This window comes from Ovis canadensis, chromosome 5, assembly GCF_042477335.2.
Source record: "Ovis canadensis isolate MfBH-ARS-UI-01 breed Bighorn chromosome 5, ARS-UI_OviCan_v2, whole genome shotgun sequence".
NCBI lineage: Eukaryota > Metazoa > Chordata > Mammalia > Artiodactyla > Bovidae > Ovis > Ovis canadensis.
The window spans coordinates 65,770,774-65,914,952 of NC_091249.1; the positions used below are offsets into that span (position 1 = coordinate 65,770,774).

General features: G+C 42.4%; 1 protein-coding gene across 1 annotated transcript; it reads left to right on the plus strand.

The window, feature by feature from the left end:
* Positions 1–42,919: 42,919 nt before the first annotated feature.
* On the plus strand, positions 42,920–94,707 carry NDFIP1 (Nedd4 family interacting protein 1). The gene is made up of 8 exons (XM_069592289.1): positions 42,920–43,626; positions 71,470–71,557; positions 77,114–77,244; positions 81,027–81,114; positions 82,068–82,192; positions 84,422–84,488; positions 87,620–87,725; positions 93,661–94,707. The coding sequence occupies exons 1-7, from the start codon at positions 43,564–43,566 to the stop codon at positions 87,721–87,723; spliced, it is 666 nt and encodes a 221-aa protein (XP_069448390.1). The 5' UTR covers positions 42,920–43,563; the 3' UTR covers positions 87,724–87,725; positions 93,661–94,707.
* The last annotated feature ends 49,472 nt before the right edge of the window (positions 94,708–144,179 follow it).

Genomic DNA, 144,179 nt, shown 5'->3' on the forward strand with positions numbered 1-144,179 from the left:
TCATGGCAAATAGATGGGGAAACAGTGGCTGACTTTATTTTGGGGGGCTCCAAAATCACTGCAGATGGTGATTACAGCCATGAAATTAAAAGACGCTTACTCCTTGGAAGGAAAGTTATGACCATCCTAAACAGCATATTAAAAAGCAGAGACATTACTTTGCCAACAAAGGTCTGTCTAGTCAAGGCTATGGTTTTTCCAGTGGTCATGTATGGATGTGAGAGTTGGACTATGAAGAAAGCTGAGCGCTGAATAATTGATGTTTTTGAACTGTGGTGTTGGAGAAGACTCTTGAGAGTCCCTTGGACTGCAAGGAGATCCATCCAGTCCATTCTGAAGGAGATCAGTCCTGGGTGTTCACTGGAAGGACTGATATTGAAACTCCAATACTTTGGCCACCTGACGCGAAGAACTGACTCACTGGAAAAGATTCTGATGCTGGGAAAGATTGAGGGCAGGAGGAGAAGGGGATGACAGATGATGAGATGGTTGGATGGCATCACCAACTCAATGGACATGGGTTTGGGTGGACTCCGAGAGTTGATGATGGACAGGGAGGCCTGGCATGCTGTGGTTCATGGGGTCGCAAAGAGTTGGACATGATTCAAGAGTGACTGAACTGAACTGAACTGAACACAGTCAAAGGCTTTGGCGTAGTCGATAAAGCAGAAGTAGATTTTTTTCTGGAACTCTCTTGCTTTTTCTATGATCCAGTGGATGTTGGTAGTTTGATCTCTGGTTCCTCAGAGGAGCCTGGTAGGCTACAGTCCATGGGGTCACAAAGAGTTGGACACGACTGAGCGACTTCATTCAGGTCTGGCTCCTCTGCCTTTTCTAAATCCAGCTTGAACATCTGGAAGTTCATGGTTCAAGTACTGTTGTAGCCTGGCTTGGAGAATTTTGAGCATTACTTTGCTAGTGTGTGAGATGAATGCAATTGTGCGGTAGTTTGGACATTCAGGAAACACTGCCCTGGAGCTGAGAAGAACTCTTGGCCTCCAGTGATGGTTTACAGAGAGATAATGCTTCTCCAAGGGCTTCAGGGGTCAGAGTCTTGAATAAGTGGGACTGAAAACCTAAATTCTTTTGTTGCTTTGGCTCTGTCTCTTTAACCATGGAGTTGCTTGTTAAAAGACTGATATGCATGGTTTAAAGGCTGTCGGATTGTCACCCTAAGCAGCTCCCTCTCCACCCTTGACAACAAAAACCTGCTATCAGTGAAGGCCAGTTTGAAGGTTAGAGGAAAGAGAATCCTCTCTACAACTTACTCCTTCCTAGTGCAGAAGGCGCTGCTTCCCTAAGAATGCTGGATCATCTATAATGCAAAAGCACAGCCAGGTCACGCTCCTTTAGGGACAAGGGAGAGCTGTTGGGTTCCCAAAGACTCTTGGGATACTTAGATACTCCAAGGATACTTGGAACAAGGACAGGAAAGCTCTGTGAGAAGACAAATGCTAACTCAAAGAGTCAGAGAGACCAGAGGGCTCTCAGGTTAGATTAGGAATGGGGCTGGCAGAGCACTGTGCTTAGCTGCTCTTCATGCTGATAATCCACACCCCCAGTAGTCCCTATAGGTCTCCATCCATTTATGTGGGACATTTGCTCTGTGAAGGAAGAATAAGTGTCTATAAGTAAATAGATGGGCTTGTGCCTCCTGTCCACTCCTTTGGCCTGGACCTGAGCACCCTAAGAGAGGGGGCTTATAGCAAGACACCGATGAAACAATTCAAGAGGCACTTTGCAAGATTCAGGGAAGAGCAGATCTATATGAAGGTCCAGTAGTAGTCAGGGGCAGCCAATTCTACCCCCAAACCCCGGGAAGCACTCTACTCTGGGGCTGAGAAGAACTCTTGGCCTCCTGTGATGGTTTGCATGGAGACAATGCTTCTCCAAGGGCTTCAGGGGCAGAGTCCTAAATAAGTGGGACTGAAAATTTAAAAAACAATTTATTCAATTAAAAGTTACAAATGCAGTTGACACTCAAGAGGAGGGGAATTAAATTCCATCTTTTGAAGGGACAGGGTCATAAATTTGCACATATATTTTTCAATAGCAACAGCAAGGAAGTATATATCCTCCCAGCCTGTAACTCTGTAAAACATTACTGGGTGTGAAGGAAATTAGTCAACAAGTGTTATTGTGATAACTGATTAATTATTTTGAGGGGGAAAAAAACCCAGTAAAAGCTTAGATCCCTACCTCACATTTTATACCCAAAGAAATTCCACATAGTTTAAATATTTAAGTGTACAAAAGTATTAGGAAAAAAATTCTGATGAAAACTGAAGTAGAGAAGGATATTGAGTCATCACACAAAAACTTAGACCACACAAAAGAAATGATTGATGGATATGATCACATATGAAAATGAAATACTTCAGAAGAGAAAAACAAATTAAAAGACAAATGAAAGCAGGAGAGAAATATTTGCAACTTATGAGATAGACAGGAACAAAGAGCTCTTAGCATAAAGGGCTCTTACAAATTCACATGTGTGCCCACGTGTACACACACACCCCCACACTCACAGACTGCAAAACGTGTCCCAGAAGCATGTCTCCTCTCCTGGGGGACTGGATTCTAAGTGTGCAAGGAGAGAATTGTGTCTGAAATGTCTCTGTTCTGCCCATAGGATATTACATGTGGTTAGTACTCAAGCGGATTCTGTTCATTTCAGCTGTTTATTGCAGTTTCAAAAATGCACCTCTTTCCTCTCCTCGCCCTTAAGAACTCTCTTCTCACTCAGAAAAACCTCATTAAGATGCTTCCTGTGCTGTTTGTGACTCACAGCTGGAATATGGCACCCGCAGTGCTTATTTCAGCAAGAAGCCTCCTCTAGGCATAGGCTGGATTCCTGCAATGTCCAAAGAAAGAATTAAAACTGGAAATTCTTTGCAACCATTCAGCACCTCCTTCTTATGCCCTTACTATGTGTCTGGAGCCATTTTTTTTTTGGTGGTTGTGCTGGGTCTTTCATTGCAACGAGGGCTTTCCTTAGATGTGGGGCATGGGCTTCTCCTTGCAGTGGCTTCTCTTGTTCGGGGCACAGGCCCTAGTGTGCAGGGGCTCAGTAGTTACGGCAGGGGCTTAGTTGCTCCAAGGCATGCTGAATCTTCCTGGACCAGCGATCAGACCCTTGTCCCCTGCACTGGCAGGCAGATTCTTATTCACAATACCACCGGGGAAATGCTAATTTTTTTTTTTTTTTTTTTAAGTTTGTGCTCCTAAGGGAGAGTTGCAGACAAGAGGAGGCCCGGTCAAGAAGGGGCATAGGCGGGGAGAGCTGGTTTTAGTAGCTCTGCTGCTTCTTATCTGTATGACCAGACAGGCCTCATACCAGCTCTGGGCCTCAGTTGCTCCCTGAGTAAAATGAGTAGGGGAACTAGGTGGTCCCCACAGGGTCTTCCAATTTTCACATCTAAGGATTCAGCTCATTTTCTCTTTTGAACGTGTAGGCCCTGGTAGCCATTTAACTTTATTTGAGAGGTTTTGGAAGTCCCTTGAGAGTTTTTTTTCAGATTTTGGAACCCACCGAGGGTAAAATAGAAAATGTTTTCAATTACTGAAGTTGTCCTTCCATTTTCTAAAAAAGATTCCATTCCACTCATTTGGAAAAAGTAAAATTGCAACAGAATGAAGTAACCAAGGAGGCAGTAATCAGGTTAAGTGGTAGGTCTGCCCCAGTCTCCACGTGGGCTGCAGTGATATGTATTGCCCTGTAATTTGAAAAGTGCCTGTTGGCTTTCCAGGGATGCAGTGTCTTCTGTTAACCCAGGAGACTGTCCAGACCAGGGCTGGCTCTTGACACAGAATAAGCTTTGGGGTTATTGTCGGGTCCTTCCTCCCCCACAATGACCCATTTGCCTATGATCTTGGAATTTCCATGATGCCAGAAATGTCTAACACTAGCACCTCCCCTTTGAATGAAGGTCTTTGGCAGTGATTGTTTTTGGTTGCCCAGCATGTCCCTCCCACCTCCTACCCTATTCATCTATTTCCCTATTCCCCTTCTGAACTGGCCACAGATGTAGGTGTGAAGCCAGAGTAGGCCAAACATTAGATTTCATTTTCCTGGACACATGATTGATCTAGATGGAAATAATACACGTGATGCTAGGAGAGAGTCCCTGTCCCTTGATCTAAACTGTCCCTGGGCCTGCTAAGCTAGGAGGACGGAAGTCTGAGTTGCTGGCAGCCATCATTCTTGCACACAGAAAGAACCTGGTGTGGAGTGAGACCAGGCTGAGGCTACAGAGTTGAGATATGGAGAGAGAATCATGGACGGAGGGAACCAAAGAAGTAAGAAGGAGACTTAGAAAGGTGGGGGTGGGAATAACCTTCCTGTTAGGTTATTAGAGAGAGAGAGAGAGATTGACTGATTCACCTTGAAGCTGAAGATTTGGTTCCTGTAACTCTTCCTTAGAGTCTGTAAGCTGCCTCTCTATCTTCCCAGCTATACAAGTAAATAAATCATCTTTCTGCTTCAGATGTTTTGAATTTGGATGTGTCCTGAATAATGTATTACTGTATCTCTGGGAAACTTTTCTTAAATTGTGAATATGTTATCCAGAGAGATGACACATTAAACCAGTATTGTAGGTTAGGTTTTTAGATGAGCTGTGACTAGTACTTGGAACAGATAACTTTTGACCAGGAAGATAAAGTAAGGGTATTGCTAGAGAAAGAAAGGTAGTGCTAGAAAAGGGCAGAACCCTTGTACACTGCTGGGGCGGGGGGAGGAGGGGGCTGATAATGTAAAATGGTGCAGCCGCAGTGGAAACATTTGATACTTCCTCAAAAAATTGAACATATGTTACCTTATGAACCAGCAGTTCTACTCCTATATATCTACTGAAGAGAACTGAAAACATAAGTCTTGCACAAAAACGCATACATGATTGTTCATAGTAGCATTATTCATAATAGCCAAAAAGGAGAAACAAACCAATTTCTATTAAGTGATGAATGGATGAAAAATATGTAGTATATCCATACGATGAAATACTATTCAGCAATAAAAAGGAATGAAGTACTGATACATGCTACAACATGGATGAACTTTGAAAATATTATGCTAAGTTAAAGGAGCTTGTCACTAAAGGCCACATGTTACGTGATTCCATGTATATGAAATGTCTGAAACGGGCAGATCTATAGAGACAGAAAGTGGATTAATGGTTGCCAGAGGCCAGAGTACAATGTCTTGTATACTCTAAAAGGATGAGTTACATCAGTTTTTTAAAAAAGATTATTACCGCAGTTATTCTCATCCTTGAATCATACTATCCAGAGTTCATTTTGTGGTTTAGCTCTGATTCTCCCCAGACATCCCTCCTCCAGCTCCCCATACCACCCTGAATCCTCTGCAATATTTAGAACCCTTGGGACACTGCCTGATGTGAACAGGAGCTGGAGCTGACTCTCCTTTCAGGGAAGCTGGACTCTTTTCTCCTTGCTCAGTTATTTTGCAGGGGTACAAGACCAGTCTTATCAACTCAGAGGAGGTAGGCAGCAGTGGACTGAAACTAATTCACGATTTTGCTTAAATTTACTTGTCAAAGGAAGAAATATTCAATTTCATGCATACTCCCAGTTCCCTTCACTGGGAGCATATTTCCAGAAGGCAATTATGTAGAACAAAATGTAATGGGTAACAGGGGGTGCCTTGTGAATTATTCATAATCCGATAATGATTTTAACCCATTTTTAACGTGACTGGCGATTGGTGTTAGCTTCTGGAAAGTTCCCAAAGTAAGCAACAGAGGCTTCCTTTAGCTCCGCTTATATAGCCATAAACCTCCTACCTTTCCCCAAACCACCTAAATAATTAAAATCAAAAGAGGCCTAGGATCGCTTTTCCTCCCTAAGTCTTCAGAGCAAAGGGAAATGCTGCCTTACAGACTTGTCTCACTCACTCATCACTCCTTCTTAGAGACTTCTCAAGGAGGTTGGGTACCACATCATGCCAAGCAGATGGGCTAGCTCTGGGAAGGCACGCCATACCAGTTCGTTTTTGATTGTTTGAATGAATGAATGAATGGTGGAAAGAATGAGGTATTTGTAGTAAAGAAGACTTGGGCTAAATGGTTTTACTACTTATCAGCTGTATGATTTGAACAAGTTTCTTGCTCTCAGTTTTTTTTTTTAATCTGTAAAATGATGCCTGCTTTACTAGATTGTTGGAAGAATTTAAGAGCATAATATGTGCTAAATAAGCAATAACTGTTACTGTAGCTATTCTTTATAGTAGCAGCAGTAGAACTTCCTTAAATCTGGTAAACAACGAGAGAGTCAACCAAAGCTTTTGGAGCCAAAGATTCCCAAGTCTGGCTGTGTAGCAGAATCACCTAGGGATGTTTTTAAAAATATAAATTTCCAAATTCTACCTCTGGAGATTCTGATTCAGTGATAATGGATGGGGTCAGAGGATATATTTTTTAGTTTTGTTTTGAAATTAAGCTAAAATTTATCTACAGTGAAATACACAGATCTTCAGAGTATAACTGGATGGGTTTTGGCAAATGTGTAGATACAGAACATTTCCATGGTCCGGTGTGTGTGTTAGTCACTCAGTCGTGTCCGACTCTTTGAGACCCCACGAACTGTAGCCCACCAGGCTTCTCTGTCCATGGAATTCTCCAGGCAAGAATACTGGAGTGGACTGTCATTCCCTTCCCCAGAGGATCTTCCCAACCCAGGGACTGAACCCTGGTCTTCTGCATCGCAGGCAGATTCTTTTATCACTTGAGCTACAGGGAAGTCCTTCCATGGTCCTAGAAAGTTAAGTCAATCCCCACCCTGCAGAGATACCGGTGTTCTGATTTCTGTCACCAGAGGTGAGTTTTGCCTGTTCTTGAATATCAACAGAATCATACAGTATTCACTTTTTTGTATCCAGTTTCTTTTACTTCTCAGTGTTTTCCAGATCCATTCATGCTGTTGCGTGGATCACATCAACAGTTCATTACTTTTTGTTGCTGAGTAGTATCTACCATGGGGCTTCCCCAATGCTTTAGCAGTACAGAATCCACCTCAATGCAGGAGACACAGGAGATGTGGGTTCGATCTCTAGGTCAGGAAGATCCCCTGGAGGAGGAAATGGCAACCCACTCCAGTATTCTTGCCTGGGAAAACCCATGGACAGGGGAGCCTGGCGGGCTACAGTCCACAGGGTAGCAAAGAGTTGGATATGACTGAGCAGGCGTGCGTGCATGAGTATCCACCATATGGCAGTGCCTTGATTTGTTTCTCTCTTCACCTACTGAGGCAACTTTTAGGGTTGTTTTTGTCTATTATGTATAAAGCTGCTATAAATATGTTTTTGTCATGAGTAAACACCTAGGAGGAGAATTGTTATGTAACAGCATTGAACTTCATTTTTACTTTATTTTTAAAAAATCCTTCAAGTGATTCTGATGATCAGCCACATTTGAGAACCCCTAAGGTGGCAAAAGATCAACCTGGGTGATTTGGCTGATGACCTGCTCAGCTTTTGTTTCTCTGTGCAGGTGTCAGAGACGACTTCTCTCACCAGGGAAGCATCTTGTATTCCCCATCTTGGCTGCCTAGTTCTTCTCTCCCGCACTTGCCAATTTCTTACCAGAGAAGAGAGTTCCCAGCCAAGGATCCCTTTGACTATGTCATCCAGCGTTCCAGGAAGCACTGAGGGTGTGAAGGAAGTCAGATGAGGCTGCCAACCTACCAAAGACTTGCTCTAACCTTGGGATCACTTGATCAGGATGAAAGGCCAACCCTTAAGCCCCCTGGGAGTGGGAGAGTTAGCCCCTTCCCTTTGGGCCACAGCAATCCCACCGCCTGACACAGGGACCATTTGGCACTGAGGCCTTTAGTAAACCACGCGAAACTCGAAGAGAAGTGCAGTGGCCGGGGCCCAGAATACTCTTCAGACTCAGAAGTTAGAGTTAAGAGTTGGGTGCTGTAAACCATGATAGGAGAAGAGAAGCTGTCAAAACAACAGCAAGTTTGTTTCAAGGATCATGCTGACTGTTGGCTCAGGAATAATATATTTTCCCTTTCTGAAATTGCTTTTCCTTTGTGGGATTATTAGAATTTCACGATAGGGGCAAAGATATCAGGAATCAAAGTGACGCTCTAATCCAGTGTTCCTGAAGGGTGTTCCATGTGTTGGGTACTCAGGATGGTTTCAGGGATTTTACAGGTGAGTGTGATTAAAAATAAATATTTGTTTTAGCACATAGTCAAGAAAATAAAACTGGCACCATAAATATATGGTTTCATGGATGTATTACTTAGCGTGGAGCCAAGTTATTATTCAGAAAAAAAGATGAAGTATATAATAGGACAGGAGATACACAGGTGTGACAAAAAGTATGAAGGTGGAGATGAGTGGCTACGATTTAGAAAACTATCAATCCATGCATATGACAGATGAACAAAGCAAGGTCCTGGGATGCCAGTGACCTGCTCCCTGTCAGACTTCCTCAGAGCTAGGCCAGATCACCCAAGTTGCCTGCTTTCTGCCCATTCCACTGACCTGCTCTTCCCTCTGGTAAGGCGGGAAAGTGATCTCAAGGCCATGTCTCTGGCCCCTGGATTCAAAGTCAGATGCATTTCCAGAAACCTTCTTCAGTCTGCTCAGGCCACAAAGTCTGGAGGGGTCCATAATAAAACTAGGCTCTAGGAAACTGAGCTGATGAGAAGGAACCAGCCTTCTATAGAATTAGCACCAGGATCTTGGTAACTCCTCATATGAACTCTCCGGGGGGGGGAGTACAGGAGGAAAGTGGCACAGGCAGCTGGTTTCCCATCTCTGCCCCTCATCCTTCCAGAAGATTAAAAATAGCCTCTAAGTCAAGGCACTTGAGCACGAGGGCCCTTTGTGGGCAGTCTACCTCTGCACAGATGTTTGAGGTCACAGGGAAGGCTCTGATTATTCACAGAAACAGCTTCAGGCAGCTGGAAACATGTAAGGCACATCTTCCCAGATGACTGTCATCTTTGAATCTTCACAAATCCAAAAGAGAGCTGTAGAGGAGGCAAGTCGGTCAGCATTTACTGAGCCCCATGGCACTGAGGGTGAAGAGTGCAGGCACTGGAAACGCAGGCACAGATTTGAACTTTTTCAGCTGGCAGTCTTACTGGCAGGTCAACTGGACTCGTGCTGGGGTCCTAGCCCAGACCAAGACCCAGCCAGGAAGTTCTTTTTCTGATCTGATACATGTAGCTGATAATGAAATTGATGCTGAGACTGGAACAGCTCTAGCTTTACTCAGCAGCCAAAGAATGGAAAAGCAGGAACGTAGCTCACAAATCAAATTCTCACCCCATTTTCAGAGGAGACACCAAATATGGGAGGGTCGAGGTAAAAGGGAGGGAATTGAAAAGAGTGGGGAATATTCATGAGTTATCTGAGAACAGGAGTGTGGTTTGGATCCAGAAGGCAGCTCTTCAGCCCTTGTTGTTGTCATGGCAATTGTCGACTGTTGTGGCACTGACAGATATGTCATTTAGCATGCTAATGTATTAAAATGAGAATATAGAGGCTCAAGGTCTACTGAAAGTCAAGTCTTCTGCCATCTTGGGCTTAGTTGGTTCTAACTAGTTGTTTTTTTCCTCTTTGTAGCTTCCTCCTGACCTTAGATAAGAGTAACTGGCTTCTATTTGAGGAAGGGAGGGTATGATTCTGGGGCAATAACCCTGGTAACAGAACCATGTTACTGCTTCTCTTCCCTGAATGTGATCTTATGTCCCTTGCTAAGGCAACCCCAACTTCTGCAGTCTGGAAGCCACTGGTCCTTCCTCTGTGTCCCCCTCTGGGTGTTGAGTAGTGTGTGACCTGCTAGCCCATCCCCGGAGGAAGTCTCAGGCATCCAAGCACATGACCCCATCTAACCTCTGTCACCTTAAACAGCTGCACAACACGAGAGTTGTGAGTTAAGTTTTATTTGGGACGAAATGAGGACTGCAGCCTGGGAGGTGGCACCTCAGATGGCTCTGAGAGACTGCTCCACAGCTACAGTCCTCATTTTGCCCCCAAATAAAACTTAACCTACGTCTCTCAGGTTGTGCATCTTTTTTAAGATGTCACCTCAAGGAAGGCCTAGTGGAATATACCATATGTAAATTTTCCCAGTCAGCCTTACAAGAGCTCAGCGCTGAGGAGGACAGGCCTTATCCTGGGGTCAAATCGGAGTCGGCAGGTGAACTCCTCTGCCCCCACCTCTTGTCCTTGCTCTGGTCCTTGGGGATGGGAGCTCTAAGCATTTGAGAGTGGATAAGTTAAACCAGTAACTGCAATTCCAAAGCTTCTCCTGTCCTATGTAGGCTCAGCATGGAGATTTTTTAGTTGAACAAATGACCTTAGTGTGCTCTTAGGATATCCAGGGTTGGCTTGGGAACCTGGTTTGAGTGGAAGCAGATAGCTGAACACCTCTGCAGTAGAAAGTAATACGGAAATTGCAGGTGCCTGCTGTGAGCTCAGTGTGCGATGTGAGGTCAAGAGGGAGGGGAGACAGATAAGACCCTCAGACTGAGCTCTAAGGGTAGAAGACGATGAGAATCGGACCACAGACTGCTCTTATTCCGAGCAATGGGCTGTTTGGTCTCTGTCACCCGCAGACCTGGAGTAAAACTTGCTGTCCCTGCCAGTGCTGATGGTGACTTACTCTCACGCATGAAGAGTGTGGGACTCCACATGAGGGCGATACAGGTGAGGCGGGCAGAGAAGCCCCCAGATCAGAGAGTGACCTTAAGAGCTGGGACTGAGCTGGGGCACAGCCCACAAAGCTCCCTCTCTGAAACAGAACTGAGGCCATTAATATATGGAATGGGGTGGGGTGAGGTGAGGGTGAGAGAGTGGAGGGGCACACACTGTGGTGGGTCTCACTTTGAAGAGTGGTTTAGAAGACCCTGGGATGGTCTGCCTTCCCCCAACCACAGAGCACTAACCAGGAACTTAGGAGTCCCCTTGTCGTACCCTGATCCCATCCTTGGCTTTCACTGGTTAGACCAAGCCTGGGAACCTCTCACCTGGGGCAATGAGTCTCTGCTCTTGGTGTTTTGTCTTGAAATGGAAGAGTGCTTGAGGTCAGGCTGTCTTCCATGACTGAGGCTGTGAAAAGTAAAACTCATAGGTTATGTCAGCAGCCACACTTCCTGTCTTGTGGGAAAAGCCACTGCAATGAGGAGGAAAAATGCTGATGTCCTGAGAGGACACGAAGTGAGGATGGAGTCCTGGTAACTGTCAGGCCTCAGATCCGTAGCTGTGTCACTGCCTAAAGAACCCCTCTCCCTGAGGTTGGTCTTTGCCACTTCCATCCAGAAGTGCCCACTGGACACCAAATACCATCTGCCCACCCCCTCCTTTGGAGGGCCTCTCCCTCCACAAGTTGGGAGCTTAGATGAGGACAAAGGGAAACGTCCAGCCTAGGATTGGAGCCCCTCAGCTCCTGCATCACGGCTCCTGGTTCCACAAATTTCATTTATTTGTTTACCTGTGTGCTTTATCATCCCTCTCCCCTGGGAAAAATGTAAAGTTCCATTCTGTCTTGTTTAACATGATAACCCTATTGCTTAGGACATAGTAGGTGCTCATGGCTCATTGAATGAATGAATGAAGAAATTGGACTTGAAATCAAGCCACTGTAAACCTATACAAGATCACAATTGCAGCAGAAAGATCTTGGTGCCAGACAGTTCAGTTAAAATTTGTGTCCAAGCTCTCTGAGCATCGACTGAGTGCATATGCTGGGGGCCTGGCTGGGTAATACAATCAGTGCTTCATAGACCACAGATAAAGAGCCAGAGGCCAAGTATGAAAAATGGGCTCTTGGGAGGAAGAGTCCTTTAATGAAGATTACAAAGGTTTCCAACAGGACTAGGGAACTGAAAGACAGCTGTAATTAGAAAGCGCAGGCATTCAAAGCTGCCTGGAGGTCAGAGGGGCTGGGCTAGCAGGCTGGGGAGCTGGATAGGAAATGGACACGGAGGCACTGCAGTTCTGGGCTGACATAATTGGACAGAGATCAGCAGCCTGTTGCTATGGTAGCAGCCAATCTGAGGGGCTGCTTCTGTGGCGTGGAGTCAAGGTTTCTAAAGAAGGGGCTAAAAAAGCTGCCTTTGTTCCCACTCTGAGCGAGTTGCCATCAAGATCTCTGTGGGGGTGATGCGACTTGGGGCCTGAGCCAAGAAGTGCTGACCGCTGGGGCCAGGACGGGGCCACGTGAGGACCCAAGCGTGTTGGCTGGGGCCGGTGGAACTCACTGTGGTCATTTCCTGGAGCTGCTGGTACCTCCCAGTATAGAGCAGTGGCCACGACTTGGGTTTCAGCATCCGAGAGGGCAGTGGTCAGATGGCAATTTGGCCTGTTAGCAGCAGTGTGACTCCAGGAACAAGGGAGCCTCAGTTTCCTTACATGTAAAGAGAGACTATAGCACCTTTTCTCCAGGGCAGTTGTGAGGATTGAGAGAAGAGATCTACTCACACATTCAACGCGTGGTAGATACTGTTGTCATCCTTTTGACACGTGACACAAACTGCTTCTCAGCAGCTTCTCCAAAGGCCATTTAGCTTCTACGGAGTAAAAGCGAGGTTTTTCCTTCTTTAGGGATACCAAAAAGGCAGCCAACAAAGCCTCAAAAACTCCAGGAGGTGACCGGTTAGACCAACAAAGTGGTGTTTAAAAAGAAAACATTTTTAAAGCAGTCTTGAGAGCCGTGAGCCCTCAGAGAGCCCTTGTCCTTTGTTCTGCTGGCCAATTTGTGGGCCTGGATGGGATACAAAGATGAGGCCATCCCTCTCTTCTCCTTCCCCCACAGAAGAAAGAACACAGAGGAGGAGGCTCTGAAGGGGGGTGGGGGTAAGGGGCAGAGGAGGTGATTTGCTTAGAGACCAGGACAGACCAGAGGCAGACAGACCAGGGCACGACTGTGGTCCAACCCCTCCCCACCCCCTGCCCCGCCTTCTCGCCCTCCCCAGAAGACATGCTGGGAGATGCAGACATCCCTGTTTGTACTCTGGCACAGTCCTCTGTTGCTATGGCAACTCAGGGGGCTCTCTGGTGGGTGGAGGAAGGCAGCGGCTGTGTGGTAATCAGCATTGGAGACAGCAGCTCTGCCCTTTCCCTGAGGCAGTATAGGCGTTTCTGAGTGATGGGGAGCTGTTCCCTCTGCCCTCTCCAGAAGCCGCCAGAGGCCCCCGAGACTTCAGGGCTATCACTCCTGGCTCCCATCTACACCTGTCTCACAGGGAGGAGCCAGGCTCCGGTGTGGAGAGAGAGCTCCCTGGGGACCCTACCCTTGGAGTGTCTCCATAGACCATACATTCTCCTGGAAATTTCCTCCTCATTTTCCTGGTTGATCTGTCCATCCATGTTTGTTCATTCATTCAATAAGTATATATTTTGTGCCTACTGTGCCAGGGGAAGGGGGCAAAACAGTGAACAAGACAAAGCACCTACCCTCAGGGAGCTCACAGTTTTCTGGGGGGGGAAGACAGTAACAAATGAATACAGAGAGACTTGGAAGGTGGTAAACAGGGCAAGATGATACAGAGCTATTGGAGGGGGTCGGCTGAGCTCGAGCGGGTGGTTAGGGAAGGTCTTTCTAAGCAGAAATTGTCAAGCTGAGAAGGAGCCATGGAGTTGTCACAGGAGATGAGGAATGTTCCAGTGTTTTAGAGGAGGAGAAAGGAAGCGAGTTGTGAGGGCAGCAGGGGATGGAGCTTGAGAGGCAGCTGCGGGATCACAGCCTCTCCCCAGAGCCTGGATTGTACTCTGAAGGCAACAGGAAGCTCTGATGGATTTTAAGTAAGAGAGGGAAGTGATCTGACTTAGATTTTCAAATGGGTTTGCCAGCCTGCTAGACGACGGAATGCAGGAAGGCAAGAGCAGAAGCCAGGGGTCCAGCAAGGACTGGCTGCAGTGGCCTCGGTGCATGGGGCTGGCCTAGGGGAGGAGTATGTATAGAGAAGCCCCAACAGGGCTTGCTGGGGGTCCGATGGGGGTGGGGATAGGAGATAAGGGAAAGGTGAACCCACGGATGGACTCCCAGGTATCTGCCTTGAACTCCTGGCTGTGTGCAGGTGCCATCTGTGAAAGGATGGGTAGCAGAGGGCAAAGAGGGGAAAGGTTGTACTGAATCTCTGCCTTGTGGCCTGGAGGAAGAGCATTTAAGTTGCCCAAGTACCTCTTTTACCATTCTTCATGAAACCCCTGAGAACTAGTGCATTTCGCAAGTAAGATCTCTAAGAAGTTAAACTGAAGGAAGCTTTTCTACAACTAATAGGAAAGAAAGTAATATTTAAAAAGCCAGCTGCTGGTTGATCCCTGGGTTGGGAAGTTCCCCTAGAGGAGGGCATGGCAACCCATCCAGTATTCTTGTCTGGAGAATCCCCATGGACAGAGGAGCCCGGCAGGCTATACAGTCCATGGGGTCGCAGAGGGTCAGACACAACTGAGTGACTAAGCACAGCACAGCACATGTCCCAGGGTGCTGGCAGATTTCAGGGCAGTAACAGCTCTTCTGAGTGGTAAAGGCCTCAATGCATCATTTCCCAGCATGAGAGATGGTGTCGTGATCCAGGGACTGTGCTAAGCACTTCAAATACATTTTGGTGCAATCCCTGTCACATACTAAGAAACTGGAGCTGAGAGAGGCTGAGTACCATGCCCAAGGTCACATAGGCAGTGGTAGCAGAGCCTGGATGTGTACAGATAGGGCCTGTCAGCCACTCCACAAGACCAGGAGAGGTCAACTACGGGGCTGAGTAAGAAAGCAGTAGGAGCTGAGAAGCTGTTCTCAACAGCTGGATGGTGAAATTGAAAGAAATCTGGGGAGATGGCAGAGGGCCTTCAGAGAGAGGAGGTGACCTGGCAAGTTGCCATGAGGCAAGGGCCTGAGAAGTTCAGTCAGCAGCTCCCCCAGGGAGCAGTGGTCAAGGAGTTGTTCAGGAGAGTGGTGCCTGGTATTTGTTGTACTGTTTTCTGTTTGACATTGTGTGGTGACCCTTCTCCTTTACCCACAAACTGCAGAAGCACTTCGGTATTTGGGAAAACTAAAGAAGGAATAGCAGCAATGATGAGCATGGACAGAGGTATGAGAGCCGAGAGGCCAGGAGCAGATTCAGGAGCAGGGCAGGGACAGGAAGTAACCAGGGACACATAAGCAACCCCAGAACCCATAGAGATCCTGAGAAGGGAGGTGTCTTTGCCACAGGATGTGAAATGGGGAAAGCAGCCATTTTCATTGGTTACTGAAGGAAAAGGTAATGTCTGAAGGCTAGAAGACTTGGCGAGATCAGGATGCTCATGATTCTATTATATCACAAGCAGAGGAGGAGGAGCAGAGCATCTCCAGAGAGAAGCCCATGGCATGCAAACTTCCACCTGGGTCAGTACAATCAGCCACTAGCCGTTTGCTCACAGAGTCTGGGGATGGCAGCGTCCTGAAATCAGAGTTAGTTGTTTAGTTGTTCAGTCATGTCCAACTCTTTGTGACCCTATGGACTGCAACATGCCGGGCTCCTCTGTCCGTGGAACTCTCCAAGCAAGAATACAGGAGTAGATTGTCATTTCCTTTTCCAGGAAATCTTCCTGACCCAGGGGTCAGACCTGCTTCTCCTGCATTGGCAAGCAGAGTCTTTACCACTGAGCCACCAGGGAAGCCCCAAAGTCAGTGTTACAGCACCTACCAATGTTTGCTCTCAATTGCCCTGTCTGAAGCCCCCCACCCCCTTCATATTGCTTTATTCAACCAGGTAATGGGAAGGACTCATGAGAAGAGTTGACTCATTGGAAAAGACTCTGTTGCTGGGAGGGATTGGGAGCAGGAGGAAAAGGGGATGGCAGAGGATGAGATGGCTGGATGGCATCACCGACTCGATGGATGTGAGTTTCAGGGAACTCCGGGAGTTGGTGATGGACAGGGAGGCCTGGCGTGCTGCGATTCATGGGGTCGCAAAGAGTCAGACACGTCTGAGTGACTGAACTGAACTAAACTGAACTGAATGGGAAGGAAGAGGAGCAGAGCCTGGTGGAGGAAAAGGTGAGGAAGGGGTTGCTCTTCTGACAAATCCTTTATGCTCCCCATTCTCTGCCCCCAATCCCTGATGACAGTGAAAATGGTGCTTTATTTTTTAGAGTTTGTATTCGTCTATGAATTTGCTTGCCTCTTTTTGCTTGTGAACATTTTATCAGTTTTAGGCCACACAATCTCCAGGAGTATGAACACAGCAGTCCTGTATAACCACGTTACTGCCTAGTCGAGATCCCTGAGCTTTCTTTTTGGAGGGTAACTTGGGAGTATCTCTTAAAATTTTAAGTGTGTATATATATATGCTTTACCTCAAAAATTCCTCTTGTCTGATTTATAGAATTTGTCTTCACCTGTGCACAGTTTTCACATACAGCATTGGGTGTAATTACAAAAAATCAGAAACAGCCTAAATGTTCATTCAGAGGAAAGTCCATCCATAAAGTATGGTACACCCATCCAGTGGAATCAGAAGGTGGTGATTACAGAGAACGATGTAGACCTGCACACCCGGAAAGGGAAATAGGCCAAGACAAAACTGTCAAATGAGAAAAGCAGGTTGTAGAGAATACATCCCCTGTAGGAAAACAGCAAAAACAACTTCCCCATAAAACAGGCACAAAATACCAAATTGGCTATAGTGGGTACTTCTGAGTAGAGAGTGGATATTGTTTAACATTTTTTTTTCTAGCAAAAAATATATTCATGTTGTTGCGATCCAGAGACGGCCACCCCCAAATGTGCCTCTATGGCATATTGATTCTTTTGAATTGAAATTACTTTAGAAACAGTCAGTGCAAGAGGGGCTTCCATGATAGCTTAGTTGGTAAAGAATCCACCTGCAATGCAGGAGACCCTGGTTCAATTCCTGGGTCAGGAAGATCCGCTAGAGAACAGATAAGCTACCCACTCTAGTATTCTTGGGCTTCTCTTGTGGCTCAGCTGGTAAAGAAGTTGCCTGCAATGCAGGAGACCTGGGTTTGATCCCTGGGTTGGGAAGATCCCCTGGAGAAGGAAAAGGCTACCCACTCCAGTATTCTGGCCTGGAGAATTCCATGGACTACACAGTCCATGGGGTCATCAAGAGTCAGACACAACTGAGCGACTTTCACTTTCAATGCAAGAGGGACACTCTAACTTTCCTGTTTTGTCTCCCTGGAAGCAGGAAATCCATCTCACGTGAAAGGTGCCCTCCCTGCATCTGGAGGTAGAAGGACGCCCTTATCACCAAGGACAGAAGGTCAGGCTAAGAAGCCTGTATACACAAACCGTGTTGCTCCTTTACTGCCCCAAGTCCAAACTGGCTCTTTAGATTCTTCACTAACTGATCACCCCAAACCTACTTTCTTTGTCCTGTCAGTTCCTTGCACATTATTGTTTGTCTAAAACCTATGAAAGCTGCCTGCTTTGGCCACTTCTCAGGTCCCATTTCTATGGGACCTCCATGTGCGTGAGTTGAAATGTGTTTCTTCTTCTCCCATAATCTCTCTTGTGAATTTTATTTTTAGTCCAGCCACAAGAACTCAAGAGGGGTAGAAGGAGAAATTTCCCGCTCCCCAGTGGTATAGTTCCTGTGTAATTGAAAATGATGAAGATCTCTAAAAATAAACAAGTGTCCCTGAACAACATGAAGAGGAAGGCTGGAGCAGTAATGTGACTGCTTTAGGTAATGACTCAATTTCTCCCAGTGCTCCTCAGAATACTCTTTCATTGATCCAGGAATCTTCTGGAGGTTGTGATAGAGCACCTCTTCAGGCAGGTCATTAGTTTACTGTCCAAGTTTTTGGGATAATAAAATACTCATTTATTATTATTTTGCATTGTAGTTGGTTTATATAACAGGGTTGAAGTTTTCAAAGCATAGCTGAGAATGCTTCCCATTGTTGCCTGCCCAGGAAGCACACTGAATACTCAGCCACTCCAGTCCCTTGGTGGAGTGAGTCAGGACCTACATTAACATACATGAACAAGACGTATACCCTGCTGTGTATCAAATGGAGTCTATACTACTGTAATGTCCCAGTTTAAGTATCATAAGCCATCCTCCCTTGCAGGAGTGTGTGTGTATACACGTACACACACACTTTCACACACTCTCACAAGTAAGTACTCTTTCCATCAGGTACCAAGGACAACAGGAAGCTGTTAAAGGGTTTTGAGCAAAGGAGTGACCCAGTCAGATGTATGTTATTAAAAGATCTCAGCTTGCAGCGCAGAAAATGGAAGGGGTTACAGAGAGGCCAGCGTGGGTGAGGGGAGAAAAGGTAGGAGGGGAGAAGAGGTGGGAGGGGAGGTCCCGCTGCGGCCCAGGCTGTAAGTGTTGTGGGGATGATGAGTGAGCATGGTGAGATAACAAACGAGCTGTCATTTGTATACGCCTTACGTGGGGACTCACCTTGACCACTGTGTCAGCCCTTTGCAGCTCCACCCCACACTCTCCTCCGGGTAGAGATGACAGGTTCTCTTGAACAGCCAAGGAGTGGGGAGGAAGGGTGTGCTCCCGTTGCCTCAGCTCCTGCAGCGAGGAGGAAATGTGAGTCATGCTAGAGCCCGAGCGGCTCCCGGTCGCAGACCTCTAATGTGGCACTGGTGAAGGGGCTTGTGGAATTGATACACAGGTGAAGGCGGAGTGAGACAGAATTTGACACAGAGGGGCAGGATCATCCCCCCTTTTCCTTGCATTTGTTTCAGTTCAACTCAGCTCTCTTCTTCAGAAGACAAGCTCTAATGGAGCCGCAGAGCGAGAGACATTTGAGACCCCAGCCTAAATAAGAGGGAGGATCCCGGGGCTTAGCACTTCACCTCTTTGAATCTCAGCGTCTATAAAATGGTGATGATCATCCCTCTTGTGGAATTTAATATGAACAAATTGCTAAATGCTCTCTGGTAACATAGAAAGCCACAGTCTCATAAAATGGTGATGGTTCAGGCTGTGCTCCTAGTACCTCTCTGATGAGTGATGAGGAGGGCGAGTGGGCTCTAGACTACTCCCTTCCCTGTTTCAGGGAGGGCAGCCCAACTCCAAAATATTGGAATGTTGAGACTTCCCTGGCTGGTGGTAGTTAAGGCTGGTTAAGTGGTTAAGACTTCTTGTTTTCAGGGGGCACAGGTTTGACCCCTGGCTGGGGAACTAAGATCCCACATGCTGTGAGGTGCAGTCAAAAAAAAAAAAGATTAAAAAAAATTGGACCATTGAGTAAGATTTCATCTTCACAAAGAGTTCTGCTGCTAAAACAGCTTCAAAACCTCTATTACAGAGCTTTCCTCACTGGGTAATTCAGGTGTGTGACCTGAACCCAGGGATGGCAAGCAAGTCAACAACCATGTCTGAATCCTGTGCCTGAGGCAGACATCACTAATCAATCACAGGCCCTTTCCTGCTGAACCTTAATAAAGCCTCAGGATTATTTATAACATAACACTTCTAGCAGCCAGTTTCACAGTGGGCATATGAGATGAAATCAATTTTCTACTCTTTGACTTCATTGTAGGTAGACCTTGAGTGTTCAGTTGAATTGAAGGTACCAGATGCTCTAAAACTTCATTTGGATAAAGAAGTTTAAAACTTCTTTGAAATCTTTGGTTTTGTCTTAGTCAGTTTAGACTGCTATATAGCTGCTTAGTCAAACTGGACAAGAGGCCATAGGCTGGGTGGCTTAAACAACAAAGATTTCTCAGTTCTGGAGGCTGTAAGTCTGAGACCAGGGTTCCAGCATGATTTGGTTCTGGTGAGGGCTCTTGTCTTGGCTTACAGATGGTGCCTTCTTGCTGTTTTCTCATACGGCAGAGAATAATACCTCTCAGGATTCTTCCTATAAGGGTACTGATCCCATCATGAGGGCTCCACCCATGGGACCTCATTACTTCCCAAAGCCCCGGTCTCATTGAGAATTAGAGCTTAACATATGAATTTGGGGGGGGGGACAGAAACATTCAGTCTGTAGCAGCTTTTGGACTTTGTTTTACCACAATGTATATTAGAAAATAAGGTCAGTTACTTTTGGTCAGTTACAGACTGCCCTTCATCCTAATATGCTGAACTCTCCTCTCATTTTACATGTGCAAATCATACTCATCCTTTAAATCCTAATTAAAATTCCACCTAGTTACCTCCTCCATGAAGCTGAATATTCTTCTCTGATTTTACCACAGCATTCTTTCTGCTTTGTTCATGGTGTTTCATTCCTTTTTTTTTCTATAAATGCTGTACTTTCCCATCTAGACAGAGAGTGCTACCTTCATTCACATTTGTATTGCTCCAGAGTAGCCCAGTAACCTATTAAATATTTGCTGAAAGAACATATCACTGTAAACAAATCTGAATACTACCTAAAGGGCTATTTCATTTTGTTAAACTACAAAGTGAAGTGTCCTTGGGTTCTGTTGGTGAATTGAAAGAAGTTGCTAAAATGTAAATTCCAGGAAGACAAGTGATTTTTGTTTTGTTCATTCTTCATTGATGTCTAGAACAGTGCTGGCATACAGTAGACCCTCAATATATTTTAGTTAAATGAATAAAATAATAAATGAATGAAACATGGTGTGAGACAGTCCTGTAGCCTGACAATGACTTCTCCTGTGTTTATCGCACATGAGGTAAGGTGTTAGATGATTGACAAGGTCTAGCCGCTTTTGAGACCAGCTGGACAATTGCCTGGTTATTTGTACAGAAACTTGCACATTTCACATTTTTGCAGTTAAGAGTTGGAAGGCAACTCCTGTCTTCTGAGATGGATCACATTCTGCCTATGAAATGTTTCTGTTTCTAGATAAACTTGCCTTCACTTTAAAAAAAAAGACTTGTGGGAGGGAGAGGTTATTGACATGTGACTTCTATCTCTAACTGGAAGTTATTATTCTTGCCTTGTGGAAATCTGAGTAGATGTGGTCCTTTTAAAGGATGAAAATATTCTGTATTTTTTCAATTTATATTTGTTATCAAAATAGCTCTTAAAAATTCTGTTACTTACTCTATGTTTGGCAAATGAAGATTTCCATCTTCCAGGGTCATCCTTTCAGGAGAACAATTGTTGGATTTTCAGTTTCTCTTTTGCTCTATGAAATTGATAGTTTGCTATCAAGCAAGATTGATAGTTTGCTGGTTTGCTTTACTGCTCGTTTTGCATTTACTGTTGGAGAAATCCACGTTCAGACTGATGTGGCAGCATTCCCAATGTCCAGGCGAAATATGGATCAGAGAGATGTAATCCATTATCTGGCACATTGTAGGTGTTTGAATAAACATCAAATCTTTGTATTTAGTCATTCGATAGGTATTGATCTGCTGCCTGCCCTCCACTGAAAATTGCCAACATTAAATTCAGGATCTGGGCTTCCCTGGTGGCTCAGTGGTGAAGAATATGCCTGCCAATGCAGGAGATCCCTGAACCTGGAAGATTCCACATGCCAAAGAGCAACTAAGCCCACTCACCACAATTACTGAGCCTGTGCTCTAGAGCCTGGGAACTGCAACTACTGAAGCCCACACACCTTAAAGCCCATGATCTGCAACAAGAGAAACCAACAGAGAAGCCTGCGTACCACAACAAAGAGTAGCCCCCAACTTACTGCAACTAGAGAAAGTCTGAGCAGCAACATGACCCAGCACAGCCATAAATAAATAAATTTTAAAAAATTCAAGATCTGAGAACATTACTGGTGCTGTCTCTCAGAGTTGAGTTGGCTGTTTAATGAGGGCATTAAACAACCAACTGTTTTTTGCTTGTCTGGCCTAGTACTGCCAAATGGTTCAATTTAAGCCATAAAACTAAAAAGAGCTTAATCTGACTTTAATATTTGTCATCAACAGGGGCTCAGTACTGTGCTAAAAAGGCCTGAGTAGAGATTTTACTGGGCCCTTTGCCTATTCAAACTAGTGTATAACCATTAACTAGTTAATCCAAATTGGTCTTCTGGGAGGCCTGGCAGAGCCATTATCTTTACATCTCTGGGAGCCACGTGGCTTTGCTTGAGGCTGTAGGGAGTAAGGTCAGAGCTGGTTTACCATGGAGAAGGCTTGGAGTTCAGTTCTTCTTTGCCAGAATTGGTCAACTGCACTCTTCCAATGCACTCAAAGGCATTGGCACATCTGTCTTTATTTTTCCCACAGAAAAGGAGTTTCCTTTTGCTACCTTCAAGCCCTGTCCACTGGTGACCTCATTCCAGTTGTCCTCTCTTCTTGAATACCCTGCCTCAAAGACGCCTTTTGGTAAAAAGTGCTTGCCATTGAAAGCAAGACTTGATGGCCTTCTATCTCAAAACCCATGCCAAATTTATGCACAGACATCAACAGCTACAGCCTCGGAGTCAGGTAACTAGGGTTCAAACCTTGGCTGTGTTACTTTGTAGCCATATCACTTCAAATAACATGCTTAACCTTTCACAAACCTCACTTTCCTTTGCTAGAAAGTGGGGGTGTGTTAATAATATTACATAGGTATGGTGACATTGCAAAAATTAAATGACGTTGTGTGTGTAAGGATTTCGCACTTTGCTTGGTGTATGATAAGTGCTCGATGTGTTGTTGTTGTTTCTCAGTTGCTCAGTCATGTCCAACTCTGCAACACCATGGACTGCACCATACCAGGCCTTCCTGTCCCTCACCATCTCCCGAAGTTTGCCCAAGTTCATGTCAGCTTGATGTGTAGTAGCTACCAAATTATACCAAAGCCACCATTACAAATTGCCTCCGGACAGAGAAATAAAAGACTTCTAAATCAGTCACATCTGGTCTTTTCAACAAAATGCACCTGAAAAATCTACAGATAGAAGAGAAACCAACCTATCAAAGTGACATGGAGCAGATCTGAACTATTTACATATGTGTTGCCTAACACTTGGGGGAGACATGTATGTGATGAAGGAGGGGTATTATAGTACCTAAATATAGCAAAGTGAAGAGAAAGCAGACCCCCTTTGGAGAGATGCATTTATTGCCTTTGGGTAGGCTGAGCTGAAGTATAGCTGAGCAACCAGTATTTTGACATTTATCTGTTTTCCTGATGCTTTATGGGTTCTATCTAAAACCAGTCTAATGACCTTCCTACCAAGGCTGAACAATTTGCTGATGGAGCTGCAGGTTGCTGTGGGCCTTTTGTGTGTGTGTGTTTGAGTGGCTTTAATTTCATTTCTGGAATAAAGGAAGTGCAAAGACATTAACTCTGAATCCATCAGAGAAAGAACTCTGTAATTGCAACTTGGCAGCAAAATGTGCTTGCGCTGTGTGTGCTCTAAAAGCCAGTGATGATTAATCCTGCACATTTATCTGAGCCCAAGAGCAGACACGCAATCATGACAACCGCAGAAGGCAAGAGAAGGTTGTGCTTGATCATTACGGCCTTGGGTCTGCTAGATGGACATGGGTAGCAGCATCCACCAGATCTCAGCCAAGAAATCTGGACCCGCATGTCCACTGTGCTAGCCACCAGTCAGGTGTGGCTGTTTAGCCCTTGAATTGTAGCTGATGTGAATTGAGATGTGCCTCAATTGTAAAACAGGCCCTGGCTTCAAAGACTTAGAATGTTAAAAAGAATGTAAATATCTTTATATTATGTATATTAAAGTAATCATATTTGGGGTGTGTTGGATTAAGTCATTATATTATTGAAATTAATCTCATCCGCTTCTTTGTACTTCTTTAATGTGTCTGCTAGAAAATTTTACATAGCGTGTGTGGTTTACCTTTGTGTCTGATATTGTATTTGTCTTGGGCACTGCTGCTCTACAAGTTAAGCAGATGCCTCTCGGTTTTGTCCCTGGCTCACAGTGATTCCCCTTTTCCAAGACTACCTTTGTCTTGACCTCAGGGTTCAGTGGCCTCCTAGAAGCGCTGGTGCTGTTTTAGACCTGACTCAAGTCTGTCAATCAGAGAGCTTCCCTGGGAAGCTGGACTAGGAGCTCATGATTGGAGCTATACCATGTAACATGAGTGGTCATGGTTTTCTGCCCTATGGTTCAGAAGAGCAGATGGAGCTGATCTTCTAGGAGGAAGATAAGAATGAAACACATGTCCATGTTAGAGAGGTAGATGAAACGTGAGGAGTCCTACTGGTGTTTAAGTCTCTGGATGCAGTACAGATTTGGTCCAGCTGGATGTTCATCCTTGGGTCCTTTCATCCTGGATTCTTAGCATAAATGTCAGCTTTTTTCACTCCTTCTAACTCAGTAGGCTTCTGACTACCAAAAGAGTCTGAATAAGTTATACTTCAATCTACTTTTTCTTAAAATTTAATTTTCTTGCTTTTTATTGCAATGAGTTGATTTACACTGTTAATTACTGCTCTACAGCAGAGTGGTTCAGTTATACATATGTACATTTTTTTCTTAATGTTATTTTTCTGTTATGGTTTATCCCAGGATATTGAATATAATTCCCTGTACCATACAGTAAGATCTTGTTGTCTACTCATTCTATATATAATAGTTTGTATCTGCTAATCACCAGTCTTCAACTCCATCCCTCCCTCTCTCCTTCACAACCACTTGTCTGTTCTCTGTGTGAGCCTGAATGTGTTTCATAGATAAGTTCGTTTGACTTTTTCTCCATAATGCCAGACCCATAACTAACTACCTTAGAGCTTTCTTTTGATAAACCTCCCTCTGTCAGCAGTTTTTCCCACCCCGCCCCCTGCTCCCGGATCTCTACAGAGTTGGCTCCTTACAGATCAGATTTTACTTTCAAGGTCACCACCTGCAAGAGGCCTTCCCTGTATACCCCACCTGAGGAGATCTTGTAACTCTATCACATCATTCTCTTTATTTTCATGACCATTTCTTCTATATTGTTCTTCTCCAGCTGTTCCTTCTAAAATGAGCATACCTTAAAAGCAGGAACGTTGTCTTCATGTCTGTATTTCCAAGTGTCTAGAACAGTGCCTGGTACATTGTAGGCATTCAGTAATCATTTTTTAGGATTGTATTTTTTGATCAAATATTTATAAAGTGCTTCTTATGTGCCAGGCATTATTCTAAGAGCTTTGTTGTTGTTGTTTTAGTTGCTAATGTGTCCGTCTCTTTTGCGACTCCATGGACTGTAGCCTGACAGGCTCCTCTCTCCATGGGATTTCTCAGACAAGAAGATAGGAGTCGATTGCCATTTCTTTCTCCAGGGGATATTCCCAACCCAGAGACTGAACTTTCATCTCCTGCTTGGCAGGTGGATTCTTTACCCCTGAGCCACCAGGGAAGCCCACTAAGAACTATACAAATGAACAAATAAAGTTCTTAGTTCTCTGTTATGAATTCACGCTTTCTGAAAGATTTCCAGTTCCCTCTTACTAGGAAGAAGATTGGAACTCGTCAAATATTAAGTTATGCCCATGTTTCAGGCACTGGGCTGAGTACTTGGCAAACAGTATCTTGTTTGACTTCTCATAGTAACCCTATAAGATAGTATATTTGCTTGAGACTACATTTGGTTCAGTTCAGTTCAGTTCAGTTCAGTCGCTCAGTCGTGTCCGACTCTTTGCGACCCCTAAATCCCGACAATGGTGGGTTAACCCACTAAAGATTTGTTTTTCTAATGCAACATGAAATTTAGAGTATGAGGTCCAGGATTAGGACAGCATCTCTATGAAGTCATCAAGGATCTGGTTTTTTCTGCTTTCTGGCTGTATCATTCTTAATGTGTGGCTCTTGTAGCTGGAAAGATGGCTACTGCTCCTCTAAATGTCATTTCCATGCTTTAGGTGGGAACAGAGGGAATATTTAAGGGCAGAGAATATATATCAGATGAGTATCTCCCTTTTGATCAGGTATACACCAATTTTCTTAGAAGTTCCTTGTAATATATAAGAAACATATGAGTACTGCTTATATCTCTTTGGTCAAACTGGGTCACATGGCTACCCCTACCTGCAAGGAAATCTGAGAAGTGAGTGTTTTTGACTGTGCTGGGTCTTCATTGCTGTGCACAGGCTTTCTCTAGTTTCAGTGAGTGGGGGCTACTCTCTAGTTGCCGTGCATGGGCTTCTCATTGAGGTCGCTTCTCTTGTTGCAGAGCACGGGCTCTAGGGCACATGGGCTTCAGTAGTAGTGGTGTTTTGCCTTAGTTGCCCCACAGCATGTGGAATATTCCTGGACCAGGGATTGAACCCATGTCCCTTGCATTGGCAGATGGAATCTCAACCACTAGACCAGTGAAGTCCAAGGTGAGCATTTTTAATTGGGCGCATTGTTGCCCTGGATAAAATCCAGGTTCTGTTGGTAAACAGAAAGGGAAGTAGATATTATGTAGTGAATTAGTTGTGTTGGCATGGGAAGGTTCTATTATTATATGCTCTGAAGAGTGACAGTCACATGTACTCTAGGTATTCTGTGTGTTCAAGGCAAATGGAAACACAAAATGTTCTGAAGTTTGTGTAGAATTTTGGGTGATTGGATTAGGGGAAAACATTCTATTTTACAGATGGAGAAACTAAGGTTATAAGTGGCAAAGTGTTTTGCTTAAGATATATCATCTAAACAGATTGAAAGGAGAAAAAAGAGACATAGAACTAAGATTTAAACTCAGCACTGACTAATTCCTAATTTCTTAAAAATTAGGCTTTCTGAGATTTAGATATAGTTAAATTGTGATTTTTCTGGAATTGAAAAAGCTATCTTTTCAAGATAGATTTTCACAGTAAAACATTTATCATTGATTAAGCACTTACTGTCGGAGAAGGTGATGGCACCCCACTCCAGTACTCTTGCCTGGAAAATCCCATGGACAGAGGAGCCTGGTAGGCTGCAGTCCATGGGGTTGCTAAGTGTCGGACATGACTGACCGACTTCACTTTCACTTTTCACTTTCACGCATTGGAGAAGGAAACGGCAACCCACTCCAGTGTTCTTGTCTGGAGAATCCCAGGGAAGGGGGAGCCTGGTGGGCTGCCGTCTGTGGGGTCACACAGAGTCGGACATGACTGAAGTGACTTAGCTGCAGCAGAAGCACTTACTGTATGTGATTTTTAAATGCATTATCTCATTTTATGAGATATGTTTTTTATAAATATTCTTAATCATTGTAAAAAGCAAAGTAACACACACCAAAAAAGCCCCTTAAATCCCCAAAACAAAGCAACCCAAGCAGTATGGAGAAAAATAAGGGGAAAAAAAATCTTAAGAAATCCTATCCCAGGACTTCTCTGTTGATCAAGTGGCTAAGACTCCACACTCCCAATGTAAGGTGCTGGGGTTTGATCCCTGGTCAGGGAACTAGATCCCACATGCTGCTACTAAAGATCCCACATGCCACAGCTAAAATCTGGTGCAACCAAGTAAATAAATGTTAAGAAAGAAAAAGAAATCTCAACCCCAGAAGAAACCAAGATTAGCATTTTGGTAAACATCTTCCCAGACATCCCTCTTCGCAGATTCACATATTAGATGCGTGTTTAAATACATGTATGGGAACAGACCATGTTTTCCTATAGACATAAATTGTCCCAGTTGATCATTCCAACAACATCTAGTCAAAGCTATGGTTTTTCCAGTAGTCATGTGTGGAAGTGAGAGTTGGACCATAAAGAAAGGTGAGCGCTGAAAAATCGATGCTTTTGAACTGTGGTGTTGGAGAAGACTCTTGAGAGACCCTTGGACTGCAAGGAGATCCAACCAGTCCATCCTAAAGGAAATCAGTCCTGAATATTCATTGAAAGGACTAGAGCTGAAGCTCCAATACTTTGGCCACCTGATGTGAAGAACTAACTCATTGGAAAAGACCCTGATGCTGGGAAAGCCTGAAGGCGGGAGGAGAAGGGGACGACAGGGGATGGGATGGTTGGATGGCATCACTGACTCAATGGATATAACAACTCCTTGAGCAAGCTCCAGGAGTTGGTGATGGACAGGGAAGTCTGGTGTGCTGCAGTCCACGGGGTTGCAAAGAGTCAGACACGACTGAGCAACTGAAATGAACTGAACTGAACTGATAGGTTGGGTATTATTATCTCCATTTCATAGGTTTAGGATATTTAGGTGACATGCCCCAGGACACACAGTTAGCAAGTGGTAAAATAAGGTTAGTTTCAGTTTTACCTGAACCAACCACCCCAAAACCCTGGCAGATTTAGAACTGGACAAAGCAAAAGTCTCTTTGCCTGAAGAATTTTTAAAATATAAATAGATAGATAATAGATAGATTGCCAAACTATCAAGGCACCTTGGTGATAGGAAAGCACAGCTGGCTCTGTAGACTCAGCTCTTGTCATGAATAACTCATTATGAATAAAGTAAAGCAATTTCAGTGCCAGAGACTTCTGAGACATGATAATCAGAAGTCTGTGTGAAACAGTGCTGCATTGATGTCACCCAGAGTGACCCCACCTGGCCCCATCAGGTGACTGAGTCTTCTAGGATTGTCACCATTTCCTGCTTATGATTTTTGCTAGTCATCTTCACTCTGGTGCATTACAGATGGCTTTTTTCATAGCATTCCCCCACCCCCAGTTCTGCTGATGCTTTGCTTTGTAGTTGTATCTGCCAGATGTTTTGGACCAGGCTGAAATAATCTTTGAATCTATAGTTTGAGTGAATGAATGAAATAAGGGTCCCTCCTCTCTTTTCGCTGAATAGCTTTATCAACTTCCAAGAGGCCCACTGAAGTCATTAAAAGATGGTTTGCCATTAATAGGGTACTGATTAAATTATGACATGTCCATATGTTGGAAAACCATATGCAAAACGAATGAGGTGAATCAGGAAAGAATGCCAAGATGTATTATTTAGTAAGAAGAAGAAAAAAAAAACAAGGTGCAGAACATAAGATAGAGCATTATTTCTCTCCCTTTTTTTGGTAAATTTTTAAAAATGTGTGTATACATACAGATACTTTTTCTGAAAGGACTCATAAAAATTATAAATAGCTAATAATTGTTACCATTAGAAAAGCTGAACAGAAGTTATCACTTGTTATTCTATACTTTATTTTATATTTTCATACTTTTATATTATTTTATACTTTAATATTTATAATCTTGAACCTTATACATGTATTACTAGTCTAATATTATAATAATCTAATATCAACAGGAGTGATCTAGACAGTGAGAATAGGGGTCATTAAATGTTTTCTTCTCTGCACTTCTCCATGCTTAAAAAATATTCAAACTTATTTTTAAAAGATCTCTTCAGACAGATTTCCTTCCTCCTTCCCTGGTTGCTCAGACGGTAAAGAATCTGTCTGCAATTTGGGAGACTTGGGTTTGATCCCTGGGTTGGAAAAATCCCCTGGAGGAGGGCATGGCAACCCACTCCAGTATTCTTGCCTGGAGAATCCCATGGACAGAGGAGCCTGATGGGCTACAGTCCATGGGGTCACAAAGAGTCGGACATGACTGAGGGACCAACACTTTCATTAAAAGAATGGGAAAATTGATAAAACAATCCAAACGAACACAGTCTGAGAAGCAGTGTAACTGAATGGAATTTGGGGAACAGATTCATTTATTTCTTTTCCAGTTATTGTAATAAATCAATTAGGACAGCCAAACAGTGCCAGCTAAGTGCAGTGGTAGTGGCGTCCCTAACCTTACGGGGGGAACTTAGAGGCTGTGTCCGGGCTTGGCTGTGATTGGTGAGCCATGGCTGCCCTGGGGGTGAGGGTGGGAGTCAGGAGGGCAGAGTTCCCATGGGTGGCTGTCGCTGTGGGTGGCTGTCGCTGAGGGACAAGTTCTCCTGAAGTTAGTTCTAGCCTCTTCCCAACACCCAGCATGCCAGCCCATCACAATGTGCTCACCACAATGTGCCAACATCCCAGGGGGAGAATCTAGGTTTAATGGAAACATGAGAGAACACGAAACCTGATGGTGCATGAAATTAGTAGTGAACACTGGGAAACGTAAGTCACAGCTCTGTTTGTTTTAGGATAGGGTGAAAATCACCATTGTTTCATGCCAATAGGAGCTAAAGCCAGAGAAAATCTGAGTACCAACTAATCAAGAGGGCCAACACCCCCCTTTCAGATAGTGGCCCTGTCACATCCCTCATCCTTAGTGAGCTTCTTTGATGAAGAAGGAGACAGAACTAGGGTGCTGTGTGGGCTGAGCCAGCGATTTCATCTCTAGGGTCTCCAGGTATGTGTGAGGCACCAGAGTAGCCCCTCTGAAGAGGTGACATCTGAACTGCAGCCAGCCACGAGGCAGCGCGACTGCTGCTTCAACTTGAGGTGCTGTGGGATTTCTCAGGCACTTCCAGATCAGCATGTCACCTCCGGCCTGGCAAGACTGCCAAGCTTTCACTAAGGGCAAAGAGGCATTTCCTGAAAGGGACTTTTTGGACTTTGGTGCAGCTTTTCTTCAGTGTGTCTGGTGGAGTACACGGCTGTCTGGACCATGAAGGTGCTTCTTGCGCTGCCTGCTGCCAGCACTGACTAACTGGACTTAGTGCTGCTTAATATAGCAGCACTGAGTGGTCTGTGTATCCTGTTTCTCCCAGAGCTACAATTAGCTGGCACTGAGGGGTCAGGCAGCCCTGGGAGGAGGTTTGGGAGCTTACAAGGCTAGGTCTGTTCACCTCCAGAGGCACCTTTGGGATTTCGTCAAGTTGATTTGATTTAGTATTTAAACTCTTTTGTTTGCTTTTATTTTTGTTTCTCAGTACAAACAGCAAAGGATAACAACAACAGCAAAATCCCTCTCCTTTCAAAATTGGTAGGTGAAAGATATGAGTCAGCAGGGTTGCTTGATTTTCTACTATGGGTGTCCCATCCCTTCCTGAAAATGCCAGAGATAATCCTGCATCTCCCCTGCTTCAGAGAGACCATGATTTGTCCCTTAGAGTTGGGTGAAGCCAGGGTCTCCAGGGGAGCATAATGAATGAATTGAGCATTGAATGTTTAAGCTAGTTTAAAATTTGAACCTCTAGTACATAAATAAGTGAATGAAGGTACTTGGGTCCTGTTCCTGCAAAGAAAAGAACTTAAGAGCGGTAGTGTTAATAAGTCTGTACACTGTACTTCAGCATCATCCCCATCTTTATCACCATATCCTTTTGAATCCACCTAGCCATGTCCTTCACCAGACTGCAATTTTCTTAATTAATTTCTTAAATCTCTTTTGCTTAGTGGTGGTTCAGATGAGCATAGACTGACAAGATCAAGGCCTCTGCTAATGAAATTATATTTGGCTTTAAAGAAATGAGGCTAGGGAATTCCCTGGTGGTTTAGTGGTTAGGCCTCTGCACCTCTATGCAGGGTGCCTGGGTTTGATCTTTGGTCAGGGAACCTGAAAGCCAAAGGAAAGAAACAAGGCTCAGAGGAAATAAACTTTTTGATATCTTGAAAAGATGGCACATGGGATTAGTATGAGAAGAAAGTATAGGGCTTTGTATGGCTTCCCTGATAGCTCAGTTGGTAAAGAATCTGCCTGTAATGCAGGAGACCCCAGTTTGATTCCTGGGTGGGGAAGATCTGCTGGAGAAGGGATAGGGTCCCCACTCCAGTATTCTTGGGCTTCCCTGGTGGCTCAGCTGGTAAAGAATTTGCCTGCAATGCAGGAGACCTGGGTTCGATCCCTGGGTTGGGAAGATCTCCTTGAGAAGGGAAAGGTTACCCACTCCAGTATTCTGGCCTGGAGAATTCCATGGATTGTATAGTCCACGGGGTCACAAAGAGTCAAACATGACTGAGTCACTTTCACTTTCACTTTAATAGGACTTTATACAGAAGATAATGCCCCTTTTAAAAGAAGTGCAGAGTTCACACAAAAAAAGTGAAAGTGAAGTCACTTAGTCGTGTCCGACTCTTTGTGACCCCATGGACTGTATGTAACCTGCCAGGTTCCTCCATCCATGGGATTTTCCAGACAAGAATACTGGAGTGGGTTGCCATTTCCTTCTCCAGGGGATCTTCCTACCCCAGGGATGGGACCTGGGTCTTCCGCATTGCAGGCAGACTCTTTACCTTTTGAGCTACCAAGGAATCCCTTAGCAACATTATTCCTAATAGCCAGAAAGTGAAGATGATCAAAATGTCTATCAACTGATGAATGGATAAGCCAACTGTGTTATGTCCATGCCATGGAATATTCACTAACAGTAAGAGATGAAGTAAGGATACACATGCTATAATATGAATGCACTTTGAAAACGTTATGCTAAGTGAAAGAACCCAGTCACAAAAGGTCACATTTATGATCTAGTTATATGAAATGTCCAGACTAGGCAGATCCATAGAGATGGAAACTTGATCAGTGTTTGCTGGAGGCTGCGAGGGGTGGGGGAGAAGTGAGGAGTGATTGCTTACTAAGTGCAGGGTTTCCTTTTGGGGTGGTAAAAATGTTTTGAAACTAGATAGATGTGATGGTTACAGAACATAGTGAGGGTACTAAATGTACATTTTAAAAAGAGTTAATTTCATGTTATATATCAATTTAGAAAACCTAAGTAGAAATATATGCTAAAATATGGATAAACTTTGAAAACATGCTAAGTGAAAGATGCCAGACATAAAGAGCCATATACTGTATGATTCCATTTGTATGGTTACATTTGTAATGAAATATCCAGAATAGGCAAATCCATAGAGACGGAAAATAGATAATGGTTGCATAGGACTAGAGATCTGAGAATGTTGTAAAATTGTTCCATGCTGCAAATATCCTTAGAACCATTGAATTGTATGTGCTAAATGGATGAAGTGTATGGTATGTGTGTTGGATGTCAATAAAGCAGTTACATTAAAAAGGGATGTATACATTTAAGCTTTTGAAAAATTGAATCATTTCAGGGATAATTAGGGTAGCTTGCTATCTATAGCTTGAAGAATCCTGTCTCCTTAGTTTATCTAATTTGTGTGCTGAGTTTGTGAACTGAGTTTTCTAAAATGCAGGACTAACAATAAGCCTTTGAACAGATGACTGAAAAAAGAATCAGGGGTTCGGAAATAAACATATGTATATAAGGGGATTTTGTATATGATAAAGGAGATGTTTAAAAAAATCTTTTCCCAAATTTTATTTATTTATTTATTTTGGCCACACCATAGAACACATGGGCTTCCCTGGTGGCTCAGAGGTTAAAGCGTCTGCGTTTGCCCACAATGCGGGAGAGCTGGGTCAGATCCCTGGGTCGGGAACATCCCTTGGAGAAGGAAATGGCAACCCACTCCAGTATTCTTGCCTGGAGAATCCCATGGACAGAGGAGTCTGGTGGGCTACAGTCCACGGGGTTGCAGAGTCGGACACGACTGAGCGACTGCACTTCACTAGAACACATGGGATCTAGTTCCCTGATCAGGGGTGGTACCTGTGCCCCCTGAGTTGGAAGACTTAACCATTGAACTGCCAGGGAAGTCCCAAGAAGAATTTTTAAATGATTATTCAAAAAAAATGGTATGAGATCTAGCTTGCCATTTAAAAACCACCACCACCAACAACTGAATTTCTACCGTATTCCTTGTTCCCAAGTAAATTAAATTAGATCAAATAGGTCTATGTTAAAAAGAAAACCATGAAGGTACTGGAAGAAAATATAGGTGAATGTATTCATGATCTTGGGGGTGAGAAAGATCTTCCCTAATTAAAGCAAGAAGTTGTTGCTTTCTTTTTTTTAAGGAGACGTAGATTTGACTACATTTTTAAAAAATGTAAAGAACTTCAATACAGCAAATAGCCTTCCTCTCTCTTTTCTTTTACTCAGTCTGTTCAAATTGGATCAGTCCTTCAGGGTAGAGCTAAAACTTCCCTCCCCTGTGGTATCTTTCCCAACCATTCTAGCACATACCATCATTTCTGCCTCTCCTGAACTCTTGTTGAACTTGATCAGAAATACAGGGGTGGAAAAAAGAGGTGGATGGGTTGTATTTTCAGAGCACTGTGTTGAGGATTCTGAGTTGTGTTGACCTTGGCGGGAATGATGGAATTGATTGTCACTGTCTGGGCCTGGGGTAGGTGGCATGAGTCACTGCATTTTGAGTATCCCATTCTAAGTTCCTAAAGCTCAGGGAGCCATATCTTAGACTTCTTGTTTGCTTGTTTTTTAAGTCTTGAATTTTGCTACTTCTGTTTTATGTTTCAGTTTTTGGTCGCAAGGCATGTGGGATCTTGGCTCCCTGACCAGGGATCAAACCCATGCCCCTTGCATTGGAAGGCGAAGTCTTAACCATTAGACTGCCAGGGAAATCCCACACTTCTTGTTCTTGGTGATATATCTTTGTGTTGCTGCTGTTGTTATTGCTTTTATATTCCTGCAGAATCTCTCATGGAGCTACGTATAAGAGTGCCCAACAAATACTGTAATGATGCTGTAAAAAAAAAAAAACAAACTATAAATAGAGTATGATGGCATTCTGAAACCTGTGCTTTCCAGGAGCTGAGTGGTTCCCAAACACAGAAAATACTCGCAAGTGACCTCTAGTGTATGGTGTGGGGGCCAGGAGGGTGGCATGGACTGGGTGTGCTGGTCAGGGCACATCTTTACTTTTTTATTTAAACAAAACCTGCTTACCTTCTACTATACCCACTGCATGCAGGCTCTGTATGTGGGCAGGAAATGAAAGGGTTTGCTGAAACAGAGAAAGCTGCCCATGAAGTAAGAATTAACAACCTATTTACTGAATGAATGAATATGTGAATAAAATAAAAGAACCAAAAACAGCTCTAACATGACAAGGTGTTCCATGGAGCTCAAGCATCACATGCTTCTGGCAAGAAGCTAGCAAACAGGTCTTTGTATTAAGACCAATTCCAGGTTAACACAGCGGCAGACTCAGTGGGGAGGTCTGCCCACAGCTGAGCAAGGCTCTCTCCCTGTCTCCTCAGTTCTGCTGGTTGGTTGAAATTCATTCCTACTCCTTCCGGCACCCTGCACCTTGTTTTAGCTGGCATCAGCCCAGCCTCAGGACTGCTTTTTTGCAATGATTGGTCTTAATCTCATCTCAGCACACAAAGAGTTAGCCAGAGAAAGCACAGGCCAGGAAAACTCCCTGGGTCTCTGTGGCCGGAAAATCTGTCTCACCAGAGGTATCGCTAGAGAAGTCATTTCTTCCACTCACTGCAGTTATGAAAATGCGGGGAACACAGGCAGAGGCCCGTGATAGTCCCTGGTATTTGCAGGTTACAAAGTACTTTTACGTACATTGTCCCTCTTAGTTGATCTTCAGGAGGTAAAAGACTAAGCCAGAGACCCACACCTTTTTCCTTGAAATCTGTCTGTTTTAGAAGAGCAGTTTTTGCCAAAATTCATGTGAAAGGTTGTTTCCTCCTGCTTTCAAGACATTTTTGTCCTTTCCCCAATAAGGGAAATCTAGACTTCAGGTGGGAGGCAGGCTTCTGTTTAGGCAGCTGCTGGGTTAGTAAGGAAGGGCTATACCTGGGGTAGTGATGTCTGTGTTTGGAAGGGAAAAGGGAGTGACATTTTTAGGCTGCAAGCCTCTTCTGGGAGAGTTGAGGACAGATCTATTTTTAGAGGCGTTCTCTGCCACCCACAAAGAACTCAAAAGGTAACCAAGCACCTGGCAGGTTTCCTGTAGGGAAAGTTGTTAAGGGCTGGAGAGCTTCTGCGTATTCTGAGTCATGAAGTTTGACTTCATCATCAATCTGATGCACAGAGAGCACAAAACGCCCCCCACCCCCACCCGCCCCCAGCCTTGTTTTGAATCATATTTGGTTGCATGATGACAGCACACTTGGAGATGGCACACATTCTCAAATCACAAAAGACTGGGCCTCAGACTCACAGAGAGGCCAAGGTGATGTGTGTTAACCCCTAATGGTAGATGGTATAGTTACAACATGGAAGGAATCTTGTATCGGGTATCAGCTCTGCCACTTCAGGCTATGTGATTATGGGCATGTGACTTAACCTCTCTGAACTCACTTTCCTCCTCTTTAAAGTGAAGCATCAAGTCAAATGATTTCTAAAATCCTTTTAGCCCCAGTCTTCTATGACACACACACAGGCAAGATAATTTTCAGGCAACTTGTTCCCTCATCCACAGAAAAGAGGGATATAGACTCTACCTCATGTATTTATTGTAAATGGAAAAAAAAGATAATAAATGTAAGCTGCTTGACACACTCCCTAGCATAAAGTCAGTGCTCAGTAAATGTTATTAAAGCAATGTTCATGTGAACAGTGACATCACAGGGAGTTTTGTTAGCCCAGTAGACAATAAAAAGTGAGCCTGAAGACTGTTTATGGTGACAAACAGCAGTGGGAATTTAAGCTGGTATTCTGGATGGCCTACAGATGAGTATACTGACCATATTTGCCAGTGGAAGGACACTGGCTTAACAGGTAAAAGAAAGACTAGGTAACAGAATGGTGTTTCAAGAGTCAACGGCACAGCTTCCATTCCACTACCCCTAGACAGCCAGTTAGACCATTTAAAATCAAACTCTGAGGTTTTGTGACCTGTTTTGTCATCATCAGTTCTGGAGAGGCTGTATTCCTCGGGTACCATCCCGCCTAGTACCACCATCCTATTGGAGCACTGCTGACACAAGGCAAGGAATTTGGCATACAAGGTGGCTTGTCTTTGTTCTATCTACAAGCTTTTGTTACTGAAGATGTGGTGGTGTGGGCGAGACCCACACAGGAATAATGTTAAAGAGGAGTTCCTGAATAATTTGGCCAGGATGTCAACACTGCTTAAAAACCAAGGTATTATTCCCAGGTCTGTATGCAATCTAATTTAGAACTAGAGATTCTCTCTTGTACTTTGCCTGAGGCCTGCTCTAAGTCACCTGGGAAGTTTCCTCAAGACCTATAGGAACCAGCATGCAGGCCTACAAGCTGCTGCTGAGTTTAAACCAACATCAGTGTCTTCCAGAGGGCCCCCCCCCCCCGCAGGTCGCTTCTCTTTTTTTTCATAATTAGCACACACTGTTTCTCCCCTGACACACCACAGGCATAAATATGAGCTTTAGTATTTCCCTTGTGTAATGGTGTTTCTTATGATACTCCCTAAACACAGTAAGGAAACTACCAGCCTGGGAAATGTGAGAAGCCCTTCTCTTACCCTTCCAATCACCCTGAGGGTTAGAGATTTAAGCATTTCCCTAATCACCTTGTTCTTTTTTTCAAGGAACTAGTTCATGCAATTGGTTGGTACATTGTGTCCAAAGATGAAGATCAGTCACTTGATTTCCTTGTGGACGCTTTGCTGTTCCTCATTCCTTTGCCACCCTCAATGCCCCTAAATAAATTGTGAGCCACTTGTCAGGGGACGGATCACTCAAAGATTTTGTGGGGTCACCTCCTATGGTTGCACAGATTGTATATTGCCCAAATGAAGGCTGGGGGTGTCAATTGCATAGAATACAATGGGATAGCCATTCCTGAAGTAGGGCAGTGCCCAATTTGCACAGTCAGGTATGACAGTAAATATATGGACCAGCTGTAGCATCATTCATAGCAGGGAGGATTCCCAAAACTTAAAGCATATATTCTGTTCAGGACAGAGGGGTAGATCAGTTTAGCACCTTTGTAATTAAATAATAGTGAAGGCTCTTGGGAGAATTTTTCCATTGGTTTCAGTATCTTTCTTTTGTTTTGTTTAGCTCAAGTTTACTATCAATTGTATAACCAATGAAATCTTCACTATAATTGGATGCCAAATTAATGGTTCACCTGTAAAATGTGTATTACTTCATTTTGGGGTCATCCTCATTCTTGATGTTATTTCAATCCTACAAGGGCCTACTATGCATCAGGCTCTGTTCACACAGAGACAACAGTGAACAAGAAGGCAAACTCTATTTCATGTTGCTACTCTTGTCTTGCTTTTTCTTTCTCATCTACTCTAATCTATGATTTCTTGCTGTACCATAACCACTTAAATCCTTTTTAGATCAAGACAGTGTAAAAAATAAGTGAATACTGTAAATATTTCTGTACCTAACAATAAGGCACTAAAACACATGAAGCAAAACTGACACAACTGAAAAGAGAGCTAGACAATTCAGCAATAATATTTGAAAACTTCAGTAATCCACTTCTAATAATAGCTAGAACAACTAGGCAGAAGATTAACATGAAAATAGAGGGTCTGAATTAACTGTAAGCCAACTAGACCTAATAGACATCGGTAGAACACTCCACCCACCACCAGCAGAATACACATTCAAATAAACATGGAACATTCTCCAGGATAGACCATATGCTACTGCTACTGCTGCTGCTAAGTCGCTTCAGTCATGTCCGACTCTGCAACCCCATAGATGGCAGCCCACTAGGCTCTTCTCTCCCTGGGATTCTCCAGGCAAGAATACTGGAGTGGGTTGCCATTTCCTTCTCCAATGCATGAAAGTGAAAAGTGAAAGTGAAGTCAGTCATGCCTGACTCTTAGCGACCCCAGGGACTGCATCCTACCAGGCTCCTCCATCCATGGGATTTTCCAAGCAAGAGTACTGGAGTGGGTTCAGCATTAAGCAAATCTCAATACATTTAAAAGGACTGAAATAAGGCAAAGTATGTTCTTCAACTACAGTGGAGTGAAATTAGCAATCAGTAACAGAAAGAAACTTGGGAAATGCACAATTATAAGGAATTAAACCACACATTTCTAAGTAACCAATGAGTCCAAGAAATCACAAGAGAAATTAGAAAATCCTTAGAGGTGAATGAAAATAAAGCCATAACATACCAAAACTTATTAGCTGTTAACTAAAATAAGTAAATAACCACTCTTAGCATTTCTTATGGAAAAGGAAATGGCAACCCATGCCAGTATTCTTGCCTGGAGAATCCCATGGATGGAGGAGCCTGGTAGGCTACGGTCCATGGGGTCGCTAAGAGTCGGACACGACTGAGCAACTTCACTTTCACTTTTCACTTTCCACTTTCCACTTTCCTGTACTGGAGAAGGAAATGGCAACCCACTTAGGTATTCTTGTCTGAAGAATCCCAGGGACAGAGGAGTCTAGTGGGCTGCTATCTATGGGGTTGCGCAGAGTCGGACACGGCTGAAGTAACTTAGCAGCAGCAGCAGCAGCAGCATTTCTTAATATCACTTTAGAGAATAAATGAAAAACTATTCTTTTATAGTTTCAAGTTCTAGGCAGAAAGCCTCAGTACTTGCCCATATTAGTGCTAAGTTAATATTTGTTGAATGAATCAATCAGTTGCATTGCAGTGACCAGAAGGTAAACTAAGGAATCGGGAGTATATCTCATGTTAGATTCCTACTTGACTAACCCTTTTCCTCTGACTTACTTTTTTTCATATGCCATTTACTTTTTAAAAGCTTTTATGAATTCCCATCCTCTTCACTCTTTCCCTTTCTTCCCCATTGGGTCTTCTGCGTTACTCTGCGATTTAAACTTCCTACTCAAGTTCTTAGCACAGAAACTTTTTTGTGTTCTACTGTGAAGCTAGGGATCGGACCACTGCCTGATTGTTAAATCCAGTCCACTACTTGCTTCTGTATGACCTGCATTAAGAATAGGTTTTACATTTTTAAATTGTTGAAAAAAATCAAAAGAAGAATATCTTGTATTTCACATGAAAATAATAAATTCAAATTTCAATGTCCATCAACAAAGCTTTATTGGAACACAGCCACACCAATTTGTCCGGTATTGTCTATGACTGTGTTCATGATACAATGGCAAAGTGGAGTAGCTGTGACTGAAAGCTTGTCACAAAGCCCCAAATATTTATTAGCCCATATTACTATTATTTTGTGTCCTCCTGTTCCTAAGCTTTTGTATTTAGCATATTCATGACTTGCTATGCCTTTCCCTCTTTCCATCATGACTAATCCTTATTCTTATTCAAAACCTTTTCTCCTCAATCCTTACCTTATTATCACACCTGATTACACACTTCTCTTCCTCAACTCTTGGCATTGTTTAATATAGGCCAACACAACTATAATTAACTTGAGATTTTTATATTTAAAACTATGTCTTGAATATGTGTTTCCTATCTTCTCTATCTCATTGTGAAGACTCCAAGGTTCTTCTATGTCCTGTATTTCCCTCCACACACAGAGCAGTGCTCAAGTTTAGTTGTCAGACAGATCTGAATTTGCAATTTGTTTCCACAACACCTTAGCTGAGCAAGTGAGGTACATTTCTTGAATCTCTTCATCTGCTGAGGGTTTAGCTATGAAGGTTACAGAGATGATGTATGAAAAGGTCCAAGACCCAGGAGGTGCTCCACAAGCAGTAGTAATTATCCGTGGATAATTTATTTATTTGCAATAGCAAGACAATACCTTTGCCCTTAAGGAAACTCATTGTGATGTAGTGAGAATTAAAAGAAATAGTAAGTCAGTAGAAATGGCAATACATTGTTCAGCTGGAGCCCTGAAAAGATTAACTGGAGATATTCAAGGCCTGAAATGAGATATTAGACCAGTGAGAGTTTGTTTAAAATTTAACAAACCCTTCTTGGTTACTCATTGAGCTCAGTACTGCCTTGGACAGGCCTCAGGTGAAAGACAGAAGACTATATCGTGGAGATTTTTGTTCAAATTGGGGTTCAGTTCAGTTGCTCAGTCGTATCCGACTGTGTGACCCCATGAACCCCAGCACGCCAGGCCTCCCTGTCCAACTGGGGTAGGGGTGGGGAAACAGACATGAGCTGTGTTCTTACTTGTCCATAATCTTTCTCTTCTCTCTCAGGATGGATGATTCAGAACCAGCAGTTCACATAAAAAGTATTGCACATGGAAAGTATTACTGCTGTTCTGTGGGGAAATAAGCTTCTAACTGCAGCAATATGAAATTAATAACTTTCTGTGTGGAAACTCTCTTGACAACACCTCGAGATAAAGCCAAAGACTGCAATTTTTACAGCCTTGGATTATCTTTTCTGTCTGCTTGGCTGGCAGCAGGCATGGATCGGTGAGTCAGAAATTCAGAGTTTTCCCCTTCACTGTACAGTTTGCTTGCCAACTGCAGACCTTATACAGCGGTGACTCAATTCCTCAGTTCCCCAGCTAACCCCGCCATTGAATCAACACACATCACCTCAGTTTACTTACAAAAGTCTTCTCTTTTTTTTGGCCACACCGTGCTCCTTTTATGGGAGTTTAGTTCTAAAGATCAAACCTGGGTCCTCGGCAGTGAGAGCATGCAGTCCTAACCCCTGGATCTCCAGGGAGCTCCCAGTTTACTTACAAAGGGCTTTGGGGGAACTCAGAGGAAAAAAAAAACATCTTAATGGTTAACACAAAACATCTTAGTTCAGGACATCAGAAAAAGAGTAGGAAAGGGAGATTGGAAGCTGAATATCAACTTTTTTTTTCTTTTGAGAGAAAATATTCCTGTGAGAAAACCCAGTATTTATCTTATGATAAATATGTATGTCCACATGCAGGGAGTATATATTAATAGCTGTTGAAGATGGGAAGGACAGCAACTTCTTTTCCACAAAAGCCACAAAAGTGCTGCAGACACGCATGAAGATGGCAGCTGTTGCTCCAATAGCCATATGTTTCAGCACAGACATCTTCTTTTTTTAATTCCTTCTCACATGTAAATTTAGAAAATCTGGGCAAAGAAGTCTGGATTTCTACTTTCCATTGATGAGTTTTTTTTTTTTTAATTTCAAATTAGACTCTTTTTTTCCCCTTATATAAGACCACAAGGTAGGATTATGTTTGGATTGATTCACTGTACATCATTACATTTGAAAGTTGTTTTTCCAGATAAAAAATAACATTTGTGGGACAGACTAAGGAGCAGACCACTTGGAAACACTCAGATTGGCATTTTGCTGGATCTGTTCACTCTCCCACAGTGAAAATTTGTGAGACCAGTGCTTGGAAACAGGGACTGACTTCTTGGAGCTTGGATACTGGCAAGAGGCACAAGAGATGCAGGTTCAATCCCTGGGTTGGGAAGATACCCTGGAGAAGGGAATGGCAACCCACTCCAGTATTGTTGGCCTGGGAAATCCCATAGACAGAGGAGCCTGGTGGGCTACAATCCATGGGAGTAGCAAGAGTCAGACACGACTGAGCACACAAACAACACACGCGTGCACACACACACACACAAACACAGAATTGGAAGTGAGGAAGAGAAATTACAGAATTTTTGTTGATTATGACTGGCTCCTACATACAGAGACCTCAGGGTAGGCTCAAAACACACAGTTGTGGTTTAGAACATGTAGTTACCTAAATTTGAATATTAGAAGATAAAACAATAGTGATAGTAGTGCCAACTCTAGACTGCCAACTTGGAAAGGCAATCGAGAAGAAATAGGAATAACAACAAGCTTCAGAGATCAAGTATTTTTCTGTGTTGGCCATGTGGGTAGAAGCAATTCCAGATGGCTGGGTATGATAGAAACAGCAGACCTCAAATGCCTGTTCCAGGATCAATAACTATACTGCGCTAGATGCTATGGGAGACACCAAAATATTTCAAAGATAAATAGTGTCATCTTTACAAAGTTTATAATTTGATTGTATGATAATGGTTAAGAAAGCTAGCTTGATGAGTTTATAACCCGACTTTACCCCTTACCAGCTCTGTGTTCTTGAATAAAATATCTAATGTCTTCAAGCATAACTCCCCCCATCTGTGAAACATCAATTATTGTATCTCCTATATGGCCTTTCCACGCCTCCTTTCCATTCTTCCACAAGGCAACCTCTCACTTTCCTCACCATCTTTGCATATATGTTCCTCTCCCCTGGAAAGCTCTTCACAAGTCTACATCTTTGAAGTTTTGCCTTTCACGACACCTCCTCAGAGAGCTTTGGTTCAGAAAACACCGTGTCTATATCCACGGAGGCTGTTAAAACACAAAAGGACTACATAAAAATAGTGGATGCTATTATGATCACCCAGGGGTCAAGAAGTTTTCCAGGATTTAGGATCAGCAAACTTATCAGATAGTAAGTAATTTAGGATTTGCAGGCCATAGTAAACAAACGGGAGCGGCTGTGTTCCAAATAATTTATGGACACAGAAAGGTAATTTCACATGCTTTCCACAGTCATTGAACCGGATTTATTTAGCCTCTGCCCTGTAGTGAACTGACCCCTAGTCTACGGAGGATGGCAGACAAGAAGGAAATGGATAAGAACTGAGATGCTGCACCCAGATAGATACTAGGGGTCAGATGGCTGCTGTGGGAGACTGTCAATCTCCCTGGACACCAACGACCTCTAAAATGAGGCTGTGGCGTCTGTCTGGGGTGTGTGAGGAGGGTTCAAAGTAGCACGCAGAGAAAGCTTGGTGCTTAGAACCAGGCACCCATCACCAGCGTCGCCCTCTCTGCGGTGACCTGCAACCTGTTTTGGAAGGAACCGATTCCGACGCCTCAGCCTCAGGGAGCGGAACGACAGGCGGAGCCCACGGCGGGCAGCAGCACCGCCGGCGAGGCCGGGCCTGACGGGCCGGGCTCCGCTGCGCGAGTCGGGGGCGGGGCGGCGGCGCAGCGTCGTCGTCGTTGTCCCCGCCTCCTCCCCAGGGACCGCGTCTGAGCCTCGGCGGCGGCGGCGGCGGCGGCGGCGCTCACTACCCGAGGAGAGCGGTTGGCCTGGTAGCGGCGGCGGCCACCGAGACCCACCCGAGGCGCGTCCCAGTCGGCCTCTCGACGCCCCCAGGCCGCAGCGCCCGCGCCCCTTCAGCTCGCTCGCTCGCCCTCCTTCCCTGCAGCCGGCTGCGCCATGGCGTTGGCGTTGGCGGCTCTGGCGGCGGTGGAGCCAGCCTGCGGCAACCGGTACCAGCAGGTGAGCAGCGCCCAAATGCCCCCCCTCACCCCGACCCCGGTCCGGCCCTGCCCTCTGGCCGCTTCAGGCCTGCTCTCCGGCCCCGCCTGTAGCCAACTCGACGCCGCGGCTTGCCAGGCCGCGCTGGGCCTGGGCCGTCCGGGCGGGCCCCGGGCTCGGATTCGAGGCTGCCGCGGGCCGGGACCGTCCCTCCGCGACGCGGGGCGGGAGTCGGACGGTGGAAAAACCTCCGCCCTGCAGTGTTTGCCGCATTTCCCACGGCGGGCGGGTCGCCGGCTCAGAAGCCGAGACTCTCCGGAGGCTTTGACCTGAGGGCATTCAGTTTGCCTTTTTCCACCTTGAATTTGATGTCACTGGAAAAGGGGGTGGGGGGACCAAAACCAAACCAAGAACGTGAAATGTAAAGGAAATTAGGTGGAGAGAAGATTAAAGTCGCTGCTGCTGCTGCTGCCGACAGCTCTCCGCAGTGAGATGCGATTATTCAGGGTTTCAGAGCCTAGTCTGCTCGTCAAAACCCATTCCCCTCGCCTGTGTTTAAAAACAGAAGTCAAAATGATACGAGGGACAAGTCCCAGTTCGCAGATTTGGAAAACGCAATGTTTAACTAGTGATGCCCCTAAAATGTCGAACTACGTAACGTTGCAGGCTGCAGGGCGTGTGCCCGCTGTGTGTTTTCCAAGCTTGGAAATGACGTTTAAAGAAATTGAATAGCATAGCTGGGGAGAAAATGTATAGGAGATGGGTGGATTATTATCTCGGGTATAATTTCTTAATTGAAGCCCTAGGGGAAAAAGCTGCTTGTTTTACTCGCCTGTCTGTAGCCTGATTTCCCTCGGAAATTCGAGGGAGACATTTTGCAGGGTTTTTAGAGGTATTTAACACATCGTAATTGTGGGAACTGATCCAGGTGGCTAACTGATGTTGACTGGAACCGCAGGTATCTGCGTGCATTTTTTTCAGATGCTTTCAGTTTAATTTGCATATAAATAGAATTGTGCTTTTGTGAAATTAAATGTCCTATCATAGATGATCTACAGTTTTATGTTTTATAAGTGAGGAAAACCAATATGATTAAAACATGTAGATTAATCCTGGTGGGGCCAGTTGCTGGGTTTTTTTTGCTGTCATCAGCTCTGTGTTGTAATTTCCTCCCTCCTACAGCCTGACTCCTCATATGACTAATTTTAAGAATTTAGCTTTTTGGTTTCATAAGCATGCTCAAATTGTGGCAGTGCAGTCTAGTCCTTAGTTCTCTCACAGCCTGGGCTACGTGCTTTTTTGTATGACCTTGGGCAAGGGTCTGGGTTCCTCTTTGCTTTAGTAAAATACGAATGACAGGTATCACTTAACTGTCACCAAGGTGTTCACAGATCACATGTATCCCATATTGTGATCTAGTTCATTCTTTCATCCTGCCTAGGATAAAGCAAACAAGCAAAAAGCTGAGGCTTTCCTTTGTACTGCCATCTTCTTGAGCTATTAGGTAATGTTGACATACTGCTAGAAACAAAAAAAAAAATGGTGAAGTATTAAAATTACGTATTTCTTGGTGTAGTGGTTAATAGCTTTAAATATGCAAAATTGAGGTATCTTAAGGACAGGCCATCTTTTTTACTTTAAAAAAAAATCATTGTTTTGAAGAAATCTTCAAAAAAAGAATGAAAAAAAGAACTGACATTCCTAGAAAATTTGCAAAATACGAAAGCCAAAAAAACCCCAAAACAAAACCAAAACCCCACGCCAAAAACCTATCACCTATAGATAACCAAAGTTAATATTTTGTGTGTATCTTTGTGTACTTACAGCTGTGTAAATATACACAAGGGTAGATCAGTGTATGTGTCCAGATAAGGAAAGTTAATATTGATTGAGCATTTACTCTGTGCCAGTCATGGTACTAAGTACCTTTACATCCATTATTTCACTTAATCCTCACAGAACCCCTTTGAGACAGTGTTTGATGTTGTATAGATGACGTTAAATGACGAAGTCAAGACTCTCTAGAGGCTCGGTAACTTGCTCAAGGTCACCGCTTCTAAGTAGTGATTACAAGGGTAAATATACACTCAACTACTTAAACACAGGCTTATGGCCCAAATATAAGCATGTACATTAGCAGATATATACATATACATTTGTATTGTCTTATGCACCCATACATACGTACACAGGCATATCTTTGTACATACATGCAGTTTTATGGGCCCCTGATGATACTTTCACACACTTTGTGCATATGTGTACATGTATGTTTATATACCCACATGTTCTGAAACACATTTGCCATCTCAAGTTTGCATGTGTGTGTATTGAGCACATATATGTAGAAAGGCAGACACTGTAGCTGTATAATGAGATGGGTTCATCTTTTAACATCTGCATAGCATGCAATTACGGCTAGACCGTAATTTAATCAGTTGCCTATTGTTGGTCTCTAAGGGTGTTTATAATTTTTTTTCAGTCACATACATCTTCAACTATTTCCTTAGTATAAATTTCTAGTGGGTGGAAATGCTTGGCCAGAGAATATACATATTTAAAAGGCTTTCGGATTATGGAATGTTGTTGAATTGTCTAGGCAGCCTGATAGCATGGTACTTTTTGGTTGTCACAAAGGGACCTCTGACTTCTATTTGATATGGTTAGTCAAATTGAGCTGGTCTTCTAATGAAGTAAATGTAGGAGAAAACTATGATTCATTTATAACTGCAAACAATGGTTTTGCCTTTATGGTCTTTTGATTGGAAGAGCAGTATGTCCCTAATTGGAATTTAGCATCACCCCAAACTACACAGATAGTTTGGGCTCATAAATTTCCTGTGGCTTTATTTTTTTCTCTTTTTGCGATTTGAAACATGAGCTTGTGTGTCCATACATTCTGAAGCGCTGTTTCAGAAAGCTCTAGGGAGGCCTAGTGTTGAAAACCTTGTTGTGTGCTGCCCTCCCTCTCCGAGGCCATTTACCCTGTTCATCCATTCCAAGCTACCTTTGCCTCACTGTAGTAGATCATGGGCTATATCATGCATTTTCCCAAATACTTACTTCCTGAAATGTTTTGAGATATTTGGATTTAAAACCAGTGAAAGTAGGCAATGATGACACTGCTGTATCTGCTTAAAAACAGGCTGCAGAATGTTTGTTTTAGATGACTCCCTGTCTGCTAAATAAGTGAGTTGCTTGTGGCATCACTAATAAGTTTGTATTGTAGTCTGCTGGTGTTGTAGATCAGCTTTGGGTAAGTTCTTTCAGGATTGTGAAGGAAGGTTTTGAGAAATGAGGGAAAGAATTTCATCTTGGGCAGGCCAAACATTTTGCATGTTCAAGTGTTAGATGACGTCAGGATTCTAGAGGAAGGAGTGAGAATGGTGCCCCTGTGGCTCTTTTTTTAATTTTTATTTTGTTTAGTATATTCACGTTGTTGTGCAGCCTTCATTTCACCACCATCCATTTCCAGAAAATCCTTACCCCTTAAACAGTAACTGTCTTATTTCCCCCTCCCCAAGCCCCTGACAGCCACCATTCTGCTTTCCATCAGTGAATTTGATTACTCTGAAGTACCTCATATGGGTGGAGTAACACAGTATTTATCCTTTTGTGACTGGCTTATTTCACTTAGCATAATGTCCTCAAGGTCCATCCACATTGTGTCATGTGTCGGAATTTCGTTCCATTTTAAAGCTAAATAATATCTATTGTATGTGTATACTATGTTTTATTTCATCTGTCAATACATTTTAGCCATTGTGAATAATGCTGCTGTGAATAATGGGTTAATAAGTTTCAAAAGAGTCCAAGCTTTGAATTCTTTTAGATATATACGCAGAAGTGGGATTGTTGGTTTATGTGGTATTGCTTCCCTGGTAGCTCAGCTGGTAAAGAATCCACCTGCAGTGCAGGAGACCCCAGTTTGTTCCCTGGTTCAGGAAGATCCCCTGGAGAAGGGATAGGCTACCCACTCCACTTTACTTGGACTTCCTTGGTGGCTCAGATGGTAAAGAATCCGCCTGCAATACGGGAGACCTGGGTTCGATCCCTGGGTTGGGAAGATCCATTGGAGAAGGGAAAGGCTACCCTCTCCAGTCCATGGGATCACAAAGAGCTGGACTTGACTGAGTGACTTTCACTTTCACTATGGTATTGCTATTTTTAGTTATTTGAGAAACCGCCATGCTGTTTTCCATAGCAGTGCATGGTTTTATATTCCCACCGGGAAAGCGTAAGAATCGCGGTTTTGTCACTTCCTCATCAACATGTACGCCTTCTGTTTGTGTTTTGCTTTTGATAAAGCCTGGGTGTGAAGTGGCGTCTCGTAATGATTCTGGTTTGCATTTCCCTAATGATTAGTGAAACTGAACATCTTTTATGTGCATGTTGGCCATTTGTACATATTGGAGAGATGTGTACTCAGATCATTTGCCAATTTTTGAATTGGGCAAATTCAAATATTCACATTTTTTAATTGTTTGCTTTTTGTTACTGAGTTGTAGGTGTAATTTCTTTCTTTATTAAAATTGTAATTGCTTTACAATACTGTGTTAGTTTAAGGTGTATAGCATAGTGGTTTGGTATTTTCTTAGATTATAGTCCATTATAAGTTATTACAAGATAATGAGTATAATTCCCTGTATATGTGTATTCTTGTTGCTTATTTATTTTACATATAGTAGTTTGTATCTATTAATCTAACACCCCTAGTTGGTGCTTCCTTCCCTTTCCCCTTTGGTAACTACAAGTTTGTTTTCTAAATCTGTGAGTCTGTTCGTTTTGCATATACATTCATTTGTATTATTTTTCAGATTCCACATGTAAGTGATATACAGTATTTGTCTTTATCTGACTTACTTCATTAAGCATATTATTCTCTAGGTTCACCTACTTGGTGCAGATGGCAGTATTTCATTCTTTTTTGTGGTGGAATAATATTCCATTGTGTGTATATATTAAGAAGGTGTGGGGTGTGTGTGTTTGTATCTCACATCTTCTTAATCCAATTGTTGATGAGCACTTGGGTTGCTTCTAGGAGTAATTTGTTAGTATTTATTTATATTTTCAACTTTTTACTTTGAAAAATTTCAAGCATTTACAAAAATTTAGTGTAACTTATGCACCCATCACTCAGCTTCAACAATCAACAAATAGTTAACTTTTTCATTTATACTATTATTTTGTAGTAAATTCTAGAAATCACGTCATTTGATCCATAAATATTTCTGTGCATAACTCTAAAAGGCAATGGTATGATACTTTGAGCAGATATTATCACATCAGGAAATACGTCATGAAAGCACTTTTGTATAATTTGTCATGAATGCAGAACCAGGATTTGTGAGTGACAGGAGCTACAGATCTTCAACTATCTGTTGTGTCTGACTCTCAGTGAAGTGCTCTAGGAAAATCGAGCATTGTCTAAACTGATGCCACCCATTGGTTTCCCTTCATATAACTTCAAATTACTTTATCCAGAATACCACCAATATTACATTACTCTACATTAAATTAGATTATTAAATAACCCTACCATGAGAGTAATATTGTATTTTGCTAACTAGAAGAAGAAAGACTTGGAGAAATTCAAGTGACACTCTCTGATTTACTTGTTCTTAGGGCTTTAAAATGATTATTTTGATTTCTTAATAATTTATTTTTTTTTCTTAATAATTTATTCTTATATTTGAACAGTATAACTGTTTAGTGGAACCATATTCTTGTAGTAATGGATAATGCTCATTTAGATAAAACAACTTTTAACACTTTAATTAGAGATTAATGGAAAGAATCAACTTGGTGATCTCATCCTTATTTTCAAGTTACTTTTGCCAATATACCAGGCAGTTGGTGAATATCATGTATTGAATCTGTTGAATTTTACACAGTCCAGTTGTAATTAATTGCTTCTCATGGCTGTGTAGATAGATGTGTAGTGTATGTTGCCTTCACCAGCTGAGTATTAACAGACTTCACTTTGCATGTCCTGCTGTTACAATTAGACGGACTTTTTTTTCTGAATACCACAATTTAAAGTTTTAGATACTAGCTCTCAGTATTGATCAAATTTAAGAACATTTCTAGTGAAATATTTTCTTACTGTATTATATATTTCTCCCCTAGCAGTTTAGTAAAATCTTTGACAGTTTTTCTTTTAAATTTGTGTATTGCAGTATTATCAGTTGGTAGTTAATCAGTGGCTTGAATGTGATTTGGAGGTCTTTCTGGAGATTGGATAGTTTATGAATAGAAACATAAAGGTTGATGGGACTTCCCTGGTGGTCCAGTGGAAACAGCAGTTTATCTCTGTGCCTTTCAGTGCAGGGGACGTGGGTTGGATCCCTGGTTGGGGAACTAAGATCCTACATGCCGTAGAGTAACTTAGCCTGCGCACTGAAACTACTGAGCCTGCAGGCTACAACTAGAGCCCTTAGGCTACAATGAAAGATCTCCCGAGATGCAGCAAGGATACCTCTTCCCACGACTAAGACATGATGCAGCCAAATAAAGAAAGTACAAAGGTTTAAGGAGTGGTTTCTGTTTAATAACAATTTCACTTTATTTGTTATTCAGTACTTAAATGTGGCAATAACGTTGAACATTTCTTGTTACAGAATAGCACACAGATACCGTCTTCATATTCTAGAGTCAAATAGTAACTTGTAAAGGAAAGCTTGACTTCCCTCCCATTCTTTTCCCCAGAGGTGTGGCTGCTTTGCAAGTTTGGTGTGTGTTCTTTAGGATTTTTTCCTTTCCTTAAAAAAAAAAAAGTTAAAAATATTTTTAAAAAGTAAACTTTACTTTTTGTAACATTTTTAGATTTTCAGAAACATTGAAGGTAGTATAGTTTCTGTATACACCAGACCCAGTTTTCCCACTAACATATTAGTAGTGTGCATTTGTTGACAATTAATGAACCAATATTGCTATGTTATTATTAACTAAAGTCCATACTTTATTAAGATTTTCAGTTTTTATCTGTGTCTTCTGTTTCAGGAGTCTATACAGATTCCACATCACATTAGGTCATCATATCTCCGTAGACTTCTCTTGGCTGTGACAGTTTCTCAAGTTTTCCTTGTTTTTGATGACCTTGACATTTTTAAGGAGTATTAGTTATTTGTAGGATGTCCTTTCTTTGGGATTTGTTAGATGCTTTTCTCATAATTAGATTTGGGGAAGAAGCCACACAAAGATAAACTGCTGTTTTCATCACATCATATCAAGAATGCATACTGTCAATAGCATGTCAGCATACTATCAACAACTTATCGAGGTTGATGTCGACTTTGATCACCTAGCTAAAGTGAAGTGAAGTGAAGTCACTCAGTCGGGTCTGACTCTTTGTGACCCTGTGGACTGTAGCCCACCAGGCTCCTCCGTCCATGGGATTCTCCAGGCAAGAATACTGGAGTGGGTTTGCCATTTCACCTGGCTAAAGTAGTGTTTGTCAAATCTCTATATAAAATGACTCCACCTTCCCCCTCCCCTTTTGTACTGTGCTTTTTGGAAGGAAGTCACTGTGTTCACTATGTACAGCTTATACTTAAGGATTGGCGAGTTAAGTTCCACCACCTCATTGAGGGTAATGTGTCTGCTGCTAAGTTGCTTCAGTTGTGTCTGACTCTGTGCGACCCCATAGACGGCAACCCACCAGGCTCCCCCGTCCCTGGGATTCTCCAGGCAAGAACACTGGAGTGGGTTGCCATTTCCTTCTCCAGTGCATGAAAGTGAAAAGTGAAAGTGAAGTCACTCAGTCGTGTCTGACTCTTAGCGACCTCATGGACTGCAGCCTACCAGGCTCCTCCGCCCATGGGATTTTCGAGGCAAGAGGACTGGAGTGGGTTGCCATTGCCTTCTCTACATTAAGTTATTTGGAATTTTTCTGCGTGGGACATTTGTCTCATTTTCATTACTTTATTTATTCGTTGATACTGGTATGGGCTCATTAATGTTATTATTTGAGTTATAAGCTAGCACTGTTTTGTTAGGTTGTTCTAGCTTTTGCCATTGGGATCTCCTTCAGTTGGTACTTGTATTCCTTTGAGAGAGCTCCATCTTTGTGGTTTTTAAAGCACTTCTTAACTTTTTGGCACCAGACTTACCATGTATAGTTCCTGAGCCATACTGCAATCAGCTGTTTCTCCAAAGAACCCTGGTTCCTTTTATTGGAGAATGATGTTAGAAACCACGGTCTGTGTTCATTGCACCTGGAGACTGCTGCTTTTTTTGTCCTTTTTCCTTCCTTTTCATGCTTCCCTTACTCTTAGTAACCAGCACAGTTTTTTTGCATATAGTAAGTCCCTGAGAATGTATTATGGTATGTAATATTAATTACATTAATTAAGAGAATAAGATGGTGGATAAATGGCATCATTTTGAGATGGAAAAGATCATCTCTTCCGGAGACTTGCAGGAAGCTTCTGAGAAGATGGAGCTTGAGCTTGGCCTTGAAGGACGGGTAAGAGGTAGGTGGGGAGACCAGGACGTGGGAGAAGAGGGTAGAGGTGGACTCTCATGATTTGTTGTTTCCCTGGGGAACTTGTTTCACTTGTTAGGAAAATCACCTCTCACCTTTTCTGGCCAGGAATCCTCCTCTTCCTCTGCCTGGAATGCTGCCTTCTTCCCAGTGACCCTCTCAGTTTAGGTAGTCTGTCCTAAGGGGAGTTTGAGTTCCTCCCCTCTCCCTCAGTTTGGTTAGTTTCCCGTGAATACTAGATTCCCTTTTCATGACACATTTTATAACCACATTTTAAACCTTTTTTCTGTTTATTAGGTTGATACAAAAGTAATTGTAATTTTGCATTGTTGGACTTTGCTGTTTGATATTGGAATACATTCTTAAATATGATTGTTATAAATCATTTTAATGTACATTTTGCACTTTATTTTTTTGCTAATGATATTACTTGCTGTTTATTTTGTATTTATTTTAGACTAGGAAAATGATGTTATATAAAATGCAAATTCGAGCTATTTTCTTATATGAGTTCAAAATGAGTCATAAAGTATTGGAAACAACTTGCAACATCAGCAGCATATTTGACCCACAAACTGATAATGAATGTGCAGTGCAGTGGTGGTTCAAGAAGTTTTGCAAAGGAGATGAACGCCTTGAAGATGAGGAGCATAGTTTCCAGCCATTGGAAGTTGACAACGACCAACTGAGAGCAAACATTGAAGCTGGTCCTCTTTCAACTACATGAGAAGTTGCTGAACTCAGTGTTGACCATTCTATGGTTGTTCAACGTTTGAAGCCAATTGGGAAGGTGAGAAAGCTTGAAAAGTGGGTGCCTCATGAGCTGATTGAAAATAAAAAAATCATCCTTTTGAAGTATTGTCTTCTCTTATTGTACACAACAATAGCAAACCATTTCTCTATCAGATTGTGACTTGTGACAGAAAGGGATTTTATGCAACCAATGGTAAGCAGCTCAGTGGTTGGACCTCGAAGAAGCTTCAAAGCAATTCCCAAAGCCAAACTTGCACCACAAGAAGGTCATGGTCACTGTTTCATGGTCTGCTGCCGGTGGGATCCACTACAGCTTTCTGAATCCCAGCAAAACCATTACATCTGAGAAGTATGCTTAGCAAATCGGTGAAATGCACCAAAAAGTACAGTGCCTGCAACCAGCATTGGTCAGCAGATGCTGGGCCCAGCAAGGGCCCAGTTTTATTGCATGACAACACCTGACTGCATGTTGCACAGCCAATGCTCCAAAAGTTGGATGAATTGGGCTATGAAATTTCGCTTCATCTGCCATATTCACCTGACCTCTTGTCAGCTGACTACCACTTCTTCAAGCATCTTGACAATTTTTTTGCAGAAAAGATGCTTCCACAAACAGCAGGAGGTAGAACATGCTTTCTGAGAGTTTGTCAAATCCCAAAGCACAGATTTTTATGCTACATGAATAAATAAACTTATTTCTTATTGACAAAAATGTGCTGATTATAATGGTTCCTATTTTGATTAATAAAGATGTGTTTGAACTTAGTTATCAGTTCAGTTCAGTCACTCAGTCATGTCTAACTCTCTATGACCCCATGGATTGTAGCATGCCAGGCTTCCCTGTCCATCACCAACTCCCGGAGCTTGCTCAAACTCATGTCCATTGAGTTGGTGATGCCATCCAACCTTCTAATCCTCTGTCGTCCCCTTATTTTCCTGCCTTCAATCTTTCCCAGCATCAGGGTCTTTTCCAGTGAGTCAGTTCTTCACATCAGGTGGCCAAAGTATTGGAGTTTTGGCTTCAGCATTAGTCCTTCCAATGAATATTCAGGACTGATTTCCTTTAGGATTGACTGGTTTGATCTCTTTGCAGTCCAAGGGACTCTCTAGAGTCTTCTCCATCACCACAGTTCAAAAGCATCAATTGTTCAGCACTCAGCTTCCTTTATAGTCCAACTCTCACATCCATATATGACTACTGGATAAACCATAGCTTTGACTAGATGGATCTTTGTTGGCAAAGTAATGTCTCTGGTGTTTAATATGCTGTCTAGGTTTGTCATAGTTATAATGACATATAACTATATAGAACTTAGTTATAATAATTTAAAATTCACAGTCCCAAGCTGCAGTTACATTTGTGTGTGTGCCCAGCTGTGTCTGATTCTTTGTGACCCCATGGATTGTAGCACAATAGGCTCCCTTGTCCATATGTTTTTCCAGGCAAGAATATAGCCCTGCAGTTACATTTGCACCAACCTAAATATTTTGTTTTCGTATCTTACATACAGTTATTCTTACAGATATTACAGGCTTGTTACCAAAAATAGCAGTCTCCTGCTTACTTTTGCCTGTTTCTTAGCTCTTTCTTTTGCTGTTTTGTTACTATTTGTGAAGGTAAAAAACATAAGATATTACTTCTTGATTTCAGTTTTCAGCATTTTAAAAATTGATCACTAGATTTAAGGGTTTACCTCTCGTTTACCACAACTGCATATGCTCCCATTTCCTGTCTCTATATCTTTCTAGTATGCTAAATCGCTTCAGTCGTGTCCGACTCTGTGCGACCCCATAGACGGCAGCCCACCAGGCTCCCCCGTCCCTGGGATTCTCCAGGCAAGAACACTGGAGTGGGTTGCCATTTCCTTCTCCAGTGCATGAAAGTGAAAAGTGAAAGTGACGTCGCTCAGCTGTGTCTGACTCTTTGCGACCTCATGGACTACAGCCCACCAGTCTCCTCCATCCATGGGATTTTCCAGGCAAGAGTGCTGGAGTGGGGTGTCATTGCCTTCTCCACTTTCTAGTATATCCATATTATAGTTAGATCAATATTAAATATTTACAGTAATTTAATAAATAATGTTCACAGCTGAGATACATTGTATGTTGTGATTAGTTTTACTTGCTTGAGAGTACCTTATTTTCCCTAAAGTTAACCACAATTTTTTTTGTCTGCCTAATTTTCTGGGTATATACCATAAGTTCTTATCGCATGAATCGTCCTCAGACTCTCACTCAATCTCAATTTTTGATGTGTTCAAACACGGCAGGTATCTTGTTGATTGCATTGCTGGGTGGGGGGGGGTGCGGCTCTTTTTGGGGTGTTTCCGGCTGCATGCAGATGTCAGCTCCCCAACTCGGGATCAGGTCCAGGCCTGTGCGGTGGGAGCATGGAGTCTTGACTACTGGGTTACAAGGGGAGTCCCCCTTTCCTGTTTTTTTGGCTTGTACTATAAGACTGCTTTCAGGGTCTGCTGTTCAGTTGTCATCCTAAGGTTTCCTTTTCCAGTTTTTAAAATTGAAGCCCCTTGCCTTGATTCACACTTTTTTCCCCTTGATTTATTGTCTCATTTCTATAGAACACGCCTTCTAGTACTTTTCTGAGAAAGAATGCATGAGGTAAACTTTGTTGTTGTTGTTGTTGTTGTTGAGACTTTGAACATCTAAGAATTTTTTTGTTTTCAGTCTGTACCCTAACCTTGATTTCTAGGCTTTTGGGTTAAAAACAGTTTCCTTTAGAATTTTGAAGCTATTTGTTCCATTGCCTTCTGGGTTCCACTATTAGGAAGACTGAAGCCAGTTGTGACATCTGGTCCTTTAAATGTGGCCTACTTCCTGTTTTTCTGGAAGCCTTTAGGAACTTCTTTTGTTCCCAGTGTCGTTAAATTTCACTGAGTTGTACCTTGGGATAGATCTGTGTATGTCCATCGTGCCAGGCACTCAGTGAGCCCTTTTGGTCTAAAAGCTGATGTCCTTCAGTTCTGGGAAATTTTAAAAAGTACTTGGTTGACTTTTTTTTCTCTGCCTTTTTTTCCCCCTTTTCTCTCTTTGAATCTTGACTCTTTTATACTGATTGTTGAAATTTTTTAAATCTCATATTTTTCACCTTTTTCTCAGCTTTCTATGAGATAGTCTCAATTTTCTAACTCTTTGATAAAATTTTAATATTTTAAAAAAATTTTCAAAACTCTTTAATTGCCCCCCTCCCCCTTTTTTTTAGTAGCAGGAAATGGCAGCTCACTCCAGTATTCTTAACTGGAGAATCCCATGGACAGAGAAGCCTGCCAGGCCACAGCCCATGGAATCACAGAGTCGGGCACAGCAGTGTCTGAGGACAGAGAATGGAGTTCAGCATATAGTAGATGCTCAGTAAATGTTAGAATCTTTCCTTTAGTAGCACACTGTCCATGTTTTATGGTTTTAATTTTTTTCTCTTGTTTCTCTGAAATTATTGAAATTTGTTTCTTTTTAAAGTTTATGCTTTCCTACATAGTTCTTTCCTCTGTGTTGCATTTATTCTCCTTGCTTTGGTCTTTTATGATCTTTGAGTTAGAAGTAGGTGATCTTTGCCTGCTTGGTTAAAAGTACACAGTTGGTAGAGCAATTTGGAAGCTCACTATGGTTGACGGAGCTTCTTGACAGGCCTTATTGCCTTTTAATCTAACTAGATTCTTTCTTTGACTGGCAGTGTTTTTCTGTCTCTCTTGGGCTGGTCAGTTTCCCCAGAGCTTAGGCCTGGCTGCTCCTACTCTAAGAGCTGATTGGCAGAGGTAGCCTAGGAGATCTCAAGGTTTAGTACCTAAGTCCCTCACTTAATCACTCCTTTCCAACAATCCATTCTTTCTCCAAATCTCTGGTGTCTCCAGTTCAGACTTCCACTGCCTCACACTCTCCAGAGAGTAAACCTCCAGTCTCTTAATGGGGATTCTGGGGGCTGTGTGTGTTTAACTGGGTCCAACTTCTCTTCCTGCTTTTAAATCTCATTTTTACTTTTACTTTCTCTGGTACCTGCTACCACCAGTTCTTAAGCCTTGAGAGGGTACAGTGCAAGAGAGGTTGCTTTCCTGCTTTCTGGTTTAGGATTCAGGTTTCTTGGGTCTGCTGTGTAAGTTGTCACCTATCCTGCTTCTAACTTGCAGGATTTTATTGCTGCTTCCTCTCCTGTTAGTAAAGTTTTGTTAAATTTGAGGCAAAAAAAAATTAAAAATGACTATCATTTACATTTGAGAGGGTTTTGGAAGGGATAAAGGGGCTGCTTTGGTGGCTCAGATGGTAAAGAACCTGCCTGCAGTGCAGGAGATGCAGGTTTGATCCCTGGGTCGGGAAGATCGCCTGGCGGAGGAAATGGCAACCCACTTCGGTATTCTTGCCTGGAGAATCCAGTGGACAGAAGAGCCTGGTGAGCTACAGTCCATGGGGTCGCAGAGTTGGACATGACTGAGCGACTAACACTTGCACTTTTTTTGAAGGGATAAGAGGCAGATCTGTGTGTTCAGTTTTTAACTGGAACCTTATGATTGTAATTACTTCTTTTGATATCTTCGGTAAGTTTTTAATTTAATCAGGTCAAAAGCATCACTCATGGCCTGATAAAGTCTTTGAGTGATGTTGATTATAAAATGCAAGCAGTTACACACTTGCATAGTAGAACATTCTGTAATGAGGTAAAAGGAAAGATACGAGATGCTTAATGCATTTCCCTGTTGGTTCTCATTGTTCTTCCAAGAGAAGGGAAACTGCAGATAAGGCCTAAATTACAGCAAACTCATTTCCCCTCCATAATTTCTGCCCCATTGTGCTCTACTCTAAGCATCATCATCTGATAATAAGCAAGCATAACTGAGAGAACTCTGGTAGCTCATGGGGCCAGCAGAGCCAGGAAGGCTGCAGTTAGCACGAGTGTCTGGATTCTGGACATGTCTGTCACTTTCAGGGTTTGTATATTTGACTATATTCTTTCATTTAGACTCCATTTTAATTTAATTCCATTTTTTTATATACCAGTTGGTTGTTTTTAGAATGGAAGACTTTCTAGGAATTACAGTGTGATCAATTAAAATACCAATTTTCCTTCATATGTACCATAAACATTTATTGAATACCTAGTTGTACCCAGTACACTATGCCAAATATTTTATTTCCAAAGATTGGAGAGGTTATTTCTCCTTTGTTTCTTATTTTTGTTGCATGCATGCTAAGTCGCTTCAGTCATGTATGACTCTGCGACCCTGTGGACCATAACCTGCCAGGCTCCTCTGTCCATGGGATTCTCCAGGCAAGAACACTGGAATGGGTTGCCATGCCCTCCTCCAGGGGATCTTCCCCACCCAGGGATCAAACCTGTGTCTCCTGCATTGCAGGTGGATTTTTACTGCTGAGCCACCTGGGAAGCCCCATATGGCTTAATACCTAGCTTTGTATTTATTTGGTGATTTATAAAGTAATATGAATACTTTTAAATAAATGCAAACTAGTAAGATAAGATGGCATTAAGATTAGCTGCCATTTCTGTAGGTAGGTTTCTGTTAAAGCTACACCTCCATGCCTGATTTAGTCAGCATGTGCTAATAAAGTATCCACGCTATGCCACTCCCTGTTCAGTGCTGGGGTGAATACAGTAGTGAACCATGCAAAGGTCCCAGTCTGCAGAGGGCTCACAGTCTACTCTATTAACTGTTAATCAAGCAAGGGTGCATGTTCCTGTGGTGCAAAAAGTGAGACTTTGACAGCTGGTGTTTACAGAAAAATAAAGATTTATTTGCAGGTTTCAAGCAAGAAGCACTGGGCAGCTCATGCTCAAAAGATCCAAACTCCCTGATGGCTTTCAGGAATGGCTTTTTAAGGATAGGTGTTAGGTAGAAGGGTGGTAGGATATGTATGTGATTAGATCCTGGACCTCCTTCTGATCGGTTGGTGGTGAGGTAACAGTGATATTTTGGGAATTTCAACCTTCTTGTTCCAACTGGTTTGGGGTCTACTATCACAAACTCTAATGTCATAGTCACTAAACTCTACTAGTTTCTGCAGAACAGCTCAAAGGTATGCATCAGATTGTTATCTATATTCCTTCAGGAGGAACTAGGAGTCCTGTGACTATTCTAATCATTAAATGCTTGAGTCTAGGCTTTGGAACTTTGGGAAGATCTGGGAGACTAAAACCTTTCTACAAACAAGAAACAGGACACAGAGAGGGGCTTTTGTATCTAGAAAGGCCCCACAGGGTCCTGCTTTGTTCCATTCCCCCCCCTTTTTTTGATAGCCCTCAATTCTGAGAGGAATAGGGGCAGGACAACAAATGAAATAAAGTTTAGGAGAGAGATTAATCATAAACTGAGCAGAGGCACTCAGTTTTAGGGGGACTCAGTTTCATAAAGCCTCTGCTAGCCTCCTTTTCTCAACCTTTCTGGAATTGTTAGTGTGATTTATCTGAAGAAACATGCACAAATCATAAGTGTGCGTTGTAGCTCAGTGAATTTGCACAAGCTAGATGTGCACATTAGCTAGTACCCAGCTCAAGCAGGAGCATTACCAGCACTTCAAAAGCTCATTTCAGGTGCCCTTCCAGTTGTGCCCCTACCCAGGGTAATGACTCAACTGGCAGCTTAGATTTGCCTGGTTTTGATCTGTATTATATTAAGTGTAGTCATACAATAAAAGCTCTTGTGTCTGGTTTCTCTTGCTCAACATAATTATGTTTATGAGATTCATTTGTGATATTATATGTTGTTATAGTTTGTTCATTCATGTGACTGTGTGATATTCCATGGTGTGAAGTTAACATGATTTAGTAACCCATTCTGATGTTAATGGACATTTGAGTAGTCTCCAGTATTATGAATATTGTTTCTTTGAATACCCTGATACATCTTTTGGTGAATGTATGTGTTTCTGTTGGGATATATAACTAGAGTAGAATTGCTAGGCCATAGAGTATATATGAATTCATCTTTAGTAGATATTGCTAAACAGTTTTCTAAAGTGGTTCTACAAATTTACATGCCAAGTTTGAGAGTTCTGGTTATATATGTGTGTGTATAAAATCTTAATGGAGAACAGAAATGTTCTGTATGCCAAGTCCAGAATCCTTTCAGTTCTGTTGTGAGTTTATGAATAGGAACAAATAATTTTTAAAAATTGTTCTTGAAATCTAAATAGATGCCAGTTATAATCCATATTCTGTTGGGACAAAGTTGTTTTCATAAAGCATTGCTTAATATATTAAATGATGAATGATTAAGAGTTCATTTTTTATTTCATGATTGTATTTTAGAGCTTTAATATATCTTAGAAGACAACATGAGGATTTTAAAAACACAAAAGAATGTTTACCATTCACAGACTAGATTTTATATAAATTATTTAAAAATGTGTGCTTAGTTGCTCAGTCGTCTCCTACTGTTTGCGATCCCATGGGCTGTAGCCCTCCAGGCTCCTCTGTCCATGGGGATTCTCCAGGCAGGAATACTGGAGTGGGTTGCCATGCCCTCCTCCAGGGGATCTTCCCAATCCGGGGATCCAACTCAGCTCTCCCACATTGCAGGTGTATTCTTTACTGTCTGAGCCACCAGGAAAGCCCATCTTAAAATGACTGTTGTCTAATTCTTATTTTTGTATTGTTTATTCTGTAAGCAAAAGATGAACTGTCCTGTCAAAGGCAAGGAGAACAGGCAGGAGCTTAGTCTCCAATTCAACTTATCTTTGCTGGGGCTTTTAATTCCTTCTCCAAATAGGTTCTGGAGCTCTGAACTAAGAACCGAGTTTTCATATGGAACTAAAAAGTGGAGAAGAGGTAAGACTCAAGACATAGATTGGATGCCACTTCTTAAAGGATATTATGTTCAGAGGTAGAGGGGCTTACCTAATTGAAAGCTGTGTGATTGTTCCTTATTTCCCCAATCTTTATGAAATCATGAAGAGTGATAAGGAGTGGGGGCACTTATCACTAACCTGGAAGGCTCTTAGCTGTAGACTTTGCCTAAGCTAGGTGACCGAAAACATTGGGCACCATTTACTTGACAGGGTCTTGATGAAGCCATCAGTGGTGAAAATATTTCAGTTGGATGTAAGATGTGGATCCCAGGGGTTGGCAGGTTGATGGCAGTTTTCTGGTGCTACCCAAAAATCTCACAGTGTACTTCCCAGGTGGTGCTGGTGGTAAAGAACCTGCCTGCCAGTGTAGGACACATAAGATGTGAGTTTCATCCCTGGGTGAGTAAGATCCCCTGGAGTAGGAAATGGCAACCCATACTAGTATATTTGCTTGGAGAGCCCCACGGACAGAGGAGGCTTGGTGGGCTACAGTCCATAGGGTTGCAAAGAGTTGGAACATGACAGTGCACAGAGAAGATATGGATCCCAGAGGTGGACAGGTTGATGGCAGTTTTCTGGTGCCTCCCAGAAATATCACAGTGCCAGTATCCTAGCCATAGTTGGCTAGTTTAGTGCCTTAATGAATGAGTTATTTCTCCCAGTGCCTTGGCTTCTTAAGAAAGTTGAAGGGACTTCCGGGTGGCCCTGTGTTTGGGAATCTATCTTGTAATGCAGGGGACTTGGTTCGATCCCTGGTCAGTGAACTAAGATCCCACATTATGCAGAGCAACTAGACCCGTGCCCCACAACCGCTGAGCAGGCACACTCTGAAACCTATGCGCCACAACTGGAGAGAGTCTGTGCACTGCAGCGAAGATCCTGTGTGCTGCAGCTAAATTAATTAATTTAAGAAAAGAATTGTTAAAAAAAAAAAAGCTGAAGTTGGAGATGAGTGGCTACCATCTTGCCTTCCTCTTTCCTCTCTCCATGGTATACCTTCACGTATTACTTGGACCTCAGGTGAAAAAGAAGAAAAGCCATCGAATTAATGATCATTGTTTGTAGCATTTGCTCTCATTTCTAAGGACTAACATAAATATTGACTTGGAATATTTTCTCTGCTTCCAAACCGAATTGTATTCATCAGTTGTATTTATACATGTTTAATGGTGATAACCACAAAAATCTTTAAATAGAAAGGTTAACAAACTAGTGGCCATTCTAAGGAAATTTACTGTGGTATTCTTTTCATGTTATTGCCATTGTCTTATTTAAAGCATTATCCTAATTAATTTGCTTTTCCTTTGCTTTGGTGAATTTTGATTTTTTAATTGTGTTTTTATTTTCCTAGTAAGAGGATTTGCATTTTGTCTTTTCCCTCTGCCATTAAATATGTTACAGATAGTCTAGATCTGGTGGTGGTTTGTTTTTTAAATTATCTTTAGGTATACAACAGAAAAAAATAATGATGTTTATTCTTCGCTCTTAAAAGAGATTGTTAATCAAACTCTTTTAATTTCTTGATCCTAATATTTTTCTTTTCAGGGAAGGAAAATATTAAGGGATTTTTTAAAAGCGTGATTAGTTTGCAACTCAATGTGTTATTTTCTTTTATTATTTTTATCCATTCACTTACCGGTATACTGTGTTAAACTCTGAAGATACTGATGGGATCAGGACCCAGCCCCTCCCATTAAGGGACATAGACATTGATTTAGCAAGGAAGTACTCGTTCGGAACAGTTGATTTTCAGAGTCCTTTTAAATAAATTATACATTATATAGGTTTGCAGTTTTAATATTAGAAAATACTCTTCCTTTTTTTGAGTTGTAATCCACGTGCTATATAGTTCATCTTTATGGGAGAAGGAAATGGCAACCCACTCCTGTATTCTTGCCTGGAGAATCCTGTGGACAGGGGAGCCTGGTGGGCTGCTGTCCATAGGGTCACACAGAGTCAGACACGACTGAAGCGACTTAGCATGTATGCATGCATTGGAGAAGGAGATGGCAACCCACTCCAGTATTCTTGCCTGGAGAATCCCAGGGACAGGGGAGCCTGGTGGGCTGCCCGTCTATGGGGTCGCACAGTCGGCCACGACTGAAGTGACTTAGCAGCAGGTCAATGATTTTTACCACATTCACAGGTTTTATCATTGTTGCTGCTGTCTAATTCCAGAACATTTGAACAACCCCCAAAAGAAACAGAGTACTAGCAGTCAGCAACTCCACACTTTTCCATTCCCTAGCACTTGGCATCTGCCAACCTTTCTGTCTTTATTATATTTGCCTTTTCTGGAGAAATTATATAAATGGAGTCATACACTATGTGGTGTTTTGTGATTGGCTCCTTTTTCTTCAGATTTTAGAATGTATCAGTGCTTCATCGTTTTTGTTTCTTGGTGTTCTGTTTTTTTTTTTTTTTTTTTGGTTAGGATTATTTATTTCTGTCCATCCTTTTGAAAGTGTGTGTGTTAGCCTCTCAGTCGTGTGTTGCAACCCCATAGTCTGTAGCCCCGCCCCCCACCCTGCACCCCGCAATCTACTCTGTCCATGGAATTTTCCAGGCAAGAATTTTGGAATGGGTTGCCATTTCCTTCTACAAGGATCTTCCCAACCCAGGGATTGAACCTGGGTGTCTTGCATTGGCAGGCAGATTCTTTACCATCTGAGCTACCAGGTAAGCCCTTCATTTTGAATGGATAAACCAGATTTTATTTATCCATTCATCATTTGATGAATAATTTGACTATTATAAATAATGCTGCTATGAACATTTATATACAAGTTTTCCTGTGAAGATATATTTTCAGTTCTCTTGAATATATGTCTTGGAGTGGAATTTGCTGGATCCTTTTTTAATTCTGTGTTTAACTTTATTTTGAGAAACAACCAAACTATTTTCCATCTTGTGTATGAGTGTTCTAATTTCTCTGCATATTCAGCACCACTTGATTTTGATTTTTTTTCCTTTTGTTTATGGCCATATGCTTGGGTGCAATGTGGTATCTTGTGGCTTTGATTTGCATTTCTTGATGACTAATAATGTTGAACATCTCATGTATACTGGCTATATATCTTTGAAGAAATGTCTATTAAAATTAGATGGTCTTTTAATTATTGAATTTTGTTGTCAAAATTACCTTATATAAATATCATCCCTTAGTTAATAGTAAGTTAGTAGAAAACTATTCTTGAATGTATAGAATTTGGTGGTGGTGGAATAATTTATAGTCAGTATATTGTATACGGATATACGATCTGCAAACTGGTGGTTGCCAGAGGGGAGGTGGATTGCGGGGCAGGTGGATTGGAAATAGATGAAGGTGATTAAGGGGTACAGAGTTCAAGTCATGGGGATGTAATGATATATGGCATAGGGAATACAGTCAGTAGTATTATAACAACTTTGAATGGTGACAGATGGTAGCTAGATATCAGTGATCGTTTTGAAATGTATATGAATACTGAATTACTATAAAGTGTACCTGAAACTAATATATGATGTTGAATGTCAATTATACTTCAATTTTAAAAAAAGAACTATAGTCTGTATACAATAGAAAATTTTTAGTTCTCATAAACTGGCTGTTTCTGAACAACAGAGTAAAATAGCACCCCCAGTGGTTTACCTAGAGAAATGTATTTTTACTTTTTGGTAATTATACTGTCTCATTTGTTGGGATTTAAAGAGTATGCAAAAATAGTGGGTTGATCATTAGAGGTTTAAAATATTGCATTTTGAGGTAAATGTTTTCAAAACGCTAAAATTAGAAGTGTAAATAGCATTTAAAGCTAAAGTTTAGGATTTTCTGAGACTGTTACTACTTACAGAAGGTATCTAAACTTACCAGAATTTTCTTGCTGTTTAAATAGGATTCACCCAAGAAAAAAATGAGTCATGAAAATACTGTAACTTTATGAGTTTATTGGATAAGCTCAGTATTATTTTCCACATACTTGTTGTGTTTGTGTGAATTATGAGGTGTACTTTGATAGCTCTTCTCATGGATTTATGAGTTTTGGGGTTGATGCTCTCTTTGATGTTTAGTAGAATTTTTTTTAAATTGTTCTTCCATTCTTAGTAGAGAGAATCCAAGAATGACTTTAGTGTGTCCTTAGGTACTGCCATCCTGTACAGTTGTAAATATTGACCTTAGTTTGGCCTAATCTAAGTCCTTGCTCTTCTGTTGCTTAAAAACAGCTCATTTCTAAATTGAAGCTCATCTTTAAAACTGCTGGGATTTCCCTGATGGCTCAGATGATAAAGAATCTGCCTATAATGCAAGAGACCTGGGTTTCATCCCTGGGTTGAGAAGGTCCCCTAGAGAAGGAAATGGCAACTAACTCCAGTATTCTTGTCTGGAGAATTCCATGGACAGACCATGGGGTCGTAAAGAGGTGGACATGAGTGAGCTACCAACACTTGCTTCAGAACTGCTTTTGGGAGGGTAGCGAGAAGCCTTTTTACTCTGGCGGGAGCTCAAATAATTTAAACTTGTAAGGTTTGTGTCTTTAAACTTGTTAATTGAAGTTTGCTTCTGTTAGAACTTGAGTTACGTATGATTTCTTTATGGGAGATTCTGTTCTTTAACTAAAACACTGTGTATTTATTTCTAATAGGAACAGTGTAGATAGGATACAGAGGAAGGTAGTAACAAGGAAAAACATCCTTTATTTTAGTTGTGCTGTATTTCACAGGCTTAATATACAGGACAAAACATTTCACCTCCTGTTGGTAGGTGTTTTGTTTTGTTTTTTAACTGAGGGATTGAAGGTAAAAGGAGAAGGGGGTTGCAGAGGATGGTTAGATAGAATCAACTCTGAAAGATAGTGGAGAACAGAGGAGCCTGGCATGCTACAGCCCACGGGGTCTTGAAGAGTTGGACACGACTTAACGAGTGAACAACAATCAAGGCTAAGAAGTACCTAGAAGATTGTGCCATGTATATAAACTGGGGACGTGGAAGAGTTTTAAGGATCTTCTGGGGAGCCATAACAAAATCTGCTCATGGTATAAGGAGGAATGCAAGTAATCAGGAAATAGGAGTGAGGGCACTGTCAGGAGTGTGGTGAAGAGAAGGACCATCTGAAATTTCACATGATTCAATTATTCCTTGATCAGCAGTGAAGACGCAGTTTTGTACTCAGTACTTTATATGGCATGTATAGGTAATTATATAACCAAGGGAAAACCACAGTTTGAATCTTACTTGGAGATAAGTAAAATTGATGAGAATTGTTTAAAAAAAATTATGTGACAGAAAAGAATCCAGAGCCCAAAAGGTATTTATAACTGTCACATTTATACAGTTAACCACCCTCCCCTGCAAGAGCATAGTGCAGGGAGAGGGCAGAAGTCCCACCACTTTTCAAACTTGTCTCTCCATAACCCCTACAAAGGAACCTGTAACAGGTAGGTTGTAATCAGGCTTCCACTGACCCAGTTGCTAGAAGGGATTGGGCATCTTTCCAGTGGCAGCCTCAAATTGACAATGACACTTATTCTCTTAGAGAGCCCTGGGAGAGCCTGAGAATCCCCGAGCCCCAGGGATATGTTAGGACTGCATAGGAAAGGTTTCCAAGGACAGAAAAGGAGAACCTTAAGAACACATTATGGAACCATGGAACCAGTCTCACAGCCTCATAGATAAGGCCCGCTTGAGTTCTAGTGCAGTATTTCCCAGTCCCCCCATAATCCCTGTGAGTGAGTGTGTGGCTTGTTTGGCTGGCAGAACCGAATTAATGGCAGGAGATGCCCCCAAAGTGTAAAAAGATGTACACCTAGGGATTCTGTTGTATAGCATGTTATTATTCACATTCTGGTGGTCACTGAATACTTCTTGAAGGTGATTGCCTCTTTCCCTCCAACACTGTAGTGTTTTATTTTAAACACCTTTCTTGATGGAGCCTAAATTTATCACCAGCATTATAGAAAAGAAGTCAGAGTTGCAAACTCTGTACAGTGAGGGCTTGAGATCTTCCTAATACGTCAAGCCTCCTTAATCATAGTAGGCGTCTTTTTGTTGGTTGTTTTTTCAGCTAGAAATAATATTAGTATGATTGATTACTAATAATTACTTACTATTTATTAATTAATGATTCAAAAGTGTTGAATTTTAATGGAATAAAAAATTTTACCTGGAAATGTTTCTTTTTTCCTCATTAAAGAGAAAATGGGGGTTTCTGACTCAATTGGAATTTCTTTGCTCTGTTATCTGTTACCCTGGTGAGGGATGATCAGATTTCACATTTCCAGGTTGCTAGGAGACAAGCAACCTATCTTGCAGATACAGGTGTTAAAACTCCTTTATGCTTTATTTCTTAGAATTCTGTATTTAGAATTGTCATGCTTTCTTTCTAAAATCTTAGTTATGCAGAGGTAACAGGATTATTTGACCAACCTCAAGAAATAGAAAAAAAATCAAATCAAAAATGAGAAACTGGGTTTAAATAAAGAACATGACTGGCTATAGTAAATGAAGGCAACATACATAAAACTCTTATTTGCCTTTGCTTTTGCTGCTGACTTTTGCTGCTTTTTGCAGCTTTGTTTTCACTGGGTTTTTTTGCACTTTCTGCAGTGCACAAGAGTAGTAAGTTGGGAGTAAACTGAGAATGCTTCGTCCGGAGGTATGCAGGTGTTAAAACTGTTCCAAGTGAACCTGGCCCCAGCAACTCTATTTGAATAATTTACTGATTTGGTCTCCCAGAAACATTCGGATTTACTGTAGCTATTTTGCCCGGAAGCTCCCAGGTGGCTCAGTGTTAAAGAATCTCCCTGTTAATGTAGGAGATGCGGGTTTGATCCCTGGGTTGGGAAGACCCCCTGGAGAAGGAAATGGCAACACACTCCAGTATTCTTGCCTGTAGAATCCCATGGACAGAGAAGCCTGGCAGTCTCCAGTCCATGGGGTCACAGAAAGTCAGGTGCGATTGAGCATACATGCATACACCACTTCTGAAAAGGAAATTCATCTTTCGTTAACAATACAGTTATTTTGGGAATGCCTTAAGTTTAATGTTAGATAACTAGCGTTCAAAAAAATGTGCCCAGATGGCAGATGTTGTTGAAAATTTGGCAGAATTCACTTGAAATTGAATGCTTTGCAATATTACCCTCCCAGGTAACGCTAGTGGTAAAGAACCTGCCTGCCAATGGAAGAGACTCGGGTTTGATCCCTGAGTCAGGAAAATCCCCTGGAGGAGAAAATGACAATCCACTCCAGTATTCTTGCTTGAGAAATCATGTGGACAGAGGAGCGTGGTGGGCTACAGTCTGTGGGGTCGCAAAGAGTCAGACATGACTGAAGCAACTTAAAATGCACACATGCTTTGCAGTGTGCTTTGCATCAGAAAGGTTTTGTTTGCTTCTAATTTTGAATAGCGTGGGAATTGGAGATTGAGATCTTTCAGATTTAATATCTGCTTCATGTGAGGACAGGTCAGCCTTTCTCTTCTTAGGTTTTAATTCAAGATAGAGTTCTTTGCAGCAGTTGGTTTAGAAGGATTTGTATTTTACCATTGGCTCAGTTGGCTCTATATGTCTTAAAAAAAATTTTTTTTTGAAGATGCGGGCCGTTTTAAAATAATTTTCTTTATTATTTTATTTTTGGCTGCACTTTGTCTTCGTTGCTGCATGCTGGCTTTATTTGCAGCTTGTGGGGCTGCTTCTTGTGGTGGTTTTTCCTGCTGCAGACCATGGGCTCTAGGAGTGCAGGCTTCAGCAGTTGTGGCACACGGCCTCAGTTGTCTGCTGCATGTGGAGTCTTCCCAGTCTAGGGATTGAACTCGTGTTCCCTGAATTGGCAGGCAGATTCCTAGCCATTGTACCACCAGGGAAGTCCAGCTCTATATAGCTTGATGGTATACATCTGGTACCCAGACCCCCAAGTCAGTTACACTGATAAATACTATGTTAGTACTTTACAGATTGACTCCCATTCTCAACCAGTTAATCTTTTATTTTTATGTTTTTAATTAAAAAAAATTCTTTTATAAAATACAGACACAGAAAACTGAATAAATCACATGTATTTATGTAGCATTTACTAAATGTGTTTATGTAGCATTTACTAAACATGAATGGAGTTGACATCCACAAAACCAACACCCAGATCAGGAAACAGTACTTCCATCACCTCTGAAGCATATTCTCATCTGCTCACCAGTAGTAGACTGACTCTCAGCCAGTTCATCTTTTAAATGAGCTGTATTCTGTTGTCACAGTGGAAAATTAAATCACTTGTCTTTGTTTATGAAGATGAGTTGGGTAGACTGTCTAGATTGGTAGTGGCAGAAAGACACTTTGAGCGTGAGTTATGTAAAGTAACTGGAGCTATAGATTTGACCAGTGAGAAAGTTACTGATACAGAAGAGGAAGATGTATTGTAGAATTTTATGTTTTTGTAAATATCTCAATTATTTAAGATACTATCTTTGTGCAAACTGAGTAAACCTTGGTTATACTGTGATTTGTCTTTGTCTTAACAGATTTTTATTATTCTAACTGGAAAAATTACACAAGTAATAGATGTTCATTACAAAACATTAGAACATATGTATACACAAGGAAAAAAATCTCTTCTGTTGCATCTCCTGAGATAAACAGTGTAAACTGTAGATGTCTATCATACACCAGCTTTCCATCACATAACTGTCTTTCAAAACCAACTTATGTGATTCATATGGTTTGATAGGAGAAAGCAATGGCAACCCACTCCAGCACTCTTGCCTGGAGAACCCCAGGGACAGAGGAGCCTGGTGGGCTGCCGTCTATGGGGTCACACAGAGTCGGATACCACTGAAGTGCCATAGCAGCAGCAGCAGCATGATTTTATAACTTTAGCTTTTTTTTATGTAACAGTACAACACAAATTTTTCTGTTCAAGTCATTGAATTTTCTTCATTTTCATTTTTGTGGTTACTTAGTAATCCTTTGTGAGGCAAACTGTAATTTTATTTAATAAGTCCCCCATGATAAAGGACAGAAATGGTATGGACCTTAACAGAAGCAGAAGATATTAAGAAGAGGTGGCAAGAATACACAGAAGAACTATACAAAAAAGATCTTCATGACCTGGATAATCACGATGGTGTGATCACTCATCTAGAGTCAGACATCCTGGAATGTGAAGTCAAGTGGGCCTTAGAAAGCATCACTACGAACAAAGCTAGTGGAGGTGATGGAATTCCAGTTGAGCTGTTTCAAATCCTGAAAGATGATGCTGTGAGCGTGCTGCACTCAATATGCCAGCAAATTTGGAAAACTCAGCAGTGGCCACAGGACTGGAAAAGGTCAGTTTTCATTGCAATCCCAAAGAAAGGCAATGCCAAAGAATGCTCAAACTACCGCACAATTGCACTCATCTCACATGCTAGTAAAGTAATGCTCAAAATTCTCCAAGCCAGGCTTCAGCAATACATGAACCGTGAACTCCCTGATGTCCAAGGTGGTTTTAGAAAAGGCAGAGGAACCAGAGATCAAATTGCCAACATCCTCTGGATCATGGAAAAAGCAAGAGAGTTCCAGAAAAACATCTATTTCTGCTTTATTGACTATGCCAAAGCCTTTGACTGTGTGGATCACAAGAAACTGTGTTCTGAGAGAGATGGGAATACCAGACCACCTGACCTGCCTCTTGAGAAATCTGTATGCAGGTCAGGAAGCAACAGTTAGAACTGGACATGGAACAACAGACTGGTTTCAAATAGGAAAAGGAGTACATCAAGGCTGTATATTGTCACCCTGCTTGTTTAACTTGTATGCAGAGTACATCATGAGAAACCCTGGACTGGAAGAAACACAAGCTGGAATCAAGATTACTGCGAGAAATATCAATAACTTCAGATACGCAGATGACAGCACCCTAATGGCAGAAAGTGAAGAGGAACTAAAAAGCCTCTTGATGAAAGTGAAAGAGGAGAGTGAAAAAGTTGGCTTAAAGCTCAACACTCAGAAAATGAAGATCATGGCATCTGGTCCCATCACTTCATGGGAAATAGATGGGGAAGCAGTGGAAACAGTGTCAGGCTTTATTTTTGGGGGCTCCAAAATCACTTCAGATGGTGATTGCAGCCATGAAATTAAAAGACGCTTCCTCCTTGGAAGAAAAGTTATGACCAACCTACATAGCATATTCAAAAGCAGAGACATTACTTTGCCTGCTAAGGTCCATCTAGTCAAGGCTATGGTTTTTCCAATAGTCATGTATGGATTTGAGAGTTGGACTGTGAAGAAAGCTGAGCACTGAAGAATTGATGCTTTTGAACTGTGGTGTTGGAGAAGACTCTTGAGAGTCCCTTGGAGTGCAAGGAGATCCAACCAGTCCATTCTGAAGGAAATCAGCCCTGGGATTTCTTTGGAAGGAATGATGCTAAAGCTGAAACTCCAGTACTTTGGCCACCTCATGCAAAGAGTTGACTCATTGGAAAAGACTCTGATGCTGGGAGGGATTGGGGGCAGGAGGAGAAGGGGAAGACAGAGGATGAGATGGTTGGATGGCATCACTGACTCGATGGACGCGAGTCTGAGTGAACTCCGGGAGTTGGGGATGGACAGGGAGGCCTGGCGTGCTGCGATTGATGGGGTCGCAAAGAGTTGGACACGACTGAGCGACTGAACTGAACTACCTTATTTGCCTCTTTCTGATTATTTCCTTAGGATAAATCCTGGGAGTAGACTACTTCGTAAAGGATCTGCCCACTTAAACACTTTTGAAACCCACTGCCAAATAGCTTTCCAGAAAAGCTATCCAGTTTTCAGGTTTTCCTCTAATTGCCTTTATGCTTGCATTAAAATGTGAAATTTTTATTTAGTTGCAGAATGAAGAAGAGCCTGGAGAACCTGAACAAGCTGCTGGGGATGCTCCTCCACCTTACAGCAGCATCTCTGCGGAGAGTGCAGGTAGGTAACAGGGTGAGATGACTGCTGAGCTCTTGAAATGCATTAGCCAGAGACTTTTGGCTACTAAGCATTTGTTGGTGTTTGTATTTGCTTCAGCTTTCTGTAAGAAGTCTAACATTATTTTTAGTTTGTAGCCTGAGGTGAAAAAAACTCATGTTACTGTTCTGAAAAACAGATAAAAGCCCCATTCCAATGTGGCTTTTTTACGGAACTTAATTTCATTCCAACAGACTCTTAATATAAGGATAGAATTCAGAAACCAAGTGATCACTTGTTTTTTTCTCTTGTTCTTTTTATAGTTTTCTTGTTAGTTGTTCTGCTCTTTGATTCTAGTACCTATGACCTGGAATATAATATGTTCGATTTCTTTTATAATAAATAAAAAGCTGATAGATCCTTAATTAACAAAAGCTAGAAGTCTCCCATCTTTTTCATTTTCTTCCTCATAGTTCAGACCCTCTTTAATTAATTTTTTTCTTTCTATCCTATGCCAGATTATCTTTATAATTTTCATACACAAGTTTAAAAGAGATGGGGGAGAAGAAAGAAAATTGTGATAGTTTAGGACTTTTGGTAATTAGATCTTTGTGATACCAGTTCTGCTCTAATTGCTGAGAACTGACCAGTTTTGATGGGACCTCTTCCATATTCTCTGAAACAAAACTGTGGCAGAGTGGCAAGTACGTGGCTGATGATTAGAAATAGAGTGGAGCACACACTTTTGGTAGGGGAAAAAGTCAAAAATCATTGTTCGGTATATTCAGTGTACCTGTTTTAATTTGTGGTATATAAATTGTGGGAAACAAATACTGGATTTTTGTTTTGAATGTACTAAATTAGAAAAAATTGTCATTAAACTTTTCATGGAAACTTAAAATTTTATGTGAGGTGTCTATATCGATGGATTCCATTTTTTAAAAATCCTTTGAAATGGGGAAATAAAAATATTCTTGATTTCCCTCAACTTAAGGTAGTAAGGAGAGTTCCCTGGTAGCCTGTTGGTTAGGATTCCGGGCTTTCACTGCCATGGCCTGGGTTCAGTCCCTGATTGAAGAACTGAGGTCCTGCAAACTGTGTGGTGTGGCCAAAAAAAGCTTTCCTTAAAGTGGTAGGTATCAGTTTTGTTCATATATTCAGAATTACTATGGCTATGGGCAGTTCACAGATTGTACCCATCAATTTGTAATACGATTTTTAGTATGATTTAATTAAAAGTAAAAAAATTTTAAGGAAATTATATATGCATGTATATGTGTGCATATGTTAAAGTAGTTATTTTGACATAGAGAAAAACAAGTTTCTTGAATTGGATTAGGTGGCAGCTTTAGTTGCAATAATACATTTTCCTTATTTTATTCTAAAAGCTTTGATATTTTATTTTCCTCATTTAAATCGGTCTGCATTCCGTCTGGAATTGTTTTTCTCTGTACAGTATGAGGTAGTGGTCGAAATTGTTTTTCCTTATGGATGTCCATTTGGTCCCACACCATTTACTGAAAAGACCATTTTTCCTCTGCTGTACTGCAGTGTCACCTTCGTCATGAATCAGGTGACCATATGTGTGTATGCCTATCTGTTTTCTGGACTCAGTACTTTCTTTGGTCTGTTTATTCACCTTTGTGCCTAGACTCCAGTCTTAATTCCAGAGCTTTATAATCTTGATATCTGGTAATTAGGTCCTTTAATTTTTTTTGTTGTTCAAGATTGCTTTGGTACTTCTTGGCTTTTGTATTTTCATTTACAGTTCAGAATCAGCTTCCAGTTTCCATCAAATGGGAAGAAATAAACAAAAACTCTGCTGGAAGTTTAGTTGGGATTGCGCTGAATCTGTTTATTAATTTGAAGATAATTAGCATCTTGATAATATGTCTTCCAGTCTGTGTTAAATCCCTCCCATTTATTAAGATTTTCTTTAATTTCTCTGATTAATATTTTGTGAGTTTCAATATAGAGATCTTGCATCTTGTTTCTTACATATTTTTTTCTTGAATCTTTTTAATTAGATTTATTCGTAGGTATTTGGTTTGTTTTGGTGCTGTTGTAAATGGTCCATGTATAATTTTATTTTCTGTTTGTTACTGATACATGAAAATATAATTGATGGTTTATATTAACTGTGTGTTCAGAGACTTTCCTAAATTCATATATTCTAATCATTTGTTTGTAGATACTCTTGGATTTTCTACATATGTAATTATGTCTTCCATGATTAAGGATAGACTTAATAGACTTAATCTTTTCCAGTCCTTTTGTCTTGTATTCTCTTTTCTTGCCGTACTGCATCAACTAGTATTCAGTTCAGCTCAGTCGTGTCCGACTCTTTGCGACCCCATCAATCGCAGCACGCCAGGCCTCCTTGTCCATCACCAACTCCCAGAGTTCACTCAAACTCACGTCCATCGAGTCAGTGATGCCATCCAGCTATCTCATCCTCTGTCGTTCCCTTTTCCTCCCTCCCCCAATCCCTCCCAGCATCAGAGTCTTTTCCAGTGAGTTAACTCTTCACATGAGGTGGCTAAAGTATTGGAGTTTCAGCTTTAGCATCATTCCTTCCAAAGAACACCCAGGGCTGATCTCCTTTAGAATGGACTGGTTGGATCTCCTTGCAGTCCAAGGGACTCTCAAGAGTCTCCTCCAATACCACAGTTCAAAAGCATCAATTCTTCGGTTGGTGCAAACATAGTTGCAATTTCAGACCGTGAATTTTAAATCATTATAACTAGGCTCAATAACATCTTTATTAATCCAAATAGGAACCATTGCAATCAACACATTTTTGCCAACGAGGAGTTTGTTTATTCCTGTAGCATAAAAATCCTTGCCTCTGTATTTGGTGAAATCTTGGAAAGCATTTTCTGCCTCCTACTGATTGTGGAAGCATTTTCCCTGCAAAAAATTGTGACGATACTTGAAGAAGTGATAGTCGCTTGGCAAGAGGTCAGGTGAATATGGCGGATGAGGCAAAACTTCGTAGCCCAGCTCATTCAGCTTTTGAAGTGTTGGTTTTTTGATGTGCCGTTGGGCATTGTTGTGAAGAATTAAGCCCTTTCTGTTGACCAGTGCTGCCTGCAGGCCTTGCAGTTTTCAGTGCATCTCATCCATTTGCTGAGCATACTTCTCAGATGTATTGGTTTTTCCAGAATTCAGAAAGCTGTATTGGATCAGACAGGCACCAAACAGTAACCATGAGCTTTTTTTGGTGCACATTTGGCTTTCGGAAGTGCTTTGGAGCTTATTCTTGGTCCAGCCACTGAGCTGGTCATTGCTGGTTGTCACATAAAATCTACTTTTCATGGCACATCACAATCTGATTGAGAAATGATTTGTTGTGTACAGTAAGAGAAGACGACACTTCAAAATGACAATTTTTTGATTTGCAGTCCACTCATGAGGCACTAATTGAGTTTTCTCCCCTTTCTAATTTGCTTCAAATGCTGAACAACTGTAGAATGGTGGATGTTGAGTTCTTGTGCAACTTCTCGTGTAGCTTTAAGAGGATCAGCTTTGATGATCCTCTCAGTTGGTCGTTGTCAACTTCCGACAGCCATCCACTGCTCTCATCTTCTAGGCTCTCGTCTCCTTTGCAAAACTTCTTGAACCACCACCATATGGTACGTTCATTAGCAGTTCCTGGGCTGAATGCATTGTTGATATCATGAATTGTCTCTGGTGCTTTACGACTTAAGTAAGAAAATCGCTCGAATTTGCTTTTTGTCTAAAATCATTTCCATAGTCTAAAGTGAATATAAAATACACAGCAAGTAATAAATCATTAGCAAAAAAAAAAAAAAAACAACCAAAGCGAGAAATGCATGAGAAATGATGTATAACATGACTACATTTATTTAAGAATGTATTCCAGTGTCAAGGGCTTCCCTTGTGACTCAGCTGGTAAAGAATCCGCCTGCATTGCAGGAGAGCTGGGTTCAGTCCCTGAGTTGGGAATATCTCCTGGAGAAGGGAAAGGCTACCCACTCTAGTATTCTGGCCTGGAGAATTCAGGCCATGGGTTTGCAAAGAATGGGACATGGCTGAACAACTTTCACTTTCCAGTATCAAACAGCAAAGTCCAACTATGGAAAACTGCAGTTACTTTTGCACCAACCTGATAGTACTTCTAAGATAATGTTTGAATTGAAGTGGTAATAGTGGGCCATTTTTGTCTGATTTTCTAATCTTAGGAGAGGAAAGCTTTTAATAACTTACCATTAATTATGATATTTACTCTAGATTTTTCATAGAGATTTGTGAAAAGATTAAGGAATCAGTTTTAGGTATTTTATCAATCCTTCCTTCTGCCCATGTGAAGACAATAAATTTTTCTCCTTATTTTTGGTTAATGAGGTGAATTCTATTGATTGATAATTTCAGTAATATAGTACAGTAAAATTGGAAGTTATAGTTAAGCAAGGTGGAGAAAAAATGTTAATCTTGAAGCGTAGGAATTTTTTCAAAGTTCTTAAGTTTTTAAAAAAATTGTGTAGAAAATTTAATCCATTTGTAAATAGATCTGTTCTAATAATACATATTGAATCTATTATAATAGAAGTCAGTGAGAATGAAGATGTACATTTAAAAAGAGAGAATGCAAGATTTCACTCAGTAACGATTCTCTAACTGAACCTGTTATTGCCTTAGGCATGTCATAGGAAACAGTCCATGGTAAAAATAATGTGAAAGAAGCAAAGTGCAAAAATCTATGAAATATTAATTTTAACCTTGTTTTCAAGTTTATTTTGATGTTTATAAGTAGGAGGAAACCATGGTACAGATTTCCAAACACACAGGTGAATTATTTTTAGCTTACACTTTACCTTATGCTGTTATTAATACTGTATGTTTTTGTGAACACACCACATGCGTGCTGAGTTGCTTCAGTCATATCCAACTCTTTGGGAACCCGTGGACTGTAGCCCAACAGGCTCCTCTGTCCATGGGATTCTCCAGGCAAGAATACTGGAGTGGGTTGCTGTGCCGTCCTACAGGGGATCTTCCCCACCCAGGGATCAAACCTGTGTCTCTTATGTCTCCTGCAGTAGCAGGCAAGTTCTTTTACCACTAATGCCACCTGAGAAGCCACCACAAAATGAGCCAGAAAAAGTGTTCAAAAGCACTTGGCAGGGAAAGTAAAGTGAATCTGGAATTTAAATAATTGAAAAGCCAATAAATTTAAAAATTATTCCCAATCCCATGTTCATCTTTAAGCATCTTTTGATTCAGTTATTCTATATGTAATGTTTGAGGAGGGCTTCTTGGGTGGCTCAGTGGTAAAGAACCCACCTGCCAGTTCTGAAGATGTGGGTTTGATCCCTGGGTCAGGAAGATCCTCTGGAGAAGGAAATGGCAACCCACTCCAACATTCTTGCCTGGGAAATCCCATGGACAGAAGAGCCTAGTGGGCTACAGTCCATGAGGGCACAGAGTCGGACTTAGCGACTAAAACAACAGCAAAATTTTAGAGGAATGGTTGGTTTTTTTTTGCCAGAGTTAGCAGAAATCCCTTTTCCTCATTTCAGCTAATCATTGGATAATTGTGACTTCCTTTTTATTTTGTAGCATATTTTGACTACAAAGACGAGTCTGGGTTTCCAAAGCCCCCATCTTACAATGTGGCTACCACACTGCCCAGTTATGATGAAGCTGAGAGAACCAAAGCTGAAGCCACTATCCCTTTGGTTCCTGGAAGAGTAAGTCCAACTTACACCTTGTTATTTGGTACTAGTTTATGGGAATTAAGTTCTTTGCATTATCAACTTTGTGATATTACTTAGATTAGATTGATTAGTAAAAGTACAACTAATCTTTAAAATCAGATACGTTTTTCTTTTAGGATAATAGACTCTTATCTTTTCCTGAAGATGATGGAGGTAAACAGTATAAAAGAGCAGAAAATCACTAGTCAAACCAGCTCATTTCCCCTATGTCTCTACTACTACCCTCACTTTCTCAAGTCTCCTTTCATGGCTGAAACACCTTGGTATAGGAATATACCAATTTTGCCTTGATTCTGCACACTTAATATTTTGGTGTTAAGTAGATAGCTGCTTAGGAATTTGTGGAGAAAATAAATAAGTGCAGCTTCATAACATTAAACTCAGAGGGGCTCTAACAATCATCTGTTTGAACCCTATGCCACCAGCAGTCCAGATGATGCCATCTGTGGAGGCATAATGAATTCAGATTTCATCTGGCCTGATGTTACTTCTTGGGAGTGGAGGTGGGATGTAATGAAAACCAGTGGAGAGTTTGGGGCACTCATGATTCATAATGTCAGACCTATAAGTAATACAGTTGTGGTTTCACATGTATTGATTCAGGTTGAAGCTGGTGCAAGTGGGACCTTGGGTCTGATACTGAGAGAAAGGAGAGCGGGATCCAGTCCCTGGAAATGGGGCAGTCAGGGCTCCAGACCCTAGGCCTGGCAGGAAGCTAGAGTAAAATATAAGAATAAGGATATAAGTTCAGTCTGGGCAGTGCAATGACACAAGGCCCAGAAGTTCAGCCCTTAGGATAGTAGACTGTTTGCAGGTCACATCTTCCATGGGGGGTAACAGTCCTAAAACCACTGCTTGGCAGAAGTTACAGTTCGTAAGCATAGTCTAGGCTGATTCTGCATGGTGACATGCATTCAATTCTTACAGGTGCAAGGAAGAACCCTCCTGGAGCTCACTGTCTAAAGAGAAAACAGTGTTTATATAGTTAACGTGTATTGGAAGCAAACAACACGGTTGACACTGTGTTTTGTGCTTATATATATAGTATATATTATTTTCAGTCCTCAGAATAACCTTGCAAGGTAGAGATTATATTATCTCCATTTTACAGATGCAAAAATTGAGACCCAGAGAGATTAAAAATTGCCTAAAGTCATATAGCTAATAAGTAGCATAGGTGAGTCAAGCCCAGACATTTTAGACTCCGAAGTCCTTGTATCTGTTCTCTAGATCTCTTGAATTATGGTAACTGTCCCATAGAAATAGACCAGGAGATTAGTGCAGCTTAATCACAGAACTCTGTTTTATTTGACAAATACACACATTTAAGAACTTCTTAAGGGGTTTTATTATTCAGCAAATATGTATGGAACACTTTTATATATAATTTGCTATGTATTTTGCAGTGGATAGATAGAAGGGTTTGTATAAGGCAATGCTCCTGCCATAACAAGAGCTTAAAGTCCAACTGGGGAACAGGCCCACAAAGACCTGTATCTAAGGGGCAGCACAAGAGCAGTGAGCATTAAGAATTGTGACTTTAACCTTGTGATCATGGGGAAGATGGGATTTGAAGTGGGCCCTGAGTTTTGATGGAGAAGAACATTCCAGAGGGGGAAGCTCAGAAAGCAGATGTTATTCAGCCAGGTACAGGGCAGTTTCTGTGGTTGTAGTGATTGGTGTTGCTTCAGCAAAGTTTGGCCAGAACTGTAGGTCGTAGAATCTTCTGAATACTAGGCTGAGACATTTAGACTTTACATGTAGGTCACACTGAATCCTTCAAAGTTTTTAAGTATGGGTATGATAAGACAAGTATGGTGTTTTAGAAACATTAACCTGGTGACAATTTTAGGAAGAATTCTGGGGCTAGAGGTACCAAGATAGAAAGAATGGTTAGAAGACATTTATAGTATTACTAGGCATTACTTCCATGTATTTTGGTAGTTTATTTTGAATAGTTATGCACAAAACAGTTTCTCTTTTTTTATTTTGTCTATCTTTATTTTTGGCTGTGCTTGGTCTTCGTTGCTGTGCCGGCTTGTCTCTCGTTGTCGTGAGCGGGGGTTGCTCTCTATAGCAGTGCACAGGCTTCTCATTGCAGTGGCTTCTCTTGTTGCAGAGCATGGGCTCTAGAACACACGGGCTTTGGTAGCTGGGGCACGTGAGCTCAGTAGTTGCAGCACCTGGGCTCTAGAGCATAGACTCAGTAGTTTGGGCGCATGGGCTTAGTTGCTCTGCAGTATGTGGGATCTTCCCAGATCAGCACCAGAACCCACGTCCCCTGGATTGGCAGGCAGATTCTTTACCACTGAGCCACCAGGGACGCCCACAAAACAGTACTTTCTATTTTGGCAAAGCCTGTTCTTCCTGCTAATATGAATTCAGAATACTAGGTGTTTCTTATTTTAAAATATATGAAAGAGCCCATTCTTGTATAAATTTCAAACATTAGAGGAAAGATAGTAAATTAGATGAAGCTGCTACTTCCACTTCTTCTTTGGATCCCATTCTTCAGGGGAATGAATTAACAACTTATTAGAAATGTCCCAGTCCCTCTTCTGTGTAGGGCAAGTTTTGGTTCTCCCTAAAGCTTTCTTTATTTGTTTATTTTTCATTTGAGGAACCCTCATTGGACTGTGTACAAGTCTACCACTTTAAGTGTGTATTCATTTTCTTTTTCAATATTTCAGCACATACCTACAATTAGTTGAAAAGGTAGGGGACTTTCCTGGTGGTCCAGTGGCTAAAAATCCACGTCCCAGTGCAGAGTACACAGGTTCAGTCCCTGGTCTGGGAAGATCCATGTGGTGCTGGCAAACTAAGATTGTGCACCAGTTGCTGAAGCCGCGCACACTGACGTTCGTGCTCAAGAGAAGCCACCGCAGGGAGAAACACATGCATCTCAATGACGGTAGCCCTTGCTCGCCACAACTAGAGAAAAGCACGAGTGTAACATCGAAGGCCAAGCACAGCCATAAATAAATAAATTTTAAAAATTAAAAAAAAAGAAAAAGGTAGGCTACATATGTTGGTGTCAGTGCTGGTCAAGATCGTGTTCCTTCTAGACTTGCAACACTATGTTTTCTGGTTAGGATGGAAAGGATTCTCTCTGCCAATAAGACTGGAAGTGAGGTTGTTTCAGACCTATATACCAGTATAAACAAATAGTTCTGGAGTTGAGCATGGGCAGCACTGTTAGACTCTTCATATATGATCACAGTATCTTCTTCCATCTGCCCCCACCAAGTCAGTCTTATAAAACTCTTGAGCTTATCAGTGGTATCTTCTCAATAGGTCCAGGATTACTAATGTTCTGGGCTAAACAGGCCATGGATTACTGATATTCTAGCATTTAAGCCAAATGTGTAAGAGAATTTTCTTTTTCTTTATATGTATATTTATTTATGTTTATATATGTGTGTGTGTGTGTGTGTATATAAGGAAGAGTGAATAGTTCTTTGTGAACTTTATAATTTTTGAAATATATTGTTAAAGAACTTGGGTTAGAAAGTAAAAAATTCCTTTCATTTCAGAAAAAATTTTATCTTAGAAGACCAGTGAAAAAATTAACATATACTAAAGCTTAATGCTCTTAGTTTTAAATTGAGCCAAAGTAGTAGATTTTCCCCTTGGAAGTGACTTTTGTCCCTTTCTCAATTTTTTTTTTTTTTTTTTTTACTTTCCTCAATTTTTTTTGATGTCTTTCCTTTGCCTTGAAATAACTTATTGTGAACTTACCTTTTCTTTTCATTTAGGATGAGGAGTTTGCAGGTCGGGAGGAGTTTGATGATCCCGACCAGATGAGGATAGGAAACGATGGGATTTTCATGTTGACTTTCTTCAGTAAGTATATACACACACAGCAGAGCCCCTTCCTGCAAACCAGAGTACTTTAGGTTATGAGTGAATATGACTGAATTAAAAGAACTAATTGAGCTAATATTTTAATAATTAATATGTATTTGATGCCTTTTACTGACATGTTCAAAGCACAGTACACTTTCATCTTAGTTTCCTGTCTCTGTCTTCAATTTCTGTGAATATCTATAGAAAATATAATTAAAGCAGTTATGGAGGATGCTGCATTTTTCCTTGAGCTGAGCTTCATTTTTCTGATCTTCAGAACGCCTTAAGCATTCCTCCTACTCATTCTTGACCTATAAAATAGGGAGTAAATGCCTTTGTCTGATGAATTCTGTTTTAAGCACTTCTGTTTTCCGATACATCAAAGTCAACCTCATTTTTCCCCCTTGATGTTATTTTGCATTTAGCTTTCCATATGCCTGACTTGGAAGTGAGCAACCATTTCAGAAATTTTATTTTCTGTATTAAAAAGATATGAAGGAAATGCAGTGCTTTTAGAGGTAACGCATTATGTAACCTGTCAAAGTTTACAGAAGCAAGAGGATGAATGACTTGAATCAGATTATTTAGGGGCATTAATTTAATGTTCAAATAATGTTTAATTACTCAGGTATAACACATACAGTAAAGGGTGCAAGTCATAAGTATGAAGTTTGGTGATATTAAGATATTTCTTAAATTGTATAGCAGTAGGTGTAATAATAAAACACCTGATATTTTGAGACTGTGCTTTCTTGTTTGCTTTTGGGAGGAAGACAGAGGATGGCCATTTTGGGGAAGTGAGGTAAGAGTTGTGGATTGTGGGCTCAGCTCGTTTATCCTTGAGAAAGCCATTTTAGCAGAAGTAAATCCAGAGTGCACCCTTAGAACTCTTGCTCCTTGGATAACAGGATGTGTCTGACCTGCCTCTTTTCTTCTCTTGGCTTTTACAGTGGCATTCCTCTTTAACTGGATTGGGTTCTTCCTGTCTTTTTGCCTGACCACTTCTGCTGCAGGAAGGTATGGGGCCATCTCAGGATTTGGTCTCTCTCTAATTAAGTGGATCCTGATTGTGAGGGTAAGTTAAGTTGTACACCAGCAGTGATAGTCTCTGGAGAAGAATGAGTGGAATAATTTTGAGTATTTGACTTTGGAATTATCTCAACATTTAAAATGATTTTTTGTTTGTCTTTGTCTGGTTTCAAGAAATTGAACCTAGATCAGTTGTAGTTGGTTCATGCACACAAGTTTTGTAGTCAGTCTACAAAATATTGGTGGCCCTGGGACATCTATCCTTGTTCAGCTGCTTTCTCTGTTTTTAATGTTTATAATGTGGTACTACATGTATTTGTTCTGAAATTAGTTGTTTTTATAATAAGAGTCTATTAACTTTGTGGTATCTCATCAAAAGCAGACATTGCTCTCATTAATGCTGCTGAAGTTTGAGTCCTTCTTCTCTCTTCCCCTCTATTCTTTTCTCCCTCCTTCCTCCCTCTCAACCTTCCTCTCTTCCAAGATTGGTTTTAAGTAGCATCATTGGTTATGCCAGGATATTTGGAGAGCCAGAACTGTTCAACAAGCCCTACTCCATTAGGGGCCCTTATCTCTAAAGTAACTACGAGAGAGATCTTAAGTGATGTAGGAGTTATCAGTTAGTTAGAGTTGCATGAAGTGATTGAAAGTTGTAAAAGATCTAGTTTCTTTAAGTGCCCTCTGATTTCAGAGAAGTTTACTGCCATTGTTAACTTTATAATATAAAATCAAGTTGTTTATCATAAACACTAAGGGGTGTTGACTGAGCCATGGAGTTTTTCAAAGTTATTTATTCTAAGGCAGTTAACATTTTTAGAATTCCGAGTTCCTTTGAGAATCTGATAAAAATTATGGGCTTTTCGCCTAGACAACTAACATATACTCTTCTAAAACATGGTCTTTAGGTTACAAACTCAAGCCATAAAGAAGTTTTTCATTCCTTCTCTAAATCTTATTAATCAAGAACTAAAACTATTTGAATGCTCAAACTGTGCTAAACTCTAGACTGTGTTAAAGTCTTCAACAGAAAGCAAGATCAAAGTAGTTACCAATCTTTCTATTTTTACTAAATTTTTTAAAAGAATTAATCAGCTTTTATCAATTAGGATGGTCTTTGGAGTAACAGAACATGTAGCTCAAAAATGGCTTAGAAAACATTGGGGAAATTTTATTTCCAGTGAAAATAAGTCCTGACATGGAGGTCAGTTATGTTTCACTGATAGTCAAGGCCAGCCGACAGGTGTCTCAACCTGTTGTACAGCTGGCCATGGCAGTTTCAAGCATCACATCAGAAACACAACAGTGCTCAGCAGAAGAAAGGAAACTCTCTCCTCTCCCTTTCTTTTTAAGAGCTAAGAAGCTTTCCTAGCAGCCCTTAGTTCCCACTGGCCACAATAGTATCATGTGCTATAGAGTCCCTGGCAAAGGAATGGGGTTATCATCATGTACATGGTAAAGCTTCCAGGGTCAAGGCCTGGCTGAAAGGGCAGGAACAAAATCAGGGATCATTACAAAGGAGGCCAAATATAGTTGAGTTTGGCACTGTGTAAGCAAAATAAAAGTTATCATCAAGATATATTTCTGGGGCTTTCCTGGTGGCTTAGTGGTAAAGAATCCGCGTGCCAATGCAGAAGACACAGGTTTGATTCCTGATCCAGGAAGATCCCACATGCCACAGAGCAGCTAAGCCCATGTGCCACAGCTAATGAGCCTGTGCTATAGAGCCAGCGGGGTTCAACTACTGAGCCCACAGGCCACCAGCCACTGACGCCTGCGTGCTCTTGAGCTTGAGCCTATGCTGCGCAACGAGAGAAGCCACAACAGTGAGAAGCCCGTGCACTGAACCTGGAGAGCAGCCCTGGCTCTCACAACTAGAGCAAAGCCTGCACGGCAGCAAAGACCAGCAAGGCCAAAAATAAATAAAATTTATTTTTAAAAAAGACGTATTTCTAAAAGAGGAAAAATAGTTTTTAAACAAACAGGTTTGAGCACTTTCAAAACAAGGACTATGTAAAGCTGAAAGCTACCATATTTCAAGGTTGCTTTTCCATGAAAGGAAGTATATTGGCAAATATTGTAATCATTTCAAATCTGTACTATATAAAATACTTTGACTAAAATTTTAGAAATTTTTGTAAGCACTAAATGAGCAACAGCATTTGTGTACAAGTTAAGATCTTGTGTTTTGTAAACTTTTTTTTTTTGTAAACTCTTAAGCTAAAATGTGAAATAATATCTGCAGAGGTTCTCTAAAGTATTTTGCTTTATTTTTCAGTTTTCCACTTACTTCCCTGGATATTTTGATGGTCAGTACTGGCTCTGGTGGGTGTTCCTGGTTCTAGGTAAGTGCTTTTAAAAAAGAAAGGAGAGAAAAGATTATGTTAAATTTTAGAAGTAAAATTACTTTTATTAAACCTTTATCTCACTTACTATACAGTAATATATTAGTGATAATAAGTATAATTTTAAAAATATGTAAAAGGTTAGGCTGTTACCACCATCAGAGTAACATACATAGTCATAGAATGTCTCTTGGTGGTGGTAATTTTTTCCTAACCCATCCATACACACTTCTCACATTTTCCATGTAGCCAGAGGGGCGTACCAATAAGATGACTTTTTAATAGTCCTTAGATTTTTTTTCCCCCTTGTGAGTTATTGCCACATAGGGTTCACAAGCTCAACCCCAAACTGCTTATAGGTATACTGTTACCTACTGAACTACTCATGGGTGTATGTGGCCTATCTTCAGTTAAATATATCAGTAGAAAACAGAAAATATATTGTCTCGCATAACTTCTGGAAGAACCACCATTGGCTGTCCAGAATTCTTTAGTTTGCTCTTGATGAGAATAAGATTTTTTTTTTTAAACATACCGGCCATTTCAGGTAGTTGGTCTTAAGATTGTACTTATTAGTGTTACTTACTTCCAAGACATCTTAAAGAAATGAGCAGTGTGGTGAATACCGTTGGCTTCCTCATTCTTTGTAGAGAAAGTTTATATGATACAATAGCAGACCATCATCATTGCCGTCATTCTACAAGAAAATAGAAGGGGCATCTTGTGGCTATGAGGGTATAATTGTCTCACTCTGCTTCTGTGGCATCATTTTCTCCTATCCTAACATTTCTTCTGTCTCAGGCCTTTTTGCTATCTCCTCAATTTGGATCTTTGGTTCCCAGGGTTGCTAATGGGTCTGGCTAGCACAGTGTAGAGCCCATGACCAAAAGCTGCTTAATATATTCAAGGCCTGCCTGCTTTGCCTTGGGTAACAGAGTCCTGCACTGATGACTCTAAATTTTACTTAGTGAATACAAGTCATTCATGATGCCATCCCCTACCTCGCCAGTAGCATCATTTTATTCTACTCTTGGTCACAGCATTCCAAGGAAAGAGACAGTGATTTTTACCTCTTCTCTTGATTACTGAGAAACTTAATAATTTAGAAAAACAACCTACAGGAGAGTTACTTTAGAGAAGTAGTTCCTTGACTTGCTTAGTCTCCAGACTGTATCTTTAAGAGAAAGTCTGACTCCTCATCTACTCCCAAGCCTAAAGTCCAGGCAAATCCTGAATAAGCCAAAGAAGAGCCATTAAGCGTAATTTTAGGTTGATTGTTGACAACACAGAAGATTTTTAAAAATCCAGTAGGCTGATTTCCTTCCTATATTAAAGTTTCATGGGAGATGAGTTTATAATACTTAGTAATTGATCATTCTTGCTGTCTTACTGCTTAGTGGTAAGCAGAAAATGCTGAGACTTCAGATGTACTTCATACATTTGGATCAAATGTTGGAGTCATTTTTGGAACTCCTTGCAGAGAGAATCTTTTGTTGTTGTTGTTGTTACTGTTTTTGGTGGTGTTTTTTTTTTGTTGTTGTTAAGGGGGGATGGTTTCCTGCAAAGACCAGGTCTATACAGAGTTCTTGAGCTGGCAGCTCATAAGCTACATCTAGCCTGTAGTTGTGACTTGTATGTTCCATAGTTATTTTCAGAAGTTATTTTTTTAGTTGTCATCATAAATGGGCTTCCCTGGTGGCACAAGTGGTAAAAAACCTGCCTGTCAATGCAGAAGACATAAGAGATGTGGGTTCGATCCCTGGGTCAGGAAAATCTCCTGGAGGAGGGCATGGCAACCCACTCTAGTATTCTTGCCTAGAGAATCCCATGGACAGAGGAGCCTGATGGGCTACAGTGCATAGCATTGCAGAGTTAGGCATGACTGAAGCGATTTCACACACACACTTAGCGCGCACACGTCATATAAAAACCAAGAACTTTCACATAAACTATCTGAATTTTTTTTACCTTTTTAAAATTGAAATGTCTAGCAAAACTGATCTATATTCCCACATCGCACCCATCCTTTGACTGGAGTTAGGTTGTCTTGTCGCTGATTTTGATGCCAAACAGGGTGGCTTTCACTGTGCTCAGTGCTGATGACTCTTGGTTGCTGCCAGAAATCATTTCTGACTGAGTGCAAAGCATCTTCCACTGCTTGAGTATATTTTAAAATATATCCAAAAGAAAGTTATTGCTCAGAGCCCGTGAGATGGGAGGAGGCTAGGAAATGGGGAATGGCTGCTTAATGGGTATAGATAGTTTTAGGGACGATAAAGAATTCTGAAATTGGGTTATAGTTTTAACTACTAAAAGCCAGTGAATTGTACACATTAAATGGGTAAGCTTTGTGATATGTCAATTATATCTCCATAAAGCCGTTTGAAAAAATGTGTCTGGACCAGGGGCCATCTCTGGAGGAAGAGGGCCAGCAGTGTGTGAGCTACCACTGGAGGGAGCTCATCATCTTCCCTGCTGACTCCTAAATTAAGAAGAGAGAGAATTTAGAGTTGAGACAGAATTCTTGTAAAGTTAAGGACAGCCTGACATCTAGTGGACAGCATTGTGTACTGTTGACAGAAAAAAAAGAAGCCATAAGGATGACATTTTTTTATTTGAGAAAAACACTGTTTATAACCTCTCTGTTTTTAGTGTTAATTATCTTGGAATACTTTTTTGGAGCTCAGAAAGTAGGTTTTGGAATCCCTGGCTGTCCATCGGTTAGGACTCCACACTTTCACTGCTTAGGGTACAGGTTTGGTCCCTGGTTGAGGAACAAAGATCCTGGGGTGGGTAAGGAGAGTAGGTTTTGATGATGCTTCTCAGTGAGGCTTCCAAAAGCAAATGATGTAAATGTTTGGCCCCATCTTATCTTTTGTGTTCTTTTAGACCAATTAGATTCTGAATGTGCAAAAGAGACTTTTTTTGGCTCTTGAGATTATATGTTCTCATTGAGAAATAGAAAACTTGGTATAAAATCAAATCCTTTGAAATTTTTAGAGGAAATTATGTTTTGATAGCTTTTCTGATAACAGAAAAATGAAATATTTGGTATTAGGAGGGATATTTTTGGGGATTGGGCTTAATATGTGAATTATAAACTCATTCTTGACTTTTCTTTTTTAAATTAGGCTTTCTCCTGTTTCTCAGAGGATTTATCAATTATGCAAAAGTTCGGAAGATGCCAGAAAATTTCTCAAATCTCCCCAGGACCAGAGTTCTCTTTATTTATTAAAGGTATTAAAGAAAAAAACTTTATTCTAGTCGCAATGTAATCATGTGATGCATGGGTAGATTACTGTTCACATTTACAGTAGAATATACAACCTGTGGTAGGGGATATAGAGACAGTAAGGAAGCCATAGTCTTTGCCTTTTAGTTTCTAGGTTAGTAAGCAGTGTTTCTATGAAAAAACTATCTTAAAAGGCAGGAGACAACATCATCTCATGTTTGGACAATGCAGAAGAGACTTGACTAGGACTCAGGGTCCTTAATCTTTGAATCATGAATCCTGAAGCCACTGTTTGGGTTGTACTAGTTCCAGAGGTAAGTAGTGAGAAGGAACCTTTCAGGGCGTAATCACTAAGCTCTGTTTTGTGGGGCTCCTAAACCCAGAGCTGGGAGAGTCCACAGTATTTGAGGAACTCCTTTTGGCTATTGACAAGCCTACCAAGGCTTCCATCTCCTAAAATCAGTGAGGGACTTTCCTGGGCTTTTTCTTCAGGTTCACATCCTGATGTTACCATTCTGGTGGGAGGGTCAAACCCAAGGAAAGGAAGGGGAGAAAAGGGCCTTTTCCCTGCCTAGAACAGGAGGACTAAGCCTTGCCAAGGCTGTTTGGTTCCCCCATGGTTTTCCCCAGAGCCTGGCTCCATCTTGCATCACCAGCTGCAAAAAGGAGGAGACAGGGAATCTTGAGAAAGAGTACTCCAGAGAGAGGTCTCTAGTGACAAGATCTGATGGACCTCGTTGGAACTGAGTCTTTGTTCCTTAAGACTGTTGAGGACAGGTAGAGCCAGGCTAGTTGAAGACATTGGGTAAGGGCTTGTGAAGGTTGTAACAGTTGAGATAAACCTTGAGATAAACCTAGAAAATGTAATATGGAAAATGTTGGGTGGGGAACCCTTTTAGAGTCACCTGAGGCAGTGTTGAATAGGAAGAGAGGTAGGGAAGTACGCAGCTGGCTCAAAGGAAGCAGTTTGTAACACAAAGGAGTGTTGAGGATTAAGGCTGGAAAGTCAAGCTGAGAGCATTCTCAAATATCTTGAGCACTAAGCCCATTTGCAGTGGAACCTTTGAACTCACAGAGCAGCGCTTTAAACCCAGTCACGTATTGGCTCAACACAAGGCTGATTCAATGTTAGCCTGTATTTGCTGTTGGGTTATTTCATAGTTTTTGTAAGTAGTCATATGCTAAGAGTGGAGTTTTCAGTTTTGAAGATTTGTTGTGGTCTTAAGATGCAGAGTAGCATTCTCAGTTTCGAAGATTTCATGGTAGTCTCAGAATATATGCTTCTAGAAAAGAAAATATCTATCATATTTAATTTGCCAGGTTGTGAGAGGGTGTTGAAAGTCTTTAAGCAACAGAATAATACGATAACTTCTTAAGTGAAATAAAAATTTTTTCAAGCATGGTGTAATAGTAATAACTAATATTTGTCAGCTTTTCAATATGTCAGATACTGAATTAAGCATTATGCATGTACCTGTGCATATACATGTACAATATGCTTGTATAAGCAACAAAAGGTTATTAGTGACAGATAAGCTCAGATACATGCATGGTAGAGTATATTCATAAGGCGTTGTTATAAAAGTTAAAACATGTAAAGAACCTAGGTTCTTTTGGTTAAAGTCAGTTTCTTCAAGAGTGTGTACTTTTGAGAGACAGTATTTTAGTCTTTAAGATTACCACTTATATTTATGACTGTTTTTTTTTCCCCCCCCAAGAAAAGGAATGTTTTATTACATGTCTAAAATGTCCTGAGAGGTGGTGTGTCCTGAATTTGAATTGGGTTACACAATCTGGGTGCAGATGGACATTGACACACTCGCCTGGGCCCTAACCCCTGTGATGTTCTGTGTTACATCCTAACTTTAGGAGGCTTGTCAGATGTTTTGTGTGGTTTTAGTAGTTTATGTAGTTACCATTGTCATCTTTTTTCTCCTTCTGTGTGTCTGATTATAATTTATAGTTACTTCTGATCCTTAGCTTTATCTCTTACCTACCATAGGTTCAAAGTTAAGTCTTTGGGGGTAGTCACAGTTCTCCTGATGATGAGCTTCTGAACCCACCACCACATTTCCCCTTATCCACTGGTGCCCGCAAATACCCTGAGAGGACAGATCCCTCCCTCCCTCTCTGCCTGCCTTCCTTCACAGATTCTGTAGGTCTGGTGTATTGCCAGCTTTGAATCTCTAAATGACCGAGGCCACACCTCTGTCTGGTCACTTCATTCTTCTGGGGAAGGCAACTCTGGCTTCATTAGGGGATGCATACCTTTTTTATCTTGCATCTAATACAGGACAGGTTGATGTGACAATGGAAGTTGAGAGAAAGCCTGAATTTTGCAGTTTTCCTGTATTGTTAGGGACTTTGAGGATTTTTTTGTTTGTAAAATTTGTTGTTACTGTTTTGACTTACTGAAATTTCTAAAGTGTTTTATGGGTATATTCTAAATGTAAAACAGCGCATCTTTAGAGTTATGATTTGAAGTAGGCAGCCCTTAGTTAAGCAGTAATGCCGTTGGAGCTGTGAATGGGGTATTATAGACCTGGTACTCTCTGTGTTTTGGAGTCAGAATCATTACAATGCTTTAGGAGTTGTCGGAAACTTACATAATGGGGTTTCGTTGCTTTCCTGTCTGACTTTGATATCCTAGTTGATTTGAAATCATCCCTGACATGCCTAGAGGACTCAGAGCTCTAAATTAGGGGTTTAGAGACTTAGAGCAGCATTTAGAATTTTAATGACTTCCTTACTAATTTTCAGTATCCCCAGAAGGAATCCACAAAGCTATAATATCCCATGGGACTGAATTTCCTTTATTCATTGACACAGGTAGGAACTGTCCATCCAGAACCAAAATTAGAATGTTTCCTTTTTATAGTTCAGAGGAAATTTAGTTTAGTTTGAAGATGTGGTAGAAAACCATCGTGTAAGATATGAAGATTTTCTTTCACTTAGACCTCTTACTTTTCTTTACTGGAGGTTTCACTGGTTAAAAGCTAGCTGTGGGGTTACTTTTGCCAGAAAGCCACAGATAGGAAATTGCTAAAATAACTTTGCTGTAGATAAAAATAATTCAATTCCCATGCTAAGGTCTGGCATTGTACTAGAAAAACGTATATGAATAGTGACTTTTCTATTTAGACTGCCCAAAATATAGTGTACACACACACAAGACTGCCCCAAAAATGGGATACACACACACAAACCTTGAAATACCCTCAAAAGATCTTTCTTACCAGCCATAGTAGGTATTATAAGAGCTGAACACTAAAGCTCATACACTACTGTCACAGGGTAGCTCTCGGTTTCCCTTCTGGAGCTCATTTAAGCTTATAAAGGAAATCTGGTTTCCTGCCTCACAGCCAGAAAAGCCAAAAGACACTGCTAGAGCTAGGCACAGCGGCATCAAGAAGTGTGTGACTATGAGGAAGCGGGAAAAACAATATGTTCCTTCTATGTTGTATGAAAAAGAAACAGATACCTTTTAGAGACATCTTTATCTGAAATGGTCAAAAATATAAAGTGTCCATACTTTATCTTATTTACCAGTTAACTGGAAAATAAATTTTCATCAAGTTCTACCTCCTCTGATGCTGCCAGATAATTGAGGAGTTAGCTATACATAGTAACTATAAGATGGTAACACAGTTAACCTGATACCTAATACTACTCCAAAAGTACTTATATATACAAAGTACAATGGATCTTAAATTTATTACCTTAACTACTTCTGAAATAGGAGGGGAAGAAAGTTTATAAGCCCTGACAGCATTAATGAGATGGGGCCCTTCATAATTAGATAGTGATTGCTGTGATCTGGTGAGTTATACATTCTAGGCATCAGATATCTTACCTTTTTTGCATATGATGATAAATACTTTCATTTTCTTTTTTTCTACAATCTTCCCCCTCCTCCTTAATACATCTTTATTTCCAATTCACCTCAAGTTAGTTTCACTTATTTGGGCTGTGTAAAGTAGCAAGGCAGTAGAAAATATTGCCAGTGGAATTTTTGCTTTAAAAAAAATCACACAGGGTCCAAGAAGAAATTGTGTAGGCTGTTGGATTCCCTTGTTTCTTAAGTGATCTGATCTAAAGTTCAGTGGTAATATTCACAGTCCCTAAAACCTGTCTCTTTTCCAGTTTACATTCCATCATTGTTTTTTTAACAACCTGTGAATCAAATTGATCTCAACAGGCCTCTGAGTCATAGAGAACAGTGAATGCCTCTATAGCAATCTTTTTCATTTGGAGTTTGTGTGGTGAATGAGATCACCCATTAGTAGACCTATCTAGGACCTTTTAATGGATTTTTTTTTAATGCTGGAGAATAGTTGATTTACAGTGTTGTGTTATTTTCAGGTGTACTACAAAGTGATTCAGTTACACATACACATATATCTATTATTTTTCAGATTATTTTCCCACATAGGATATTACAGAATGTTGAATAGTGTTCCTTTTGTTATACAGTAGGTAGGACCTTTTAATGGATTTTTTAGTGTCTTTTGGGTGGCTTTGACTTTGAGGGATCTGCTAAAACTAACTTACCTCCATGCACATAGCGTGAACTAAGTGGCCTGGTAGTTATCTGGAGTGTATCTCATATTCTTGAAAACTCTAGTGTTTTGACCTAATAGTAATTATTATATCAATTTTTATTTATTAATGGTAACTGATAAAACTGAATTTACTTAGACTTAAAATAAGTCTAACTAGCCTCATTGAAGAAATCTTTATTTGTCATATGCCTACCAGACAGATTTTATTTTTGGTTCTACTTGGCTTCAGGAATCCTTACATTCTTGTGTCTTTGTCCTTGCACATTCTGAAATCTCCCTAAAGAAGAGTTGCTCTTATATCAGTATCATTGGTTTGCTTCAGATCAAAACACCAAGTGAATTTGGAGTTTGGGAAAATATTAATGTTCAAAAAGAATATGTTGATTTCTTCCAGAGTTGTAGCTTCTCTGCATCTTGGCAACTTTTTAAAGATGCATGCACCAGTCTAATTGGTCTATAAAAGGGCTGCTTGTGGCTTTTAAAGTAATTTTGAAAGATGGAAGGACCTACGTATGAGCCTGTCCAACTTTCACTTGGTGTAGGGTACCCCAACATAGTTTATCAGTAAGCTTTTGTTAAGTGTTAATGTATCTCTTTAGAGTATTTTTTTTTGGCACTAATACAGGGAGTTATTTGTATTTTTTCCATGAGAACCAAACCAGTTTATATGCCAATATAAAAATTCATCAAAGTGTTATATGAAAATTCCATTTATAATAGATGGACATCATTTTGAGAGTATTTATTTCAGTCATGTAAATTGCTTTATAAAATTGGGGCTGCGTACACTTTTTTTTGTCTACCAGAGATACCTCCTCCAAAATACAGTAACTTTTTCTCCCCTAGTTATTGGGAAGAAGTACCTGTGGTTCCTGTGAATTTACAGCTGTTTTCTAATTTTGCTGTGCTCCAAGGATAGCGTGACATCACTGGCATCCTTATTGGAAATCTTTCATGTGAGATCTGGCAGAACTGGCAGGATAAACAGCTTCAAGTGTGTTTGGAAAATTACCTATGCATTTGGATTGTGCTGTCTCTTTGTCCCCAAGTTTCAGTCATTGCCATTGGTGTTATGTGTGGGATGAAGTGCTCCTTGAATTCTTTTCTTGTGTTAGGTTTAGAGAGAGAGATCCCTGACCTCATGGGATTTAGAGAAAGCATTTAAGTCTTTCCTAGTTCTGGAGACCTTGATAACTTTAAGAACCAAAAATGTAATGTTTTTTAATATTATGATGTCAGTGTATAGTAATCTTAAAGCTATGTTAAAATGTACTTCTCATGTCTCCAAACATCCTGCCTTCTTTTGTGACTACATCCTTCTTTTAGCCAAAATAACAACCTAACCAGAGTTCCAATATTCAATATCCTTCTCTGGCAGATGTTTTCTGGCAAAGGCCTTCCTGCATTTATGAATTCTCTCCCAAGAAGCAAGAGAACACCTGCAGGAAGTGAATCAAGATGCGGAACACAGAGGAATCATCACCTGCTTTAAAAAAATAAAGTACTGTTGACAAAGATCATTTCTCTCTATTTGTTCCTAGGTGTAAAATTTTAATAGTTAATGCAAAATTCTGTAATCATTGAATCATTAGTGGTTAATGTTTGAAAAAGCTCTCTCAGTCAAGTCTGTGATGTATTAATGATGCCTTATCTATCGTTTGTAGTCATTTTAAATAGCATGAGCCTTGTCCCTGTAGTCAGTAGGGGGCAATCTTGCTTTTATTCATCCTCCATCTCAAAATGAATTTGGAATTAAATATTTTAGTGTAAGATATGTATAATGCTGGCCATTTAAAAAGGGGGTTTTCTCAAAAGTAAAAACTTTTGTTATGACTGCATTTCTGCACATGATCCATTTTGCTGTTAAAATTAATCTAGAAATTTATTTAATTGTACTGTGAACACCTGGAAGCAAACTCATAGTGCAAAATACATTTAAAGTGTGGTCAAGAATATGTTCTTAATTGGTGAAAAATAAGCATTAATTTCTTATACTCTGTATTCTAATTTTGCAGTACCTTATTCTGTGTTGTGTACCTAAGGGATTGTAAAGGTGTTGTCACTGTATAAAATAGAAAGGACAAGGACAAATGCAGCATAATTACTAATAAATTGCAATTCTCGACACTTTCTATATGATTGGAATCCCTGCCCCCTTTTTTCTTTTTCTTTTGTCTCCTGATGATTAGGCCAGGGGCTAGGAGTAGAGAGGGGATTAGGTACTAGGAGCAAAGAAAGAATTAGCTTGAAACTTTTGAGATGATCCCTAACATACTGTACTACTTGCTTTTACAATGTGTTAGCAGAGACCAATGTGTTATAAATGTAGAGTGATGTGCTTTCTGCCAAGTGGTAATTCACCCTGGTTTGCTATGTTAAAGCTGTAAATACAACAGAACATTAATAAACGTCTCTTGTGTAGCAACTTTTGCTGTGGATTACCGTTTAATTTCTTGGTTTGCACTTAGGCAGTTTTTTCTAATCTTCATTCATATAGATACATACACAGTCATTCAATAAACACAAAAACTGGTCTTGGGCCAGTTTTTTTCTTTTTTAGCACGGGATGTAACTTTCATATCATATTCAGTATATTCCTAAAAATGTATTAGTTCTTCAAAAGACAGTGGACTAAAATAAGGGAGGAGTTGTAGAGATTGTAAGTCATTCTGGAATTCCAACTATGCTTCATTTTTAGACATAATCTTAGATAATTTATTTCCAATGTTTTCTGCATGTTCCCTGCATTTGCCCTTTTTCTCAGTTGAACAGTCAACTGGTTTAAGTCCTGTGAGCAAGTGCCCAGATGAAGCTAAAGCTTTCTCCTTCCTCCTGGTTTTCTATTCTTGTCTCAGTTGTGTTAAATTTAGACACCAGTAGTTTTTATGATATCAGTTGTTTGGCTTTTTTCCCCTCCACTTAATATATAAAGAAAAAATGTAACAAGATGGTTAAATAATTATACAAACCAGCACTAGCATGGTATGATAGCTGCAAATGTTCATTTGTTTGCTGCATGTGAACATGCAGGATCAGCTTAGGAAGTGAGTGTTCAGGGGTATCAGTAGGTAATGCGTAGAAGTGTGCATTATTTGAAAGGCCAAACAGGAAAACTGAGTGCCTCCTGGAACAATGTTTCAAAGACTACTTATTCTAATTCATTTATTGATTATAGTAAGTATAACTCATTTATTGATTACAGTAAGTAATAATATACCATTATGTTCTTGTTTACAAGTTATATTTTACAATAGATACAGTCTTAAAAGTCTCTGAAGTTTTTTTTAATATTTTGAATTAGATTGTACCAAACATAGACTTTGGAGGAGTTTATAGCCTATCATGTTCTAACAGTCTGAATAAATTTGGACATTGCAACAGAGCTATTTAAATTATCTTACAGGACAAAATAGAGGGGCCCTACATCACATTAACTAAGACATTGTAGTTTTGCTTTGTGTTTACTCTTTAGGTCTTATGCCTTATTTGACTTTGTGTATTTGAGGGCTGAAATATTTGGAATTCTTATTTCTGCATATTTTGCAAAGTCCTTAAGACTTTGTTTTATATAAACCTAAGGTTGGTATGCTTTAAAATTAATTAGGATGGTGATTTCTCTCTTTTTTAAATGTTCTAAAAATTCAAGTCTTTGCAGATATACGAGTTACCTGGGGTCCTCACTGTTAGGGTGGAAATGTTTGTTTTGCAGTATTACTTTTTATTTTTCTGTCTCTCTTCTGTCTCCCTTTGGTGGGTTCATTATTAAGAATAACCCTTTCAGATAAAGGAAAAGTGTTTAAATTATTTGAGAGAGGATACTGAGGAACCACTGTCATTTGCACAAGGTTATGGAATAAATTGGCTTTGACCTTGGGCTGAGGGACAGCTGGGGCTCTTCTATGACTTCAGAGGTCTCTCTTGTCTCTAACTTACTGTTGCCAATTGGAATGATGCAAACAAAGTTATCTGACTTGAGCTGTGTCCCGCTGTGGGTTGCTAGTAACCCAGATGAAATTTCTTTTGGCCTTCAGTATATGCTCACACTATATTTAAAGGTAGAAAGAACTCCTGAAAGGGAGTTTCAGGGCCAAATGATAGTAAGCGATTGCCTGAGATGTCAGGGTTCTAGGTGAGAATCAAGAAAAATGTACCCAATAAATGGAGTGCTGGCCTCAGCTTTGAGTCCAACTCTACCACCTCTTACCGATGTCTGACCTTATTGAGGGGTTGGATAGTCCATATTGAAAAATCACCTGTTCCTAATACTAGTAAACACCGATAATCAAATTTTAACTTAAAACATGCCAAGAATAGACACAGAACTGTACATTTATGTAAAATATGAGAGAATAATTTATGAAAAAGTAATGTGGGTCCTACCACCTACCTGAATCTGTTTTTCTGTGAAACCTTAATGATGAATACAGGAAAACCATGTATGAATATAAGATGTAGCTTAATTTTCAAGTTTGGCTGATTTTTTTAGCTAGTTAGATTTTCACCTTTTCAGGCTTTCTGAAGATAATTTGAGGGATGACAAGAGGTGTAGCAAAATGCAAATATGTTTCTGTAGATGGTTTGTGCGTTTAAAAAAATTCTTGCTTTGCACATTATTAAGCCTAAATAGCAGTTACAGTCTCTAAGGCCGATAAAGTGAGATAAGTGAGAGCATTTGGTGCACCCAGTACTTAAGGTAAGTACCGGAGGTGTAACCTGTGTACAGTGTGTGGTTGTCCCCATTTAGAGCACCCACAAAAAGTGCTGTTTGACAGGGAACTTCTGAGTATTGGCTCTCTGTATGTTCTGCTGCTGAAATGCAGAACGTCTCAAAGAAAGACGCCAAAATTCTTTAAGGGAAGGGTAAGTTCAGGTCGAAAATAAAAGACTTTCAGGAGGAAAGGAGTTACAGAAAGTGATTTTGTGTTCTAAAAAGGGGCTCTTTGATAACCCAGTTCCTTTCTTAGGTACAGCTTTATGACCTATAGAAAGAACCTGTTCTTTGGACAACCTAAGTGGAGAGCTTTCCTCCTGAGGACAGTTTCTCTGTCTAGAAATTTGAAATAGTCCCATCTACTTCGTGGCATTTTGGTCCCCTCAACCCTCCGATTAGTCTCAGATTTTGTCACTTGTAGTATAGATACATTACTTCAGTTTTGTTTTGATGCCTCTTTTTGCTAAAAAGTGTTTTATTTACCAAAAAGCATTGCATTCTGATTTTGAGAGTTTTAATTCAGTTGGCAGATTTGTAAGGTGTAAACTTAAAGGCAAATCTATTTATTAAACCTGAATATAGAATATGGTAAATAATGAGAGTCATCATATGTTTATACAGGATTTCATCCAGGTCAGAAACTGGGATGTAGTTTTGTGAAATAGACATCTCCCAACCCTGCTTTGTATGTTGTTCATTCTGCTCTAAAAGTGATTCGTTTTTACCAGTTATGTGAGAAATGAAATATTTCACAGACTTTCCCCCATCCTTATGTAATTGCAGGTTTATAGACAAAAAAACACGGAGAAAAGCGGTTTCCCTGAATCTTACACAAAGATTAGTGTGGAACTGCTGAGAAGTCCATATTCATTGTTATTCATTAGTTATCTGGAAGGTTCACCGGTGGGTCAAAAACCTAAAAAAATAAAAAAGTCAGATATAGGGAAGGTAATTTCTCGCCGCAAAGTATTATCAACTAAACTATAGAACTAAGGGAGTGCTGCCTTCTGACTCTGAAATGCAGCCTGACTCTCTTCTGAAATTCGTCCCATGCTGCACTGATTTTTCACCTTGCTAGTTAGGTTAGGGTTTGCATTCACATCCCCTACTGAGAGCTGCTTCCTCCATTTAAGCCAGTTACTTCCTGAGCCAAAGAAAGAGGATTGGGGCAACCTATTATCATAACTCGGCTAGAGTTACACATGATGAAACATTTTTCTTTTCATTTGCACAAGAGTCCGAAATGCCTAAAATGTCCCCTTAAGTGAGATTTTAGAAAGAATTTTGCCATCTGCTTCCTAATCCCACATTTTATTTTGACAGAACATTTCTTAGGCTATATGTGGCAGTCACTAGGTCTAGATGTCACTGGTCGTTTTACAATGTTGGGTTTTTTCTCTGATTATCGACATTGAGGGGTTTTATACTCGTGGGTTTTTTTTTTTTCAGTTTGCTTTTTAACTAGGATTGCAAATAAATTACTAAGTGAGCCACTGGATAGATCAATATTTCCACCAATCCTTTTATTACTAGCATCATTTGGTACTGTGAGTGTAGTTCTTTTAAAAAGTGATTACTGGTGGGCTACAGAAGCAAAAGTAGCTTTCTCTTTTTTGAGGGGGTGGGTTTGGCTCAGTGAGTGTCTAACCCTGGATCCCTGTAACCATGGTCATGTGTATAAGAAAAGCCCTTTTGGGGATAGTTGTATTTGTTTTCCCCGTGGCTATGTGTGTGAGGTGCATTTTAATCTGTATGTAGATCTCCCAATTATTTTTGTCCTTAAATGCTTCTGTGATTTAGCAGTTCTCTAGATTTAGGTACTAAAACTTAACTTGTTTTTCTAATCCTCATCCTGTGGAATTTACGAATGGTCAGGCTTGGTTCCTGCTGCAGTTCCACAGAGCTTCCGAATAAGGATAATGGGTAAGTACTCATCTCAAACCTTCACTTTTCAGGGGAGAAACCTGAAAAGCATGTATTGTTGTTGTCTAGTTGCTCAGTCATGTCTGACTCTTTTGCGACCCCATGAACTGTAGCCCCCGGGCTCCTCTGTGCATGGGATTCTTCAGGCAAGAATACTGGAGTGGGTTGCCATTCCTTCTCCAGGAGATCTTCCCAACCCAGGGTTGGAACCCATGTCTCCTGCAATGGCAGGTGGATTCTTTACTTCTGAGCCACCAGGGAAGCCCAGAGCATGTATACCTACACTTAAAATTATGAGTTAATTTTTCATTAGGGTATTTTCATGGCATTGACTGTTAGTAAAATTAAGAGTTATTTTGTCTTCATGTAGGTCTTCTCAAAGCTCATGGCTACCATATTTTCTTTTTATGGCAGCACTATGGGAAGGAATGTGTTGGCTCAGCCATGGGGAAAAGCCATAGGGAAAATAATTTCTGAATATTTGGCTGTCTAAGAGTGATCATAGACTCTTCCTTGGAGGTCTTAAAAAATTGGGTCAATGCTTCCCTGGAATGGCTTAAGGGTGAAGGAAAAGGAATGGATTAGCAGGCCCCTGAAAGTCCCCGAGAGCTCCCGAGGTTTGTATGTGGCCCGTGTCCGTGACAGATGGAAGAGTAAGTTCGACAGATGTCACGTCTGCTGTTCCCAGGCTATGCTCCCTTTAATGTCGTGACCTTCTGTGAACACTGTCCTAAATAGCCTGCAAGAAGGGACTGTGTTCAAGCTAATGGGAAACCCAAGTGGGGTGGCTTTTTACCTGCTGCTACGGTTTAAGCTCCAGTAATCAGTAATCCAAAAATTGTACTTTGTCAGAATCCCAAAATGAGGACTCAAAAAGCACACGCTAGTTTCCAAATTCATTTTCAACCTTTGCATATTCTGAAGGATTTTAGTTAAGATGGCATTCCATAATGTTACCTTTAAGACTCCTTTTCCTAAAGGACCATGGTAGGAAGAAAGAAAGAAGATTAGGTGGTTAGGGAGGGCCCTGGAGGAAATGAAGTCTGATTTGTTAAGACGGGACCTGCAGAAGAGTGTAGCAAATCCATTCCTTTTGTTCTTTGCTTCTGCTTTAATCCTTCAAACTCACAGGATAAGATTGCCAACTAATTGCTGGAAGCCCCCTATAAAAGAGGATTGGTCTAAATTGAAGAATAAAGAGTGACTAAAATTTTTTTTTTAATTCCTCTTTTATTCGAGTCTTTTTTTTTTAAACATATGATTATGTCTCCAAGAAGTGGTTGAATACCTTCTTGAGAAGTTTTCTTTAAAAGAGAAAGAAAAAGAGAAGAAAATGTTTGAAATTTCAAAGACTCTCCCCCCCCCCTCCACTGTAGGATTTATGTAAGCGTGTGATGAACTAAATTCATTAGGCTGTAGTTTAAGAAAAAAAGAGACTAATGTGTTTTATGGTGGCATGTTTATACAATTTGCTCACTGGTAGAAGTATGATGACCATTTTAAAGTGCAGTTTGATCTTTTAGGGGGAGACACTTAAATTCTCTGAGTATACACACTGTACTTAGGACAGATTACTGTGTTTTTTACTTTGGTGCCAATCTCAATTGTGTCCTTGTTGGGTGCTTATTTTCAGATAGTACCAGATCCGTCCAAAAACAGTATACTAAAAATTGTCATTTAAAACATACCAAGTTTTAATAGCAAGTCATGGATACTTTTACTGCCTGTTATTTATTGCCACGTGTATTTTATTAGAAGGAAAGGTAAATAAATGTGTTTTGCAGAAAATATGTAGTGCAAGTCAGCTTCAGTAGTAGTTAATTTTTAATTTGATGATGGAGCATTTACACACTTAGTTTATTAGTGAACTTCCCATAAAACTTTTAGGAACATAAGGACAAAGCAGAGGTCATGAGTTTACCCAGGCTGGCCTTCTACAGCACTGCTTTGGTGACATCAGACACCCGAAGGGAAGCCAAGACACTTTCCTGCATCCTCACATACCAAGTGGCTTTGGCTTCACCTCCATCTGTATTTTATTCCCCTTGGAAAGAATCACAGATGAAATTTAGATAACCACCTGTGTGTTAGAAGTGATAAAGTCCACTTTCTGAGAAATATGGTTTCTATGTATTATACATACTTTTGATCTGGATTTTAAATTTGTATTTCTTGTAAACAACTTTATCGAGATATGATTGACATACAAAAAGCAGTACATATTAAATGTATACAACTTGATGAGTTTGGAGAATGGTTTACATCTATGAAACTGTTACCACCACAATCTGTGCCATGAACATATCCATCACCTCCAGAAGTTTCTTCCTGCCTCTTTATTATCTTTTTTTTGGTGATAACACTTAACATAAGATCTACCCTCTTGGCAGATTTTAAAGTACACAATAGTGTTGTTAACTATGGGCACTATGCTGTATGGCAGATTGCTGGGACTGCTGTATAATGGAAACGCTTCGGTTTCTTGAATGCAGATGTTTCAGGCTATCATCTGATAAATACTCATTTCTCGATGTGTATGACCTTGTATTGGCTATGGTGTACCCATAACTTGTGCAAGGGAGCCCCTGGGCACAAGGAGGTTCTGATGAGGGAGAAGGCAGCACATAAGACAAAGTGCTTTCCTGTGCAAGAAATCATGATACACCAGCATCTTCTCTGCCTTATTTGCATAGAGGTGTAAGAAGTTTATTATACTTTCCAAGCTATGATGACCTGCTCCTAACTTAGTTTTCACCAGAGGAGCACTAAAGATTTTCTTAAAGCCAAATACCCTCCAAGCAGAGAGAGACTCTTACCACCGGAGGAGCCAAAAAGGGTGGGCAAGAAAGCATCTCCGGGCTCTTGTGAAGCAGGACCTGGAAAACCACTGCCAGGGGAGAAGCGCTCATGAGTCCACTTGCTCCCCACTTGCCAGCTGTGTGGTCTTAGGTCATTTGCTTGCCCTATTCAAAGTTCGGTTTCCTAGTCTGTGTTCCAGAAACTTTTCTCACAAGGCCACTTTAGTCCTAAACAAGATAATGTAGTTAAAGAGCCAGTCACCAGAAGACAGCTCTTTACAGCTCCCCAGCTAGCTACAGCACTGGATCCAAGGGCAGGACGTTAAAAGCCCAAACCTGTTGTTCAATCCTGGGCATTCATTTCCTTTTGAGGACATAGCTTTCATATATTCTGCCTTTCCTCTTTCCTTCACTCTGTCAAGGCTGTCATTAGACCATCCCTGATAAATCAGATTGCTCTTTTCCGCCTAGACTCTGCTGCCCAGATGAGAGTATGACTTACCCTTGCTTCTCTGGTAATACCATCATGTGTTTCTGTAGGCCCTTATATTTATATCCATGTTCATTTGATCCTCACAGATTACTATAAAAGGGATCATTGCACGTTCCTTACTGCCAAGCCACCAAAGTCTCCCTCCCCTTGGCAAATGATTTTTCAACACTCAGTCACATCAAAACACTCTATAAATCCAATAAACTCTGATTCTCATTTCCTTTCCTGAGTTCTGTAGGCTGAAATTCTGGCCTCCTTTTTTCTTGGGCCATTTGTATTATGTGACAAGATTTGCCATACACTATCTTTGTGTGGATTTAAGTCTTCAAAGCATCCTTTGAACTCCTTATCCTTCGCCTTATTTCTTTCTGCACTTGCCTTAAATTCTTTGCTACTTTCCCAGCTCTTCACCAGATCTTCTTTACCTGCCGCTCTGCACCTCCCCCTAACAAGGTTTCCAGTACTTTGTGGATCACTCTCCCTGGCTTTACCTTTGCCTGTCCCAAACCCTACAAGTCTCTTCTCTCCCACTGCAGTGAGGGCCATCTCCTTGCCTTCCTCCTCATCTTGCCTGGGCCATGGTGTCTAGTTACTCTCTGCCTTCACCTTCCTGCTGAGCCCCACCCAACCAGATCACATACTTTATTTTCTTTCCTGAATCCCACCAGTTAACATCCCTGAATGTCCCCAGGTAGATGCTTCCAGCCAATCCACTCCCACCCCATATGTCTGCCTGTTTTCTCCTTTCATGTAGGATCTGGGGAACTTTGCACAGATGAGGCCTTTATGGGCTCATCTCCTCTCCATGCCCCTCTGTGTTAGCTTGGTTTGGTCATTAAACAGAAGACATTGGGGTGTCCTCTGGTCACTGTCCCCTCTCTGCATGGACACAAATGACTTACGCATGCATCTCTGGAAGACGTGGTCCTGATGGAAAAACTCCTGGCAGTTGCCTGGCCCTTATCTTCACAGTCCTCTCTGTTCCTGAACCATCTTCCAACAAATACTAGGATTCTGTATTTTTATTTGCAATTTTATCTTCTAAAAATTAATCTAACCATTAAAAAATCAAATAAAATGACTGTTGAAACGTGTATGCAACTGATACACATTTGTGCTCTCATTTACACCTAAATGGAATAAGGAAAAACTGAACCTATAAATGGATTTATTCGATAAAAGTAGTATTCTGTCTGCTTTATAGATGGGATCTCAATAAGATTTTGTTTACAAAAATGTTGCATAGCTTAAAAAAGGAAGGGGGCTTGAAAACCACTGCACACCCCACACCGCCCCCCCTCCCCCACAGCAAATCATCTCTCACTGTGCCTGAAACTATCAGACCATCATACATTTCCCCACCCTGATCTTACAGGGCTTCAGAAGATACCCTGATTTTGCAAAAATAACCAACAAATCGAAAATTCAGCTCTAATCCCACTACCTCCTAAAGGCAACTGTTTGGTTTTGGTTTTGGTTTTCCAGCCTTGTTTTTGTGGCTTTGTCATTTTCACATAGTGTAGTACTAGCCACCAGGATAGTCTGGTGAGATGAGGTCTCTTATTAAGCCATTCTGCTTGTTAGCAATGAAAAAAAATTTTTTTTACAGTCTCGCTGCGGTGGAGATTATCTTGCCTTTTCCTGGTTTTCAGCTAGTTCTGATGGATCCTAAAACATAATGGCTTTAAAGCCAACTTCTAATGCCTCTTCTTTCCAGTGTTTCATTGCTAAAGAGACTGACTAGGATTTTGCAACAAACAAAGACTTCCCATAATCTTAGTCTTTCACTCATAGTGTGACCAAAACATTTCCAGTTCTTTGTTCACCCAATATTCACATCCAACTCCTTGGCCCTAAGGATGGAACCTACTGTAAGATTGCTATGTTACAGACGCCTATCATAGATACATAGTCATGGGTACTATTTATGGAGCATTTACCATGTGCTAAGTACCCTGCTTAATTCTTTATACACATTACCTCATTTAATCATCCCAAATCTTTGAGGTGGGTAGTACTATTATCCTCACGATATACTTTAAAAAACAGAGGCCCTTTTTAACCAGGGAGGTTAACAGACTTCCACCTTAGAGCTCCACAGCGGTGAGGCTGAGGTTGGTTGGGTTGGTGTTGTTAAGAGTGTGAACTGCTGACAAGGATGAGGCCCCTGTCCTGGGAGCGCGCCTGCCGCACTCCCTCTTTTTATTCCCTTGCCCTTACTGTTCCAGTGCCCCCAGGCTCCCAGCCAAGCCAACTCCCCTTTGCTGGAGTGGCGGTGGATTCTGGCCTGAAGGCGCAGAATAGTGGCTGACCTTAACCTCAGGCTCCCCACCTCATTTCCCAGGAGTCTGTAATCCCCCCTCTAAGCCAGTGAGGCAGACCTGACCAATGATGTGGGTCTTTCTAGTTACTACTCAAGTGAAGTGATTCCTGCAGGCTCTTAGAGCTAATGCCAGGCAGAGACAGGACAAGCCCTTCACTCTGTCTCTCAGATTACACAGAAGGACATCTTAAGACAGTATTTCAATACTAATTTCTTCTTAATGGCTTACATTTATTCAGCACTTTGTGTATCTAAGTGCTGTTACAGCACTTTTCATGCATAATAATCTTTTAATCCTACAATAATTCAGTAGTAAAAGTTCTATTATCCCCATCTTATGCTGAGGGAGGTGGCTCAGAGAAGTTGAATAACTTAGGTAATGTCACACATCACACAAAGCAAGGATCCAAACCTAGGCACTCTTTTTGGCTTACAAATTTTGTTTTTGTTCTTGTTTGTTGAAGTATAGTTGGTTTACAATGTTGTATTAGTTTCAGGTGTACAGCAAAGTGATTCAATTTTATATATATATTCTATATATGTATAGCATAGAATATATATATTACATATATATTCTTTTTCAAATTCTTTTCCCTTATAGGTTACTACAAAATATTGAGTGTAGTTCCATATGCTATATACATAGGTCCTCGTTGTTTATCTATTTTATATATAGTAGTGTGTATATGCGGAGAAGGCAATGGCACCCCACTCCAGTACTCTTGCCTGGGAAATCCCATAGACGGAGGAGCCTGGTAGGCTACAGTCCATGGGGCCGCTAAGAGTTGGACACGACTGAGTGACTTCACTTTCACTTTTCACTTTCATGCTTTGGAGAAGGAAATGGCAACCCACTCCAGTGTTCTTGCCTGGAGAATCCCAGGGGCGGGGGAGCCTGGTGGGCTGCCGTCTATGGGGTCGCACAGAGTCGGACACAACTGATGCGACTTGGCAGCAGCAGTGTGTATATGTTAATCCCAAATTCCTAATTTATCCCTTCCTCCCCTCTTTCCCCTTTGGTAACCATAAATTCATTTATTATGTTTTGAGTCTATTTCTGTTTTTTAAATAAGTTCATTTGTATCATTTTTAAAAATTTAGATTCCACATCAAACCCAGCCGCTCTTAGCCACTAATCAATACATCTTCAACCTCCTCTGCTTCGTTTTTTCTGAAAGTAATCTATGTTGATTATGGAAACATTTCCAATCTGACTTTGTAAAATTTGCCTTCTGTCATTAATACTAAATCTGAGGTACATTTTTAGCTTCTTAAAATGCCACTAATTAAAAAAAAAAAATGCCACTAATTCAAATGTGTACGGGTGTGAACCTTCATGGGAAGAGCATATAATCTTTGGACTGCTAAGAATAATCCTGTTTTCATGTCAGAGAAGGGTGTTTGAAGCTGCCCAACTGATATATGTATTGAGCTATTTGTGAGAAGTTGTAGTTCATGGAGTCGTGAAGAGTCAGACGCAACTTAATGACTGAACAACAACAAATGTCTTCATTTAGATTTGAGAACTGATTACTGAAAACAAATTATATCAACAAGTCTTCTGTTATTAGTCTCATTCTTTTACATTGAACTTTATTTTTTATACTGATATTTAGGTTAAAATCTGTTGCAAACTTGAAAAGAAACAATCCATAATATTTTATTTTCCTTTAATAGACTTTTCCAAGAGCTTTATAAATACTCTAACCAATGCTTATCAAACTGTAACTGGCATCTGCATTGCCTGGGGATCTTGTTAAAGTGCAGATTCTGACTTAGAAGTTTGGGTCTGAGGCTCAAGCTTCTGCATTTATAACAAGCTCCCAGATGATGCCCAAACTACCCATCCAGAAGAACCCTACTTTGAGGAGTCAGGCTCTTAATATTCGAGAAAGAAATTCAAACTCCGAATGTGAATTTGCAAGCTTTTTTTGCTAAATAAACCAAAATTCAAACAGCTGTGAGAAACAGCTGCTGTCCTTTAGCTCCATAGCATCTGACTTTCTTGGAGTTTCTCTGGGCTTAACCTTGACTCCTTTTTTGATTGATATTAGGGCACTTGGGGAAACTCACCAGCTTCCCACTCCTTGCTTCTTTGTGAGATAAGTCAGTCATCTCTTACCCCCTGGTGTGATGTGGGTAAGTCATGGCTTGAACCAGCTCATCATATGTCCTGCTTGAAGGATCTGCAGTGAATTTTCTAGAAAACATTTTCTCAATCTCAGTTATTCAGAAATGGCTGTAAGAGGGGCAGGGGAAAGATTTGGAGCCCTAGGATTGTAGATCAGCTTGGTCTCCCCGTGTGCACTTGTCTGATAAAGAGCAGGAAAAGCTTTGCCTCTCTCCCACCCCCACTCCGCCTACTCCGAGCCTTGGCCATGTCCAGAATGGACTCCGGATGGCAGTTGCAGATGCTCAGAGCACAAAGGGTTTCTTGTTTGCGCAGGGGTCTATCAGTGTTTAAATAGAACTGGCGGAAACACAGGCACACCATATCAGCAGCTTATCAGGGCCCCTGGTTTTCCATGTACATTTGCTAGTCTCTTGAGTTTACCCAGCTCCATTAGCACCAAGTTAAAAATTGCAAGGCCAGGCTGTACTGCACTGAGATAGGGTGGGGAGAACAAGCCAGTTACTAAGTGTAGAGGGGTGTGTAGGTCCTTGAGATCTTATTTGCATTCTGCCCATGGAGAGAGTAAACCTGTGGTAGCCTTTGTGTTAAGAGGCAGTCAGAGAGAACCAAAATCCTGTTTAGGAATGCATCCAGAAAATGGGATTGTTACAGGAAGGCAGACCCCTTCCAGGGCCTGTACCTGGGCTCTTGTCTAACACTCGGAAATGAATTGTCTGAGGAGACACATGTGCTGACAAAGCAAGAGATTTTATTGGGAAAGGGCACCCAGGTGGAGAGCAGTAGGGTAGGGGAACCCAGGAGAACTGCTCTGCCGCATGGCTCAGAGTCTTGGGTTTTATGCGATTAGTTTCCGGGTGGTCTTTGGCCAATCATTCTAATTCAGAGTCTTTCCTGGTGGCGCACGCATCACTCAGCCAAGATGGATGCTAGCGAGAGGGATTCTGGGAAGTGAACGGACACACAGTGTCTCCTTTAGACCTTTCCCGAACTCTTTCGGTTGGTGGTGGCTTATTAGTTCTGTATTCCTTATCAGGATCTCCTGTCATAAAACAACTCATGCAAATGGTTACTATGGTGCCTGGCCAGGGTGGGTGGTTTCAATCAGTGTGCTTCCCTTAACAGGATGATGCCAGGCCTACCTGGGGCAGAAGTAGTGGTGGTAGCTCTTGTAATCCAGCTCTCCATCTTAGCTGACCAGGTCTGCAGTCAGCTCAGGAAATGGCTGAAGGAGGTGTCAGCCGTGAATACCTTAGAATTTATGCAGTTTGGGCATTTGCATGTGTGTCTGCATGCATATTTCTCTGGGAGCAGATCCATGACCCAAAGGGCTAAATGTTCCTGTGCTATTTGTGTTGCATCTTCCTGGAAGGAACTCTTCAGGACAGATTGATGAATAGCCTGCTTTAGCAATGAGTACTTTACATTTATAATCCTTACTCCTATTTTTGAAGTTCTTTCTATATGCCAGGTGCTGTGCTAAAGACTTTACTAATATTACCTCATTTAATGCTCAGAACAATCTAATGAGAAAGGAATGTTCATTTCTGTTTTACAGATGAAGAAACTGTTGCTTAAAGAGCTTAAAGAGTTGGAATTAGTCCAAGGTCACAGAGCTAACCTAACGATAGAGCTAGCATCTGAACCTTGGCTTTCTGATTCCATAGCTCTTAGCATCATGGAAAGCTGTTTCTAGCCTGAGCTTTTCATATACTTTGGTTAATTTGTTAGCTGGCACGGAATGGTCCCAAACTTTGGTCATTTGAAAATCAGTTTCATGGGATTTTTGTCTTATTTCTATATCACCTATATTGTTAAATTAGTAGTTTAATTTTTTTATTATTACTCACTTTGTTATCACTTAACCTCATCCTAAGCAACATTCATGAAATAACCACTGATGTACTAATTTCATTTTTCTCAAGTTCACACTAAAATAAATATATAACCATTAAAATGAAACATGTTATGCCCCACCTAACATCATTTAAGGTACCCTTATGGTATGGGTCCTACCTTGAAATAATCCTGATGTAAGATGTCAAGGCTGTGTGTCTCTGTTGCTGTAGAATTGCTAAACTAAACTAGCCTTTCCACTAACCTAAACTTTCCACTGAACTAAAATAGCCTTTCCACTCCCACCCTAGGCAGCCTTTCCGGCCCAGGCCCACCTCTTGGAGCATGGTGCTGGGAGCCTCAGAAGTGGGTGAGTTGACTCCAGGGAAGATGCTCTTCTGTGTCTTTCAGGGCCTGTTTTCATTGCTCTAGTGAGGCAGGTGTGCCAAGAAAAAACATATTATACTTAGCTTGCCTTGAGGGGGTTGCAAGATTCCAGAGACTGAGGCAAGAATCTGTACTCAACGCTATGTGCTCCTGCTGAAAGGAAACCGTTGGGATCCTGGGGATTATGGAAGAAATAGCCTTGCCAGGGGCAGAATTTGGGTGGTAAGGGGTCCCAGACTCGGATGAAAGAAGCCTCTAACCAAACCCCATTTGTTCCCATTTCCATTCTAACCAAATGTCCCTCCCCAAATTCCAACCCTCTGGGCCATAAATTAAAGGGAATTTTGCAGTCCTATTTCTGATATTTTGTGTGCATTTGACCTACAATGTTGTGTCTTTAATACAAGCAGCTAAAGAGTAATTCTTCATTTCCTGACTTGACTGTTGTGCCAAAAGTGTGCTAAGACCCTCAGTAATGGAGCATTCCCATTTCTGTCCCCCGCCTCCCTCCAATAAACTTGCAGTTTATGTGTTAAACTTCCCGGTCTTGGATTTTAGCAACTTTGTCATTTGGTAATCCCTTCAACGGGCAAGTAAAACAAAAGAGGGCCTGCAGTGGGTGGAGGGTGGTGGATTCTGGGAGTATTTCACCGGCCTGGAGAAGTCATAGTGGGAAAGGTTCTTTTTGGGGACCAGTTGGTTCCGGTCTCTCAGACTAGCGGCACCTGTACCGGAAGTGACGTTGGTCTCTGCGCCACAGGTGATGTGGTACCTTCCAGACAGTTACAGCCTGCCCAAGGTCAGATAGGCTGTTAATATTTCAGTGTCAAGATGTGAAAACGAACTTGCAAGAAAACGAAGAAAAAAGAAGTCTGCTTTTGGACTGGGCCTGGGCATTTTGCATCCTGACTGTCTTCATCCTTGTAGTTCGGCAGTAGCTGACTCGGGGTTCTTCTCTGGAAGCTGCCATAGCTCCAATTCCGCAAACAAAATTCTAGCTCTCCAGGAGTACAGTTCCTCTGCTGACTGTGCCCCAAAATGGCACAGCCTGATCAAGGAGTCCCAGGTACAGAGATGTAAAAAATGCCTCTCACTGGCCTCCATCTTCCGCCGCCGCCCTCCTCTCCGCAGGAGCCCGTGGCTGGAGTTTACAGGAACACCAGGCGCACATGGAACGCTGCCAGTCACAGGAGATTCCGAGGGAGATAAAAAGCACATCTTTGACCACCTCTTTACCAAACAGACCTGAGATGTGTAATTAAAGGCCCGGGACTCTGCTGGAAATAGGTTTAAACTTGAGGTAATCCCTTCTGGCACTTCCTCTTCCTAATAACCATCAACAAAAATCAAACAAATCCACCTGGCTCCAGCCAGTAAGTCTGTAACCAGTAAAGGTCACGGGAGGAGCGATAAGAGAAGAAAGCGGCCACAAACAGCGTTACTGGAAACACATGTCGGGACGTGTTAGAAAGTGACTCCTGCCAGCACCATCCTGGCCCTGAGATGGGCCAGCTCTGCTGTCGAGAAACTCATTCTCTGCCCCTGGGAAGGAACGCCAGTGACACACGCTGGAGGGGAAGGCATGTTTGGGGAGCTCCGCCCAAGCTTCGTCTCTTCTCTCTGTAAGATGTGACTCAGCCACAGAGACTAGAGGTGAGGCAATTCTAAACGTTCTTTTGAAGTTAATTTCCTCCTCTTACCAAAAGTAATGCATGACCGTTATTGAAAATACTGTTGATAAGCAAAAAGAGGAAGAAAATTATTTCCCCCAATTCCACCACACAGTGACTGCCCTGAGAACATTTTGGTTCATCTTTTTCCAGTATGTTTTTGGTTCTTTCATGTGTATCTAGATGTGGGATGCATAAACACACAGGCATGAGAAAGGTTTTTGAACAACTTTCAACCTGCTTGACTCTGCAGGTTGAACTCTTTTTAGCCTGCTTTTAGTTTTAGCCTATCCTGAGCATCTCTTTTCATTGTCTGGTGTCATATCATTTTAAATGTGGGTCGTATTCCATCACCTGATTGTTTCATAATTTACTTTAATCATTTCCTGTTATTGAATATTTAGATTGTGTCCGAATTCCCATCCCTCGCCTCCCCAACTCAGGCAATGTTGTGGAAACATCCCAAATATTGGGATTTGGGCTGAAAGGGCAAGGGGTTGGCTGGTTTGAATCTGCCCAGCTGAGCTCAGCATCTTTTACCTCTGCTTTGAAAGGAAAGAGACTGGTTTCTCAGAGAGAGCTGGACCCTCACAGGGTGGACTGTGCCCAAGGCATGTTGAAGAAAACACAGGATGACCCTGCAGGAGGAGGTCAAGGGCCAAGCAGGCCCTCCCCAGAGCAGTGAGGCGTTAGTTGTGGAAACCGAGGGTAATCCAGGATGATGTGGCTTGTAGGGTGGGGGTTTGCCAAGGGCAGTGAAATGGAGACCTTTGAGAGCTTGAAAGAACAGGAGTCGTCTTCCTTCCCTTCCTACGGTCCCTTCCTAGGGTCTATTCCAGACTGGGGGTCATGATGCTAAAATAGCATCCCCTGGGTCACCAGGGAACTTGGCCCTCAAGGTCATGCAGACCACCTGCCTACTTGTTGCCCACACGTATTCCCTATCTGTCATCTCGGCAGCATGGGATTGCAAGCAGGGAAAACTGCCAAGTCAGGACAAGAACAGAACAAAACTGGTAGTGAGCCACGTTTGGAGCCTGAGGCCTGTTAGCATCTCTAGTTTCCAGGAGAAGAACCTCAGGCAGAGAAATGTTGAGTTGCTTGCCCAAAGCCATAGATCAGGGAAAGTAGAGCTGAAGTTCCAGCCCTGGTCAGAAGCCAGAACATGCCCCAAACCATCATGCAGCACATTAGGAAGCATTCACAAACGCTTTCTGGCTAGGAGGGTTTAAAGACAGAACAATTATAGTTAACAGGGCAAAATGAAGTTGTGAAAAGTGCCCTTGTTCAGTGGTATTTAAACAACTAGCTTTGCAAAAATACTAGTGTGGGGAGCAGGGCAGGATGGGGGCAGGTCCTGGAAGGAGCCTTGTCAGAACGGTTTTATATGAATTTGTCACAACAGGAAGTACGACTAATGAGGCTTCACTGAGTGTTGGCATCTTGGGCTAGGATGCAGCTTCAAGTGTTTACTATTTTGAACTGAATCTCTTAAGTATATCTTTATATAAGATATAAGTATATCTTTGAGTATAAATACGTAACGTCAGAATTGTTCCATCTCAAATTTGAGTATGTGTTTAAAAAAGTTGGAGTATGACTTTAAATACCAACAAGGACAGAATTCCAGGTTTGTGCTTTTCCAGATTTTCTTCTGCCTTGAAATTTGGCCAGTAACACTAATAATTTTGACGTGATGGACCAAAATGAAAAAAGGCTTTGGAAGGCAAGACTGTACTTGGCAGTATGTGTGTACTGTAGGATCTAGAAACTGTGTCAGTGAATAGCTTATGGTGAGGAAAACCGGAATCGTTACAGCCACGTGGGAGCCTGGAGATTGTGTGTTTTCAGTGCGCTACTGGGAAGGAGGGAGGAAAATGTGGCACTGAATGAAATGCCAGCCTACAGAGGCACGGATGTGGTTTTCTTGGGAGAAGCTGTTGTTTCTGAGATTTTCATTTGCTCACCCACCGCCTCCAACAGAAAGCCAGTGGCTCCAGGTCTGGGAGGGGTTATTTGCCTGCTTAGGGGTACTTGGGGAGCCCATGTCCTTGGAGCCTGAGCATCGAGAAGCTGTGTGTCACTCTTCTCCCACCAGATCCTAGAGAACATGCTGAGGTAGGCAGGCCTGACCCAGGAAATGGTCTTAACAGCGTTGCTCTGCACACAAACAGGGCTTTCTCCCAATTGGGGTGGGAGTGGGGGCTTCTGTTGCTCTCTCTGCCCCCTTTCTCAGGTCTCTGGGCTGGATGGGAGGTAGCTGATCCCATCTGCCTGGTGAGTTCCCATCCCTCAAGGAGAATTGTATGGCCTAGCAGCCAGGGGCTGGGGAAAATGGGGACCAGCACTGAAAAGGTACCCACCTACTTAAGGACAGAACAGTCCCCAAAGCTTAGCGCCTGGGGTTGACCTTCAGTGAGAAAAGATTTCTGCAAGATCCTTAGCATCTGTGTGTGACTCTGGTAGAAGTGACAGCACCCCCCTCCATCTGGGGAGAAAATCCAGGGAACCTGGCTCCTTGGAGGGATTCTGGAAGGATTGGGATGGGGGGCCTAAGACCCAAGCAGGACAGATAAGGTGGGGAATTGGGACCATCTCTGCACATCTGTCACACTCTTTCCCATCACATTCAGTATTGCCCACACCTCCCAGGATTGCAGGTGTTAAATGTGTAGAGATAAGACAAGATCCTGAGCTTAAGGAGCCCATAGCCATCAACTGCTGAGATAAAGATCCTCTAAATACTTCATCACATGCACAGTAGCAAGAGGAACCAAGTGCAAAAGCTGGTGTTGGGGAAAGAGCCTTGCAATGAGATTGGTTACTCCTTCACGTTTCTCAGTGTTGTCTCCACAAAGGGATTTAAGTGCCTTTAAGACAGAGGCCAGGTTTCTGCCTCTGAGCCTTGCAAGAGCCTAGCCCAGTTTAGAGTTCCTGGTAAGTGTGGGGTCAGTGCTTCTAAACTGACCAACCCGCCTTGAGCCCTGTAGCAGGAGTGGGCGTGGGGCTGATGTACTTAGAGATGACAGCCCCGCAGTCTTTTTAGGGGAGAGGCAGATTAGCTTCCACATCTGGTGAACTCAGACTCTGCTTTCTGAAATGCCTGTTTAAAGTCTATTGCACATCAGCTGAGCTGCTCTGGGTAAGTTACTTAATAGTCTCTGAGACTGTTTCCCTCTCTGTGAGTGGAGAACGATGCTGACCTCACAGAATCAGAGCCCAGCAGTGGTGGACCCTCCAGGGAGGGCTTCTTTGGCCTCCAGCTCTGAATCTCTTTCTCTTCTCTCATCAGGCACTGGGTCTGTCTAGAACCGCCCTTCTCCCCTCTACTCTGAGCCGGATTCTGTGGAGGTTCAGAAAGGGATTCATCCTGGAAGTTTGCTTTTAATGAAGAGAGGAGGATATTAAAAAAAAAAAAAATTGCTTTGCCCTCCTGTTGGCTTTTTGAAAGATGAGAGGTCTAACTAGGAGTAAAGACCAGGGGGCAGTGGGAGTTTGCTGCCAGCAAACAATTTGTGAGGTGAGACTTGGGTCCCATGTTGAATGCTGTCTAGTTCCCCCCAAACCTGTGCATCCATTGACCATCCCTGCCTGAACCAGCTATGTCATTGGTGTTGCAAAACGTGATTTCTTGATTTTTTTGTGTGTTCATTTATTACCTAGATTCTGTAAAAAAAAAACTCTCCCTCATTGCATGGGACTATCTGATTACCCTGAAATACAATGCCTTCTGAAAAGATGGGGTAAATACTAGATTCTTTGCTTTTCATGACCAGTTTTCAAAGTAAGGAGTTGAGGGCATCTTTGGAGCTGAAGATTGAGTGTGATGAAAGGTTAGCATTTTTTCTTCCTTCATTTTCTCCATGTTCACCTGTAATCCCTCAAGTTTTCAGAAATGGGCTAGAAGTACCACGTGGGGCTGACAGCCCTTCCTCAGCAGTGTACCCACCTCAGCAGTGGACCCGCTACTCAGAATTTTCTCCTTCCAGGCAAGGTCCTTGGGTGGGGTCTGGGGAGGGGAGGCTTCATTCCTGGGTCCTGTGTTTGTTCCACTTTTGGAATGAGCTGGAGAGCCTTTGGAGGGAGCGTAGTGTCATTATTTCTCATCCTAAATCTCTTCTTGTGGGAGATCATAGATTTCATCAACCTCTTCCTGAATGTTCGGATGTTTCCAGCCTTTATTTTTGCCCCTTCAAACGATTAACAGTGGGCTCAATGGATATCTATCCATCATTCACCTGATATTTATGGAGTATGTCCTGTGGGCTTTATCCTAGGGCTAACTCCAGAGGAGGTGCCCCTTAAGGAATTCACCATCCAGTTTGGGGGAAAGATATGTATACATTGGAAGTGGAGTAGCAAACAGTGTCAGCCCAAATAGACTTGTAGAAATAAGCCCCAATGGACTGTTTGGCTCAATAGCAATTATTTATTGAACACTTATCCTATACTAGGCCCTTGCCTTTAAAATCCCTGGAGGGTAGATAGACATTATCATCCTATATTTCAATCAGGAAACAGGAGCTCAGAGAAGTTAAATAATTTACCAAGGGCTTCACAGCTCTTAAATCCAGAAGCTCAGCTCTACCTGAAAGTTCATGCTCCACTCACCACATCATGGTGTTCTGTTTCCAGCAGTGAAAAGAACCAGGAATTTAGAGAAGGTAGGAGACTAACTACAGTTATTAACCATAAGGTATTTGCTACTTTGGAAATTAAAATTTTTCCTTTTTACATGCGATTGTCAAAATAATATTGTGCTAGCGGTGTATTAAATATACTATAATAGTAAAGAAAATATTTGTAGGAAAATATGTTCATAATCTTACCACTTGAATCTAATAAGTGCTTCCAGTCTTTGTTCCTGGGTATTCATTACATGATGTTAATCATAGTATCTATATTATTTCATTTTTTTGCTTGGCTTTATATGCATTATAAACATTTCTATGAAGTCTTTATGATTTTAAAGACTGCATAATATTTCATGGAAGAGATGGAGCATCATTTACTTAGCCAATCTACTCTTTTGGGAATCTAGACACTTTTTAATTTTTGTTATCTGATAAAGTCCAAAGGAGGATCTCTGTGCAGTTTTCCTTTTATCATTTTTATGATTTATTTCCTCAGTGAATTCCCAGGAGCTGGTTACCTGGTTCACAGATCTAAGCATTTTGTTGAATCGCTCTTATACACCATTCTTTGCTACTAGCAAAGGATGGGGTGCCGTTTCTTCCAGAGCCTGATCAGCCCTAGGGAGGCTCTTGTGATTTACTCTCTGCTGATTTGAAAGGTGTATCATGGTCCTTAGACTTTTTAATGTATATAAATACATTAAATACATTGGATACTTGCCCACCATTTGTTCACTATTTTGTATTTCTTTTTTATAAGCTGTCTGTTTCTAAGCTTTTTTCATCATTTTTTGGGGCCTTTGTCATAGTTTTACATTTTGTATGAGAGGTTTTACATGAGATGTTTACAGAAATGAGTCAGGTTTGGACAGGATGTAGATGGTGCATTCAGCTGGATAGTTTGTAAAGGGTATAACAAAGGGTCAGTTTTCTTAAAGACATGGGAATACCAGACCACCTGACCTGCCTCCTGAGAAATCTGTATGCAGGTCAAGAAGCAACAGTTAGAACTGGATGTGGAACAACTGTTTCCAAATCAGGAAAGGAGTACATCAAGGCTATATATTGTCACCTTGCTTATTTAAGTTATATGCAGAGTATATCATGAGAAATGCTGGGCTGGATGAAGCACAAGCTGGAATCAAGATTTCCAGGAGAAATATCAATAACCTCGGATATGCAGATGACACCACCCTTATGGCAGAAAGCGAAGAAGAACTAAAGAGCCTCTTGATGAATGTGAAAGAGGAGAGTGAAAAAGTTGGCTTAAAGCTCAACATTCAGAAAATGAAGATCATGGCATCTGGTCCCATCACTTCATGGCAAATAGATGGGGAAACAGTGGAAACAATGACAGACTTTATTTTTGGGGGCTCCAGAATCACTGCAGATGGTGATTGCAGCCATGAAATTAAAAGGCACTTGCTCCTTGGAAGAAAAGTTATGACCAACCTAGACAGCATATTAAAAAGCAGAGACATTGTTTTGCCAAGAAAGGTCCATCTAGTCAAAGTTGTAGTTTTACCAGTAGTCACATATGGATGTGAGAGTTGGACTATAAAGAAAGCTGAGTGCCAAAGAATTGATGCTTTAGAACTGTGGTGTTGGAGAAGACTCTTGAGAGTCTCTTGGACTGCAAAGAGATCCAACCAGCCCATCCTAAAGAAAATCAGTCCTGAATAGTCATTGGAAGGACTGATGCTAAAGCTGAAGCTCCAATACTTTGGCCACCTGATGTGAAGAACTGACTCATTGAAAAAGACCCTGATGCTAGGAAAGACTGAAGGCGGGAGGAGAAGGGGATGACAGAGGATGAGATGGTTTGATAGCATCACCGACTCAATGGACATGAGTTTGAGTAAATTCCGGGAGTTGGTGATGGACAGGGAGGCCTGGTGTGCTGCAGTCCATGGGGTCACAAAGAGTCAGACATGACTGGGCGACTGAACTGAACTGAACTGAGTTTTCAACAGTGTGAGCTGGGTTTGAGGAACAAACAAAGATAGAGTGTCAGCCTTCCCAAGCACTCTGGCACCTCAAGGAGCAAAAAGGGAACAGGTACCAGGCCCTGATAAGAGTGGTATATGCAGGGGATCCCTGCTAGGAGCTGTGACTTTGAGGGAGGGCCTGGCCAGCTCAAGAGGACTCTACAGGGAAGAAGCCTGGAGAATAAACCCCTCATCCCCACTACACTCTCCTCTCCTGCTGGTGATCTGAGCTCAGATCCCTGAGCCCTTTCATCTGTGTTTCCCAAATTGTGAGATGACATCAAGAGATACACAGATAAAGATTTTTTAAAATTTAGTAGTCATGTGTTAAAATATATACACATACACATTAAATGCTTGTATCTTATCCATGTAAAAGCATATTTATAAAATATTATTTCATAGATGTTTATGTTTGGTATAAGACTAAACTATATTTAAATTTAAAAATGGACTTGCTTTGGTGGACTGCGTAGAATATAAGAGTACAGATGCTCCAGGGGTGTGGCCAAACTGACTGAATATGGGGAAACAGGCTCCCCTCCAGGGACTCTCTCACAGCATCTGATTCTTTGATTTTCAGTTTTGTACACACTCATATCTGAGGTGACTATCCTGGGAGGTCAAGGATTCTTGGTCACCAGTAGTCATTGTTCCTGATGTCCCCACATGACAGAGGGGATGCAGGAATACAAGGGAAAGGTTGCTGAGTCGCCACCCCAGAGTTTCCCTTACCTAACAGGGGAGCCAGAAGGGGTGGCCTGTGTCTGCTTGGGCTCATCAAGGCGAGCTGCCTTGAGCCCCCTGGGTCCTGACACTGAACCCTGGGCTGCTGTGAGCTCCCACAGTAGAGCCAGGGGGATGGAGAAAAGGGGAGCCAGGAGCTAGGCCCATATTCTGCTCGGGTGGAGGGCAGTTAAGTACCACCCCCTTATTCCAACTTCCACTTCCCTGGAGCATGTTGGTGCACCCCAAAGGGCGATACCCACAGGGCGATACCCAAAGGGACTCTACCTGGCATCAGTGGCTAGTCTCCCTCCCCTTCTCCATGTGGGAAAGTTGGTTAAAGGGCCTGCTCTCCCCTCTCCCCACGCCCATACCCCTCAGAAGGGGCAGTACTGACAGTGGCTTCAGTGGCACAGGCCACTGAGTGTCATCAGTCTTCTCCTTTGTGGGTGTTCTGCCCTGCTCAGTGGAGAAGGAAATGGCAGCCCACTCCAGTACTCCTGCCTAGAGAATTCCGTGGACAGAGGAGCCTGGAGGGCTGCTGTCCATGGGGTCACACAGAGTCGGACATGATTGAAGCGACTTAGCAGCAGCAGCAGCAGCAGCAGCCCTGCTCAGAGAATGCCCTTGACATGCACCTCTGTGTAGAGCATCTACAGAAGAAACCAGAGGACTTTAGGCAAAGGCCAGATTACATCATAATTTATTATGTATCTTATTATGCTATTCAGAGAAGTGGTTGGCCAAAATCTTAGAAGTGGCTATTTCTTTTGGAAAAGTTTGAACAGTGTTTCCAGGTCTGGAGTTAGGCAAACCTGAATTCTGGGGAAGTGTTGCCTGCCCTCAACCACATCAATAGAAGGACCAGACATCCCAGTTTGCCAGGGGGTAGGCCCAGTTTTGGAAAAGGCAATGGCACCCCACTCCAGTACTCTTGCCTGGAAAATCCCATGGACGGAGGAGCCTGGTAGGCTGCAGTCCATGGGGTCGCTAAGAGTCGGACACGACTGAGCGACTTCACTCTGACTTTTCACTTTTATGCATTGGAGAAGGAAATGGCAACCCACTCCAGTGTTCTTGCCTAGAGAATCCCAGGGATGGGGGAGCCTGGTGGGCTGCCGTCTATGGGGTTGCACAGAGTCGGACACGACTGAAGCGACTTAGCAGTAGCAGCAGGCCCAGTTTATGCCTGTTTGATGACTTTTATTTAAAAAGGTATCTTGGTTTGAACAATAAATTGTAGCCACCTAAACTGTAGATCGGAGAAGGCAATGGCACCCCACTCCAGTACTCTTGCCTAGAAAATCCCATGGATGGAGGAGCCTGGTGGGCTGCTGTCTGTGGGGTCGCACAGAGTTGGACAGAACTGAAGCCACTTAGCAGCAGCAGCAAACTGTAGATATCTCTGACTAGCCTCCAGAAAGAACATAAAATGTGGGGGTTGGAAGGAATTTCCTATAGTTCTTTCAGTCTGTTGTGTTGCTGAAAGACAACGAGCAAGCCCCCCAGCCCTTTCATGGAAGAAGAGCCCTGTGCCTCCCTCCCAGGTCCTGGGTCCAGCCCTTTACAAGTATCTCAGTGGGAAGATGCCCCTCCACCCCCAACCAGCTCCTTTCTACTCAGAGTTTTTTGAAAAGAGAGGAAAAGCTGGGACTTCTGAGGAATGGCCTCTTGTTCTGACAGGGACAAAGCCCTTCTCCTTGAAGACAAGCCCAGGAAGTAGATTGCTCTGCTGACTTCCTTGGGATAAAAGCAATGAGGTCATGGAGAGGCCCAGAGAGGAGGCCAGGGAGTGCCCTGCAGGAACCCACAGGAGCAGGAGGACTGCTGCTGCGGCCCTGGCTGTGGGGCCAGGGCCACCGCCACCCAGAGCACAAATGGCCTCGAGCCACCTCAGCCTGAGTGGCACCTGCCCCCGCCAGCACCTGCTGCAGGAGGGAGACGAGGCGCCGCCGGCGCTCCCTGGGCCTGGACCCCTGCCTGGCCCTGTCTGGGGAGCAGTCTGCCCAATTCTTTTCTTCTTTCTGCTCCACCCGTACCCCATGGGTCAGTCCCTTCCCAGAGAGGGGACCCAGGGCATGTCCCTGGGTCAGGGTGGGGGACTGTTTCTTTCTTTTGATACTTGGGGAAGGATGAATGTGATTTCACTTAACTGCAGGCCTTGTGCTGTGCTCCTGCTGTGGGGCAGGCCCGTGACCATGCTAGGAGCTGGAGGTACAGTGGCACTGGCTCCGGACCCGTGCTTGGATTGTCTTGGGTTTGTGGCATGATGCTCAGGGCACAGAGCAGGGCGGGGGTGCTCTTCCTGGGCTGTGGGAGGCAGGGCCGAAGGGAGTGTGGCCAGGGAAGCTCCAGAAAGGAGCAGGATTTGAGTGTGGTCTTGTGTCAGGAAGGGCTTTCCAGGCCAAGGAAAGTGCTTGAACACAGGTCTGTCTGAGATGTTTGAGGAATGGGCACAGTTGGGTGGGTTTGGAAGCTGGCACGGGTTGGAGAGATGTGCTGAGAGGTAGGGTAGGAAGGCCCTCTGGGGTCTCAGAGACTGGCTGTGTGGCCTCCGGCAAGTTATTTCACTTCTCTCAGCCTCAGTTTATCTCTGTAATGGGAATAACACAAGCTACTTTCATTCTTGTGAGAATGAAAGGATATATTGGATGTAAATCAACCAGCTTGAGGCCGGGCATATAAATGCTCACAAAATATGAATTATTGGCACTGCTCCTGCTGCTAATAAATAATGTAGATTGTTCTTTTCTGAAACATGTGGCTTGAGTCACTGGAGTGAGTGAGCAGTGCTGCCCTCCTGAAGCAGGTCTGGACTTGTGCTTTCATTTAGGCATACATATCCTATTAATATCTGGTAGGAGATGCTGATGAAAGAAATCTCACATGGCTGGCTTGCTCCAGGCTCTGCTGCCATCTTACTCTGACAGTTGCGTAGGGCCAGCATATGGCTCCTGATGTCAGTGAATGCATTTTAAAATTACTTTTTATTCCACAAGTATTTAATGTGAACCTACTATGTGGTGTCCGGTTTTTGGGTTCAATATCTTAGTAAAAGTGTGTAGGTAACAGGTGAAGGGATTAAAGAGAGAGGAGAGATGAGAACTCAGTTCTTTCCAAAGCTGATTTTATAGAATTAGAAACGAATTTGAAGGCTGGAGTTTAACTGCTTTTTGTGGCCTTGCACTTCCCAGGTGGCTCAGTTATAAAGAGTCTGCCTGCCAGTGGAGAGACAAAGGAGATATAGCTTCAGTCCCTGGGTCAGGAAGATCCTGTCCCAGGAGAAGAAAATGGCAACCCACTCCAGTATTCTTGCTTAGGAAATCCCATGGACAGAGGAGCCTGATGGGCTATAGTCCTTGGGGTGGCTAAGAGTCGGACCTGACCGAGCGGCTGAGCACGCACGCATACCTGGAAACTCAGTGAAGGGGGAGTTTCTTTTGATGTGTGCCTTTCATTGGAGTGTGGGTGCCTCAAGAGTAGCCACTTTGGGGACAGATCACTTTCATCCATTTGGCTGTTCAGCAGATATTTATTGAGCACCTGCTCTTTGTACCAAGCACTGTTCTATGCACTAGCTATTTAAATGTTCTTTTAGATATGAATAGTTCTTTCAGGACCATAATGATTACTTGTAAATGGTCACTTTTGCTTTAGCAAGAACCAAGCCCATTACCCTCTGCCTGGTCTTGCTCACATAGTCTTGGGAAGAGAAAGGGGGAAAACCAATGGACGTACATTGTTGCTTGTGATTGAGTCAAATGCCACTCAGTGGAGTGATGGGTGGGAAAGGGGCTGGAGGAAGAGGAGCTTTAGCTCCTGTTTCTTGCTTTGTGGGTGGAGAGATTCCCTACAGGACAGCCTCCTCCAGGCTGTCAATTTATACCCTCGGTGAGGGTTGGGGGGAGGAGGCGATCCCCGCTTTAATGGAAGGAGTGCCTACTCACTCTCCCCTCCCCTCCCACACACTTTGAACTCAGTCTCTCAGGAGGGAGTTTATCCTCTTGTGTTTCATGGTAGCACATGGCTGCCTTGGACACATGGAGGAGACTGCTGCTGCTGCTGCTAAGTCGCTTCAGTCGTGTCCGACTCTATGAGACCCCATAGACGGCAGCACACCAGGCTCCTCTCTCCCTGGGATTCTCCAGACAAGAATACTGGAGTGGGTTGGCATTTCCTTCTTCAATGCATGCATGCATGCCTGCTAAGTTGCTTCAGTCGCGTCCGACTCTGTGCGATCCCATGGACAGCAGCCTACCAGGCTCCTCTGTCCAGGGGATTCTCTAGGCAAGAGTACTGGAGTGGGTTGCCATCCTTCTCCAGTGGAGGAGACTAAAGGGTAATAATTCAGCTAATTTAATAGTAGCTGTCACCATCATGTTTGAGTCCTTTTAATATTCCAGACAAACAAGTGCTTTTCACACATTATCTCATTTAATCTTCACAACTTTGTCAAATTCATACCGTCATCTCCATCTCACAGACAAGGAAAATTAAGACCAGAAGATGGAGTAAGTAAGCAGTCCCTGGTCACACGCTGTAAACAGAAGAGCTGGAAGTTGAGCCCACTTCTGTTAGGGTTCGGGTGATTTCACCCTCACACCATCCTGGTGGAGGGATTGACTCACTTCTCTCCTGACCCTTTGCTTCTCCCGTCATGCCCTCCCTCCTTCTCTTTCTTAAAGATTCTACAGCTAACAAGCCAGGCTTAGAAAACCCTGAGGAGCTTTCTCTAGAGTGGGACCACTGATAACACAGCCCCCACACTGGGGCTACAAGGGTTAATGCTGGCCTGTGCTTCCCAGATGAAGGCCTTGGCCTTGGGAGGCAGCTATTAGTCCTCCTTTCTAATTAAAAATCGCCACCACTGGCTTTCCTCCCCTGCTAACTAGAAGATTCTGTGTGTGTGTGTGTGTGTATTTGTGTGCATAGCTCTTTATCTTAGTTTCCTGTTTCATATTTAATTCAGCATTTTTTCCAGTTTGTGGATGTGGAACACGTGTAAGGTTGGGACATGGTCTGTTAGTAATCATTCCCGCACCTTGGGACTGGCTTGCTCCCACTGAGTCCAACCAAAGGCTTGTGGATGCTAATCTTCCTGCCTCACAGGAGTTCCTTTGTCCTGATCACCCTGGTTTCTGAGGGGACTGCCTTTAGGGTGGTAGTTTTGCTTTGCAGAGTGCTTTCTGGAAGGTCTGGGAGGTTTCTTATGTACAGGTGGGGGGTTGCATGGAGTCCCGATTCAGTGGATGAAAATGGAAGGCCCTGGGAAAGACAGCGCCTGTCGGTGCGCTGTTGGGTCAGGGTGCAGTGCAGCCAGATCTTTGTTTTTTGTCAAGGCGGCATGCAAGTCATGGCGAATATGAAGTGTTCACTTTCTGGCCTTTCCCTGGGGTCTGGGAGCCCCTACCTTTTTGGATTGGACTCTCAGGGAGGGCTACCCTGCTCAGCAGCATGGCCTCGTGAACCCCGTTGTGGAGTGTGGGGTAGAGGCCCTAGGAGAGGATGGTGGTGCTGGGGGCTGGGGGCCCCTGGCTTTCTCATCAGTGCCTCCTCAGCCAAGCGGTGTGCCTCACGAGACAGATGGCAGTCACGCTGGGCCTTGAGTGTCCTGGGGACCCCTCCCAACATCATGGGCAAGAGTTGGGGTTCAGCATTGGTGTCCAGGGTCTTGCTGGAATGCCCTGTTCTCCCCAATCGTAACAGCTCTCATACTGCCAACTTGGGCTTCCGCACTCGACTGGGTGTTTCTGAACCCTGAAATCCTTTGTGTAATTAGCCTCCGATTGCTAAAGATTATCCCATGTAGAGAATGGAACCAAAGCAGTTGTAAAATGAGAGCTGGGAGGAAGCTTACCAGTCAGTCTGATCTGGGAAGGATAGAATCTGGAGTCCTTGGAGCCAAAGTGCTTGGGTCTGAGGTGGAGCCTTGAATTCTAATGCTGCACAGTTCTGTGTGGTGGGGATTTTCTGGGGAGGGGTCTGGACTTCTCCAGAACATGAAGCATCACTGATCTAATCACCCTCCCTTTAGCAAAGAGTGTGGTGGAGAAGTCTTGGAGGAACATGAGGCACAGAGGAGCAGTGCCTAAATGCTTCTAGACCTCAGGCTTCCAGGTGACTGGCTGGCCCCTTGAAAGGGCAAATGAGATAGAAGTAAATAGTTTGTATTTCTTCACAGACAGGAGTAATCTACTTCTATTATGCACTCTCAACTTCAGGATATACAGTGAGAAGTCTACAGTATAAAGAATTATAACCAGCCCAGACTCCCTGACTTTGAATAATCCATTATAAAGTACAGGTTTGTTTTTTTTTTTTAATCACAATAGTCTTATCTTCTGTTTATTTCTAAGCTGAACAGAAATGCCCTAAGCTACACCCCAGCTGTGGAGTTTTTAGACCAAAGGCTACTGTTTTCTTCCTGCAGGAACCCTGGGGTGTTTGGGGGTTAAAAGGCCTGGACCAGCCATGTGTGTTTAAAAAACAAGGCTGATTCCGCAGCCGGCGGCTCCAGCCTGACTCCATCCTGCTGTTAATGGAGGACAGAGGACCACTTATAGCTTCCTCTTCACCCCATAACAAATAGCCTGGTGCTCCCCCAGGCCTTCCTGCCCCCCACCCGCACCGCCCTCCCCGTGGTGGCAGCAACAGGCCTGTTCCAGTCTGGTTTCTCGGCAGGCCCTGTGATAAGGCCCTGACTAACCATGTTAGCCCCAAGTGGGCAGGCTGCCTGGCCTGTCTGCTTTTTGGCTACTTCACAGCCTCTGGGCAGGGTGGAGTCCCTTGTCCTGTAAACAAAGCTTGTTCCAGCTTTGAGCACTGGCTTGTGTGATACCTCTTCTGGGCAGGACTCCTTGACTGCTCTAACCTAGGTAGGTTACCTCTTTGTTACATTCAGTTAACTGATATTTGTTGTGCCCCCTTAAAAAAAATTCTGTATCACAACCTTCAGGTACACAGTTTAGCTGTGTATAGAGCTTTCAGGTACACAGTTTGTCATCATCATCCCTTATCATAATTCCCATTTACCAGAATTCGCTCTGTCCTCAACTTAGTACTAAGCATCTCACGTGAAATATTTTACAGACTTAGCACGAGAGTCTCATGAAGTTGGCACTGTTGGTATCCCATTTTACAGACATGGAAACTGAGGCATTTTTTTGTATTCTCCTTTCGTAGTTTTTTATCACCCTCTGTGATCCACCATGTGCTTATTTGGTTCCTTGTTTCATATCTGGCTCCCATATTATATCATAAGCTCTGTGAGGGCAGGGTTTTCCCCTTCTGAGGTGCTGGAGAGCTGGCATGACAGTGTCCAGCACCCAGGAGGTACTCAGTAAGGGCTCACTTGATGGTTGAATGAGATACAGGAGGCCGTCACTTGTCCACAGCCTCACAACTTGTCAGCAGTGAAGCTGGAATCGGAGCCCAGAGCCGTGAGCGCAAGCACTGTCGGCAGCAGCACCTCTCAGCTGGGTGGGTCCTCTTCCCCCATCAGACCTTCAGCTCCATCAGTCAGGGCCCTGGTCTTCCCTGAAAGGGCACCCAGGCTTTGGAGTGGGACCCACCTGAGTTCAAATAGTGGTTCTACCACTCAGTTGAGTGACACTTGGAAAGCTGTGTGTCCATTCTGAACCTGAGGGTCCACATTATCTGAAATAGGAAAAATAATGCCTACCCACATGGGTTGTTGTGAGAATTATAAATAATACATGGGTTTCCTGGTTTAACGTAGGTGCTCAGTGAAATGACGGCTAGCATGAAACTGGGCATTTCCTAAACTTTCAGGAAGCCAGTGTACTGTGTTGAAAAGGCCTAGGAATCTGTTTATCATCTTTTATTAGATTGTACCACTAATACATGAGTACATGCTCATTGCAAGAAACAACTTAGAAATAAAAAGTAGAAATTTCTATATCCTTCTCTGACCCCAAACCCATCTTTCTCCCCTGAAGGCACTACTATTAATAGTGGTGTGTAGGCACTTACCCAAATAATACATACTTTACATAAAACTATACTAGGCATATATAATTGTTCAGAACTTTGTACTTTTCATTAGCCCGTCTCCAGGGGACATCCCCCGTCCCTGCTTTCAGGTTGACTTCAATCTTCTCAATGGCCACAGAGCATTTCTGTTGTGCTGGACCATTACTTATGTAACCAGTCTTCTATTGATGACCTGTAAGTTGTCTCCAGTATTTCTGTATGGTGACGAATATTGGGATATTTAAAATCTATTGCTGAGGAACAGAGCCCTTAAAACTTAGTGGCTTAAAATAGCTTTTTATTTCCTCAAGTTTCTATGGATTGAGTGGTTTTTTACCTTACATGGTATTGTCAAAGGTGGGAGTCTGAAGTGGTCCCACTCACATGGCTGGCCACTGGTGTAGGCTAATTACTGGGAACTGAACTAGGCTGGCATCAGGAGCACCTTGGCTCTCCTCTAAGTGGTCTCTACACATGGCTTGGGTTTCTCACAGCTTGGGACTGCGTTCCAGAATGTCACTTCTGCCACATTCTGTTGGTCATCTCCAGTCATAGGGCAAGCCCAGACGCAAGGGGGCAGGAAATAAGCTCTAGCTCTTGATGTGGAAATGGCCTCTGTGCCTGTGCAGTGGGTGGGGAATTGTTGGGGTCCCCTTTTGGGATTGGTTATAGGTTAATTTGTAGAAGGGAATTGGGGGCTCAAAGGGCTCGTACATTTCTGATCTGGATAGCTAGAGCAAAATTGCCTTCAACAAAGCTGTAATCTCATGCACTCTCCTCAGTAAGGAACAAGAATGTTCATTTCTCTGAACTCACTTAGTATTGAATATCATCAATTGTTTTCTTTGTCCATCTGATGGGTGAAAAATTGTATCTTATTTTTACTATTAATGGTATTGAGCATCTTTTTAGACTTTCATTCTTCTTTCTACTTGAGAGTTCAGTTTGGGGATGTGCCCACAAGTGTCCTATCCCTCTGGCACCATCAAGGAAGCAGGGTGATGGTTTGAAGGGCTGAGGGTCAGATATGGCATATAAGGACTCTGATTCTGAGTCTTATCAAATAGCTCTGCTGCCCGTGACCTGCCTTTGAGGGAGAGGGTTTCATGGTGTCAGCGAGAAAATTTTGTTAATCCTGCACTGTCTTCAGGCTCGTTACTGACTTAGATGAGTATTCAGAAGGCTCTGCAGTTCCTAGTAAGAGAATGTTTTACACTTCACTGGAATTGTGAGATTAGCCCTGAACTCTGAGCCCACTAGCTGGGCTGAAAAGCCCATCAGTAATGATGAGGGAGTGGGATACAGGCAGCCAGATCAGGGGAGTAAAACCTCTATTTAATGCCCTCTTGTTAAGAGGGTTTTCAGGCTTTTTCCCTCTAGTATTCCCACTTTGCCACAAAAAGAAGATAAGAAGATGTTGGCGATGATACCTTTGATGGGTTAGTCGAGGGTTTAATTTAGAGATATTCTCTGGTCAGGATCGCTCCCACTGCTTTTCCAGCGTTGAATCCAAGCTTTGTCTCCTGGACTTTGTACACTAGCGCGTTGGGATGGTCTTGGTCCCAACATGACCAAAGAGGCAGAAAACTCTGGCACACACTCTGGCTTAGGCTGGGGAATAAAATACCTTAGTATGGATCACATACTATGATGTCTAGGGGTAGAGATGGGAATGGAGTGGAATCAGGGCTGAGCCCGGGACTCTGTCTCTTGGATCTCCTCTGCTCCGCTTTGACTCCGTGTGAGGCGTGGGGTGGTTGCCTGGACCCTCATCCTCGGGGTTCTCGGTTCAGAGTGCCTGTCTCAGTCTCTGGGTCCCTGGCAGGGCCCCTGTGGCCCATTGGCTCTGGCTCCTCAGGGCCATTTTCCCATCCCGGATGCCTGCCCCTTGGCCCAGAGAGCCTGGCACAGTGATTGGCAGAGGCTGGGCAGTGTGTTCCACCACAGGCCCCATCATTTGGAACCTCACCTTGAACCTAGAGAAGGAGTAGAGCCCAAACCAGTGCTGTTGGCTGTTTCGTGAAGACAGAGGAAAGGACCTGGGGATGTCAGGGACACAGGTCCTCTCCCTGGTTCCTTTGTGGTGCATTATCACATGGTCATTCATTTAGGATAGAGAATCCACCATGGGGGAAACTTGGGGATCTAACAGCTCAGGTAAAGCCAACTCACTTCATCCCAGGACCAGCAGTGGCAAACAGAAAATTGCAGGTAGCCTAGGAATAATTACAAATAATCCCAAAGCCTGGGTTTCATTCCCGCTTATGGTCGGTTTTTTGCCTTCATGGAGTGGGTGAGGATGTGGCCAGATGCTTCTCCTCCTCCAGCCCTCCTGCCCTAAAGGAGATGGCCAAGTGGCCGAAAGGCCCAGATAGGAGGGAGGGCAGGAGCTGGTAGAGGGCCTCCTTTCAAAATCCACTTACAGGATGAGTATCGTAAAATTGGTTACCTTTATTGCAAACTGTGTGGGTTTAAGTCAGGGGTATATATTTTCTCCAACCACAAACTTAAACAGTTTGGAGAAGTGAAATGTCCTTCTTGGCCCAGCGGGGCAAACAACCCTGGGATGTGTTAACAGTTCCCGACGGGGTTATTAGCTTCCTGTTAATCCCTTTATGGTTCACTTTTTTGGTTTTGTTTTGTAGAGAAAATTCAGGTTAAATATTTATTGTAGAGGAAAAGAACACTGCTCCCTCCTCCTTCTGCTTTGTCCTTGCTAGCTGTCTGCTAGGCAATAGCATGCAAACAGGATAAGCTCTAAGAGGCACCAAATACCCTATGGGAAGAGTCTATGTCTGGACCCTCTAGTCCAGTGGCCCGCTCATCAGCCCAGAGGTATCCTTTCTGAGAGAGTCCAGTCATAGAAAAATATCCCACATACCCATTACTGAATGATGACATATTCTTTTATTTAAAATATTAATAAAGCAACTAGACTTCTCCACAGTAGCAGCTTCAACAGTGCCTCCTCAACCCCCCGCCCTCATCCTCCCCGAGCTGAGGCCACAGAGTTAATCTGGCCTCCGCTCCAGTCACACTGCCCCCAGCGGTGTGCACACATCTGCATGTTCTCTTTTCAGTGCTCCCCATTCACCAGGCACCATGTTGCAAACAGCTTCCTAGCTCAATTGATCAAAAAATGGTTTCACTCAGCATTCTTTGACAACCCCTACCCTACTCCTTATTTGCCATCGGGCTCCAGACACCCCGCAGTTTCCAAAACTAAAGCTCATCCTCAAGGGTGAAGATTCATCACCACCAAAACTGCACCATTAGACAGTTGGATGGCGTCGCTGATGCAGTGGACATGAGTTTGAGCAAACTCTGGGAGATAGTGGAGGACAGAGGAGCCTGGGTTGCTATAATCTGGCAGAGTCGAACATGGCTTAGAGTCTGAACCGCACCAACAACAGCTGCTCCAGAGCTGCTGGTCAGAACCTGAACTAACAAACATGGCGCACAGGCAGGATTCTACTGGGGGAGCTTTCATGTCACCCCCCGCCCCATGTCACAGGCCCTGTGTGGGGCCCTGGGGATGAAGTGTTGAAGGATGCACAGCTGCCTTCCTGGCAGAACCTCATGCCATCCTAGGGCACAGGTTTGGCTGTGACATAATTAATTGTGTGGGTCTCAGTCCTGTGGAGATGACTGTGAACGAAGTACATTGATTTTAGATATAAAAGTTCCGCTGTTTTTTGTTTTCTTTTAAGTCACTCATTAGCACTGTGCCTTAAAATGCAGCAGCAGAGAGACATGGAAATAATAATAGTAAAAATCCTTAAAAAAAAAAAAAATCCTTGCTTGCCCATGAGCAGAAATAACTGCAGAGCATAGGGGTCAGGCTGTGTCCCAAGTGCTTCTAAACTTTATCTCACTGATCCCTCAGAAGAGCCCTCTGAGGTCGGGCTGATGTTACAGGAGAGCAGGTGACCTCAGAGAGAGATGGGGAACTGCAGGGCATAGAGCTCAATGCAGGCAGTGCTTCACACCTGGTCCCTCTGCTTCTTTCTACCTTAGGCCCTGTGGGAAAGCACTGCCCACCTGGCAGTGTCACGCCACTCACCCATCCTTGGGCAGTTTATTGTGAAATAGAAATATTTTTGTTTAAGTGAACAATGAACTATTCCTAGAAGAACCTTGAAGAAACACCTCCCTTAGTTTGTAGTAGAGACATAAATTTTGTTCACACCACTTTCAGATGTGCAGAGAAAATGTAACTTCTTTTTGATAGTAAAATATGCTTTATTTAAAAAAATTTTAATCAAAGTATAGTTGATTGACAGTATATCAGTTGCAGGTGTACAGCATGAATCAATATTTTTATAGACTATACCCTGTTTAGGGTTATTACAAAATAATGGGAGAAAGTACAACTTCTATATTTAAGGCTGTACCTGGTAGAAGCCCCTGACCTACACCTGCCTGCTGGGTGGCAGGAAAAAAAAGCCGGTGCAGCTTATGATGGAGTCTGAACTTTTAAGCAGTCTCTTGAGGTTTCACTCAGTCTCTTTTCCCTTGTCCAGGAAGATGTGCAGGGACGTCTTAGGGGAATTCATGGTGTGGGCTAAGGGTTCCTTCTGTCCTGTGCTTGCCTGTGGGTGTGAACTGGCTGGTGTCACACAGGACTGTTGGAGAGTCCTCTCTCTGGGTCACCTTGGTGTCTGTGGTGTGTTGAGTTCATTCCTGCTCAGCTCAGACAGCGGCTGGTAGCACATCCCTGCTCGCCTGGGTCACCTTCAGTGGATTCTCCACCAGGTCTTCCACTGGCCGTGGGAAGACTTCCACCCTCAGCCCCTGGCTCTTTACTCAGTGTGTCCGTGTAGGAGCTGAGGAAGCTCTGATGGCCTGCCAGACCCTCTCCTCTGGCCATGCTGTTTGGCTCACTTATCTGTGTTGGAAACTTCTAGAAGCTGCATCAGAAGTAGGGCAAGAACCTCGCCTGCTCAATGTGCTTTCCCCACCTAATCTAGCTCCCACCTCCTCTCTGAGAGAAAACTGAGACTTACATGCCTACATCAAGTACCTCTTGATGCTTCTGCTTGCCGTCTTCTCCCCACAATCCTTTGGGCAAGAAAGGGTGGGCCCCACTTTTCCTTCCTCTCCATTCTGTTCATTTTCCCAACCCCAGCTTCATGGCTGCATCTCAGTGGCCAATGGCAACGAGAGATGCCTCTTCACACCAGTCGTTTTCTCCAGAGAAATTATCATTTCTGACTTCTTCAGTCTTTTCCTTTTATGTCCTTCTAGTAGACGTTTGTCAAGGATTGCAAAATCGTTTTTGACCACCTCCTTTTCAGTCTCGTGTTAATGAGTTAGTTCCCTCCTTGGCATCAGTGATTTTGTTCTTGGCCACAGAACCTCAGGGAAATCCAAGACGTCAAGTCACGTTTGACGCATGGGGTCCAGAGCCTTGCGGTACACTGAGTGTAGCCATACACTCCATTATGAGCCTCTTGACCACCCTGGAGGGTGGACAGGTGAAATGAAGCTTAAAGAGCTTAAGTTCTTGAATAAATCAAAGTGAATTGAGCTAATAAAGAAGGTCATGGTAGATGTTGAATTTGAGATGTTTCCAATTTTAGATTTTTTGTTCTTCTGTGGATTTACCACATGTTCATTTGATGTTGATGTTGCTTGGCTTGTCAAGTTCAACTTCCACATTAGATAGGTAGGCTTATGTTGATTAAAAAATTTTTTAATCATTTAATTTTTTAAATATTTCTGTATGCATCGTTTTTGAGATGCAGAGGCCGCCTTCATAGAAGAGGGTATATTTTCAGAAACAAAATGTTCCTGGTTCATGGATGGAACCAAGTAGGTCAGTATTTTAGGACGCCTGTTTGACTTCCAAATTGTTAATAAAGAAGGAGCAGTGGCAGGAGGTGTGTGTTCCAGGTCAGAGAGGTTGGGGAAATGGCTAAGCAGAGTGAACCAGGCTTCTTAAGCACTGGACCTCTCACCTCTTGCACTGCACACACTATTGTATTAATTCCAGGAGGGACCATCACAGATAGTAGTATTACTCAAACTGATTTTTTATTTAATTGAAGTATAGTTGCTGCGTAGTGTAATGTGTTACAGATGTATGATACAGTCATTCACAGTTTTTAAAGGTTATCTTCCATTTAGAGTTATTATAAAATACTGACTTTATTCCTTGTATTGTACTGTATATCCTTGTAGTTATTTTATACATAATAGTTTGTATATCTTTTCCCCTGTCCCTAAAACGGCCCTTCCCCTTCCCTTCTCCCCACTGGAAACCACTACCAGCATTTGTTCTCTGTATCTGTGAGTCTGCTTCTTTTTGTTATATTCACTAGTTTTTTGTATTTTTTAGATTCCTCATATTAGTGATACCATATGGTGTTTGCCTTTCTCATCTGACTTATTTCACTTAGCATAACACCCTTCAAGTCCATCCAGGTTGCTGCAAATGGCATATTTTGTTCTTTTTTATGGCTGAGTAGGATTCTGTCCTATATATAAACCAGATCTTCTTTATCCATTCATGTTGATGGATACTCAGGTTGCTCCCCATATCTTGGCAATTATAAATAATACTGTTGTGAATGAATATTGGGGTACATGGATATTTTTGAATTAGTGTTTTTGTTTTTTTCACATACATACCCAGGAGTGGAATTGCTGGGTACTATGGTAGTTCTCTTTTAAATTTTTTAAGAAGCCTCCATACTGTTTTCCACAATGACTGTACCACTTTATGTTCTCACAAACAGTGCACACTGGTTCCCTTTTCTTCACATGCTCACCAACATTTTTTATTTGTGTTCTTTCTGATGACAGCCATTCTGACACATGTGAGGGGGCATCTCACTGTGGTTTTGATTTGCATTTCCCTTATGGTTAGCCATGTTGATCATCTTTTCAGATGCCTGTGGGCCATCTGCATTTCCTGTTTGGAAAATGTCTGTTCAGTTCTTCCACTCGCTTTTTAATTGGGTTATGTGTTTCCTTGCTGCTGAGTTGTATGAGCTGCTTATATATGTTGGATATCAATCCCTTATTGGTCATATCATTTGCAGATATTTTTTTCCCGTTCAGTAGGTTGTCTTTTTGCCAGACTTATTTTTTGATGAGCATATTATGAAACTACTGTTGCATGGAACTCTCTCTGTAAAGTGCTGACCTAGAATGAAATACATAGAGGAAAACAAGGAACTCATATTATCTTAGTATTTCCTTGTGAGCAAAATCCGTGGTCCCTGAGTTGGAAAGGGAGCCTGCAGGACAGAACAATTTTCATCGTGATTGTAGACCAAAGGTCACAGTGCTTTATTGTTCTGGCCCAACAAGTTCTCTTCCACAAACAAACTAGCACCAGCTTCTGTGCCTCTGACAGAAGCAAATCTCTCCTGAAGAAGGTGTTGATGTTATGCTGCTTGGCTTGGAGGTGAAAGAGGGTCTGTTCAATTGCAAGAAGTAAATATCCTTCAACCATCCCCTCACCCACCCCTACATCAAACACCTCAGCTCTCCTCCCACCAAAACAACACTCCAGAAGGAAGAGGTGAGGGGAAATGAACAGGAATTTCAAGAATTTGCCTGACACTTCTTTCTTTGCCCTAGTACCATATTGCTTTAGACTGCAAATATGATCCTAGCTGGGTAAGATTTGAATGACAACTGGAATTAGGTGGAACAATATTCCACCTCTGTTTTGTTGTCATGTAGCCCCTTTAGCCAAGGTCTTAGAGATGGTAGGATTAACTCCAGCAGGAATTTGAGTTAACTCTCCCAGGTTGTGAGCTAACAACAATTGAGTGGCTCAGTGAGCTTTTAAAGGCTTCAAGAAGGAGCTAGGCCCCATCTCCCAGCTACACTGGAACTGTAGATTGGGTTGGCTTTTCCAGTGAACAACCCAAATGCTTGGGATGAGGGGTGGAAGGGTCAGGTTAGAAGGGCTCTGAAAGACTCTAGAGATGAGAACAAAATCTTGCCCACCTGGGAAAGACCTCTTGGGCTATATACCACCCCCTAACAGATTTATATGTCTGAGGTATGAAACCAGCTCTTGGAGAAGCAATGCTATAAAAACAAAGCCACAGAGGGTATAAACTTGCTGACTGTACAAGCCATAAATCAGTGCGGAGGGGGTCCGGGGCCCTGAAGAGGCCCAGTGCCCGCTGAATCAAGGACAGCCCAATTCATGGGATTTCTGCTGGGCCGCTCATGTCCACTGCAAAATAACCGAAGATTCCCCTCCCCCCAACTTCCCCCACCATTCTCTGTTTTGGAAACTTAGATACTGTTGACAGAACCTGGTGATGTGTGGGGTTTTTCCATTTCTGAAGGCTATCAGTGCTTCGCGGAACATCTGCCATGTGACCCTGGCTGTCTGGAATCATTTTCTTACTGGTTCATATCTTAGTTTTCTTCAGAGATTACTGGCTTGAAGATGTGGCTCTTGCCTTGTCTGTTTCTGTGCACTGCACAAGAGCTGCTGGCTCCTCTGCATTTAATAGATGGATAGCTGACACTTTGAAGGTGCCTCTGACCTGCCCATTGACCCCTAGTCCCTGAGAAGTGCCCCCTCCCTCATCAGAGGTAGGTCTGGGCACCAAGTTTTTCTAGGGGACTCTCTTCCCTTGGCTGTAAGAGGTAAGCTGCTGATTGATGCTTGACTCCTCAGCTTATCTCTCATGGGGATTTGGGACTGGGAATCAGACACTAGTTGGTTTCCTCTAGTCTTGAAAGGGGCATGTAAAACAGGAGCTGTGAATCATCATTGCCATCTTCTGTCACATGCATGGAGAACAGAGGAAGGAGGTCTGCCAAGAGAGGAGAATGGAGCAGATGTGCAGAGAGCAGCACAAATGAGAGGTCACAGAATCAAAGAAAGAGGAAAGTGCCTGTCCTGAGTCCCATTCATTCTCCAGGTTCTGGTTCCTGCCCCTCATGAGACCTGGATTCTCCTCCTGCCTTTGGTTCTGAGAGATATACACGAATCCTTAAATTCATCTTCTTTGCTTCAGCTAGTTTGAATGGGTTTCTACTTCTTGAAACCAGAGGGCCTTTACTAAGCAATATGAAAAATAAGTGATCCTTGGTTGAATGCCCGGGTTATTTCATCAGTACATCTTACTGACTTCAGTTTTAGAATACATCTGGAATATGACCATTTCTCCCCATCCCCAGGTGGCAGTAGTGGTAAAGAACCTGCCTACCAATGCAGGAGACATAGAGACGTGGGTTCGATCCCTGGGTTGGGAAGATCCCCTGGAGGAGGGCATGGCAATCCACTCCAGTATTCTTGCCTGGAGAATCCCATAGACAGAGGAGCCTGGCGGGCTACAGTCCATAGGCTTGTGCAGAGTCAGACATGACTGAGCAACTGAGCAGCAGCAGCCCCATCCCCATTGCTACTAAGTCTCTGTTATCTCATTTGCATTGTTACAATAGCCTCCTTCCTTTCACTCATGCCTCCCTACAGTTTGTTCTTCACCCAGCAGCCAGAGGGGCAGAGGGTCCTTCCCTTCCCTTCCTATTCTTTCCTTCCTGTATTTTCCCATCCTTTCATGAATAAGTTGTTTGTTTTTTTTTTTTTTTTTCCACAAAGCCATTATATGGGACAGAGGAAGGTTGGTGCTTGTGTGTCTGCAGAGAGTTCCTATGGTCCAGAATGAAGTCAGGGCCTGAAAGGAGGGTGTCTATTTATAAAGACTGCCTGACTTGAGGAGTCCGAACCCAAAGGGATGATAAGGTATCCAAGGAAGAGGCATATCAGAGCCTTTGGAAGATGAACAAGGTGTCCAAGTGGTATAGGGAGCAACTTCATATAGAAACTTCATATCAGATGGCAACTTCATATCAGAAGACAGACCTGGGTGGGAGAGGAGGGTGCCCATGGGGAGGTATAGACCTACATAATAGGTATATGTCCTGTTATGGGGTATCAGAGTCCAAATAGAGTGAGGAACTTGCCCCCCATGGGTTGTCCCAGCATGAGAATCAGAGGGTAAGAAGGGCCTCCAGGGGAAAGGATGGTAATAACAGATTGGTAACATCAGAGTGATCAAATGAGCAGGTTTATTAGGACTAATGAGAGTCAGGCTTCACAGTGTCAGAGAGAAGAGTAACAGTTATGGAAGGGATAAAACTTAAGTGAACCCTGTGGCATTAGACTAGAATTGGAGATATCTATCAGAACTCATGACTTTCAGTACATAGATAGGTAGGTAGGGTAGACAGATAAACAGACAGACAGACAGATGTAAATGTTCACTATCTCTGACCACTGAGGGCCTGGGAACAGTGACACTTCAATAGCAATGACCACACCTAGCACTCACATTTTGGCTTCTAATTATCATTTCCCACTAGCAGAAACTAGGACTCCTTAGAGAAATGGCTGATTCCTGGGTTAGGGCACAGAAAGTATAAGAACAGCCTAGAATATCTTTTTGTGCCAGAAAACAAGTAAGTGCTCAAAAAATCATGGGGAAATGTTACATGGACACAGAAGCCAGTTTGAAGGGGCTTCTGTTGGCCAAATCTAGGACCATTTAAACAGCAACATAAATAGTGATAGTGATCAATTATAAGCCAGAATGAGTTAGGAGACCCTGACTCCATGCTAATATAAATTATAAATGAATATTTACATAGTTTTAAGTATTCTCTCCATAAGATATTTTCAATTTCAAAAGGGAACAGAATAATTTTACAGTGAAGTCTGGCAGACATCACATTAATCAAATGATCAAAGCATTACCGGCAATGGGACAGACTGAAATCATGTGCCACTGATAAGGTATCAGTCAGCCTTACTTCTCTGTATTCTTGCTAAAGACGCATAACCAGAATCTAATCGTAAGAACCACACTTATGATTAGAAGTGTGGAAGACACTTCCACAAATGTGGAAGACATTACCCAAAATAACTGATCAGTAATCTTCAAAAGCATCTAGGTTGTGAAGGCTGAGGACCTGTTCCAAATTGAAGGGGGCTCACAAAGTATGAGGAAAGTGTGATGCTGAGCTGTCTCTTTGCCACTGGGGTTCGTCTGATCTACGCTAGGCTCTCTGGGCCTCGCTCCAGGCTGGGGGTTGAGTCCAGGTCTGCACCATGAGTCTCCCATCCTCCTTGGATTGGCAGGTCCCTGAGGCACATTGCTTTCATGGATGTAAAGCAAGTCATGCACAACCATATTTCACATTTCTTCTCACTTCACATCTGGACTGTTTAGTTGGCTAATATAAGTCACAGGGCCCACAGTCAAGGGTGGAAAAACACATTCTGCCCTCCCACCCCTCCTAGACCTCCTCAGGAGGAGTGCAGCTGTAGGACAGTAAAGAATGGAGACCAGTAGCCCCACCTCCCAGGGCTTCCCTGGTGGCTCAATGGTAAAGAAGACACAAGTTCGATCCCTGGGTTGGGAAGATCCCCTGGAGAAGGAAATGGCAACCCATTCCGGTAGTCTTGCCTAGGAAACCCCACGGACAGGGGAGCCTGGTGTGCTACAGTCCATGGGGTCGCAAAGAGTCCGACATGACTTAGCAACTAAACAACACACAGCAGCAGCAGCCCCATCTCCCATGCTTGCTGTGTGCCTTAGCGCTCTGCCAGGCACACTGCATGGCCTGCAGATTCCCATGTTGGTGTGTGTTAGTGCCACCCATACTGCTCAGCCCCAGGAAGGTGCTTCTCCTTGACTGATCAGTGGCTGCTAAATGCTTTTGTATCCTTATTGGGGAGGAGGCTAAAATTACCCTGCGAATGTTCCTTGCCTAGTCTGGTTCCAGGCAAAGGAGGCCTCTCTGCGGTGTAAAATGTGTCAACTTTTGGAGTCATCAGTTTCATATCTCTGTCCTAAAGAATGAGCACAGAATTTTAAAAAGGGGGCATGAGAAAGGGTGATTTTTTAGGGAAGGGGGGCTTCACTTTGAAGCATGCGGGACCTTAGTTCCCCAACCAGGGATTGAACCGACGCTCCCTGCAGTGGAAGTATGGAGTCTTAACCAGTGGACTGCCTGGGAAGTCTCCAAAAGGGTGCTTCTTATAGCATGATTTATAAGAGTGACAAAGTAGAACCTCCTAAAGGTCCTTCAGCAGGGAAAGAGTTGAATAATGCTGGCATTTCCATAATAGTTAAGAAGAATGAAGTAGTCGTGTGTTCTCAGCAGTTTTCTTAGAGAAGTGGAACCACCAGGAAGTACCCTGTATTTGTGTGTGCGTGTGTATGAGAGAGGGAGAGGGAGATGGGAGATGAAGTTTGACTTTATACAATTGGGAGAGATGGTTGAACAGTCTTTGTATGGCTGCAGTCTCCTCATCTGATGCAGGAGTTGAAGTCCACCAGGCAGGCAGGTAGAGTCCAGGAGCAATGTAAATGAAGTGCGGAGGCTGATGGGGGTGGGGAGTGGAGGGGTGGGTGGCAAGGACCAGTGGGATTTCACTGCAATCAGTCACCCTACCTCCAGCTTCTCTTTCAGGAGAAGCTGATGCCCTTCATCCCAGAGCCAGACATGAACAGGGCAGAGCAGCTGTAGGTCAATAGATCAATGGCAGTATGCATGACCCAAAACCCTGCTCTCACCTTTTGAGAGTTAAAAAGAATATGGTCACTATGTGACATCTGCCCTCCAAATCTGAGTGAAACTGTTCCCTGTTCTAGCCTAACCTAAAACACACTGGGAAGGGAGATCCCAGAGCTTGCCTTCAACCTTGCCAAATCTCTGCATTACAAAGCCACCACGCTGCTGCTGGGCAAAGATTTCCAAGACAAATTGATGTGTGAAAAATGCAAGTTGCAGGGAGACATATGTTTTAAAAAATACTTCCACAAAAATTATTTCCATCTGTACACATATAGATAGGTATAAGTATAGAGGCAGATTTGGAAAGATCAGCACTGACCGTGGTCATCTCTGGAAGGGTATCATAAGCAGGGAAAGGGGTTCTAAGGGGGCTTTGAGTTACCTGGATTCAAGTGGAATTGAAAGCCAAACACTGAAAAGAAAAAAAATCCCTTCCTGTGTTAGTCCCTTCTCAAATCAAGGGAGCTTTACTTCTCTCTCAGGGCTCTAGTGCTTCAGTTCAGTTCAGTCACTCAGTTGTGTCCAACTCTTTGCAACCCCATGGACTGCAGCATGCCAGGCCTCCCTGTCCAGTACCAACTCCCAGAGGTTACTCAAACTCATGTCCATTGAGTGGTGATGCCATCCAGCCATCTCATCCTCTGTGGTCCCCTTCTCCTCCTGCCTTCAATCTTTCCCAGCATCAGGGTCTTTTCCAGTGAGTCAGTTCTTTGCATCAGGTGGCCAAAGTATTGGAGTTTCAGCTTCAGCATCAGTCCTTTCAATGAATATTCAGGGCTGATTTGGATCTGGTTGGAAGGACTGGTTGGATCTCCTTGCAGTCCAAGGGACTCTCAAGAGTCTTCTCCAACACCACAGTTCTAAAGCATCAATTCTTTGGCGCTCAGGTTTCTTTATAGTACAACTCTCACATCCATACATGACCACTGGAAAAACCATACCTTTGACTAGATGGACCTTTGTTGGCAAAGTAATATCTCTGTTTTTTAATATGCTGTCTTAGGTTGGTCACAACTTTTCTTCCAAGGAGCAAGCGTCTTTTAATTTCATGGCTGCAGTCACCATCTGCAGTGATTTTGGAGCCCCCAAAAATAAAGTCAGCCACTGTTTCCACTGTTTCCCCATCTATTTGCCATGAAGTGATGGGACCAGATGCCATGATCTTTGTTTTCTGAATGTTGAGCTTTAAGCCAACTTTTTCACTCTCCTCTTTCACTTTAATCAGGAGGCTCTTTAGTTCTTCAGTGCTCTTTGCCATAAGGGTGGTGTCATCTGCATATCTGAGGTTATTGATATTTCTCCCGGCAATCTTGATTCCAGCCTGGGCTTCATCCAGTCCACCGTTTCTCATGATGTACTCCGCATGTAAGTTAAATAAGCAGGGTGACAATATACAGCCTTGACATACTCCTTTTCCTATTTGGAACCAGTCTGTTGTTCCATGTCCAGTTCTAACTGTCGCTTCTTGACCTGCATACAGATTTCTCAGGAGGCAGGTCAAGTGGTCTGGTATTCCCATCTCTTTAAGAATTTTCCACAGTTTGTTGTGATCCACACAGTCAAAGGCTTTGGTGTAGTCGATAAAGCAGAAGTAGATGTTTTTCTGGAACTCTCTTGCTTTTTCAATGATCGAGTGGATGTTGGCAATTTGATCTCTGATTCCTCTGGCTTTTCTAAATCCAGCTTGAACTCAGTGGAAGTGTAGAATCTCAATTACTGGACTTCTAGGAAAGTCCCATATGTCATATTTCAGATTCTACATGTAAGTCATACATGGTATTTGTCTGTTCTGATTTTGTATGACTTAGTATGATGATCTCTGGGTCCATCCATGTTGCTGTGAATGCCATTCTTTTATTCTTCTTCTGGCTGGGTAGAGTTCCTTCGTGTATATGCACCACATCGTCATCATCCATTCCTCTGGCACTGGATGTTGAGGTTGTTGCCATGTCTTGGCTATTGTAAACAGTGCTGCTGTGAACGTAGGGGTGCATGTATCTTTTCTCTGGACATGTGCCCAGGAGTTGGATTATTGGATCATATAGTAACTCTATTTTTAATTTTTTAAGGAACCTCCATACTGTTTTCCATAGTGGTTGCACCAATTTGCATTCCCACCAACAGTGTAGGAGGGTTCCCTTTCTCCACATCCTCTCCAGCATGTATTATCGACTTTTTGATGTCTATTCTGTCCAGTGTGAGGTGATACCTCATTGTAGTTTTGATTTGCGTTTCTCTAGTAATTAGTCATGTTGAGCATCTTTTCATGTGGCTGGTACGATTTTTGAAAAGATATCTCTCACAAGAAGTTTGCTAGTGTTACAGACCCTGCCCCCACCCCCACCCCTGGAACTATTGAAAGGCCTCTTTCTGAATATGATCTCTGAGGGGTTTATTCAGGACCAATAGTCTCAGCTACTTTTCCAAAAAGTAAAACTAGTAGATGGCAAGTGTCAAGCATGCCTGCTCCTCTAAAGGCAACCACATTTCCAGGCTCAGGGGATGCCATCCCCCATGGATCTTCTCCATACAAGTCTCTCCCTCTCCTGTCTTCTGGGAGAGCGCTAGACTTTCTCCCTTTGGGAAAGTCTCTCCCTTCTTTTATTTTCTGTTGAAATTCCATGCTTCAAATTTGGGGGAAGAAGTATCTCATCATTTAAAGTGGACTGGCGTTCTCCTTCATTCCTTAGGTCTCCCTTCAAGGCAGGACTTGCTCGCTGTCCAGCGTCGGGGCTGCCAGCAGGCAGCTCCCAGCTCCTCACTCCCTCAGAATCTGCCTCTGCTGCTGGGAACGGTCCCACCCGAGGCCATGCCCTCCTCAGAGTGGCCCGCATCTGGTGGCCCAGGGAAGCGAGGATCTACAGGCCTGACCACTCCAGCCTGACAGGGATGAATCTGGTGCACCATTGGCTCCAGAGCTTTCCGCCGAGTTGGCCGTGCACTGGACAGGCCTGCACTGCAGCTTGACTTCTTCTCTGCTGGTTCTGCTTCTGCTGCCTTCCTTTTGTAGATGTCAACCACTAAGAAACATCTTGCACTCCAAACTCCACATCTGTGTCTGCTTCGGAAGAACCTCACCTGTGACAGTGTGTCCAGGGGATGATCCAGCAAAACAGGCGGTAAGTTGGGGTTTGGAACATCCTCACTGATCCCAGGGCTGACAGTGAGTGGCAGTGGAGCCAGGCTGCCCCTGGGATGAGACGGCGCCCACTGTTGACTCACCTGCGGGTGGAGTGGAGGATGCACCAGCAGCCATGGAGGTGCTGGGGTTTCACAAGGCTGTATGGATGAAGGGACTGGATGGCGGTTACCCAGCTCCACTGATGCTGTTCACGAAGATGATGGACAACTGTTATCAGTAACAGGCACTGAAAGGCAGGTGTGAAAGCTCAAGGGCCTCTCTCTTTTATACAAAGATGTTCTAATCTCCAACAGAGGGCAAAGACCCAAACCAGTTCAGTGACTAAACTTCAAAGAAAGTGAAATGCCCAACCAACCACTTCTATCATGCTGAAGTTGAGACCCTAGAACCCTGACAAGTGGGATACAGACATCCCATGTGGGTGCCCAGAAGCTTGTGAGTTCTTCAATTCTGCTGAACCTTCAGAGCCTGCAGAAGTAGCCCAGCCCTCCTTAGTAAGGGCTAGCATTGTACTGGGCAGCAGTGCAAGGATCTTTCTCCTGAAGGCAGCAGGTGCCTCTAGGATTTGTCCTCTCCTTCCTTCCTGGCCATTAGGCCTGAAACTGCAGTTAAGTTGGAGCATAACCCAGTGAGGGATACTGTGGCTGGATGTGGGAGGAAAGGGCCCATCCCACAGGGTTGCAGGATGGAACCGGCCAGAGGAGCATGCATGGGCCTGGATCTGAGGGTGTCAGCCAAAGGAACAGAATGTAACACTGAGCAGGAAAGAGTTTGACTTTGGTGTGCTCTCCTGAGACACAGGACCCTAGGAGATGGTACTGACTCATTTCTAGGATGCTTCCAGAGGCACAGAGAAAGTGACCACCCCTTGCTAAGCAAGGTTGACATCGCCAGAATTGCCATGGCAAATGATGGAGGAAGGGGTGAAAGGACTCCAGGGAGTACGTATGCTGACATAGACTGACTCAGTACAGCCAGAACACCTGCCTCCTCATCTTCCACAGGAGCGCTCAGAGGACACAGCAGTTGCCAAAGTGTGAAAAGGATATGCTGTTGAGAAGAACCCCAGCATCACTCAGAGTTCAGTGAAGGCTTTCCTTTACAGGCCAGGACTAAGGGCAGAGTGACTGTCTGAGACTTTGTCTCTCTAATAACTATGGTAGTGATAGGATCTCCCAAATAATAGAGGTCAGGGACAGTGCTTTAAACTCCAGAAGCCAGGGGACCGCAATGATCATGGCAGCTGGGAAAACTGAAGTGGCAGCAAAGGGTGCCTGACAGAAAGTTGTGGAGGGGGTTGGTATATCACAGTGTTTCTGGGGCAAATAGCTCAATAGTTGGTAAGGGTGCTGTCTAGCTTGTACCAGCCAAAGAAATCAACGGGAGATGAATTAGAGACTGGGGTCCAATAAAAAGACACAATCTTTTGCCCTGTTTCCAGACCTAAGCCAGTATTTAGACCTGAAAGCCCCCGACTAAAGAGATGGCTTGGTCTCCAGAAAAATGAACCTGTAATACTATGACATGTAGTACCTCCATCCTTCCTTCAGAGGGGTCACTGCACTGGGGAAACGGGAATACCTAGGTATCTGAGGACTGTTAGAGACAGGGTCTGCACTAACACCTGAAGTGTCCTGATAGTTTCCCTTCGAGGTAAGGCTACAGGGGTCTCTAGAGATCTATTCAAGAAAATTAGAGATATCAAGGGAATATTTCATGCAAAGATGGGCTCGATAAAGGACAGAAATGGTATGGACCTAACAGAAGCAGAAGATATTAAGAAGAGGTGGCAGGAATACACAGAACTGTACAAAAAAATCTTCAAGACCAAGATAATCACGATGGTATGATCATTCACCTAGAGCCAGGCATCCTGGAATGTGAAGTCAAGTGGGCCTTAGAAAGCATCACTACGAACAAAGCTAGTGGAGGTGATGGAATTCCAGTTGAACTATTTCAAATCCTGAAAGATGATGCTGTGAAAGTGCTGCACTCAATATGCCAACAAATTTGGAAAACTCAGCAGTGGCCACAGGACTGGAAAAGGTCAGTTTTCATTGCAATCCCAAAGAAAGGCAATGCCAAAGAATGCTCAAACTACCGCACAATTGCACTTATCTCACACGCTTGTAAAGTAATGCTCAAAATTCTCCAAGCCAGGCTTCAGCAATACATGAACCGTGAACTTCCAGATGTCCAAGGTGGTTTTAGAAAAGGCAGAGGAACCAGAGATCAAATTGCCAACATCCTCTGGATCATGGAAAAAACAAGAGAGTTCCAGAAAAACATCTATTTCTGCTTTATTGACTAGGCCAAAGCCTTTCACTGTTTGGATCACAAGAAACTGTGGAAAATTCTGAGAGATGGGAATACCAGACCACCTGACCTGCCTCTTGAGAAGTCTGTATGCAGGCCAGGAAGCAACAGTTAGAACTAGACATGGAACAACAGACTGGTTCCAAATAGGAAAAGGAGTATGTCAAGGCTGTATATTGTCACCCTGCTTATTTAACTTCTATGCAGAGTACATCATGAGAAACGCTGGGCTGGAAGAAGCACAAGCTGGAATCAAGATCGCCAGG

Bases quoted from the DNA above. Each gene is read 5' to 3' on its own strand.
- NDFIP1 (XM_069592289.1), top strand. From the start codon at position 43,564: ATGGCGTTGGCGTTGGCGGCTCTGGCGGCGGTGGAGCCAGCCTGCGGC. The intron at 77,245-81,026 runs GTAAGTCCAACT...CTTTTCATTTAG, and splicing joins TCCCTTTGGTTCCTGGAAGA to GATGAGGAGTTTGCAGGTCG. The intron at 81,115-82,067 runs GTAAGTATATAC...TGGCTTTTACAG, and splicing joins TTTCATGTTGACTTTCTTCA to TGGCATTCCTCTTTAACTGG.